This window comes from Ceratotherium simum, chromosome 20 (genome assembly GCF_057802395.1).
Source record: "Ceratotherium simum simum isolate JZ-2026a chromosome 20, ASM5780239v1, whole genome shotgun sequence".
NCBI lineage: Eukaryota > Metazoa > Chordata > Mammalia > Perissodactyla > Rhinocerotidae > Ceratotherium > Ceratotherium simum.
The window spans coordinates 34,841,807-34,970,620 of record NC_141919.1 but is presented as its reverse complement, the minus strand read 5'-3'; the positions used below and the strand labels follow the sequence as shown (position 1 = coordinate 34,970,620).

General features: G+C 36.7%; 1 protein-coding gene across 4 annotated transcripts; it reads left to right on the top strand.

Annotated features, from left to right (window-relative positions):
* The first annotated feature begins 7,698 nt into the window (after positions 1-7,698).
* ZDHHC21 (zDHHC palmitoyltransferase 21) lies at positions 7,699-87,777 on the top strand. 4 transcript variants are annotated; one of them, XM_087444603.1, is made up of 10 exons: positions 7,700-7,776; positions 19,337-19,468; positions 19,995-20,054; positions 25,674-25,871; positions 27,114-27,212; positions 33,483-33,594; positions 36,645-36,783; positions 60,617-60,733; positions 73,368-73,411; positions 73,958-82,030. In XM_087444603.1, the coding sequence occupies exons 4-10, from the start codon at positions 25,718-25,720 to the stop codon at positions 74,088-74,090; spliced, it is 798 nt and encodes a 265-aa protein (XP_087300729.1). In that variant the 5' UTR covers positions 7,700-7,776; positions 19,337-19,468; positions 19,995-20,054; positions 25,674-25,717; the 3' UTR covers positions 74,091-82,030. The 4 variants fall into 4 exon arrangements, with proteins under 4 accessions (XP_087300730.1, XP_087300729.1, XP_087300727.1 ...); XM_087444602.1 differs by lacking the exon at positions 19,995-20,054 and adding an exon at positions 16,974-17,069 and having other exon boundaries at positions 7,761-7,776; XM_087444601.1 differs by lacking the exon at positions 19,995-20,054 and having other exon boundaries at positions 7,701-7,776.
* Positions 87,778-128,814: the final 41,037 nt, after the last annotated feature.

Here is a 128,814-nt window from a genome sequence, read left to right as displayed (position 1 = left end):
AGAAAATCCTCCTGCCCTAATTTTTACAATAGAATGTTGACTGATGAGTGTACAAAAAGGCATCTACAGCATTAACTACACACCTAGTTTAAGGGATAAGATTTGCTTCAGCGGAAATGATCAGTTGAATGATTCCCTGTTATGATTAAAGAGTTAAAATTGTGGCCAGCGTCATGCTTCAGGGGAGCTATAAGAAATAGGGATCACGGGAGTTGTAGTGTGTACGTCTGCACACTCTCTAATATTGTCTCCATAAAACAGCATCAGCTGCTGCTGCACACGGAGTAATTTTAACATGCTCTTTTAATATTTATAGTATGCCTGTAAAAGACTTCAGGATGGCAGTTGGTAATTCCCGTGGCAATTAATGAGTGACAGCACAATCGTGATCAGCTTGCTTCAGAAAGCTTCTCTCAGCATGCTGGTATTCACAAATCCAGGTCTGGGGATGATTCCTAGATGCAGGATTTTCTAAACCTAAGGTCGACCCCGTTTCATTATTACCTACATAGTTTTGTAGGGTCTTATCTCCAGGTTCTTCCCAAACAGCAAAAGTGGAATAGGAAAAGGTGAGTGAACAAGGAGGTTGCTTGCTAGAAGAGGTATGAGCTTGGGAGTGACTTTTTGTTTTTGTATGTCCCAGTGAAAGTTAACTCTTGACTAAGAGAGCAAAGAACAAGGATATCTGTGTGCATGTATGTGCGTGTGCATGTGTGTGGTGTGTGCATGTCTAAGTTTGGCAGGTATTGCTGTCCAAAGCAGCACAGGGATTTAATAAACCCAAGACGTGGTTGGTGCATTCTAAGTAGTTGGTCAGTCTTTGACCATTGATCCCACTGAATTCCTCAATTATGTTTGCTTGCCCCTGCTGTTCTCCATCATGGCACTCTGAGCCTGCATTGCCTATGGAATTTTCCCAGGTGTCTCTATTTGCTGTTGCACTTGCGTCAACCACATTTTTACCATCTAAGGCTGAGATTTCCTGCCAGGGCACTGCAGGGTGTCAAAAGGTGAAATATCATGTCACCTAAATTTTTTCATCTATTAGGTGTAGATACCATGAACACAAAGCAGGTTGTTAAGTTTGTATATTTGGAAACCAACAAAAGTTAATTCTCCCGAGTGTTTTAGACCCATAAGTTATAGCAGAAAATAGTATTTTTATTACCTCTGGCACCTGGTTTTCCTTTGATTATTTTATTCCCCTAGTCAACATTATGTCCCCATGAGCCATGTGGACTGTCTTCTCTCAGCCTCTTCATCTCCTTTCCTGGTGCTGAACACTCCCCTCTTTCCTTTCCCTTTTCGTGAGCTCAGCATCTCCTGTTCTTGTGTCTACATGGAGATGGAAGCCACTGAATTTTAACTCGCAGCTTCTCTCCTACCCCTTCAAAATCTCCCATCCTCTGGCTCTTTTGCTTCTGACTTTGAGAATTAAGTAACTATTTCTTCTCATACCAAAGATAACCCTCCTATTTGGACTCTTGAAACTACGGGGGCTCTTGCCCCACACTTTGTTTAAGCTCCCAGTTCTAACTTGTCTTTCTCTTCTCTATTTTTGTGATCTTGTCTTGGAGACAAACCCTGGTTTCCCCCATCTCCTTTTGCTATTTTCTTTATAATAAAATCTCTCGGTGAAAATCTCACTCAATCTCTCTCCTTCATGCAGAGGTCGGCGTCATCAAAATTGTCCTCTTTTTAATATATCCTTTACATTGAACCAGGACAGAACTTTTCATCATCTTTCTAGACCCATTTTACTGCTGTCTTGGAACTCTGTTAATCCCATTTACTTAAATTAAGCTGTTTTCTAAAAATACTACTCACAAAAATTGTTTTTAAAATCACATTTTCCTTCCGCCTTCTAGCTCCAACCACATTTCTCCAAAGGATGAGGGATGGGGGTGACCCGCACAAAGCATCACTCTCCCCCATGCTGGAAGAGTCCATGTGTGAAACTGCTGAGTCTCATTGCCGAGAATGGCAGCTATTTTATTGTGCCATCGACACAGAAAGGGAGACCTCTTTCCCGAAGAACCTTCCCTTTCTCCTGACAACAGGTGGCTTTCATTATTAAATGGGTCGTTAAAACTTAATGAGTCAAAAACTACCAGGGACAAGCCCATAGCCTGACAAAATCAGATTTACTGCCTTGCAAGGAGGGAGGGCACTTCAGATGAGTGCCACTAGACAAGAAGGAGGAGTGAGGCATCTTTTGTCAATTGGCCTCCCCTGGAAGGATTTTGAAGATGGTCTAAGGGAAGCAGGGATCAGTTTTGGATTGGTTGTTGTTTTGAGGTGGGATTAGGAAATGAGGGAATTAGTTAGGAATTGGGTACTGTCATGAGGTGAAGGTGGCTGAGCAATTGGGTATCCCTAGTAATAAATGAAAATAGCAAGCGGTCTGGGACATCACTGGTCAGTAATCACCCAAAAGAGAGGTCGTTATGGTAATTTATAACTGCTGCATGACCTTGGCACAAAGAGTGTTTTCTATTAACTTTGAAGCTGGCTTTATCTGTGTCTGTGCTCCCAGCCTGATTAGTGGCAGGGCTTCCTTTCTCTTTTCAGTCCAAGTTGATTTTCATTCTTTCAATTCCAAACAGATTTTAACTCTTTCAGCATCCTGGACTCTAAACTTACCTGATCATTCACGAGAATACATTTCCCAATGGCGCTTAAACAACTGTAAGAATCTCAGGTTCATCTTGAGTTAGCTTAATAGAAACGTCTAGAGCAACCCTAAAAAGTTGAGGCAAACCATGTGGCTTCACCAATAGGTTCCCATTTAGGATATTTAGAACTTTTCCAAATGCCCCACCACTCTGCCTTTTGATGATGCCACTGCCCTAATTGTCTTTCCAGATTAGAGCAGTCTTTACTCCAAAAGCTAATGGCTCCTCATTGGAAATAGCCTTGTACTTGAAGCTCACCATGATTTGACTCTGTTCTACATTTCCAGTCTCTTCTCTATATTGCCGTATATTTTGCATTTGAGTCATACCAGATGGACTCTTACTTTCATGTCTCCATGCTTTTGCTTGCACTTTCCCTCATCCTGGAGGGATCTTTTGTCCCAATCAAAATCCTATTCTCACTTTTGCCTGATGCAAGAACCTTTCTCCATGAAGCCACTCCTGAAGCACCCTGTTGACACCACTAGCTGCTTCTCTACCACTCTCATAGCATTTTGCCTGTAACTCTGTCTTGCACTGCTTTTGTTCTGTCTCCTAAGCACACAGCGGTTTTTTAGAGTTATCCTTGATTTTTGAAAAAAAAATTATTTTACCGATTCTCTGTGTCCTAAAGCAAATTCTTAACTTGAAGTTCATGACTGCATTGTGGTCCTCTGGAGGTATGGGAAGGTAGGGCAGCTTGTAAAACTTTATATATAAATATTTATGTACATGTTTATACAATTGCGTGTGTGTACGTGTATTTTGTTGGGAAAAGGGTCCAGAACTTTCATTGGATGCTCAAAGAGATGGGTAAGCCAAAAGGGGTTAAGAACTACTATTAGAATCTTAGACTGTTGTGGAACGGGCACTCTGCCACTCAAACAGATGGGAGAGATGACTATAAGCAACTGAGAAATCATGAATGTGCATCAAATGTGGGTGCTTAGGGCATGGTACCCAGCTGGGCAGGTGGAGAACGCTATCCACCCAAAGCTGCCAAGGGCTATTAGCCAGTCCTGATTAAACTCCACACTGCACTTGCACTGACTTTTGGAAATGGCTAAAATCCAGTCCTCCCAGTCACGGCACAGAAGCAGAGTAGTTGGCTGAGTTTATCCACATAAATGCCCTGACTGTGCCTTTGTTGAGAAGCTAAATTGGCAATGGCAGCAATGCTACTTGTCCTCGTCTACTTTTTCTATTCCCAGAAAAATATTGGTTTGATTAATAATTGTGTTTCAGTCAGTCACAGGCACGATGGAGTAGACTAGAATTCTGGAGGGAAAAAATAGTGCATGACATATATCTTCTCTCCATCCTTACAGTAAATAGAATAGCTTCTCAAAAAGATTACATGATGCCATATCTCCCTACTCTCTCATTATGACACAGATGACTAAGTATATGGGTTGCAATACAATACAGTCTCATTGTAATATTGCAATACTGTATTGCAATATGATACAATAGATGACTTGATCTTCAGTGTAAGGGACAGATAGGCCCTTGATTATACTTCTTAATTCCCCATGCTAAAAGGCTCACGATTTTGAGAATATTTTTCCTGCCACTTCTCTTCTTCCATGCCTTTCTTAGAAAATTCTCTGTGGAACTGATTTGGCTGATAAGAGACAGGTTAACTAATGAAAAAAAAGGCGTGAAAAAGGCGTACACTTCCAGTTGTCATGTGCATTCACATGTCTATCAACGAATCCTCATTTTGGCACTTGTTGAGATCATTTGCCACAAATTATTCTCTCTCATAAGGGTGTGCTAACAGAGAGCAAAATAATATGCACTTTAGGTACCTGGATTTAGGGGATAAAACTCCACATGTTTCTTCTTCCCCCAAAGTGACCAGTTATCTGTTTTCTTTCTTTCTTTTCAAACAAACCCAGCTACAAAAATCCTACTACATCAAATGCATTATGAAAATCAAAGGTAATTCTTCCAAAAGCAATTGTGACAGCCTTCCAACCTAGCTATACATGAATGGAGGAGCTTATTTCTTAATTTGAAAGGCAATAAAACTTGCATATAGTCAAATCAATCCCTATCATTGAGTTCCTTTGGGAGTAAGAGACAATATTCTAGGTCAGTAATTTTAGAACTTGAGTGTACGTTAGAATCACCTAGAAGGCTTGTTAAAACACATATTGCTGGGCTTCACTGCCAAAGTTTCTAATACAGTAGACCTGGGGTGGAGCTCGAGAATACGGATTTCTCACAAGTCCCCATGTGCTATTGATGCTGCCCGTGTGGGAACCACACTTTGATAACCACTCATGTAGGCCTTCAAGGTAATTAACTCAGAAACCAAGGCATAATACGTTTTAAAATACCTAGTAACACGAGGTAACATAAAGACCCAAAATAAGCTACAGTGTGTGTGATGTAAGTGAAGTGGTGAGAGAGAACTCTGGTCTGGCAGGATTTGAGCTGACTCCCAAGTTTGGATAGAATTAAGATCATCAGATTAAAATGTTGATAGAAACTGCATATACCATCCCTCATACACAAATGTATAAATTTTTTCATCTGCCAACTATATCTGACAGTGTTAATAGCTCCACATTTTTGTGTTTCTGTATAAGGATTTGGGAGTCTCTTGGGTCCTTTGGATGTGGGACAGGGTGTCTCCTCTGGATTATCCTTTGATTGGTTTATCCACTCTCTTTCTCCATAGAGGGGGGATCAGAAGTGGAGGTCACCACATTTTCCAGGAGGCCATAGGCTGCCTGCACATTGGGAGTAGGGTCAATGGTACAGCTCTGCGACCATGAGGGGACCTCCATCGGCCTGTTTTCCTGGCCAGCCTCTGTTGAGGGGCGGGCGTGGAGTCCATATTGACAGCAGGGGTGTCCTTTTGTTTGCTTTTCCCTTCTGTGAAACCTCTTTAAGTTAGCAGACGGTTGCTCTTCAAACAAGATGGTATCTTATGTAAAGGTGTTAATATTTGTTGAGTAATATTCAAGATATTGTACTTTTTTGTATATGAAGATTTCTTGGGATATTATGCAGATTTTTTTTTAAACCAACCACATCACTAGGAAGGGGAAGTAGCATTTGGTCTGCGCTGTTCAAATTGTCCCCCTTTCTGAAAAACTTTTTATCCAGAATGTGCTTGGTATTTTTTATTATTACTCAGTTTTGTTCTCAAAAATCATGTCACTAATTAGTCCTTCCCTAATCTCCTCATTACCTTTAATTGTAGTTCATTTGTGTCTTCCTCTCTCCTTGCCCCCTTCCTCCCTCCCTTCCTTCCTGCCCCATTCCTTCCCTCTCTCTCTCCCCTCTTTTTTTCTGTGTTATTGTTCATCACGGCATTTAATTATACCTGACATTATATTAGAAATTCATGACGCTCTTTGTTATTCTCTCCTCCAACCAATATTAAAATAAATAGGGGCAGTGACTTTTTTAATGTTTATTTCTGGATCACAGGTTCTAGTACACAGCTTGGCATGCGACAGGTGCTCTACCAATAGAGGGATCAAATAATTTTCCCTCCAAACTGGGACATCCTGAGAAATTAAAGCATTAGGTATTAATAATTACACCAGGACAACAGGAATCAAATGAGATTTATGATCCCCCTTTCTACAAATATCTGCTGAAGACAGGAATGAAGAATTTAAAAGGAAAGATACACTGATTAGTTGTGTATTTCAAATAGATTATTGTGACTAAAGTGTTATAATTGGATTACAGGGAGAATAGATTTGAAATATTAGGCAATAATTAATAATATAATTGTAGCATGCCACTGAAAATATATAATTGTATAATTGTAGCTAAGTGAATATGTTTGAAATATTTAGAAACTAAATTTTTGGAGTTTGAATAATTTATGATTTCAATAAATGTATCTGAGCACTTTGCAAAAAAAAAAAGAATTAAGATCATCAGAGAGGAAGATGGAGGGTGTTCTAGGATGGGCAGATGAACCAAGTTAGTTAGAGCTTAAGACTGGAGAGGTAGGTAGGGACCAGTTTGTGGAGGGCTTTCAATGCTGACACGTAGAGTTCAGATTTTAAGCAGCAGGTAATATTTCTTCCATCCACACATTACCTCCTGTGGCATGCAGGCACAAAGATCTAGCTCCATATTATTGCAAACATTTTAATCTTCTCAAAGTATGTACTGTTTCAGCTGAGGGAAGGACGGAGGGGAGAGGTTTTAGTATATCTCTGGGGTTTGATGAAGATACCAATTTAGACTGAGAGGTGCATTATTTGCAATGTCGAGTCAATTTATTTCTTCTAGGTTGCAGGGATGGGTAAGCTAGCAACTTTTGGATGTCTCCAGAAATACTAAGTAAGGCTTGTTCGGAAATGGATTTGAGTTGCCGACAGGAATAGGAAAAGTCTTGGATGGCTGGGGCAACTTTGGCTTTTGTCCCACAGAGGGTCTGAAGCGGGCAAGACCATTCACTAGAGGCCAGTGCTTTTCAATTTTTAAGGTGCACACAGTAGGAATCAGGTGGAGATCTTGTTAAAATACAGATACTGCTTCAGCAGGCCTGAGATTGTGCATTTCTAAGTTCCCAGAGGATGCTGATGCCGGGAACTGCATTTTGAAGTTAAGGTACCACGGACATCCAGAACGTGTTGGTCATCTCCCCGGAAGGAAGGAGGGTAAATGCAATGCTTAAAGGAAAGCCCCTCTGCAGGTCCCCCGGAGAGGGAGGACGGAGAGGGTGTGGGGCAAAGAGAAGGACGGCCTGGGCAGAGGTGGGCAGGCGGCAGCCGCGGAGGGCCAGGTGCGTCAGGTACGGAGCGTTCGGGTGACGGCGGTCCGGCGGGGCGCGCGGCCGGTCTCCTCCCGCCCTGGGCGCGATTTCCGGTTTTCCGGCCCTCGGCGGCTCCCATCGCGGCTCCGGGCGCGAGCGGAGACGGCGACGCCGGCCGCGGGTGGCTCCAGCGCGCGGGCGGATACCCACCCCGCGGGCCCTGGCGCTCGGGCTCCCGGAAGCGGAAGGGGAGCGCGGCCCGCCCGGGCGGCGGCGGCGGCGCTGGAGGAGGAGGAGGAGGAGGAGGGGGAAGAGCCGCTGGCGCCGCGAGAGCAGCGGCGGCGAGAGGCGAGCCCGCCGGCGCCGGTGAGTGTGTGCAGGCGCGGGGGTCCCGCGGCCGCCCCCCGGCCCCCGCCCCGCCGGGCCCGCCGCTGCTCCCCGGCGCCCGGCCGCCTCACCTGGCCGCGCGCCCGCCCCGCACCTGCCCTCGGCCCGCTCGGAACCCCGCGCGTTCTCGGTGGCCGGCTCGCCCCCGGCCTGGCCTTTCTCGGAGCATCTTCAGATGCTGCAGCCGCCCGCCGGCCGCCCCTCCCGTATCTGGGGGTGGGTGGGTTCTTGCTCTAGTCGGGATGATTTGTGGTAGTTTTTATTAATTTATGAAATCTGGCGCTGAGTTTCTCGCCTGTGAACTACAGTTTCCCTCTCTGTAGCCCCGCCCGGAGGCCTGCGCAGGGATCTCGCATTTATCTCTGCGATCGTTGCCTTTCATTCATTTCCACGTCGGTGGTGTGAGGCTGCAGAGGATGAGCAGGACGCCAAATAGTTTGCTCCCTTATAGACCTTCTGCCTCCCTCTCCCAGATCCAAGAGTGATTTTGAGAAAATGGCTTAGAGATGGCAGCAGTTTGCACTTGTTACCGTTCACTGTAATAGGTGGCTGGATTTTAACTGGAGAGGCCATTTAAAGTTGTGGTCCTTTTCAACCTATATTTGGGTCACATTTTAAGACCCCTTGTGAGTCAGTGGAGGATGTCTGGATCTCTAGGGCTGAGAGAACCTGACCGGTTATTACTTGAAAATATTGTCATGTAGCAGTCCATAAAAGTACAAGAAGAAAAAAAAAATCAAGGTCATGTGGGCGGGTAATAAATCATAGTGTAAAGTTACAGTCTAAAATAAAGATGACTAAGGATAATTAAGTGCAAGTTAAAGAGATGTGGCAGATGATCCTGGACCTAGTATAATATGTGTACTTAAAAAAATTTACCACCTTCCTTGCTGTAACAACAACAAAAAATAATAATAGTTACCTTTTGATGACTGCTTAGTATGTGCCATCCCTGGACTAAAAGGCTTTTGGTGTAATATCTTGTTAAATCCTTCCAACTCTTTAGATTTTATTTATTTTGAAGACAAAATCCAGAGAGGTGGTTTATTTTGCCTTAGTTGTGCCACGTCTTAATGGCAAAAAGATTTTTGAAGAAGAGGTGAGGTGAGAGGTCAATCGAAAGAAAGAACCAAATGAGATGTGATGTTGTGGAAGAAAAACTAGACTCTAGTCCCATTGCTGTCACAATCTGGCTGTGGGGTCATGGGTCAGTCAGTGACCCGTGCTGTGTCTCATCTGTGCTACTAGGGAGTCAGGCTGTATTCTTTAAGGCTTACTTTAGCTGTTCCATGCTTGCTTGGCATATGCTATGTTTGGAAATAATTTAAGACCCTTTAACATGTTAAGTACATTTAAAACACCTGAAGACGTATTAGTACAATTATATCAAAATATAACTCAAAAATGTATAATTCCATGCTTTTGGAATAGAATTTGGTCTAGGACTATTCCAGAATTCCTCATTTTGGATGTAAAACAATAGGATTATATTAGGTCCCTTTAAACTGTTGTGATTTCTGTTAAACTTAACATACTTTAGAAGTTGTAGTTGGAATAAATGAAATAGAGCATATTTTAAATAAAATGGCGATAACTGTCACATTGCCTATCTCTGCGGTGTTTTATAGAAATAAAAGAAATTTAAGCATTTTTGTGTGTGCGTGTGAGGAAGATCAGCCCTGGGCTAACATCTGCCAATCCTCCTCTTTTTGCTGAGGAAAACTGGCCCTGAGCTAACATCCGTGCCCATCTTCCTCCACTTTATGTGGGATGCTGCCACAGCATGGCCTGGCAAGTGGTGTATTGGTGCGCACCCAGGATCCGAACCACGGGCCGCCAGCAGCGGCGCAGAGCGCGTGCACTTAACTGCTGCACCACTGGGCCGGCCCCGAAATTTAAGCATTTTCAAATGTGTGCATGTAACCATTAGCTTAACAGGTAGGTCTTAAAACATGAAAAAGTAATCAGTAAAGCATAAAATTTTTACTTCTTGTTTGCCCGGGGCCTGATTTCTTTAATTCATAGGGACTGATTTAGAACCTGTGGAAAAGCATGTGGATAACATAATGCCATGTATTAGTGAAGAAACAAATTGAGAAGTCTAGTAATGTCTCCATGGAGCTTTTTTTCTGGAATTGTAATTGAGTCCATAAAATCTTTTTCAGCTTAGAAAGCTACATAGTGGTGGTGTCGGTACTAGCAGGAGTAACAGGGAGAGCAGAGGAAAAGCTATTTTTATTACTAGAAAGTGTTCCCTAAGCTCAGTTTTACTTTCATATTAAAGAATGGAGACATTTTATATTGCTTTAGTAAAACATTAGGGCTCAGATTTGACTTTGCAAATGCACTAAATATAAATGGCCTTTTAGCATCTAGTAGAATAATTGGTGCATCATACCTCTTATTAAAGTTGTAAACTATTTGAAATTGATGAAAGATATAGGTGAAAGACAAGAATAAATGGAAACACGCCAGTCATTTTTATTGTCAGACTAGTGATTTTTTTGGTTAAGAATCCTTGGTAAATTGAGTTAGCCTAGTTTAAGAAGCACATCTTCATAGACGTGAAGTAGCACTGCTCTCATTGGTAGCTGCCTTATCAAAAGTACCTTAGTGTGATGGTAGTTTATTTACTTATTTCCCTCTTTTGATGTACCGTGGGCAAAAATTTGACATTTTTTGTTTGTCTTCTGCCTTTCAGGCCCCCTCTTTCCCTGTGCTTTTCCTCTAAGGTAGACTAACCTTCTCCATTTAAGAGGCCTAATAGGTCTCTGCCATCTTCATGTATCTCTTGCCACTTCCACAAAAGGGCAGGTTAGGTAAAAATTAGTATTTTACCACTCACTCATTAATTTTATTTTAATTCTAACTTAACATGCTCAAGTGTGATCTCAATCACGCTTCTGATTTCAAGCCTTTTGTTGTAATGATGGAATGAAGAACTTGTTTACCTGCTGCATGATTTCAGCTTCAGCAAGCAACAAAGGAGAGATTTCTTTTAGTGTTATTCTTAAATCATGCCTGCTTTGATAAAGCCTAGTGTGAAGGAAATAGTCCTTTTGTTTTTTTCAATCTTTCTTGGTGCAGTGGGTACTAGAGGTAAGTAGCTGGCTTCCCTTCTCTCTTGGAAGAACATGCCTGGTTCACGCCTAGGAAATGCAAGAGCCTCTTCATTTCTGGCTTTTACTGTCTCTGAAGGTTCTTCCTTGTGCTGTTTTCGGAGCAAATGTTATCTGTTGCCTTCTGTCCCTACCTTACATTTAACTCCAGTTCTTCTCTTGCCTTTTCTATCCTTTTTCCCACAGCCCTACCTTCCTAAGTGAAGAGTCCCATATGGACATTCTGTACTGATGGAAACAATATTTGGTAGTCTTTAATTCATATCATCCCACACCTTCCAAGTTATTTGTACCTTTTGTTAGGAGATTCTGATGAAGTGTGTCACTGTAGTGCAATTTTTTTTTATTATTGATGTTTTAATAGTTTATAGCATTGTGAAGTTTTTGGTTGTACATTTTTGTTTGTCCATCACCATATATATGTCTCCCTTCACCCCTTGTGCCCACCCCCTGTCCCCCGTACCCCTGGTAACCACAATACAGTTTTCTCTGTCCATGTGTTGGTTTATATTCCACATATGAGTGAGATCATACAGTGTTTGTGTTTCTCTTTCTGGCTTATTTCACTTAACATAATACCCTCCAGGTCCTCCATGTTGTTGCAAATGGGCCAATTTTGTCTTTTTTATGGCTGAGTAGTATTCCATTGTGTGTGTGTGTGTGTGTGTGTGTGTGTGTGTGTGTGTGTATATATATATATATATATATATATATATACACATCTTGATCCAATCATCAGTCGAGGGACACTTGGGTTGCTTCCACTTCTTGGCTGTAGTGAATAATGCTGCAGTGAACACAGGGGTGCATAAGCTTCTTTCGATTGTTGATTTCGGATTCATTGGATAGATTCCCAGTAATGGGATAGTTGGATCATAGGGTATTTCTGTTTTTAATTTTTTGAGGAATCTCCATACTGTTTTCCATGGAGGCTGTGTAGTGCAATATTTTAAATAGAGGTATGAATTTACATTTATTTTTCCCCTCTGAGGCAGGTACACAAAAGAACAATGGCTTATGTTCAGTTTTACCAAGAATGTAGTGATTTAAAGCCTTGTTTTGGGAAGTGGATTCTTGAAAAAATGGATGGCGCGAGTATGTTATACTTTGACTCTTTGCCCACGTTCACAGTCTTCCTGAAGAACTCAGCAGTTGAGTCAGAATTCCCAACTTTAATTGTGCATTCTACATCAGCTTCTGAAATCAGGTCCTGATTCTGTCCTGTGCTTCGTTCCTTCACTCACCAGTCCTTCTTATACTTGAAAGGGATTTAGTTCACAGGCTTTTAGTTCAATCTATTTTAGATCAAAACTCTATTTTTGGTGTTCTGCTTGAAGAGAACTCATGCCAACATGTGAGAATACAACCTCCCTACATGCTTATAGTGTGATACTAGCCGAAAGACTGTTCTAGCTGTTTCTCATCTCTGACGAGTCCTTCTCAGACTTGAGTGTTAGAGAAAGTAGATAGCTGGGATTAAATTGTATCACTACCTTAATCGTGGGAACCCAGAAACATTGTTTCATTCCGGACTTTTTAAGACGAGAAGTAAAACAGTTTTGGTCTCCCTTCCTCTCCCCTCCCCCACTCCCCTTTAAAGTTACTGTTTTTGGAGGTGCCTGTCATTTGCTGGGCCATTTCTCATCGAAGCGTGACAACAACCTTGTGAGTTGATATTTTTGTCACAATTTTACAGATGGTTAAACTGAAGCTTGAAAAGAAACTGAAGCTTGGAGAGCTAATAAGAGGCTGCGTCATGATTTGAATTGTTGTCTTTTTAATATCTGTACAAGATTAATGTCCTACGCTATTGAAATAAACTGAATACATATGTGATATTTAAAAAATTGAATTACCTCATTGACTAATTGTTACAGACCGCTATAGCCTGATATTTCAGGTAGAATTATTTAACTTGACCAATTTTCAGAGTAGATAAAATCAGAAGTTAAATAGCTGTATAAATAAAGTATATAGTTGTAACTTTATTTTTTTAAATTCGTTTTAAGCAGTAATTATAAGGTTTAAGTTTTATATATTTGTATATTAATCGTTTTCTATTGGCCCTGTGGGGGAAAAAAAATTTTTTTTTGGTTTGCCTTGTAATTTTTTTTTTCACTTTTTTAAAAAAATTTTTATTTATTGCAGTAACATTGGTTTATAACATTGTATAAATTTCAGGTGTACATCATTATACTTCTATTTCTGCATAGATTACACCATGTTCACCACCCAAATACTAATTACAACCCATCACCACACACGTGCCGAATTATCCCATTCGCCCTCCTCGCTCCCCCCTTCCCCTCTGGTAACCACCAATCCAATCTCTGTCTCTATGTGTTTGTTTGTTGTTGTTATTATCTACTACTTAATGAGGGAAATCATACGGTATTTGACCTTCTCCCTCTGGCTTATTTCACTTTGCATAATACCCTCAATGTCCATCCATGTTGTCACAAATGGCTGGATTTCATCGTTTCTTATGGCTGAGTAGTATTCCATTGTGTGTATATATCACATCTTCTTTATCCATTTGTCCCTTGATGGGCACTTAGGTTGCTTCCAAGTCTTGGCTATCGTGAATAACACTGCAGTGAACACAGGGGTGCATGTATCTTTACGCATTGGTGTTTTCAAGTTCTTTGGGTAAATACCCAGCAGTGGAATAGCTGGATCATATGGTAGTTCTATCCGTAATTTTTTGAGGAATCTCCATACTGTTTTCCATAGTGGCTGCACCAATTTGCCCTCCCACCAGCAGTGTATGAGAGTTCCCTTCTCTCCACATCCTCTCCAACACATGTTGTTTCCTGTCTTGTTAATTATAGCCATTCTGATGGGTGTGAGGTGATACCTCATTGTAGTTTTGGTTTGCATTTCTCTGATAGTTAATGATTTTGAACATCTTTTCATGTGTCTGTTGGCCATCTGTATATCTTCTTTGGAGAAATGTCTGTTCAGGTCTTTTGCCCATTTTTTAATTGGGTTGTTAGGTTTTTTGTTGTTGAGATGCATGAGTTCTTTATATATTTTGGAGATTAAGCCCTTATCAGATATATGGTTTGCAAATATCTTCTCCCAATTGTTAGGTTGTCTTTTCGTTTTGTTGATGGTTTCCTTTGCTGTGCAGAAGCTTTTTAGTTTGATGTAGTCCCATTTGTTTATTTATTCTATTGTTTCTCTTGCCCAGTCAGACATGGTACTTGAAAAGATGTTGCTAAGACCCATGTCGAAGAGCGTACTGCCTGTGTTTTCTTCTAGAAGTTTCATAGTTTCAGGTCTTACATTCAAGTCTTTAATCCATTTTGAGTTAATTTTTGTGTATGGTGTAAGGTAAAGGTCTACTTTCATTTTTTTGCATGTGGCTGTCCAGTTTTCCCAACACCATTTGTTGAAGAGACTTTCTTTCCTCCATTGTATGTTCTTGGCTCCTTTGTCAAAGATTAGCTGTCCATAGATGTGTGGGTTTATTTCTGGGCTTTTGATTCTATTCCATTGATCTGTGTGTCTGTTTTTGTGCCAGTACCATGCTGTTTTGGTTACTATAGCTTTGTAGTATATTTTGAAATCAGGGAGTGTGATACCTCCAGCTTTGTTCTTTTTTCTCAGGATTCCTTTAGCTCTTCAGGGTCTTTTGTTGTTCCATATAAATTTTAGGATTCTTTGTTCTATTTCTGTGAAAAATGTTGTTGGAACTTTGATAGGGATTGCATTGAATCTATAGATTGCTTCAGGAAGTATGGACATCTTAACTATGTTAATTCTTCCAATCCAAGAGCATGGAATATCTTTCCATTTCTTTGTGTCTCCTTCAATTTCTTTCAGCAATGTTTTATAGTTTTCAATGTACAGCTCTTTCACCTCTTTGGTTAAGTTTATTCCTAGGTATTTTATTCTTTTTGTTGCAATTCTAAATGGAATTGTATTCTTAAATTCTCTTTCTGCTACTTCGTTGTTAGTGTATAGAAATGCAACTGATTTTTGTATGTTGATTTTGTATCCTGCAACTTTACCGTATTCATTTATTACTTCTAAAAGTTTTTTTGTGGATTCTTTAGGGTTTTCTATATGTAAAATCATGTCATCTGCAAATAGTGACAGTTTCACTTCTTCCTTTCCAATTTGGATTCCTTTTATTTCTTTTTCTTGCCTGATTGCTCTGGCTAGGACTTCCAATACTATGTTAAATAGGAGTGGTGACAGTGGGCATCCTTGTCTGGTTCCTGTTCTTAGAGGGATATCTTTCAGTTTTTCACCATTGAGGATGATATTAGCTGTGGGTTTGTCATATATGGCCTTTATTTTGTTCAGGTACTTTCCTTCTATACCCATTTTATTCAGAGTTTTTATCATAAATGGATGCTGTATCTTGTCAAATGCTTTCTCTGCATCTGTTGAGATGATCATGTGATTTTTATTCTTCATTTTATTAATGTGGTGTATTAGGTTGATTGATTTGTGAATGTTGAACCATCCCTGCATATCTGGAATAAATCCCACTTGATCATGGTGTATGATCTTTTTAATGTATTGTTGTATTTGATTTGCTAGTATTTTGTTGAGGATTTTTGCGTCAATGTTCATCAGTGATATTGGCCTCTAATTTTCTTTTTTTGTGTTGTCCTTGTCTGGTTTTGGTATCAGGGTAATGTCGGCTTTGTAAAATGAGTTAGGGAGCTTCCCCCGCTCCTCAATTTTTTGGAAGAGTTTGAGAAGGATAGCTGTTAAGTCTTCTTTGAATGTTTGGTAGAATTCACCAGGGAAGCCATCTGGTCCTGGACTTTTATTTTTGGGGAGGTTTTTGATTACTGTTTTGATCTCCTTACTGGTGATTGGTCTATTCAAATTCTCTATTTCTTCTTGATCCAGTTTTGGAAGGTTGTATGATTCTGAGATTTTATCCATTTCTTCCAGATTGTCGAATTGGTTGGCATATAGCTTTTCATAGTATTCTCTTATAATCTTTTGTATTTCTGAGGTGTCTGTTGTAATTTCTCCTCTTTCATTTCTGATTTTACTTATTTGTGCCTTCTCTCTTTTTTTCTTGGTGAGTCTAGCTAAAGGTTTGTCAATTTTGTTGATCTTTTCAAAGAACCAGCTCTTGGTTTTATTATTTTTTTCTTTTGTTTTTTTGTCCTTTTTTTCATTTATTTCTCTTCTGATTTTTATTATTTCCCTTCTTCTACTGATTTTGGGCTTTGTTTGTTCTTCTTTTTCCACTTCCTTTAGGTGCATTGTTAGATTGTTTATTTGAGATTTTTCTTGTTTGTTGAGATAGGCCTGTATTGCTATAAACTTCCCTCTTAGAACCGCTTTTGCTGTATCCCATAAATTCTGGCACGTTGTATTTTCATTTTCACTTGTCTCCAGGTATTTTTTGATTTCTCCTTTGATTTCTTCGTTGACCCAATCGTTGTTCAGTAGCATTTTGTTTAATCTCCATGTATTTGTGGCTTTTCTGATTTTCTTCCTATAGTTGATTTCTAGTTTCATACCGTTGTGGTCAGAAAAGATGCTTGGTATTATTTCAATCTTCTTAAATTTATGGAGACTTGTTTTGTGGTCTAATATGTGATCAATCCTGGAGAATGTTCCATGTGCATTTGAAAAGAACATGTATTCTTCGGTTTTTGGATGGAATGCTCTGTATATATCTACTAGGTCCATCTGTTCTAGTGTGTCATTTAAGGCCAATGTTTCCTTATTGATCTTCTGTTTGGATGATCTATCCGTTGGTGTAAGTGGAGTGTTAACGTCCCCTACTGTTATTGTGTTACTGTCTATTTCTGTTTTTATGTCTGTTAATAATTGCTTTATATATTTAGGTGCACCTACATTGGCTGGGTAGATATTTACAAGTGTTATATCCTTTTGTTGGATTGGTCTCTTGATCATTATGTAATGCCGCCTTGTAACTTGTTGATTGTATTCTTTTAAACATAGCAGTGTTAAAAATAGTTAATGACATTTTATAGTTATGAAACTTTGGGATATTCTTCCTTATCCCATAATTTCTTGCATTTTTAAGCCCTGTGTTGTTTTTATACCACATAGGTAATATTTCATTCCACAATGGTGGTGATGTTGTTGAACTAGATGAAATGTTCATCTCATTCTGGATGCTATGGCTGCAGTGTAGCTCTAAAAACAGTAAGTGTAAAGTAGGATTTTTCCTTGATTTTCAGCCAGTGAGTGACTGGGGTTTGACTCATGGATTGTTGACCTGTGCTATTACCTAATAATGTTCCCAACAGAAACTACTGTTTTGCTAAAACATTAGGAAGCCACCAGAGTCGTAGCCTTAGCAGCATTATTGACTTTGGCTATGTTTCAGAACATTTGTTGTACCACATTTAATTCTGATTGAGGTTTTTTTCTAGAAGAAGATGAATCTTTCATTTGCCATTAGATTAGCAGCTCCTTTACTTTGTCAATTCCATATTTTGTCCTAAGAAGCAAAGGAGCAGCCAAGGAGACCACTTTAAATTAGCTTGGAAAGTTAGAGTAGAAACAAATTACATTTGACAATCCTGACAATCATGGACCATAGAAAAATTGACCCTGGGAGAAAATATAGTTTTATTTAAAAAGTCTGTAAAGGGAATGAAAATGTAATGGTAATGATTTTGATGTATTTTTCGCATCTTCAGTATGTAATAGTTTCCTGTTGCTATGGTAAGCAGTATGCTTAACAAACTCATAACTTATCCTTTATTTCCTGTCTTGGAGAAGGATACAACGTAGTCCCCAAGCCAAAAACTTGAGAGCCATCCTAGAATCTGCCCTTTGCTTCCAGTTGATCACCAAGTCCTATCAGTTTTACTCATCAAGTACTTAACCTGCCCTTTTCCAGCGTGCCTCCTGTCTAAAGTATTCCTTCCTCACCCTTTCCCCTCCCCATTCCCCTTATAAGTTGCTACTTTTGGGATACTTGTTATGTGTCCTCATTTCTCATCCGGGTGACCAGTAAGTCTAGCTTATTTCATGTAGTCAGTCTTGGAACTTGATCCATCCACCCAAGTCCATTCTTCAGAGTGTTGCTGTTCTTTCCAAATGCAGATTTCATCACGGCATTCTTCTGCCTAAAATCCTTCAATGGTTTCCCACTGTTCAAGGTGAAGTCCAAACTCATTGGCATGGTTTAACAGTGTTTTTCACTCTATGATCATTCTCTAATTGTGGGTCATGAAATCAGTTTAGTAGGCTGTGAGCAGCATTATATATTTTTATTAAAGTGAAATAGAATAAACTAGAATAACAGTATCAGAGTGCATCACATTTAGTAAGGGTAAATATCATTTCATTAAACTTTTTCAGTTTCGTATTTAATATATACTCATATATTGCTCATATATCTCATGTATTTCTGTGTGTACTGGTAATGTTATGAAATATATTTCTTAGGGTTGATTGTGGTCAAAGGTTAGACATGTTTTCCCCTGTTCCATATGCAATGACTCCAGTCATTTCTGTTTACTTAGATTTCCTCTGCCTGCTTTTATACCTTTTCTTATTCTGCTCCCTTGTTCAGGAGAGCCTCTGTTCTTCATCTAGCTAACTCACAGATTTCACTCTCTCCAGAAATCTTTTCCTGACGGCAACTTACCATAAGAAATACATTTTTTACTGCAACCTAGTACATACATAAATAATTCACATAACTGAAAAAAGTTCCATGAACCAATATCCTTTCTGTATGAGACAGATTCTTGCCTCCTTGCCCTCATTCTTGTCTTACATGGTATTGATCTTGTCTGTTTACTAGTCTGTGTCTATTGAGGATAGGGCCCACCTCTTTTTTATCTATACCTAGTGCCGAGGCATAGGATGTAGTCAATAGATGTTGATTGACTTCATGAAATAGTGAATCGGTATATGTTCTCTAGAACTCTTTACACTATTGCTGTTTAAGCTTGAACTGTAGAAACTAACTTATGATTGATTCTCTTAATGGTTTCATTACAGGAGGATAACTTTTTTCCTTAAAACATTTTAAACTAAAACTTGCTTCTATTTTAAATTCTTTATCTTATATTTATCAATTGTGATTAGGTCTTCTAGCCTCACACCTTGATAGATATTACATTGCGTTTTGTCACATCACTGACCTCAGAATCTATTGTCGTTTTGTGATTTGTGGTCAGGAAGTTTGATGAGGCCCAAATGCTGGACACATAATGCTAACTTGATTTTATGGAAACTGGGTGGTTTCAAAAGAGAGAACTTTCCTGTGTAATGGTAATCAAATGCAGATTTTGGGGGGATGGAGTGGGATATGAAAGTACAGAATTGGGTAGAGCTGAATCATCTTATTTCTGAATTTAAACTTTTGTAGTTGACATTTTCACAGTTAGAATATTCAGCTGCTTACAGTTTTTATCTTTGTGACGAATCATTATTTGTTAAACCGTTAATAGATTCTCATGGAGAACTGTTATTGAGAAGAGATCCATTTGTTGGGATGTAATAAAAAAAAGAATGAATCAAGATAAAACCTCTAAATGCAAGTACCAGAAAAATTACAACACATCTCAGTGAATTTGCAAGTGGTAAGTCTGCATTAATTTTACATGGGAATATGTTTCTGACTTATGTGACATAGTATCCTTAAAGTCTTATGTTTAGATGCATTTAACAATTGCTCATTTGCAAAAGAATAATTGTAGTTACTTTATGTTTACTTAAAATTTTTCATATTAAATTTTAAACATTTTCTTAAATAAGGGTTTTTCCATAGAGAAAAATAATTTATAAGTAATATGAGTTTCAGAAACATCTTTCTGAATTATAAATCTTATATGGCTTTACAGCTGATGTTTCTGCACTGCATTTTAACAAATATTAATTTTCAAAGCATTTAGTATAAGGATAATACATAATGATAAAGAAAGGCTTAAATTAAACATTTTGTTTGTAAGGTTCTAGTGCCTAATCAGCCCCCTTAGGCTACCTTTATTTTTCAGTCGGTTGAAAGGAATTTAGAAGTACATATGTTTATTAATAAACTTAAAAGAACATATAAATACGTACATAAAATGTGAAAGCCTTTCTTCTCACTACTCTTTCCTTCCTCAGCCCAGTGATAGCCACTGTTAACAGTTTGGTGGATGTGTTTTCTTCCATACCTTTTCTCCTGTACGTATACAGAAGTTACTTATATGTATATTTCTTTCTAACAGAAAAAGAATCATGTTATACAAACTTTTCTATAACTTGCTTTCTCCTCCAACGTGATATTATGGAAAATTGTAAACAGAAGAGTTGAAAGAATTTTATAGTGTGACGTCTGAATTCCTACCACCTAGATTCTACAACTGATGTTTTACTGAACTTCATTACCTCCTCATCCATCTCTCTGTCCATCCATCAATCCACTTTTTTTTTTTGGATCTATTTCAAAGTAAATTGCAGACATCAGTACAAGCAGTACACTTCCTCTCTCCTCTCCCCAGTACTTGAGGATACTTGTCATTAACTAGGCTTCAATATTGGTTTACAGGGCTTTTTAAAGGTTAATTTACATATCATGAAACTCATCAATCTTAAGTATACGTTTGCCAAGTTTTGACAAATTCATAATCTGTGTATCTCAAACTCAAGGTAAAGCTCTTTATCAGCACCTCAGAAAGTTCCCTTATGCCCTTTCCTAGTCTATCTTTATCCTCCCCTCCTCGAAACCAGTGTTAAAGATTTTTCCCCCCACTGTAGATTTTGCCTATGTAATTTGCTTTTTTCACTCAGCACTGTGTGTGGGTAGCCATATGCAGGTTTAGATCTACCTCCTTTTTTCCCTTCTTTTTTTTTCTTTTAAAGTTGCAGTGGCTTGGAAATAGTCTATACTATGGATATGTTATACTTTATTTGATCGTTCCCCTTTCTCTACGTGGACATTTAGGTTGTGCTGTATTTTTTTTTTTTTTTTGATGTAAAGTTTTTTTTTTTTTTTGAGGAAGATTGGCCCTGAGCTAACGTCTGTTGCCGATCTTCCTCCTTTTTTCCTTTTTTCTGCCCAAAGCCCCAGTAGATAGTTGCATGTCATAGTTGTACATCCTTCTAGTTGCTCTATGTGGGACGCCGCCTTAGCATGGCTTGATGAGTGGTGTGTAGGTCCATGCCCAGGATCTGAACCAGTGAACCCTGGGCTGCCAAATTGGAGCGCACGAACTTAACCACTATGCCACTGGGCTGGTCCCTAGGTTGTGCCGTATTTTTGTGATTACAAAAAAGTGCTGTGTGGAACATCCTTGTATGTATAGACACCTGTACACACTAATGAGCACTTTTGTAGGTATTACTAGAAATAAAACTGCTGGGTCAAAGAGTTTGACATTTTAATAGATATTGCCAAATTGGCCTGCAGAGATGGGGGTATCAGTTTCATGCATACCAGTAATGTAGGAGAGTGTCCTTTTCCCTGTGCCCTCTCAACATTGGGTATCTTCTGTCTTTCTAAAATTTTGTCAATACAAAGGATGAAAAATATACCTCATTATTTCACATTTTCCTAATCATTAGCCGTTGAATTTTTTTCTTTTGTGAATTGACTCCCTAAGTATTTAATTTGTATGCCACTTATCAGTCATATGTTATATTAATTTTTTCCAGGGTTGCTTTGTCTTTTAACATTGTTTTTGGCTTCAGAAATTTTAATCTTTATGTGGTCAGACTTGGCTTATGGTTCTTGTTTGTGAAGGCCTTTCTCATTCCAAGACTATAAAACCACTTGCTGTTTTCTTCTACTGGTTTTGCTTTTTTTTGAAGTTAGAAGAGAAAGAAAAATTACTGTGAACTGAGGTGCCAGGAAAAATTTTATATGGAGAGTGAGATTCAAATTGACCTTGGAGTATGAGTTGAATTTAAATAGAGTAAGCAAAATTGTAGGGACATTTCAGACAGGAGAAATGGAAGAGGGAATATATTTTTCACATTCATGGAGCAGGAATAAGACCACTGGCTGAGGTGGAGCCTCATAGAAAACTGTAAGTTTAGAGATATACATGTGGCTAGATTTCTTGCTAATTATTTTGGCTGACTTTTATCATTTTCTAAAATCTGCACTCTGATGTTACAGTTTTCTGTCACTTTCTTTTCTTTTTTTTTTTTTTAAGATTTTATTTATTTATTTTTTCCCCCCAAAACCCCAGTAGATAGTTGTATGTCATAGCTACACATCCTTCTAGTTGCTGTATGTGGGACTCGGCCTCAGGATGGACGGAGAAGTGGTGCCTCGGTGTGCGCCCAGGATCCGAACCTGGGCCACGAGCATTGCAGCGCACGCACTTATCTACCAAGCCACAGGGCCGGCCCGTATCACTTTCTTTTCATAGTGACTTGAGTTTCTTCCTGAGGAAAATATATGGTGAAATTTAGTTGCCTGAAAGGGCGAAAAAAGGAAAGGTGGATTCCTACCAGAATAGTTTGAACATTGTAAATATTTACATAGTCTGGTTTATTAGAATTGAATTATAATTTCTTTAAAAAAAAAAAGTCTGTGCTGTGGTAATTTGCATCATTAATGAAGTTAGTCACAGCACTCAAGTATAGTTACCAAATAGCAATCTTAAAAAATGTTGAAGTACCAGTATGTCCACTAGTTGCTTCAAAGTTTGAGTCATGAGCTCACCATTTAATATACAGATTAATATGTTGGAATCTCTAGCTAATGAAAGTATTTTACAAATGCCACCCTTAAGACCGAGTAGCAGCATTGCGTTCAGCTGGGTTGTTGCTCAGGACGTGTAATAGTTTCTGTTCAGCCATAAGCCACACCTGGTAGATATTACCAAGTGGAGCAATCTTGCAACTCGACCAGTTACATGTTTCAGGTTGTAATCTGATTTGGAGCTCTTGGAAGACTACTGTTTTCTTTTCTACAATCCAATTGTAAGGATTATGAGGCAGTAATTTTCACGAATCAGGTACTTTTGTAAAAATAACATCTTATTTGTTCATTGTTTTATTTTTCTATCCTTTGCTCACTTTTCCTTGGGGATGCTTGTTCTTTTAGAGCTTGTTGTCGCTGTCTGTCTACATCCAGGAAAAATAGTCACATTTTTAACTATACTTTTCATTATCTAATATTTTCTGTTGTGAGGAATCTCTTATAGTGATAAGAAAAACTTATTTTCTGGTACAGGAGAACAAAAACAGTTAAAATGAATGAGTGTTTGATAACTTTGCCTCTTGTTTTTCTGGCTTGTATGCTTTCCGGTTTCTAATATTAATAAATTTAGAAATAAGTAATGAAATTACTTTGTTCCGATATATAATTATTGGAATTCATAGTCTGTTTTTCAGTCCTGAATGGAACTGAAACATTAAAAGAAAGAAGGTACATGAAGTTAATAATATTGACCAGGCTGAGTGACAGAGCTTTCTGTCATTTCCTTTAGCACTTTTTGGTTGGCAAGACTGTAAAAATAAACATTCTTTTAATGTTTCTGGTTTTTGCTGTTGATAGCTTATCATTTCTATTTGAGCTCCTTTAGTTTCCAAAATCATGATACCTAGCAAGTTAAATAGCATGCTTTATCCTTTGTGACTTTCCTCATTTTAATGATACTGATAGGTCTTTTAATTTTCTAATTAAAGGGTAATGAAGTTCAACTTTTACTTTTTTGAAGGCCTAGGCACTATTCCTATTTTAGAATTCTCACATAAGTACTAATTTAGACCATATCTGATTTAAACAGTTGGGTGGTGTTGCTTTTGAGTTCTTGTCTTTTTTTCTGCTGCCCCAATATTTGTAGGTTCTTGGGGTGATAGGATAGGGGTATTCCTTTAAAATGAAGTAATCCTTCATATTTTGTTGTTGTTTTGGTAACTTTGTAGCTTTATAGAACATCGGCAAGGCCTCTAAGGGATGGTACCCTGAGGCTCTTCAACTCATGATAAATTATTCTTAGGATGAAGTAGTCTGGGACATAAGCTGAAAATCTGAGAGTCATCCTTGACCCTTTCCTCTGTGACCCCCTAAATTCCAGTCAATTAGTAAAACTTACTGGTTTGGTTCTAACTATTTCTTCAACTGATCTCTGCTCCAAAACTAATTTTGGCTTTTGTCTTCTCTCAGCCTAACTGATCACTGTCTTTAATTTTCTCCTCCAAACCAGATCTTCAATAATTTATTTAAAGTAAAAATCTTGTTATCTTAACCCCCTGCTTCAGTAGCTCTCCAATGCCTAAGAAGTCTTAGTGTTCTAACATGGCATCTTGATGTCCTTCATGATATGGCCCCTTATTTCTCACTACTCACTCTCCACTGAAAGCTTTAGATTTTTGATGGCGATTTGTAATACCTCCTACAATTTTTACTCTTGTGTACTCCTGCTCTTCCTTCTGTTTGCAGTGTTGTTGTCACCTGTCATTGCTTGGGTAACTTGTACAACTGAACTCAGGTTTCACCCCCACAGGAAGGCTTGCCCTGATTTAACTAGTCCCCATCTTCTGTGCCTCTAGTGACATCTTGTCCACGTCTCTAGAACTTACCATATTATATTAAACCCATTTTATGACTCTTTTCCCCATTAGACTGTTAGTTCTTTTAAGCAAAGACTGTGTCTTATTCATCATTGTATTTACAATGTCTAGCAAGTGGAGGCTTAATGAATATTTGTTAAACTGAGTTCAACTCATTGCTGTAACCTTGAAGTCTTAGTGAAGCTCCTGGATCACTGGTTCCCAGGTACCAGTCAGCTGTATCAGAGGCACTTTATTGATTTTTGAGCTTTACTCCATAAAGACTTATGATTCAATAGATCTGGAATGGGGCCTGGGAATAAGTATTTTTAAAAAGTTCCTCAGTTGATTCTGGCTTGCTTATAGGTTTGAGAAATGTTGTCCTAGTTTATTATTGTATTATTCCATTTTATGTATTTTATGTAAAAGGTGTCCCCTAGACCTTATATAGTAATTTGTTGTTTAAACTTTATAAGTTTTATCTACTAAAATATGGAAATATTTTAAGTCACTTTTTTGGTACCATATGTATCGAAGTTTCTTAGCTTCGTGTCTCTTTGGGATGTGTGTTAGCATTTTGTTAACACTCAACTGAAAAAGCCCCATTTAAACAAATGTCTTCTTGAATTGATAGTAATAAGATTAGTTGGGCTTCATTCCATTAATTTAAATATTTTTGGCAATTTGTAATTACTTTTCACTTTTTATTATAATTTTCAAAATTATTTTTTAAGCATTTTATTATGGTTTAAAATTAAACTAAACTGCACAAATCTTAAATGTACAGCTCAGTGAATTTTTACATATGGATGTACCCATAAAGCACCACCCAGGTCAAGATATAGAACATTTCTGGCCTCAAAGTTTCCCTCATGTCCCTTTCCACTTAATAAACATCCCTTCTACCACAAGATGACCACTGTTTTGACTTACATGACCATCAGTTAGTCTTATGATTGAAGCTACTAAAAAATTTTGTAGGTAACTTTTGGTGGATATGTGCACTCATTTCTCTTGGGTTTGCTAAGTTAGGGACAGACTGTGTTTAACTTCAGAAGGGAATGCCAATTTACGTTCTATGATAGCAATTCATAATGAAAATTGAAATTAAATTATTTGAAGCTTATCATGAAATTTGAGTATCCTGACTCTTTTTGTTTTCCAAAGTGTTTTATTTTGTCAAAAATATACAAAGACTCAGTAAGTGTCATTTTATAATTTTCAGTCATGTAGTTTTGTTTTAGTCAAATAATTTTTTCTATATAAGTACCTGTTTTCTTTTTTTCCTCTCCTTAGGATCATCTTTCCTTGTGGGTTGGCAGCAGTTGTAGGACTGCAAAATGGGTCTCCGGATTCACTTTGTTGTTGACCCACATGGTTGGTGCTGCATGGGTTTGATTGTCTTTGTCTGGTTATACAATTTTTTTTTAATTCCCAAAATTGTCCTCTTTCCTCACTATGAAGAAGGACATATTCCAGGCATATTAATAATAAGTAAGTTTCTAGATCTTTATTTCTTATTTAATTAAAGGTTTTTCTTATTTTGGATGTTTTTGGAGTATAGTGCCACTATGATAACCTTCCTTTTAATATTATTAGTGCTAGTAATATTATTTACTAAATTATGAAAGTTTTGAAAAAAGCATGGCCTTTCTGTATTTTTCAGGGTTAGATAAATGTGATATCTCCATATCTCACTCTGCAAAATATATAAAGACCATTTTTATTAAGAAAAAAACTGATACAGTGGTGCTAATTTATGTGTGTCTGTGTATTTTTAATGTTTCTGTTATGTACTTATTGCAAATGTAGAAGGAGTTTTAAGAATGAAGATGGTATACATTATTGAGAAATGAGAATTTCATGATACAAAAATTATTGCTTATGATGTTGATTATGATAACACTTTGAACTTCTGGATAATTATTTTCTGATGTAGTTCGTTGGTGATGGCTTGCTTATGATTAAAAGAATAATATTGAAATGAGGTATTTTACATGTACGTGGCACTTACGGTTTCCATGTACATTATGTCATTTTGACCTCACAAGAGCTGTGGGAAATATAAATGATAAAACTGACCAATACCATGTAGTCAGTCCTGGAGTTAGCACTCGAACTAAGTTTCCTATTACAGGTACAGCACCCCCCCAACAAAATGTCTATTTCTTATTCCTTTAAAAGGTAGAATTATGACGAATCTATTTTCCCTTACTGTTGTTTTTTCTAGTTATTCATTTTAAAACTCAAAAGTTTCTAGATTCTTTATTTTCGAATTAAATATCTTAAGATCTATTGAAAGGAGCAATTGAACATCACTAACTCAAAGTAATTTTGAAGATAGCCAGTTAGAGTTAATGAAAAAGTGTAGTTGTAGAATGGGTTTAAAAATGTTGCTTTGATTCTTTCAAATATAGCACATGTAGTAGTTAAAAGGGAAGCCATTCATTTATGCCATTATTGATAGGGAATCTCTGTTAATAAAGAATCTGATTTATTACAAGTTTATCAGTTATTATCATGCAAAACAATATTTAAAATTAGTGCATTTGAGATGGTTCTCTTAACAGTGTTTTGAGTGAAATGAATTAATCATTTAATTTTTTAATTTTATCTTTTAAAAATTATTTATCCTGATGGCATTAGTTAAAATATACATTTAATGTTTACATATGCTTGTTGATAAAATGTTTTAAAGGGTAAATGACTAATTTTATTTATTTATTTATTTCAAAGTATTCTATGGCATTTCCATATTTTGTCTGGTTGCCTTAGTGAGGGCCTCAATAGCTGATCCAGGAAGACTCCCTGAGAACCCTAAGATCCCACATGGAGGTATAGTATTCTTCAGATTTATTAGTTTTACTGTGCCAGAATTATTGTCTTTATTAATGTATTTTATTGCCTTTAGTATATATTCGTTATATATGTCATCTAACACCACTTTCAAATCTTTTCTCAGATATTTCCTTTCTAGACTTCTCTATTTAAAATTACAAATCCCAGCTCACTGCTCATATCCCGCACATATCTCCCTGGCTCTCCTTTGCCGTTTGTTTATTGGTTTGTTTCTCCCTCCTCCACTCTAGACCTATATAAACTCTGTGAAGGTGCAGATTTTTTGTTTTGTTTTCTTCATTCGTTCAGTGCCGTATCCTTAGTGCCCAGAACGGTCTCTGTCACTTAATAGATGCTGGGTAAATATTTGTTGAATGATATATAATTACCTGAGAAATTATATTTTTATTTAATAAAGGAATTTTTTTTGATGGTGCCACTTACCTCGTGATATTATAAATATAATATTGCTTAGAGTAAAGGTTCGTAGAATTATGGTACTATTGCCTATATTTTTACAAGTTCTAACAATTCAGTGAAAAATTTGAAACTTTTTATTGTAGTGTTAATTGAAGATAATTTTTGATCACCTTATTGTATAGTAACCATTCAGACCACAAAAATGCATTGAAAATGTGTTGCTCGTTTTATTACATGTCAGGTATAGTGAACCTCATTTACCCTCTTTCCTGAGTTTCACTTTTTGATCATTTGCTCTGTAAGCTTTGAGAACTCTCTGTACTCTCTTTGTAAGAAATTTATATCTTTTTGTACATTATAGAACCAGAATACTTTTTATAGTAATTCAGTGGTTTCCAAACTTGCTGCACATTAGAATCACCTGGGGAGCTTTTAAAACTCTCAACATCCAGATCGCATCCCATATTAATTAAATCAGAATTTCTGGGGGTGGGAGCCAGACATCAGTATTTTTGAATAATCCCAGGTGATTTCAATGCGTAGCAAAGTTTGAGAACCAATGTAGTAATTCCTTCTGAAATTAGATTATGTGGCAAGTCACTTATAGAGCCTCCTTTGAGTTCCTGATTGCTGTTTTTGAGACCCATCATTTAGGGGCTTACTTGACCTTGCCAGTTTGATGATTAAATGGGAATGATGTGACACTGATGTTTACATAGCTGTAGAAGTTTCTGAAAACTATGTTAAGTGTTTAGTTTTTATTAACTTATAGAGACAGTGCACGTGCACATGTGTTTAGGCAGGGAGGGTGGCACTCTGCAATTTGCATAGAATCCCTCTTCTCAACTGGCCTAAACCAAAGGCTCTACGTAAAATATTGATACATGTATTGTCTACTTCAACTCTAAAACCCAATGTTTCCAGAAAATCAAAGCAGCACACTTTTCCTAACTTAGGACCCATTTCTGATGAAATCTTTAGTTTGCAGTGGTCAAACACTCAAATGCCTGCATGTGTCAGATACTACAAATCAGTGAAAGGGGCCAGATAGGAACTATTTCATATTGAAAATCTCATATCTTATCTAAAGAGAGTGACTGCTACTCAGCTACAATGAAATTGTCTTGCAGGCCCAGTATTCTTAGATCTTACAATTTTTAAAGAGAAACCAGGGAATCTCAATTTTTATGAGAAATTTCATGATTTTTAAAAAATGTTGGCAGCTAATTCAAAAATTTAAAAACATTGTTTTTAAATGAATACTGAACAGATTATATCTGTGGGGCTAATTGAATCTGCATGAAACCACTGTGTTACCTTTAGCTTGTAGACTCTAGTGATGGAGGGTACCATGGCATCCTGCTGACTCTTTGGATGTCTGCATAATATCTGGTCTCAGTTGACATTTGGCCTATTTTGCTTCACTTAGTCCAGAAGACTTCCCTTTTGCCCAAATGAAAAAAAAATACATTCGTTTATCACATTTTAATGTTTCCGAAGTCCCTCGGTATCTCATATCATCTGATCCATGTGGTAATTGTGTGAGGTAGGTAGACTGAGTAATCAGGAACATAGGTTGTCCTTTATAGGCCACACAGCAGGTTGTTACAGAGCTGCTATGAGGCCCAGATCCTTGTCTCCGTCATCTTTTTACCATGGATCTGTATACAGATTAATAATTTTAGCTCTTTATTCACCTTTGCTTTGATTCGGGGAAAGTTGAAGTCACTGTGTGATTTCGGGTGCTGGATACCTGATTATTTTGTAAATATGGTTTTAACTTAGTAAAAAAATATAAAATTTTAACAGTAAAGAATGATATAGCATGACTAAAGAGTTGGGTCTATGTTAGTGACATTTATTCACCATTGTTTTAAGGTTGAGCAGTGTTATACAATTGAATTCTTTAGAAAAGGAAACTTAAGCCCTAATAGTTTTATGATTTTAACCATTTTTTATTGAATTACTCTTAAATATTTTACATGCCTTTCTGTTTTTTTAAACAGAGTAAATGTAGTGTCTATATGACCCACCAAATATGAGGTAATTTGAATGTAAGAGAATGTTCCATTCTCCCACACAATGATCCCCAGAATTTGATGTTATAAACTTTTGGGTATATAGATGAAATAGTCAAATGAAATCATTCAATGTCTATTAATATTATTCAAATTACTCCATGTTTGAAATATAGGAATATTACTTTTTGTCACTTGCAAATTTTATGAAATCATTTTATTCAATCTCAACTTTTTGAACAGCTTTGTTGAGTATAATTCGCATGCTGTATATTTCACCCATTTAAAGTGGACAATTTGGTGGCTTTTAGTATATTCACAGAGTTGGGCAGCCATCGCCACAATCTTAGAACATTTTCATCATCAGGCTCTTAACTTGCAAGTTTGACTTCAGTATTTTTGTCATTACTAGAGCCACTTTTTGATACACTGTTGCAGAGCAAAATCTTCCAAGTTTTTAAAAATAGAGCTTGTGTTAAATTTGTCTGATACTGTCCCGTGACATTTTATCCCAAGCTGTAGGGATGCGTGTGCTATTAATGCTCAGGGTCCCCTATACACTCATAGCTTTGTTTTTGTTCCCCCCTCTTATATTGCTTTCTAAAGGACATTTATTTCCTACCTCGAGAACCGATTCTGTCAGGGAACCTCTATTAAGACCCAAACCTTGTATTGGTTTTGGTAGTTTCAAGTTTTATTTTTCTCCCCAAAACCTTACTTTGTGATTTGAAATACCGTAATTGAGAGAGGGCCTCCTAATATGCGAGTCTTTTAAAAAGACTCAAACAGAAGGTGATTCCTTCCTTTCTGAGGGATAAACAAAACAAAACCATGCTTTATATTTATTCATGCATATATAGCATTAATAAGGATCCATGTTAAACAGTGTGATGCTGTTTACTTTCATGGAACAGCCCCAATCATTTATGGAGTTTGTCTTTTTTCCTCGATTTATGTTTTTCTTTTTCTTTTTCTTTTTTTTAAATGTGCCTGTTAGTTTTTAATTTTTCTACAGCTAACATAAATTAGCAATTGGATTCTCTCTCCAATAGGCTTTTATTTTATATTAGTGGATGGCCAGTACAAAAGTTTTGTAGGTAATCATCAGACATCAGAATTATCGGTCACTAAGGTCCTGTTTGGATATGAATAAACCCTGAATAAGGAAAGTGAAAGGACCAAGAAATGGCCTACAGATATAGGTTAAGATAGATGGATTTTTTTCTTACTATACAAGGCAAAAACGTAGGCGATAGTTTAAATTTGTAGATTTTTGCAATAGTGTTTTCTTTCTTCTCTAAACACATAAGTGTGCCTGTGGTCATGCATGTGTGCGAAAATGTGAGTTTTCTTAGGCATTTCTCATTTTAGATACTTGTATGGTATCTTAAATTTAGCCGAAGGAATGGCTCAAGCTCTTTCTTTAAACAAATTTATGGTGCAGACCATAGATCAGCAAACCCTTCTTTACTGTAAAGGGCCAGATAGTAAATATTTTCAGCTTTATGGACCATATGGTCTCTGTCACAACTCCTTAGCTCTGCCATTGTAGCACAAAAACAGCCATAGACAATACGTAAATGAATGGGCATAGCTGTGTTCAAATAAAACTTTATTTATGGACACTGAAATTTGAATTTTATGATTTTAACATGCCACAAATTATTATTATTTTCAATCATTTAAAATTATAAAAACCATTCTTAGCTCATAGGTCACACAAAAACAGGTGGTGGTCTGGATTTGCCTGCAGACTGTACTTTGCCAACCTGTGGTCTAGACTACAGAATTACAGGTTTTTTCTGACTATAGCCAGATGCTCTCTTCTTTTCTGAGGATACAACATTTTAAGTATGAAATAAAGAATTTATTCTCTAGAATATTACGTCCTGAAATCGCCAATAATGAATACACCATATTTATGTTTTAAGGGACTGGTTTAAGAAAATAAAGTTTTTATGTTGTCTTTTCATGAAAATTGGCTCATTGAGGAGAGTCTCTTTTCTGACTATATTCCTTGCAGTAGGTGAATTCAAAGTTTTAACATTGGGATCTTTGGGAGAAACTATTTAAGTGGGGAAAAAAAGTGATATGCTTGTGACATTGTGTTTTGCTACCAATGGAATGAGTTTCCATTTCACTTGCTGTTAAATAATATTGGTTTAACTCTATCTAAATTAAGTTTTAATATTGTTGCTCTCTTGTATGTTTTCGTTAAAATAAGATTTATAAATAAGAAATGAAAGAGGATTTTATTTTAAAATGAGATTTTAAATGTAAAAGATAATTGCCCAACTTTCGTATTATTGGAAAAAACAATTAATTTGATACAGGTTGTCTTCATATAGCAGAATATTTTCCAGTACCTTAACTATACAAAATTCCAGTATATTGATTTTACTCCTGGCCATTAAACTAAAATAATGGGATTAAAACAGAATATCATTTTAGAAAATTGAAGACTACCTGCTATTATCTTCTTTACTTATATTTAGAATTTTTCGTTTTTTAAAATTTTAAACTTTTCATACTTTAGCAAGCATTTAGTGACCACCTACTGTGTGCCAGGGCCACTCTTTGCATATACTAATATTGACTCTGAATATAGGAGTTAGGTTACTTTTACTATGCCCATATTTTTTGAGGAAGATTAGCCCTGAGCTAACATCTGTTGCTAATCCTCCTCTTTTTTGCTGAGGAAGATTGGCGTTGGGCTAACGTCTGTGCCCATCTTCCTCTACTTTTATGTGGGATGCCGCCACAGCATGGCTAGACAAGCGGTGCTTTGGTCCGTGCCCGGGATCCTAACCCGAGATCCCCAGGCCGCTGAAGTGGAGCGTTTGAACTTAACTGTTACGCCACCGGGCCAGCCCCCTATGCCCATATTTTTAATGAGCTTAGGGTGTAGTTTAAACATAAAGTGATGGAAGGTTTAAGAATTTTGTAAAAGTAAAATTCCATTTCAACAAATATTAAAAAGGTACATTCTGTATAATAAAGCAGTTGTCTTTTCTTGGTAGGTGACTCTCCCAAATAGTTTTTATGGATCTGATTAGAACAATTTATAATGAAAACAAATGACTTTTCTCTTTATTTATGTAAACTTCATGTTTTTAGCACGAAACTTAATTGTGTGCTCTTTCACTACAGGCTAGAGGAAATTCCTCTTTGGTGGCAGGACAGAGTTTTGTAAAGAACTTCATTTCCATTAAATAGTAATTTTCTTGTAATCTTCTTTACTTCTAAAATTATTCTGATACCTCCTAAACCCATCTGAAATTCTTTTCCAATGCTTTCCCATAAATATTCCCAATGAATCCATTGATATTAAAAAAATAAAATGGTTTGGGGGTGGGGGGATGCCATTCTTGTTTTTGTAATGAGTTTATAGGATTGATTTTGACTTATTAATCTATGAAACCAGGACTCAGTATTATTTCTTCTTTAGAACCTTTAGAAAATAAAATTTCTAGAAATTAATTTGTTTAAATAAAATTCTGTTTTAATATAATAACTTGGTTCTACTTTAGGGTTTTTGTCGTTCAGTTTTACATTATTATAGCAATATAGCCATAACCCAGATACTTGGTTGTCTTTCCCTTAGTTTCATTATTAATAGTTTCTTATTTTTATATTGTTTAAAATTAGAAACATACAAAGTATGATATGCATAGAATAGAGCAGCAAACACATTTGCACTGGAAACTTAGAGGAAGAATCTATAGACATATATATTGAAAACTTCCTATAAAATCTTCTAAACAGTTGTTGATGAATTTCAGCATTACTCATTTGCCTTCATTAAATGGATTTTAATTTCCTTCTCTAGAAAGGGAGTTCTGGGAATTATGTAACAAATGTAATTTGATGAGACCAAAGCGTTCGCATCACTGCAGCCGCTGCGGCCACTGTGTTAGGAGAATGGATCATCACTGTCCATGGTAAGAAATGAATAATTCACTTTTAGGAAAAAAAGTAGGAAAAATAAATCTTAGTACATAGCAGATTTAAGCAAAAGTTATATTAAAGTTATACAGTTTAAAACTCTCTTAAAAGGATATCTTTATTGATCATATGGTTCTGTCAGCTCCCCAAGTCATTTTTCCACAGAGATCCTGTCTTTTCTAACAAGGAGATGTTTGAGAAGAAAACTAAGAATTAACATGCACCCAAAAATACAAAATAAGTAAAGTGGTTGTATTAAATGAGGCAAGGTACTAAAGAATTCGATATCATCTGACACATAGAAAAAGTACTTAAATAGTAGGTTATTGTTTCTAACTGTAATAAACCATGTACATCCCATTGTTCGTATTTTCCTTCCCATTTGTTTGATTAAAGAATAAAACATTTCAGATACCCTGATACCTCATTTCTTTCCCTTGAAGCCTTTTCAGTATTGTGTACTGGATATACATATTAATGTTGCATGCATGCTGAATGTGTATAAGTGGTAGTTAGCTGATTCTGCTGAACTACCAACACTTTTGGTCAATAGGGGGCACTCTTGTATTATTTAAAGAAAATGTTCGGTTGAGAAATAGAATTTTTGAAAACAAATGCTGTGAGAATTCTGCATTGTATCTCATTTCAAAGCTGTCACAAAAATCTGTGAACAAGATATTGTATTTAATTCTGTTTTCCTAGCATGAGATCTCTGTATAAATATTTAAACTGGTATAATGTAGCACTTTATAAATATATCTATATACATATATATGTATGTTTGTACACACATGCATGCATGTATACAAAGTTAACTACATAACGGGCTTCTTAAATTTATAACTGCGTATATCTAAAGTTGACTAAAGGATAGAGTTTAGCTTTGCTTAATAATGCAAATCAATTTAGAGTTTTACTTATTTTTGATAGCACAAGTTATTATTAGCAATCTTTTAGTGGAAATTTGATTTTTACTATAAACTGGTTATTTAAATAGAAGGTAATTTCCTGAGATCAGGAAAAAATAAAAGCATTTTAGATAAAAGCGCTTTGTTACTATATAAAACAGTTTAAAATTGTCTAATTCCATTAACAGGATGGTATAGTGTATAACGTATAGTTGGTGTTTAAAAAATGTGCCTTGAATCTGAACAGGTTAATTCTCAAGTGATTTCCTAAACCACCATGATCTGTTTACAATAGTAATAGATTTTAAAAAGCTAGGTAAAACGTATTCAAATAAGTGGTAATCACACTGAAAAACTCAATTTTATACACTTTTTAGAGTCATGTTTCTGGTTAACTAAAAATATAGTAAATGTTCATGATACTGTTGTAATTGGTGCTTCCTTTTAAAAGAAGGCAATAGTTTAAGTTAAAAAAAAAGAAAAAACCAATCAGCTAGGAAATGCTTTGGTACATAGAGATTAGTGATATTATTTACTTATTTTTAAGGAATAAAAACTAACTTGGTGGCACAATAAAGTGCTCATTAACCTGAATTCTAAGATTCGGGTGAATTCTCTGTTTCTAGGCCGCTTGCTTCCACAGGTTTAGTCAACTTTTCAGATATTGGTGGCAAGGAGAGTGACAGTAGAAAAAGTTGCAGGATAGGAAAGGAGGGTAGCCCAGGGGCCTGAATAGATTGAGAGATTTGCGAGATTGAATTCCCTAATAGAGTATTGCTGAGATATTCAGAGTGAGGGAAATGTACAGTGTAAATTGGAAGCAAGGAGAATTTTTGATATTTTCAGAAACCGCATTATCCTAACTGCCTAACAGGTCTAGATTTGGAGGTCAGTTCTCAGATCACCTCAAGATTTTCTCTATTGCTGGCTCTGATCAGTCTCTCTAAGTAGTTTAATTGTTACTAAAAGAACTCTTACATGTAGATTGAGTACCTTAGTGTTTCTTAAAGCTCTCTGGTTAAGAAGAATGCCATGATCATAGCAGCTATTTCTCAAATTTTGGGAGGACAGGGAGAATGGGACAGAGATAAGTCATCTTTCAAACAACCGCTGTTGAGTATTTTTTGAGTGCATAGGTAAGCGCGCTTCTCTGATAGCCCTGCTTGCAAATAACCAAACACAGGACATTTTCTTGTTTACAAAGCATGAACTCTAAGTCTAAGAACAGTCTCGGCAAGATTTTCGGTTCAGTTCTATATCTGATTTTAAATGATAGTTTAACAACACGTCTTTAAAATAATTTAAGTTAGGAATTGAACCTATTGTATCATTTTTTTTTTCAAACAGTGGCAGTATAACGCTATATTAAAATGAAAACATTTGTGCAAGGTAATTTATAGTTTTGAACTAGGATTTTGTGCTGCAATTATAAAATATTTTGAAAATTGGGTACAATAAATAAATTTGGAACAATAGAATATTCAGCTTGCATTAGCCTTGACAATTTTGGGATTATAACATTAATCTTTTTTTCCTAGTTATGGTTCACTATTGTGTTGGTGGAAGTGTAGCTCTAAGAATTTATAAGTAGTTTTGGATATGTGTTTATTTTTGGCAACCAAGGATAGATTTTTAAAGTCAGAAAAACTGTAGATGCTTAGCCAGAGTGGCAGGTTTAAGTTATTTTACTTCACACCATTCAAATTGCTCTCCATGGCTAGAATGCTGTAGTGGAAGCACAATATGTGGAAGAGGGTTCCTGTCCTCTTGGCCGCGGTCTCTTCTTACTGTGCATCCTCTGGCAAGTGTCTTAACTCCTTTGTTCCCGTTTCCATATCAGTGAAACAAGGAGACTGCCATCTGCTCTTCCTGTCTCACTGAGTTGTTGTGAGTTGAACAGGGATCACACACAGGGACTTCCTTTGTAAAGTAGAAAGTGCTTTACGAATGTGAGATGGCATATTTATTATGTCTATTCCCATGCACCGTTTGCTTTTAGGTTTGAGTGGCTTTAGCATATCTCCATGAAGTTAAGCATATATGAAATTGTTTGTACTTACTTTTAGTTTTACCAATCCTGAAGTTGATGTCTTATTCAAGTTTAGAATATTGATTCTTTTTTTATTCTTTTTCTTCAGGATTAACAATTGTGTTGGTGAAGATAATCATTGGCTTTTTCTGCAGTTGTGTTTCTACACTGAACTTCTTACTTGCTACGCACTGATGTTTTCTTTCTGCCACTATTATTACTTTCTTCCACTAAAAAAGCGTAACTTGGTAAGAAACGTTTATGTCCACTAATGTTAGAGCAGCTGTAGCTTACAGTTATTAATATGTGGCTCCTTTCAGTGCAGGAGATTGAAAACAAAAATAGCAGAAATAAACCCCCAAATTGGTGAATTTTAAAATATATTGGGATTGAGAAAGTAGACTCTAATCTGATGTTCCCTTTTAACCAAATCCATTTATGATTATTTGTTAGTGTTAAGTGACTTTCTTTGAAAAGCAACATATTAGATCTTTCAATTTATATGTTTTGGTTTAAAAATATCTACAATAATGAAGAACAAAGGGAAACATGTTAACTTTTTGTTTCTTTTCAGGAATGAAAATAGACATTGATTTTGTAAAAGTTCTCAAAGGCATGTTAAATTCTTGTGAAAAAGAACTTTTTTCTCCCTGACTTTTAACAATAATGATAAGAAGAATTTGCAGGATGCTTTAAAGGGTTGTTGTTATATATACCATTTGAGACAATGCTTTTCCTGTTTTGTGGAGGAACTGCAGTAGATGTTAATAAGAGTTGCCCAAAATGGTGATGGTAGTGGTGATGTGCAGCAACTAGACGTTTTAAGTCCTTAACTATGTATCAACACTATGCTGTGGGTGTGTCATTTTAATTTTCACTTTAATGCTCACAACAACTGCATGAAGTGGGTACAGTTTTTTTCCCCATTTTTATAGATGAGGAAACAGACTAATAGAGGTTAAATAAGTAGTTACTGGAAGCACAAAGCTGGGAAGTAATTATTCAACTGGTTTTAGTTGTAGGGCTGGTATTTGAATTGATCTTGTGTCTGAATCTTATCTTTTGTTTTACATATAGGGCTGGTATTTGAGCCTGATCTTGTGTGTTATTTGGACTTGGATTGTTTTTAAAATACCCTGTGTGTGTGCTCACGTGTGTATGTGTGTGTGAGACAGAGAAAGAGAGCAGGCATAAGTGTGCAAATGTGCGTGTGAAAAAGCAAAGTAGGGAAGGAGAGAGGAGGAAAGAATAGAATCCCTGATGGAGAAAGAGAATTTTTCATTCCTATTTATATCATTTTATAGTGTTTAAATCTTTTATATTAAAAATAACAAGTTCAGTGGTGGTACATACAATTAAATTTTGGAATAAGGAAGCAAATGTGAGAAGGTCTTTAAGTTCTGTGTATTTAGATCTTTTTTTGTACACATCATTTTATATAATTAAAAGAGAATATTTGCTTCACTGCCTTGTGGTGATTATGCTTATTAGATATTAATTTTAGTTAGATATTAATTTTAAGCAATTAAAATTAAATATAGATTAATTTCTGATATAATTGGTATTATAGTTAGAATATGTAAAAGGTTGTACATATTTACCTAAGAGTAACCTGTTTCAAATAATTGAGCTAATAAGAAAAGCATTAAAATAAAATTTCCCAGTAAGATTAAGATCATAATTTTTTAAAAAGTGAAAGAGAGAGAAAATTTATTGGTTAATGAAAAGGTAGTAGAGATTCTCTAGGAGGGACCGCATTGTAGTATAGTGGAGGAATTGGCAAACTATGGGCCTTGGGTTAAATTTGACCCTGCACCTGTTTTTGTTAGTAAAGGTTTACTGAAGCACAGTGACTCTCATTTGTGTATATATTGTCTACAGTTGCTTTTGTGCACAACAGCAGAGTTGAGTAGTTGTGACAGAGACATATGGCCTGGAAAGCCTAAAATATGAACTATCTGCTTTTTATATTGAATTTGCCAACCGTTGGTAGTGGAATGATCTTGGCTTTGTAAACAGACACACCTAGGATCAAAACCTGGCTTTTCTTATTATCTGTATAACCTTTGACACATCATTTAACCTTTCTGAATTGCAGTGTCCTCTTCTGAAAAATGTGAATAAGAATGAGATTAAATGAGATAACACATGTAAAAGTACTTGGTATATAACAGACATTCAATTTATATTACATTTGATTTTAGTTAAAACTCTCAGAGGGAGGGAACAATTTTTCTTTGGCCTATTAATTTTTATGAAAATTTCATAGACTTCCTAACAGTATTACTGGGAGACTGATGAACAACTAAAGAAATTCCAATACTCAAATAAGAATATAATGAGGGCTGGCCCCGTGGCCCAGTGGTTCAAGTTCCACTTGCTCCACTTCTGCAGCCCAGTTTCATGGGTTCGGATCCCGGGCACGGACCTACACCACTGGGCAAGCCATGCTGTTGCAGTGACCCACATACAAAATAGAGGAAGATTGGGACAGATGTTAGCTCAGGGCTAATCTTCCTCAGCAGGAAAAAAAAAAAAGGAATATAATAGTATTATTTAACTGAATGATTAAGACATTTGAAATTATAAACTGATTTCCCTTTCCAAATGAAAGACAGAAACTGGTAAAACTACTACCAATTAGAGAAGCAATCACTTTTTTTTAAATGGAAAAACTGATTATAGATGATAATATTTGAATACTTAGAAATATGTATATATTTACATACATACTGAATGTTGACAAAAGACTAGCAGCATAGTAAAAGTTTATTAAGAGGTTAAAAATTTAGGGATAAAATATAAAAAAATGAGTATAAGTTGGGTTTTGAAAATTCAAACCAAGTTTTCCTTAGAGCAATCAATTGTAGAAGCAATGATTTTTTTGAAAATCATAATAATATATGTTAGTTTAGCATTACCAAATGAAAATCAAATAATTAGCTAGATCATACTGGTTGTAATATAACTATTTTGGTAATAAGCAGTAAATTATAAATAGTTCTAAGGACCTGACACAGTTATTTTACTAATAGTGCTGAGCAGGAATTGTTGTCATAGACCAAGTCTTATAGTATCCTTGTTTTATTAAGTAGGATGCTTTTATAATTACCTTCACGTCAGAGATAATGAAATTGAAACCCAAAGAGGTTATGTTATATTTCCAAGATCGTTTAACATCCTCTTGAGGAATCCAGTATATTTTAACCTTGTTTAGGATATAGCCTCCGAATGAATGAAGTGATTCATATATTTTCAAGTTAGGTATGTAGAGAGGTATGCATAATGTTGTGCAATATAAGGAAAGACAATTTTGTTTGATTAATTTAAATTCATAAAAATAGAATGTTTATTGTTGGTGTTTCTAACCTACTTAAATTTACTAGAATAAAGCTAAATTCTAGGACCAGAATTATAACTAAACCTCGAGAAAATATTTTATAATTTATATACACCCAAATATTCCAAGGATCTGAAGCAAAATGAATGTTCAGTAGGTGCTCAATCATCATTGAAATGAGTTCTAGTCATTTCATTCATTTAGATGTTGATAATTTGAAGCTATAATATGAGATGCATACAATCTTGGAATTCTAATATCTTTCTGATAGATTGACTCTTATATCATTATAAATTACATCTCTTTATCTTAGTAATGATTCTTGTCTTAAAGTGTTTTTCTTTCTGTTATTAATTTAGCTCTATCAGCTTTCTTTCAGTTAGTATTTTCATGGTGTATCTTTTTCTATTTTTTTATTTTCAGTGTTTCTCACTTGTTATGTCTTATCCGTGTGTCTTGTAGATACCAAATATGTCATTTTTTAAAAAAATATATAGTGTGATAATCTTTGTCTTGAATATTCAGAATATTGAATATTCAGTCCATTTTTATTTAGTGTAACTGATATTAATTTTATCATCTTACTGTTTATTTTCTGTTTAACCTATCTCTTCTTTGTTTCCATTTTTCTCCTTTTCTTGCCTGCTTTGGAATCTTCAATTAAAAAAAAATCCAATTTATCTGTTGTGATGGCTTTTCTTTTTCTACTCTTCTTTTAATGGTTTTCCCAGAGATGAAAATATTCTTTGTTGATTTTTTTGAAGTTTAATATAAGTTAGTACTTTGACCATTGCCCAGATAATGAATACAGTGGCCTTAGAATATCTCTTATCATCATCATTTTTGATATTGTGAGGTATAAAATAGATGTAGAACTAAAACACATGACAGTAAGACATTGTTATTGTTGTTTATATATTATATGTTATAATGCATGTGTTACATGAAGTCAGTATTCATTTAGAGTTATCCGCATATTGATACTTTTCCTAGTCCTTCATGTCTTCATAAATTTCTAGGCTTCTTTCTGGGAGTATTTTTTTCTGCCTCTTGGTGCAAGTCTGCTGGAACAAGTATTCCCAGTTTTGGTTCATCTGAAAATGCCTTGTTAGTTTATAGCCTCAGGAGCTTCCCGGGTGTAATCTGAAACTGGCCCCCAGACACACAGGGCAGGGAGAGACTGAAGAGGCATGCCACTCCAGATTGGTAGGTGGCAGGTTTAATGAGCAAGGGAACTTACATACAAGACTTGTCTTGGGTGACTGCAAGTTGAGTAGATCTCTGTACCCACCTGCCAAATCTTAAAAATTTATATAGAGATCTTAACTGTCCAGGTGGTCTCAGCAACACCTTACTCTCTCAAGGCTGCATCCTTGAAACAGCTCCTAGTGTGGGAACAGTAGGCAGAGCTTATATTCCAAGGACAGGGGATTGCCTGCGTTTAGCTCGAGGGTAAACCGACAGTCATGTCCTCTTGATTACGTCTTCCAAAAGTCTTTATTTCTCTTTCATTTTTGAAGGATTTATTTGCTTGGCATAGAATAATAGGTTGGAGTTTCAATTTTTAAAAGATGTTATTCCATTGTTTCATGGTTTCCATTGTTTCGGTTGTAAAGTCAGTTGCTAGTCTTATTGTTACTCCATTGAAGTAATGTGTTTTTTCTCTGGCAGCTTTTATGATTTAGTTAGTTAGTTAATTATTTGTTTTATTTCAGCTTTATTGAGGTATAATTACATATAAAATTGTTAAGATATTTAAATTGTATATCATGGTGATTTGATATACATATGCACTGTGAAGGGATTCCCCTCATCTAGTTAATTAACACATCCATCCCCTCATATATTTATCTTTTTTTTTTTTTTTGGTGAGAACATTTAAGAACTGCTGTCTTAGCAAATTTCAGTTATACAATGAAGTGTTATCAACTATGATCACTATGTTTTACATTAGATTCTCAGACTTTACTCATTTTGTGATAAAGCTTGTACCTTTTTACCAAACTCTCCCAATTTCCCCCACCCCCTGCCCCTGGCAACCACTTTTCTACTCTCTGTTTCTATGAGTTTGACTTTTTAAAATATAATTCCACGTATAGAAGTGATACCATGCAGTATTCGTCTTTCTCTCTGGATTATTTCACTTAGTATAATGCCCTCAAAGTGCATCCATGTTGTTGCTAATGGCAGGATTCCTTCTTTGTCATGGCTGAATAATATTCCATTGTGTCTATATACCACATCTTCTTTATCCATTTATCCATTGATGGACATTTAGGTTGCCTCCATATCTTGGCTATTGTGAATAATGCTGCAATGAATATGGGAGTGCAGATGTTGCTGCAATATCCTGTTTCATTTCCTTTGGATATATACCTAGAAGTGGAATTGCTGGATCATATGGTAGTTCTATTTTTAATTTTTTGATGAGCCTCCATACTGTTTTCCATAGTGGCTGCATCAATTTACATTCCCACCAGCAGTACGCAAGAGTTCCCTTTTCTCCCCATCCTTGCTAACACTTTTCTCTTGTCTTTTTGATAATAGCCATTCTAACACATGTGAGGTGATATCTTATTATGGTTTTGATTTGCATCTCCCTGATGATTAGTGATGTTGAGCACCTTTTCATGTACCTATTGGCCATCTGTATGTCTTTAGAAAAATGTCTATTCAGGTCCTCTGCCCATTTTTTAATCAAATTGTTTTTTAGCTATTGAGTTGTGTGAGTTCTTTATATATTTTGGTTATTAATCTCTTATCAGAAATATGATTTGCAAATATTTTTTCCTATTTCATAGGTTGTGTTTTCATTTTGTTGATGGTTTCCTATGTTGTGCAAAAAAAGCTTTTTAGTTTGATGTAGTCTCACTGGTTTATTTTTGCTTTTGTTGCCTTTGCTTTTGGTCTCAAATCCAAAAAATCTTTGCCAAGACCAACATCAAGGAGCTTACCCAATATGTTTTCTTCCAAGCGTTTTATGGTTTCAGGTTTTACATTCAACTCTAGTCCATTTGAAGCTGGTTTTTGTGTATGGTTTCATTCTTTTGCATGTGGCCATCCAGTTTTTCCAACACGTTTATTGAAGAGACTGTCCTTTCTCCATTGACTACTCTTGAGTCCTTTGTCAAAAATTAATTGACCATATATACATGGATTTATTTTTGGGCTCTTCTGTTCCATTGATCAGTGTGTCTGTTTTTGATTACTATAACTTTGTAATATAGTTTGAAATCAGGAAATGTGATGCTTTCAACTTTTTCTTTTTTCTCAAGATTGCTTTGGTTATTCAGGGTCTTTTGTGGTTCCATACAAACTTTAGGATTGTTTGTTCTATTTCTGAGAAAAGTGCCATTGGAATTTTGATAGGAAAGGCAATGAATCTGTAGATGGCTTGAGTAGTTTGGACATTTTAAGAATATTTAATTCTTCCAATCCATGAACACAAGATAGATTTCCATTTATTATTATTAGTGTCGTCTTCAATTTCTCTCATCAATGTCTTATAGTTTTCTCTGTACAGATCTTTCACCTCATTGATTAAATTTATTCCTAGGTATTTTTCTTTTTGATGCAATTGTAAATGGCATTGTTTTCTTAATATCTCTTTCTGATAGTTTGTTATTAGTATATAGAAATGTAACTAATATTTTTATATTGATTTTGAATCCTGCAACTTTACTTAATGCATGTATTAGTTGTAAGATTTTTGATGGGGTCTTTAGGTTTTCTGTATATAATATTATGTCATTTGCAAGTGGAGACAGTTTTACTTCTTCCTTTCTAATTTGGATGTGTTTTATTTCTTTTTTTTTACCCAATTGGTCTGACTTCCAGTACTATGTGAGTAAAAGTCATAAGAGTGGGCATCCTTACCTTGTTCCTGATTTTAGAGGAAAAGCTTTCAGTTTTTTTCAAGTGTGATGTTTCTGTGGGCTTGTTATATATGGCCTTTATTATGTTGAAGTGCATTCCCTCTATACCCAGTTTTGTTTTTGAGAGTTTTTATCGTGAATGGATGTTGAATTTTGTCAAGTGCTTTTTCTAAATCTATTGAGATGATCTTGTGATTTTTATTCTTTGTTTTGTTAATGTGGTGTATCACATTGATTGATTTGCAGATGTTGAAGCACCTTTGCATCCCCAGGATAAATCCTACTTGATCATGGTGTATGATCCTTTTAATGTATTGTTGAATTTGGTTTCTTGATATTTTGTAGAGGATTTTTGCATCTATGTTCATAGGATATTGGCCTGTAATTTTTTTCCTTCTAATGTTGTTGTCTGGTTTTGGTATCAGGTTAATGCTGGCCTTGTAAAATGATTTTAAAAGTGTTCCCTTCTCTTTAACTTTTTTGAAAAGTTTGGGAAGTACTGGTGTTAATTCTTTAAATGTTTGGTAGAATTCACATGTGAAGCCATCTGGTCCTGGACTTTTCTTTTTTGGGAGGTTTTTGATTACTGATTCAATATCCTTGCTAGTAATTGGTCTGTTCCGATTTTCTGTTTCTTCATGATTCAATCTTGGTAGGTTGTATGTTTCTAGGAATTTATCTATTTCTTGCAGGTTTTCCAGTATGTTGGTATATAATTTCTCATAGTAGTCTCTTATGATCCTTTGTATTTGTTTGGTATCAGTTATAATGTCTCCTCTTTCATTTCTGATTTTATTTGAGTTGCTTCTCTTTTTTTCTTAGCGAGTCTAGCTAAAGGTTTGTCTATTTTATCTTTAAAAAAAACCACCTTTTAGTTTCCTTCATCTTTTCTATTGTCTTTTTAGTCTCTATTTCATTTATTTCTGCTCTTATCTTTGTTATTTCCTTCCTTCTACTAACTTTCGGCTTGGTTTGTTCTTTTTCTAGTTCCTTGAGGTGTAAGTCTGTTTGAGATTTTTTTTTTAATTAATGTAGGCATTTATTGCTATGAACTTCCCTCAAAATTGTTTCTGCTGCTTCCCATGAGTTGTGGTATGTTGTATTTACATTTTCATTTGCCTCAAGATAGTTTTTGATTTCCTCTTTGACCCGTTGGTTGTTCAGTAGTATGTTGTTTAATCTCCACATGTTTGTGAATTTTCCAGTTTTCTTCTTGTAATTGATTTCCAGTTTCATACCATTGTGGTTGCAAAAGATGCTTGATGTGATTTCCATCTTCTTAAATTTATTAAGACTTTTTTTTGTGGCCTAATATATGATCTGTCCTGGAGAATATTCCGTGTGCCTTGAGAAGAATGTGTATTCTGCTGCTGTTGGATGGAATGATCTGTAAATGTCTATGTCCATCTGGTCTAACATGTAGTTTAAGTCTAGTGTTTCCTTATTGATTTTCTATCTGGATGATCAATCCATTGTTTAAACTGAGGTATTGAAGTCCCCTACTATTATTGTATTGCTGTCTATTTCTCCCTTCAGGTCTGTTAATATCTGCTTTATGTATTTAGGCCTCATATGTTGCATGCGTATGTATTTAGAAAGGTTATATCCTCCTGTTGGATTGACCCCTTTACCCCTTTATTATTATATATTGACCGTCTTTGTCTCTCATTATAGTCTTTGGCTTAAATTCTACTTTGTCTGGTATAAGTATGGCTACCTCTGCTTTCTTTTGGTTTCTATTTGCGTGAAATATCTTTTTCCATCCCTTCACTTCCAGTCTGTGTGTCCTTAAAGCTGAAATGAATCTCTTATAGGCACCATATAGTTGAGTCTTGTTTTTTTGTATCCATTTAGCCATTCTATTTCTTTTGATTGGATAGTTTATTCTCTTTACATTTAAAGTAATTATTGATCGGTATGGACTTAACTATTGCCATTTTGTTAATTGTTTTCTGGCGGTTTTGTAATTCCTGTGTTATTTCTTCTTCTCTTGGCTCTCTTCCTTTGTGATTTGATGATTTTCTGTAGTGGTGTGCCTGATGTGTAGGGGTCACTCAGCTAGTTTCTGGATTTTTTTCAAAGGGAGTTTCTCCCTGTGTAGCCGTAGATTCAGCATGTCTGTGGGAAGAGTTCAGTTCAGGAGCCTCATCTGGTGACATCTTGGATGAGAACTCCTACGAGTTTTTTTGGTCTTTATATTTTAGCAGTTATTCTATGATGTGCTTCATTGTTGTTTTCTTTGCATTTTTCCTATTTGAGAATTTATATAACTTCTTGACTCTGGCTTGATGACATTCTTAAGTTATGGACATTTCATGGTAAGTCACTTCAAATATTACTTCTGCCTAATTTTTTCTCTTGCATTTCTGGGATTCTAATTATATGTACATGAGATCTCACTGCACTGTGTAACTTTTGCAGTCTTTTCTGCATTTTCTTTTTTTTTTCTCTGTGCTTCTGACTATTTTCTACTGACCTAATCAGCTCTTCTGCTCTAATTTACTGTCAATTATTGAGTTATTAATTCAGTTATGTTTTTATTAATTCAGTTATTATGTTTTTCACTTTCTGTTGAGTTATTAATTCAGTTATTATGTTTTTATAACTGTTGAGTTATTAATTCAGTTATGTTTTTCACTTTCAGAATTTCCATTTGATACTTCTTTTCATAGATTACTTCTCTGGTAAAATTCTCCATTTGTTATCTATATTTCTGAACATTTTAGTTAAAGTAATTTTAATATCTATGTCTGATAACTTCAATATTGAGATCAATTTGTGGGTCTGTTTCTGTTGACTTTTTTTTTCTTCTCTCTCATAGTTTCCAGACATTTGGTCCTTTCTTCTGACAGATCTGATAAGTTTTGTTGGATACTGGGCATTTTGTATGACAAATTGTAGAAGATCTGATTGATGTTTTCTTTTTGAAGATATAATTTACTCCTTTTTTTGGACAGGCAATAGGAGAAGGCTCATCTTGATCCAATCAAGGGTTTGTATAACAAATATTTCTAAGGCTAAATAATAGAACATTGGTCTTAATACGGCAGTTCTTTTGAAGATGACATTTATTGTGTTTATTGAGATTTTGCAAGGATTTATGATTATTGGTTTTGTCTTTGTGAAGGTCTAGTTTCAGTTTGCCTTTTCTCTTATATATAGCCTTCAGGAGTCTCAGCTGAAAAACTTAGGTGTTCACTGTGGATTGTGCCTTCTCCTTGTTGTTCCCCCAGCTTTGTGAGATTACAGAACGCTCTGAGTCTCCACTTCTACTCGACCTTTCATGCAATACTGCCTATAAATTGGCAAGTACCTTAAGGTAAAAAGCAGTGTAGACTATAGGACTCACCTTAATACATTTCTACTCTCTCTGGAATCTTGGCCTTTTAAGTCCTGGCTAGTTTGGCTACTTTCTCTTGCCTTCAGTCTGCTGTTTATTTATCAGTCTGCTGTTTATTTATCAATTAGTTGGATGTTATTTGGCTTTTAGTAGTGTTCTCACTGGGAGAGTTAGTCTCATACAGTCTCTTCCCTTATAGGTGTCATTGGCAGTAGCATTTTGTTTAAACATGTCTTCCCAAGAGATTCTAATCAGTGCTGCCAACTGCACAACTCAGGTCATAGTCTGCGTAAACAGCATGCTGTGGAGGGATACAGAACAATATTCCTGTAGCCGTAAGGCTTGAGAGCTGTAGTGCTGTAGGGATGAGACTTGTGATGGACTTTACAGTATAGGTAGAGATTAACTAGGGGGAGTGATGAAGGAAGTCATTGCCGGACAAGAGAACAACAAAAGGCTTGAGGCAGAAATTGGAATAATTGGGTTTAAGGTCAAATCTGTTCTAAAATACTAATATACTGTGTAGCAAATATTCTAAGGCTAAATAATAGAACGTTGTGCTTTCTATAGCATTTCTTTTGGTGATGACATTTATTGTATTTTTTAATAAAGATAGAAAAAATTACCAGTAATTTCAATATAAAAGTCACCGTTGTTACCATTAACATAAAAAAAAAATAATGTTTTGTAGTGGAATATTCCTCAAACAATCCTACTCCACCAGTTTTTTTCCTAAGTCCTTGTGTGTGTTTCTTTCATTTTTCTCTAAAACAAACAAACAAAAAACTATATCCAGCTCCTCATTTTGTGTGTAAAGCTGGCCAGATAGTGTCAGAAACCTTGTTCATTGACCTTTTATCTTTTCCATTATTTGGGATATGGAGTAAAGATCCCCAAATGTCCCTAATTATCTTTGAAGATTATATTAATGAGTACCATGCATCTTTCTTGTGGAGGTAAGTACAGTTAAAGTATGCCATGGGCTTTGACCCTATTTTCTCTGTCAGCCAGAGGATATGAAAGCTTGTTGGCATTCTTCTTTATACCCTTTCAGGTAGGTAGATGGCAGCATAGTAGCTTTTCTAGCCCGTCTTTAAATTCTAAAGCTCAGTGCTTGCTCTCTGAGTAGGAAAAGAAAGTGTTAACTCTTCCTTAGGTTTTTGTTTCTTTTGTTCTGTTTTGTTTTTTAAGATGAAAGTGTTTATTCATTAAACAAAAGAAAAAATGGATTGCCCTTTAAACTTTGTTGTAATGGCACTTAACCTGTATTCAGTAGAAAACTGGTACATTACAGTTAGGCACATGGGAAAGAGGGAGTTGAGAGAAAGCAGGCTGTTCACACACCCTGGGTAATGAAGGGTTTGGGACCCTGATTTTCTCCCATTTCTCTCTTCTCTTAGCTTTCTCTTTTAAGGGGAGTTCTTTCTGTGCTGGATTGTTTTCATTGCTTTGCAACTGCCTCATTGTTTTTTAGAGTAACTTAATGCTTTTTAGGTTTCTTCTTCATCTTTACTTTTAAAATACCCATCTATCATGGACTTGCAAGGATTTATATGTTTTTACTATGTGCAGTTTTGAGGAAATACTTTAATGTATCCTTTAATGAGGGAAGGAGGTGGTAAAAGGTGTAGGAGATAAGGAATTTATTCATCATGGATCAATGCCCAAAATAAGGATTTATTTTTAAGCTATACATACTGATTTATATTCTAAGTTATATACTGAAGACTTACAAACCTAAGAAGAATTAGTATTACTATCTTCTTTGTGAAGAGTAACAAAAAAAATCTCAAAATTCTCATTTAATATTAAGAGAAAAATTCATATCTAGACAAATTACAGAAACTTTAATAGGTGTCTTTCTAAATAAATGGGAATGAATTAAACATTTTTAGTTAGAATCACAGAATCCAAAATCAATAAGAGTTACAAGCTTACTTTGAGATATTTGGAGATTTTCAAATGTTAGATGTCAAATTAGTTTGACCATGATTTGCACTTATCATGCCAATATAATGTTAAATTTTACTTAAAACTGCTCTTGAGACTAATGTCTTGCTTTAAGTAGTTATTGAGAGGAAAATTATTTTAAATTTATTTCAAAATCTGTAGATTGCAGAATGATTCTCATTTTAAATGAATAAAATAGATGGATATTAAAGAAAATGAATTTTCTCTGACCAAGGTCCATATTTGACTATTTTTTACATAGTTATTTTAAATGTTTATAAGTAAATGCCTGGTCATTTAGCATATTATTAAATTATAATAATGTGTTTAATTTCATTGTATGCTAGTTGTTTACCAAAACCAATATTAGAAAATTATAGCTTTTTAATTAAATATGAAGGAAGGTATCACTATACTTAGAGAGTATACTTTCTAAAATTTATTATTTGTTGATTCATGAATATTTCATTAGTCATATATTTCATGATTTTTACTTTATATTATTCCGGATGTGTAAGCATTTGATTACTGAAAAATGTCAACTCATTTAAAATATCCCTGAGGGGATAAATATATGGTTCCCATTGTACAGATAAGATGACTGAGATTCAGAGAGGTCCAATAACTTGTCCAAGCAGAGAATTACCCCTTGGCAGGGGTGTGATTTGGTCTGATTTCTGTCTTTCCCTAAGTCAGTGTTCTTTCTATGCTATCAAGCTGCTATTCCAATTTTTGCATTTTTCCCTGAGGAAATTTTTTAGCAATATTATTTTAGCATTGTTCATTTAAAAACAATACAGATTAAAAAATACTCAAGCATCACAAAATCTGCTCTTCAGAGAAAGCTCATTGAATCTCCTGACTGGTAAATTCATACTTGGCAGTTCTCATTTTTCGTTGAGGCAACCCATTTTTAGTAGTTTATGTAATATAAAGAATGTCAAAATACATCTTATAAAGGCATTATTGTGGGTTAAAAATATTTTTAAAACTATATACCTGCTGGCAATCTAGGCGATACTGTCTCTACATGAGAAAATAAGAGGTTGCTTTCTTTTTAAATAAATAATTTGTGGCTATCAGTGTAGAGATTATGCAACTAATCATTTGTGGCATACCATTTTAGTTCTAAAGTTATATCTTTCAAATTGTTTTCAGATGAAGTAGATTCAGATAATTTCTAATTGATTTTTTTATACCTATTTTTATGTGAAGGGCAAAAACTAATATACTAACTGCATTTAAGGCTATGGGGAGAGTGACAGAAGTGGAGAAGGAAGGGAGAGAATTTCAATAAAGGACATTCTGCCAGTATTCAGAAGGGGAAAATAAATACTGTTTAGCAGTCCAGCCCACTCTTCAGCTAGGAAGATACATTATTATTCCAAATAGCTCATATCTAATAGTGTTGCCAGGGATTTGATGTCAGATATAACCATGCCACAGAATGATTTGCCTAGCTTTTTGGCTAACAAAGAACAGAAATAGCCAGAAGACTTGGTTGCAGGTAGCTTTGAATATTGATAGATCTCTTTATAATTTATTTAATCTTTTTATACAATCGAAGTATCCTGAGTACTTCTGTTATTTATTACTATTTTAAAAAATAGTTTAGGCTTTACTCAATAACCTTTGTTTTTTGTTATCTATAGGGTTATTTATCATAGTCACTTTAGAATGGATAAAATTGCTGAAATATATGTTTAGCTTTTTGGATTTTTTGGCAAGACTAATGAAGAATAGCCAGGAATAGTGTGGAATTAAGATAAATATAATGTGAGATGAAAATTATTTTTAAGGCTAGTAGAAAGATAATTTGGCATTTTTGTTCATATATCCTGAAATGCTAGTGGAGATATTATCTCTTGGTAAAATTTTTCTTTTTTTTTTGTAGGGAAAAAAACAGTTTTAGAATATCCTATTTTTCTAACAATTGTCAATTCTATGTGTCAGTATATCCCTGTGACTTTAGTGACAGATGGAACACAGAAACCTTATAATACATCTTGACATTGCCCTGCACTACCAGGTCTACTGAGTATATGTCCTCATTAAATTTGTTTATATGGCTGATTATTTATGAATATTATAGCAGTTAGCATAAAAGGTTTAGCAGTTTTTATTTCTCTATAGAATGTTTTAGTCACTTTGAGTTTAAATAGTTAAACCCTGGCAGCAATTTTATTGTCTCGTTTCTCTTTTACTTTTACCAAAAACTATAGCACCATATTAAATGGTAAATTTAGCCAGCAAATATGTTATCGTTTTCTTATTGAATTGTTCCAACTTTTCTATAGTTTTTACTGCTAAAATAAGAGAAAGCAGACAAAATGATTTTTTCTGAAATATTTTACCCTCAGCCATGAACCTGGTAGTCAAGTGCCAGTGAATTTTGTTCTCTAAGAAAGCTGCATTTGTATCTGCATCAAAATTTAATGTATAATTCTGAACAGTGATAGTCATTAGGTAGGTATGATTAGTGATTTTTTTCATTTAGTTATTAATTTTAATTAGGATTTAACAAGACTGAAAAAGTGCATTTTATCTGGGGGCTGGAGGTGAGAGAGGGATGTACAGAATAGTCCTGTACCTTCTGTTCCTGTATTTTTGAACATAATGATAAAACTTAAGCTAAGGTCCATTCCAAAAAGTGCTGATAACCATATAGATATAAGAGGATTTTATTTTATGCAAGGATAATTGCCACAGGAACCTAACCTCAGCATGTGAAGTTGGCTATTTAGCCATTTGAAAATACAAATTTGTTTACTTTAGATATCTCAGTTGTGATCTAAGCTATTTTCATTTTTGAGAAACAGACAAAACCACATCTCTCCCAGTAGTACAGTGGGGGAAAGAGGGAGACTTTGCCCCCCAGGGGACACTGGTAATGTCTGGAGACCTTTTTGGTTATCACAACTGGGAGAGTGCTACTGGCATCTAGTGGGTAGAGGCCAGGGATGCTGCTAAGTATGCTACAATGCACAGGACAGTATCCCACAACAAAGAATGATCTAGCCCAAAGTGTCAGTAGTGCTGAGGTTGAGAAACCCTTCAGTAGGAGGAAGATCACAAATACCTCACATATTGTTAATTTTTGGACTAGTCTCATAAAAACATGGAAAAAACTACATAAAAAAGATAGTTTGATGTAAAAACTATCACCATTTTGAATGTAAAATTTTATTTGTAAAATAAAGTTGTTTATTTTAAAAAATTATGAAGAACACTCATTCAATCATTCAACAAATATTGAGTGCCTACTGTGTGCACTGATCCCTGCTCTGAGAATGCAGCAGTGAATGAAACAAAGTTCCTGCATTAAGGAGCTTACATTCTTATTGGTGAGACGGGCAATAAACAAATATATGGTATACAAGATAAGTGTTATGAAGTATAATAAAGCTGGGTAAGTGATAAAGAAATAATGATTGATGGTATAGTCAGGGAAGGCCTTTCTCTTAGTGACACTGGAGCAGAGACCTGAGACTCAAGGACTGATATTAGGAGGAAGGGCTACCCAGGGAGAGGAAAGAACCAATGCCAAGACCCTGAATTGGGAGCATTCTTGACATTTCAAGGAACAGTAAGGAGGCCAGTGTACCTTGAGTGGAGTGAGTTAGGGAGAGAGTAGTAGGAGATGAATTGAGGGCTAGAATTGGAGGTGGAGACTTTGTTTTGTTAGGATATTTAGTGGTCGGGACTTTGGAAGTTGTTGCAGGGTTTTGAGCAGAGTTACACAACCTCATTTACATTTTAGAAAGAAAACTGATTGCTAGAAAGAATAAATTGAGGGAGAAGGGTAATAGTAGGAAGACCAGTTACTACACTGTTAAAATATAGTCAAAACATGAGATGACTATGGCAGTGGTGGAAGTGTTGAGAAGTGGTCCATTACAGTTTGTAGAACTAAGAAGATTTGGTGATGATTTGGATGTGGGGTATGAGATAAAAAGTGACAAGTCGGATGATTCCAAGGTTTCATGGCCTGAACAACTGGAAGAATTGAGATACCATTTACCAAAAATGGAGAAGGCTGGAGGAAGAGCAGGTTTTAGGAAGAAATTAAATATTTTGGTTTTATACATGTTTACTTTGAGATGCCTATTCAACATCCAGGAAGAGATGGTAACTAGACAGACATAGGAATCTGGATTTCAGTGGAGTGGTCTGAGCTCGATATATAAATGTGGGAGCTTTCGGCATAAAGATGGTATTTAAAGCCATGGGACCTGATAGGAGATTTTCTAGGGAGTAAGTATAGATAGAGAAGAAAAAAGCTCTGAAGATGAAGCCCTGGGCACTGTTAAATTTTGGAAGTCAGAAAAATGAGGAGGAACCAGAAAGGGGACTAAGAAGGGGCAGCCAGTGGAACAGGGGGAGAACCATGGTGAAAGAGAGGGTGAAGGAAGTTGATGGTGTGTTGAAGGAGAAATTATAACAATGTACTATGGATTGTAAACAAGTGGGGAGTCAAATGGAAGTATTGGGGGAAGGCAGTGATGGACAGTGAAATGGTGGTTGGGTCAACAGATTGGAGGTCCCATGGAGGTTGAGAATTTGTCCGCATTGATGGCCTACAGGTAGTTAGCTCGGAAGATAGGAGCTGTATTCAGAGGGCGGTGTGCTGAATTTGCAATTGTGTTATGGGTACATTTAGGAGAAATAATAAGGTATAGGATATAATCAAATAATTTGGATTGAGATTAGGGTAGAAGATAAGATTATTAAAAGAAATCAGTTCAAACAATCACAGACCACGTATTAGAAGCATTATTTGCTAGATCATAAGTAGCCAAATCTGACTCTTGGATTATTTTCGTTTAGCTTGCATCAAGAGGTAATGCCCCCCCACTCCCTAGTTTTGTAACATTTTGAAATTTTAAATTATATAATTCCAGAAGATTACCGGATAGGACTATAGGAATATTATTTCATGTAGGTGCCCCTTTCCTCCTCTGTTGGTTTGTGTGACATGTATGTCTGCATAGTACATGTTGCCTGTGTGGGTTTTTGTCTGTGTTTATGTCTGCTATTACAGGTGAGTAACAGTCTTTGTAGGTAATACTCTCTGTCTCTTCACATTTTGGGGGAGGAGACTCTGCTATTTAGATTTCGTCCTCATTTTCATTCATTCATTCAGTAAATATTGAGCACCTGCTGTGAGCTAGAGTTGGTTCTAGGCTTCAGGGACTCAACATTAAACAAAACAGGCAGGGCCGGCCCCGTGGCTTGGCGGTTAAGTGCGCGCGCTCCGCTGCTGGCAGCCCGCGTTCGGATCCCAGGCGCGCACCGACGCACCACTTCTCCGGCCATGCTGAGGCCGTGTCCCACATACAGCAACTAGAAGGATGTGCAGCTATGACATACAACAATCTACTGGGGCTTCGGGGGGAAAATAAATAAATAAATAAAATCTCAAAAAAAAAAAAAAGAGACCCAGCTTTAAACAAAACAGGCAAAAGTCCCCATCTTAAGATTACATACTACTGAGAGAGACAGACAGCACATAAATAAATACATATCAGATGGAGGTGAGTACTATGGGAAAGATGAAATAGGCCAAGGGGATAGGGAACACTGGGGTTTTTCAGTAGTTTGGTCACGGAAAAAATGAGTGTCTGATAAGGTGGTCTTTAAGCAGAGACCTGAGGAGAGTGAGGGAGTAAATGTGGATATCTGAGGAAAGAGTTTGCGAGAAGAACAATATTGCAGCCCTGACGTTATGTTTGAGAACTAGCAAGGAGATCAATGTGGTTGGATCAGAGTGGGCCAGGAGGAAAATGCTGGATGAGATCAGAGAGCCAGTCTGACTCTTCAGCTCTCTTTTTTCCCTGTCTCTTGTATCTTTTTCTGTAACTTATTTGATGTTTTTCTGGTCTCTCCTTTCACAGGCCATATGTAACTAAATTTTATTTTACATTTTGTTATATGTATTTTTAAAGAATTCTGTTTCTATTTCTAAAATTAAGAAAGTATTTTTATATTTTATATTTCACAATCATAACTTTCTTTTTACTATAATTTCGTTTTTTGTACCTTTTGTATTATAAAATATAATACACATAGAGAGGAGTGCACAAAAATAAAAACATACAGCTCAGAATTATCACAAAGCCTCTTTGAGCAATATTTATAAGATTTATTCTTTTTGTTACATTAGATATAGTTTGTTTATTTTCATTTCTATGAATATTACTATAAATATTCTAATATTTCATTTAAGATAAAACAATTTATCCATTCTATTGATGGACATTTACATTGTTTACACTTTTGGCTGTTACAAATAGTGCTGCCAGGAGCAGCCTTGTTATGTCTCTTGCTCCCGCGCATGTATAGCTAGAAGTGGTAGTGTTCAAAGGTTATGTATATGTTCCTTTAGATACTGTTAAACAATTTTCCAAATTAGTGGTACCAATTTAACCCCCACTAGTGGAGTATAAATTCAGGTTACTTCACAGCCTCTCTAATACTTGTTCATTTCGGTGGGGATGAGCAGTACTTCATTGAGTCTTAATTTGCATTTCTCCAGTGACTAATGGTATTGAGCTCCTTTTCATATATTTACTGACCATATGAATAGTCTCTTTGGTGCAGTGCTCCTAGGTATTTTGCCCATTTGGAAGGGGGGTTGTTTGACTTTTTGTTTTGATAATTGTGGGATATTTTAGATTCGAGCTTTTTTCTGATTATGTGTGTTGCAAGTATCTTCTACTCTGAGGCTTACCTTTTCACTCTCTTAATGGTTTTTTTTGATGAACAGAAGTTTTTAATTTTAATGTACTCCAACTGATCAATCTTTTCCTTTTTGGTTAGTGCTTTTTTGGGTTCAATTTAAGAAATATTTTTCTATCCCCAGATCATCAATATAATTCTCTCATATTGTCTTCAAAGTATTATATTTTTCATATTTCCACCTGGAATTGATTTTTGTGATTCTTATGAGGTTGGAATCAGGGTTTCATTTTTTCACAGATGGATATCCAATTGATTTAGCACCATTTATTGAAAAGATAATTCTTTCCACTCTGGTCTGCAGTGCCATCTTTGTCATAGACCAAGAGTCATGCATGTATATATCTGTTTCTGGTTTTTTTCTAGTCCATTGGTCTATTTGTCTGTCCTTGTGGTTGTACCACACTGTCATAACTGTAGTTTTGTAATAAATCTTGTTGTCCAGTAGAAGAGTGTTTCTTAACCTTTTTTGTCATTATTATTGCTCCCCTAAGGAGCCTTTTTAGACATTTTCTCTCCTTCCCTCTATGAAGTTAAATACTAAGGAATAAGATTTTGTCAAGAAGGATTGATTTGTGTACAGCCACAAAGCATTGTAATAGCTAAGATTTTTTTTTCCTCCAAGAACCAATTTTCTCCCTCCTTGGAGTGATACTACCCCTATTGAGAATGCGTGCAGTAAAGCAAACCTTCCCACCTTGTTCTTTTTATATAGGAGTGGTATGTTATTCTTTGTGTTTGTTCTTATGAAATTTAGAAACGGCTTACTTAACAATTTTAGAAATCAAAGTGAAATAAAAAACTCCCACACCAGCAGAGTAGATAATCTACTGGTGGGGGATTTTTATTGGGATTGTGTTAATTCTATACATCAGTTTGGATAGTTGGCATCTTTACATTACTGAGTTTCCTGGTCATAAGCATAGTATAGCTTCAAGAAGAAACTTGCTTCAAGAAGAAATTGGAAACATAGGTAGTTCTATAATCATGAGTGAGGAGTTAAAACTTTTCCTGCAAAGAATATTCACAGATTTACCAGTGAGTTCTAGCTCTATCAAAAATGAAACGGGCCGGCCCGGCCTCGCAAGCGGTTAGGTGCGCGCGCTCCGCTTTGGCGGCTTGGGGTTCGCCGGTTCGGATCCCAGGCGCACCCAACGCGCTGCTTGTCGGCCGTGCTGTGGCGGCGTCCCATATGGAGTGGAGGAGGATGGGCATGGATGTTAGCCCAGGGCCGGTCTTCCTCAGCAAAAAGATGAGGAAGATTGGCAGATGTTAGCTCAGGGCCGATCTTCGTCACAAAAAAAAAAAAAAAATGAAACAGTAATTCCAGTCTTATACAAACTCTTTAAAAGAATAGAGGGCCGGCCCCCGTGGCTTAGCGGTTAAGTGCTCCGTTACTGTCGGCCCGGGTTCGGACCCCGGGTGCGCACCGACACACTGCTTCTCTGGCCATGCTGAGGCCGCGGCCCACGTACAGCAATTAGAAGGCTGTGCAACTATGACATACAGCTATCTACTGGGGCTTTGGGGGGTGGTGAAGAATAGAAAATTAGAAGGAGCTCTCCCCAGCTCGTTTTATGTGTATAGCATATGGTGGATACATAACCTATCAAAGATGATAAGAGAAAGAAAGAAAACTATAGACTAGTCTGATTATGAACATAGATAAACAACTCCTAAACAAAATATTAGCAAACTGAATCTGGTTATATATAATCAGCCTGATGAAGTTGAGTTTATCTTAGGACTGAAAGGTTGTTTTTAAGTTAGAAAATCAGTCAGTCTATTTTATGACATTAGCAGATTAGAAACAAAATCATATATCTGAAGACAATATATGTAGCAATGTATGAAGACAAAGATAAAATTCAGCATCCATTCACATCGTAAACTCTTAGCAAACTAGAACTAGAGAACTTCTTTAGTGAGATGAAAGGTTTCCAAAAAAAAAAACCCCACAAAACACAACACAAGAACTATAGCATGCTTAATGGTGAAATGTTGACCTCTTTCCCTCCAAGCTCGGGGACAAGGCATTGACGCCCACTATGCCCCTATCACCATTGTTATTAAACATAGGGCTAGGAGTTCTGGTCAGTGCAGTGAGGGAAGAGAAAGAAAGAAACGGTATAACTACTGAAAGAGAAAACTGTCATTACTCTTAGATGATATCATTGTGTAAATAATTTATCTGTAGATTCTTTGGATTTTTAAGAAAGTTTAAGAAGTGTGACTACAAAACAAGATTTTAAAAAAACAATTCTATTTCTGTATGCTAACAAACAACCTTTAGACAATGAAATTAAAAGCAAAACCATTTATAATAAAATCAAGAAACTGAAAGTTCCTAAATTAAATGTGACAAAACAAATACAAAACCTCTAGGGGGAAAATTGTAAAGCCTAATGGAGAGACGATGTTATATGTGTGTGTACATCTAAGTGTATGTTGTAACTTGAAAATCTAATTTTAAAATTTTTATGGAAATAAAAATTATCTAGAATAGCCAAGACATTCTTGAAAAAGAACAAATGGGGTGACTTGGCCTACTAGGTATGGAGAGTTATTACAAAGCCATAGTAACCAAGATGTGTGTCAGTGGTACAGGGATGAACAAATAAACCGAGAACACAGAACAGAGAGCCCACATCAGACTCATGCTTGTATGGACACTTGACCTCTGATCACTGAGGAAAGGACAGCTTTTTAAATAAACCGTGCAGGAACAATTGGATCCATATAGTAAAAGTAAATTCAGACCCCTGTATTTCACTGTGCACAAAAGAATAGACATCATTGCCAGGTGGATTGGTGACTTAAATGTGAAAGACAAAACTATAAAGTTTTTAAAGGGTTTAGAAGATTTATATAGGAGAATGTTGTTATATCCTCAGGGTTGGGAAAGATTTCTTAAACAGGAAATAAAAAGCACTAAAGGAACATATTGATAAATTGGACTACAATAAAATTAAGAACTTGGGGTTATCAAAAGATGCCATGCAGAGAGTGAAAAGATAGACTCAGAGCAGGAGAAGATATTTGCAATATGCAACTGAAGCACGGTAGTATCTAAATGAATCAGGAACCTTTACCTTTAGGGTAGGGATGAGGGGGAGAATGTGATGGGGAAGGAATGCACAGAGGAAAGCCTCTGTGTGGTTTCAAATGTTCTTGTTCTTGAGAGGTAGTGTTACTTTTCTCTAAACTGAATTTAGTTGTACTAAAGTTATACTAGCAGATCTGGATGAGGGTGGCTCATAACGTATGATAAATTGAGGTAGCTGGTAGATGTTTGAGGGGTGAGCGTGTGTGTTGTGTATTCCTCTGTAGCTTGGTTTGGCTGGGTGCAGTTTTCCTCGTTTCATCTAGGGTTTCTTGCAGATAAAATCATGCATAAGCAAACATAAAAAACTTGCTATGCTCAAATTTTTGCTTAACATATCCGTCATGTTGGAACCAATTTGTGTTTCCAAACAGCATTACAGCAGAACTTACTGTACTTAATTTTTTATATTATTCTTATCCCCATCTTTTCATCTTTACATATTTTGTAAGGATTCTGCTTTAGGTTCTTTTTACTGAAGTTTTGAAATGACTGCTACATAGCACCTTAAGTGTCTTGGTGAATTTTCAGTTTTTCCAGGCTAATGAATTGAGTGATTTGGGTGTGGAATCAGATTTTTGCTTGTCTGGTGAATGATCACAGTGATATGTAGAAGAGCATCAGTTCTTTTGTTTCGAGCAAGTGCATTATGTTATGTTCAGTGACCTCCCTGTCTTTGGTATTGCTACCAGGATACCTCTAAGCCTTTACCTGAATCAGTATTAAAAAGCATGTTGGTGGTTATGTTTTTGGGGTCCTTCCTATTCGTTTGTTGCTTTTTTCTCCTGTGGCTGTTTTATTCCAAAGCTTAGCAACAACAGGGTTCAGGAGAAGTCTTTGCTCTTTCATTCTCTCACTCTGGTCTGTCTGCTTGGTAACAGTGAGGGTCATGAAATGCTTCTCCTTTTTTTCCTGTCCTTCCACCATGATTTCTTTGGTTCACGTTCAAGACCCTCATTTTTATACCCAGAGCCAGAAAATCAGCTTTCCCCTACAGCATTTCCATTTCTTCCTCCTGTCTAGGCATTCCTTTATGTTTCTACTGTCCTCTCTGCACACATCCCTGTTAGAGCAAATATCACATTGTTTTGGAGTTTTGCAAAGTAGGACTCTCTTTCTAAATGAACTGCATACTTCTTGAGGCCATGGACCATATCTTTATCATTTTTGCATTTCTACTACGTAGCATAGTGCTTGGCAGTGGTAGTTGGGTGAGTGGATGGATGAATGAATGAAGTGGGCTTGAAGAGAGCTGTCTATATGATCCTGTTATTTATGTTTCCCCCTCGTTTTGACTAAGTTAGATAATCTCTAGGTATCTTGGTCACTTGAAGTTTAATACTATGAATCAGGCTTGTGCATTCAAGCTTTTTAGCAATACAATACTAAAATTTCCTTTTGTCGAATCAAAGATTCAACATGTTTTGTTTTTGTTTTTGGAGAATTTTTTCTACAGATAGTAAATGAGCATGGCTCATTTGCAACTTTAGAATTGAGGTTTTTTGACACACTAGAGTAGTAAAATCCTGTTTTTCAGCTTGCTACTATGAATTAAAAACAATTGTTTTTGAAATTTTCAAATATTTATGTATTAAGTGAAAGAAACTCAAAAACGAGGAGAGTAGTTCTTTTAAGTTAATAAGGGGAAATGTTATGGCTCAATTCTTGATTATTATTATAACTATAAGTAACTTATCGAATTGTTTTTAAGACTTTCTTTTTTTTCCTCTTATAGGACCTCTTTGTTGTTAGACATGAATTGGCCATAATGAGACTAGCTGCCTTTATGGGCATTACTATGTTAGTTGGAATAACTGGACTCTTTTATACTCAACTAATTGGCATCATCACAGTAAGTATATTTTTAATGTAAAGTAATGTATTTATGAACATAATTATGAAATTAAGTCTAAAAAGTTACAGAAAGTTTAGAAATTAAAGGAGAAATTACCCCTAGTCATTTATATATTCTCATTTCCATATCCCTGTGTAATTTTAAGATAGTTATAATCAGTGTAGAGAGTGTACATACGATTTTGTATCCTGCTTTTAAAAATTAACATAAAGTATTTTTTATATGGCTACAGACATTTAGTTTTTAATAGTTGGATATACTCTGTTTAGTGAATATACCATATTTTAATTAACCGTTTTCCTGTCGATCAGCCTCTAGTATGCAATCATTTTTTTCTGTATTACAAATAACATTACTTTGAACACCTCTTTTTTTCCTCTTTAAACTATTTATTTAAAGTAAATTCCCAAAAATGGAGTTGTTAGTAGAAACATTTTATTAGTAATTGTCTTAATTTTTTTGCATGTATTTATTTGCCAAATGGGATTTATCACAACAGAGAAGATCAAAAAGTGAGAAAAATATTGAGTAAGGATTTAAATGTTTGGTAATACACTACATTGCAGAAGATGTAGGATGAAAGACTTTCTCCTACGTTATTGGTGGGAGTGTAATTGGTATAACTTTTTTGAAGGGCACATTATCAATGTCTATCAAAATTTACAATGCACAGTCCTTTTGACCAACCTCTACAAATTTATTTTGTAGGGACTATTTATTCATATGTTTGTAAATAAACACGTATGTTAAAAAAGATCTCAATTATTATATTATATATAACATATGTTGTGTATGAAAACTTGTGTTTACCAGAATATATTCAGTGAAAAAATCAGGTAGTAAGAAAAAAATGCATCAAAACTTACTGTAAAGCAACAGTAATCAAGAAAGTGTGGTACTGGCATAAGGACAGACATATAGATGAATGAAATAGAATTGAGAGTCCAGAAATATACACATATATCAATTGATTTTCAACAAGGGTGGTTGAAGACTATTCAGTGGGGGAAAGAAAAGTCTTTTCAACAAACGCTGCTGGGACAAATAGATATCCGCATGCAAAAGAATGAAGTTGGACCCTTACCTCACACCATATACATAAATGGATATTAACTGAAGATGGATCATAGACTTAAATGTGAGATCTAAAATTATAAAACTCTTGGGGCCGGCCTGGTGGCGCAAGCGGTTAAGTGCATGCATCGCTGCGGCGGCCTGGGGTTCGCCAGTTCAGATCCCAGGCATGCACCGAAGCACTGCTTGGCAGGCCATGCTGTGGCGGCATCCCATATACAGTAGAGGAAGATGGGCACGGATGTTAGCTCAGGGCCAATCTTCCTCAGAAAATAAGAAAGAGGAGGGTTGGCATCGGATGTTAGCTCAGGGCTGATCTTCCTCACAAAAAAATAAATAAAAAAATATAATAAAATTATAAAACTCTTAGAAGAAAACATTGGAATAAATCTTGGATTAGGGAATAGTATCTTAGATATGACACCAAAAGTACAAGCAACCAAAGGAAGAAAAAAAAAATTGGGCTTAACCAAACTATGAACTTTTGTGCTTCAAGGGACACTATCAAGGAACTGAAAAGAAAGCTCACAGAATGGGAGAAAGTATTTGCAAATCATATATCTGATAAGGGACTTGTATCTAGAATAAAGAACTCTTATAACTCAATAATAAAAAGATAACAATTAAAACATGGGCAGGGCCGGCCCCGTGGCTTGGTGGTTAAGTGAGCGCGCTCCACTGCTGGCGACCCGGGTTCGGATCCCGGGCTCGCACCGACGCGCTGCTTCTCCGGCCATGCTGAGGCCGCGTCCCACATACAGCAACTAGAAGGATGTGCAGCTATGACACACAACTATCTACTGGGGCTTTGGGGGGAAAAATAAATAAATAAAATCTTTAAAAAAAAAAAAAAAAAAAAAAAACATGGGCAAAGGATCTGAATGGGCATTTCTTCAGCAAGATATGCAAATGGACAATAAATACATGAAAGGATACTCAACATCATTGGTCATCAGGGAAATGAAAATCAAAACTGTAATGAGGTACCACTTCACACACAGTAGGATGGCTATAATAAAAAAAGATAATAACAAAGGTTGGTGAGGATTTAGAGGAATCAGAACCCTCATACACTGCTAGTGGGAATGTAAAATGGTGCAAATACTTTAGAAAACAGTCTGGCAGTTCTTTAAAAAGTTAAACGTAGAGTTATCATTTGATTCAGCAGTTCCACTCCTAGGTATGTAGCCAAGAAAAATGAAATGTTATGTCCACACAAAAACTTGTACATGAATATTTATAGCAGTATTATTCGTAATAGCCCAAAACTGACAATCCAAATATCTATCAGCTGATGAAATGATACAAGAAATATGGTATATCCATACAATGGAATATTATTCTGCCATAAAAAGAAGTGAAGTATTGATACGTGCTACAATGTGGATGAACCTTGAAAACATCCTAAGTGAAAGAAACCAGTCACAAAAAGTCACATATTTGTCTGATTCCATTTATATGAAATGTTCAGAATAGGCAAGTCTTTGGAGACAGAAAGTAGATTAGTGGTTGCCTAGGGTTGGGGAGCTAGGAGTGCTGGAAGTGATGGCTAAAGGGTACAGAGTTTGTTTCATGGGGTGATGAACATGTTCTAAAATTAATTTTGGTAAATGGCTGCATGACTCTGTGAACATACTAAAAAACCATTGAACTGTACGCTTTAAGTTGGTGAATTGTATGGTATATGAATTATATCTTGATAAAGCTGTTATCAAAAAAAAGAAGAGAATATTTCTAGCATAAGTTAAATGTTAATTTTATTCATTTTTTCATTTTCATTCATTTATTCATTCATTTTGTATATAGTTTGTTGATTTCCTTTATTTTCTGTTAAGGTCCTTTTCTGTTATTCATTAACAAGAAATGTTAATAAAAACATTAACTTGCAGGGCCGACTCCGTGGCGTAGCAGTTAAGTGCGCACGCTTTGCTGCTGGTGGCCGGGGTTAGGATCCCGGGGGTGCACGGACGCACCGCTTGTCAGGCCATGCTGTGGCCGTGTCCTGTATAAAGTGGAGGAAGGTGGGCATGAATGTTAGCTCAGGGTCAGTCTTCCTTAGCAAAAAGAGGAGGATTGGCATGGATGTTAGCTCAGGGCTGATCTTCCTCACACTCACACACACACCCACACACCCACCCACACACACACACTAAATAAATAAATATTAAAAAAAACCAAAACATTAACTTTCAGAAAAAGAAATAATACAGGAGATATCTATCTCTCTATCTCTATATCCCTCTGTCTCATTTCAAACTGTCCATCTGTCGATCCATTGTATGTTTTGATACATATCAAAGTAAATTGCAGGCATCAAATAGTTCACCATGCAAATCATTAATTAGAGCTCAATGCTTGTTTACATTTTTTTCCTTTGAGACAAAATTTACATACAATGAAAGGCATACATTTAAGTACTATTTGATAAGCTCTAACCAGTGCACCCATGTGCAACCCAAACCCCTTTCACAATACAGAATGTTACCATCACCCCAGGAAGTTCCCTCATGCCTCATATCAGTAAGTCCGCATCCTCCGCAGAGGCACCATTGATCTGATTTTTTTTTTTTTTTGCCATAGGTTAATATTGATTATAGAGTTTCATATGTACCCATTTATTGAAGTCTTCTTTCACTCAATATAATGTTTTTTGATTCATCCATGTTGTTGCATGTATTGATAATTCCTTTTTATTGCTGAGTAGTATTCCATTGTATGACTAAACCACTATTTATTTATCCATTCTATTTATAGACAACTGGTCTGGTTCCAGATTTTGGCAATTATGAATAAAACTTCTGTTAACATTCTTGTTCCAGTTTTTTTGTGAAACATGTTTTCATTTTCTTGGGTATATATCTAGGAGACTAATTGCTGGGTCACTTAAGATAGATTTATCTTTTATTTCGTAAGAAACTGCCAGACCCTTTTCCCAAGTAACTGTACCATTTTGCACTCTTACCAACGATGTATGAGAATTCTGGTCTCCACACCCTCGTCAACATTTGTTATTGTCAGTCTTTTTAATTACATCTATTCTGGTAGTTTTAATAGTATCTTTTTTTAATTTGCATTTCCCTGATGACTATTGATATTGAACCCTTCTTCATGTGTTTATTGGCTGCTCATAGATTATATAATGTTTGTTTAAATATATTTTTATTATTATTTAACTTGAAATATTTTCTGCTACCTCTTGTGATTTCTTTGATGATGATATTAATAACAATGCTGAGGATGAGAGTAGGTCTTCCCCTCAAATCTTTTTTCTTTACTTTTATACAAATTAATAATTACTTTATAGTCTGTTCAGAAGTCATGTCAAAATTTCCAGATTATGCTTGCATTTTTTGGATTTCCACTTTTAAATTTATTAAGATCGTTGATATGTATTTATGTCCCCTGAAATAGGATTTCTCAGATTTCCCCATTTTCTTATGATTAATGACTGGAAATGGTCGTTTGGGAACATCCCTGCTAAGGTGTCAAGTTGCTTAGGAGGGCCGTCAGGGTTTGTAGCTGAGGGTAACAATTCCTTCTCACCTGGCAGCCCTACTAGCTTCAGAGAGTGGAGTTTGGCAGCAAAGGCTTCAAGATCTTTTAAGAATCCCTACTCTAAAATTTTAGCATTCACTTCTGAGTTGGACATAAAGTTATGTATCATATATTTTGGTTTTTAAAGAATGTATAACATCAGGTTCTATTCTGACTCGATTCCATACTACATGTTAATATTAATTTTCAAATTGCACTGTTTTCTCCTTTGCTATAATCTTGAACAACATTTCATTGTCTTAATATAGGGAGATTGGTTCTGATGTTGTGATATTTCTAAATCTGAGTAGAAACCACATTTGTTGAATAATGCTCTGTCCAGAAGTTTCATCTCTTTCTGTATACAGATAGTATCCTGGCAGAACAATCTGTACTAGACAGGTCTGATGTCTGTAGAAATTATATCTTTGTGAAACATTCAAAAAAGAATGCAAATATTGAGAGAGAATATATTCTATTTGTTAGTCCAACCTTTAGTCTCTGTACTTCTTCTTGAACCCAGGTACTTTGAAAAATTACAGTAAATTTCAATTCCATTTACCTGGGCTTTCGTGGTGAACTTCAGGCACCACTCTTTTTGGATTTAAAGAAAAATTTTAAAAGATTTTCAGAATACACTCCCCCCCACATTGGTTTCAGGTTCTTTAAGGCTTAATTATTTAAAGTTGTTGTACATTCAGTATTTTGCTTACTTTCTTTATAAAACATGCTTGCTGTTTCATTTTATGAAAATATTAATACTACCTACAGGAAATTTAACACCTGAACATCTTTTTGTCATCATCTGAATCCGTGGATCTCTCTTTACAGTGTGAAAGAAGTGATGAATTTATCAGGTAGCATAAGAAAGAAAAGGGGCAGAAGGAATTACAGTATATTTAATCCTTTCACTGATGTCTTCCTCCTTCCCCCACTCCTGCATCCCAAAGACCAAGAGGCATTTTGGGAAAACACTGGTAGGAGTATCATTTCATTATATAAACGGTGTAATTCTGTAGCTTGAATGCAGACCTATTAGAAAACAAACAAGCAAAACAGATGCTATCTCTTTAGGTTTAGGTTAAGGTTTTGAGGAAGCAGCATATCAATTTTCAGTAATTTCTTTTTCATTATTTGTTCTTACTTGGAATAAATAAATCATTTATCTTCTGTGTAAAAGGAAAAATCCCATCTTCTTATTGATAGTAGAAGGTAACAGGATAATCATGGTAATGATAATCTGATGTCATTTTAGACCTAGCAAGAGCAGATTATCTGTGACCCAGATAAAATAATTAGAAATAACTTAAATTTAAAAATACTGTATTTCTAATCTCATTTCCCAGGTTAAAAGATCTCAACACAACCAGATGTTTCTGTGGAATAGACTAATCTTAAACCCAATTTGAAAGGATTACCTTTGATTATTTTTAGATTTAATTTTAAACAGGATTTAAATATGTGTTTGTGCATTTTTATTAAAACTAATATTGAAGTTAAAGTGTTTTCAAAGCAGTCTGCTTTGAAGCATTCTTTATTTAGGGAACAGATTATTCTAATTATTCCTTACTTAGGCTGTTTAGCGTTCTTTTTCTGTTTCTGAATGAAATGGATAGTGATGTTGTTATTAATGTAATTGATGTTGTCAGAATTTCTTATTGAGCAGTAGTTCACACACAGCCAAGAATAAGTCCATTCTGATGAGCACCAGTACTAATAGTGCTGGGCGATTGTATTAGTCATGTTTCCGTCCCTGGGCTTGGAGAGAGTTCATCAAGAAGCCCTGTAACAGCTGGTGGAGCGCCTTCTGGTGCGGTTCTGACAGTGAGCTATTGTGTACCATGACACTGCTCTGACAGTTTATCTAGATTTTGTATACAAGCATTTTTGTTTTCTGGGCACCGTGGAGTTTATGTAGCAGCTTAAGCTTCTGCTGGCGTCTCTGGGGCTTAGTGCTTTTCTCAGTTGTGGTGAGGTTGAGGGTAGGATGAGGAAGATGTATTTAGTTGCAGTTTTGTAAAAGGCTTTAAATTCTCAAAGAAAAAATTGAGCTTTTTGCTTTTGGTCTCACAGGTACTATTGTTGGATTCTACTTGAGTTACTGAAGATAGCTTAATTTAAGCTTTTCAAATTAAAAGGGGAAAATATTTCCCCCTAAATACTGGCTCATGGTTACCTAAATAAATACAGAAAGAATCACAAATGCAGGGGTGACTTAATTTTAACTTAGTTATCTTATGCAATGAAAAGTATCTTATGTTCAAAATGTTAGATTAGTTTAAATGAGATTCTCCATTAAATAGCATTCCCATTAATCAGACAATTAGTGGTCTTACCTGCCTTTTAATATGTACCCAGAAATGTAGTTCTGAGATTATTAATCCTTATAATTAAATTTTTCAAAGTATCCCACTGAATCAAAGTGGTGAATTAGCAGCATTCAGTACAATCTCTGTACAAATTATGTTTGGTTTACTCAACTCCAAATCAGCATTGCAAATATGGAAATCATTGCAATTACGCTGAACCTAGCTCACTTACATTTCCATAAAGGGAGCTCTATACAGCATTTTGTTTTCCTTTCTGGATCATATTTTTGTTTAATAAAAACAAAATGTATTTCTAATACAGTGTTTCCAATCGTTATATGAGATATCTTCTCAGTAGTTTTTAAAAACCTAGAAAAACTATAAAAATTTAAAATGTCACTTCTTATACGCTTTTAATGTCATATACAAATATTGGCTATAGTATTTCTTTGACTTTTGGATACAGTAGAGAACTTTATAGAAACTATGTTCCCTCTTGCCAAGGAATTAGTTTAAATACATGCTAAGTTACATTGCATAGTAATATAAAAGCATTCTTTTAAAAAAAATGCCTGTTAACATCAGAATTATTATGTGTGGAATTGGATTGCTCTTTAGCATAAACATGTTCCTGTGTGAAAATGTATTTGTGTTGCATCATCCCTCTTTGCTCAGTATAATAAACTCCTTGAAAGTATTTCTGATAAGATTGAAAGTAATTAAAAACAATTTAAATGTATTTCTGTAATTTTTTTCAATAGGAATAGTACATTTTAATTTTCTTAAAGCATTACTAATTGCTGGAGTAATTAAATAGATGCCTTTTTTTTGGAAGGAAGCTAAACATTTATGAGTTTTCCTTTTACTTGCAGTTTTCCCCAGACGTTCATTTTATTGTCTCACGTCTGAATCCACATGAATTTTTAATCCGACTTTAAAACATTATAGGATTGGAGTAAACAGTGAATCTTATATTTATAGTTAACTTGTATATCGTTTTCCACTATGATTCATATGCTTCTCTCTGTCACATTCTATCAGTATATGAGTTACTTCCCAAATCCCAGCCAAAGGGGCACATTAGCCCATCTTACGTCTGCTGATAACCAAAAATCTTATTGAAAGCATGATTTTGTATTAAAAATGTAAGAGTAGTTGCTCTTGAGTGTTGATGCAAACGTAATTTTCAGCTGTGTCAAACATTTAGTGTAAGGTTTATTGATGTGATGTGTTACTGGGTGTAATCATCCTCTCTGGCATCTTCTGTATGTTCCTGTAGATTTATTTCTATAAATCTATATAAATTAAAGTAGTCAAGTATAAAATGGTATACTTGACTACTTTCCCTAGACTATAAGCTCCTTGATGCCAAGGACTGTGTCATAATAGGTACTTGGTACATTTTTGATAGATGGTTAAATGAGTAAACAAATCATGGTTTATGTACTTAGTACTTGTTTTTTCAACTGGATTTTAAGCCCCTTGTGGACACTGGATTTTATCTGTGTAGTCTCCCATAGTCCCTGTCATTTTATCTTTCATTATAAAAACCACTTTCTAGTTTAAACATGATTATTTAAGGTTACATTCTGATGTACTTGAGATATTATATCTCCAATCCCTCTCAGAAAGTGTTTAGTAGGCAGTATCAATAAAAACTAGGACTGCCATTTATTGAGGAGTTATTAAGGGCTCTAACATTTATTAAGTCATTTAATCCCTACAAAAACCTATGAGGTTAAATAGTATTATTTGAAAACGGAGATACAGAGTATTGGTAACTTTTCTAAGATTTTATACAGCCAGAAAGTGTCTTGATGAAGAGAAGTATGGGAATTATTTTGGAAAGAGATTTTCAGTGGCTATAAATGTAAGATCTACTGCCCTCTCACTTTGGTTCCTTGATTGATTAAATGTTTATGTGAACTTAAGATCTCTAGGAAAAGATATAGCTGGTCCTCTTTTGGAGATGGGTGCTTAAAGAACCATGTGTTTCAAATGAGGAATATATTGAGTTCTGGCTTCAAAGGAGGAGAAAGAGCTAAGATTAACAGAAAATTTTCTCTCTTTGGATTGCAAAAAAAAAAAATTAAAAATAAGGAATCGTGCTATTTCTGTCCATGTTCAATTAGTTTAGTGCTGCAAACACATATTGAGTACCCACTTTGAACAATATATGCTACCAGGTGCTATGGAAGATGCAAAGCTAAATGAGCTGCTGTCCGTATGTTGATCAGAGGTGCTTGGAAGGCAAGCAAAAGTCTATTTTAGAATTAGTAGAAATTAGTAATAGATAAAAACAGGTATATAATCTCTGGTTGTGAAAAACTTTCCTGAATAGTGTTTTTAAATCCAGATTAAATCAACAGAGTTATTGAATTAGGTATGCACAACAGAGTTAAAAGCATTGAAAGAGTGTAGGCGATCGTTGAGGTTAGATTGAACTGTCTTCAAGGAATCTTTCTGATAGAATGTTCTTACTTTCATCAGGTCTTCAGTTTGGCAGGTCTAGAAACTTCATTGTGAAAATGTTTCCAGAGTTAATCAGGCCCAATGACTCTTACTTGCAGACTCAAAAGCAATAGTCACAAACCAGATGGACTGTTTATTCCCTTATGTACAATTGTCAGGTGTGCCAAAGGACCCTTCAGCACATTCTGTCTCCCATACAACATAGATGGCAGAGTGTTGCTTGGTGAGAATGACCTCAAAGCAGGATGAGTTCGTTGGGTGGATTGTATCATCAAGCCGTCTATTCCAAGAGGACTAGGTTCTTGGGTCTGTTAACCAGGAAACCTCTGGTGATCAGTTCTTGCTCTTGCCCCCCCCCCAATTTTTTTAATAGGCAATAAATACCTCCCTCTGACTTTCTGCTCGGAACTTTTTTTTTTCCATTCCAGGTGTAATCTTATTAGTTAGGGTACAGCTTTCTTTTATAGTCAAACACATTTTCTTAGACTGAACCTGAAAGATCATTTCTTAGGGCGAGATCAGCCATCAGAAGAAGATAAAGTATTGTTTGATGATATAGGTAAGGCGTATATTTCTGTAAGTCTTGCTGTTTCTAGTTTATTCTTTTTTTGGAAAATAAACTTACAGTTTTTAAAATAGGAAAGCATTCACATATATCTCTTAGTTATGCAGACTGATGGAACTCTTAGATATTTTTATCATTAGACCATAATCAAGACGTAAGTGTTTCACTGGAAATAAGATATCCTGATTGTAGACAACATACAATAAACTGTTTCTTATCATTCCTTGAAGAATAAATTTTTCTGGATAGTTGAGTTTTACATATAACTAAGAATTTATCAATTGCATTTATACTGCTTGAAGATAGCAATTATCTTACTGGTGGTCACTAAAGGTATTGAGTCTTTTGTATTGAATGTAATTCTCTGCAGCAAAATCTATTTTAATTATTTTTAGTTTGTTTTTTCTAAAATAGTCCACATTTCCCCGCTTCAAAAAAGCAAACAAAAAGTACATTAAACCTAGTTTGGCACTTGGAAATAACTTGTGGTTTTCAGTGTCCTGCCAGCAGTAACCTCTCTCCTCTTCTAGTTTGCTGTTTGTGTTGTGCTTATGAATGTGATAGTGTGATAACTTGTGTTACTCTGAGTGTGTTGTGTAAGTGCCAGGGCAAAAATTTTGTGACATGTTTGGCTGTTCAGATACAAATTGTACTTTTTTTCTTATATCATAACAGTATTCTGGATAGCTGAGTTTCAGAGAAATAAGCATTTGCCATTTCTAGACGAAAAAGGTAGCCCTTTTTGGCTAGCCTCGCAAATCCTGTTCATAAAGTCGTGGTAAACATCACATCCTTTGATAGAATAACCATGTGTTTATGATGACCTACTAGGTAGTATTCTACTCGTTTCTTGAACCAGATTCTAGAAAGATGTCAAAAGCACTTGAAAATAAAAGCTTTTCCCATATGAAGTCTAAATCCACAGTCTTTAAAGTTGATTCTTTTATTGCCCTTAATAAGTTCTTCCAAGTTGTAATCAAGTTGTAAATTTCTGCATAGTACAAATTTTGTATAATATTAGCTAGTTATGGTAGTCTGACCTTGTAATTGCATTCCTTATCCTGAAATAGTTTCCATCTTTTAAGTATTATCCACAATTGCGATCTTAGGCCATTTTATATACCTTTCCTAATAGCACTTCTTGACTTCTGTCCTATCTTTCCCTTTGTGTTTTTGCACAAGCTATCTTCATTGCTTTGGAACAACCTGTCACCCATCAGTTCTAAGAAACCATTAAAATTACTTCATTCACTTTCTTTACAGATGTGGAACCAGACACCCAACTTCCCTCTAAGTCTCTAATCAGTGTTCTCATGTGTTTGCAGACTGTTTTCACAAAGTACAACATTATTAGGAGGAAATTATGCAACAGAACCAAGAAAGGTTAATTATAAATAGAATTGTCATTGGATACCACGAATTTCAAAGCATGATAGGAAAACTAATGAATATAGAATATATAGCTAACCTACAATCTCTTTACAAATTCCTGGGAAATCTGGAAATGAAACTCTGTTATTAGTTACTAGTCATCTAAAAAATGGACTTATTTTCCCTTTTGTGGGCTAACTAGTTATTTAGCTGTTCATACATGAGAATGTAATATTATGGGCTATTCATGTAACTTCTATAAAAGGTTTTTTTAAGGTAAAAGAGCTTTTTCGTAGTATCATTGGAAGAAAGTTCTACAACCAAAGAAGTTCTTGGGATTGGAGTTGCAACCACAAATATTTGCATGAATAGTACTGCTTAATAACAGCACAGTCCACCTGCTGTTTATGAACAAGCTATTAAAGTAAAGGATAAGAGGAGGAAAACTTCACTAACCTTTTTATATATTTAAAAGAATATATTTTCTCTTGTACTACTTTAAAGTATATTTAAAATGTCAATATATGTGTAAAATAAGGTTGTGTAATTTGCGTTTTGATTATTTGGACAATACTTATCATCACAGTTTCTCAATCTAATGATAGATCTTCCGTTAACATGAATTAAACCAACGTGTCTAGGAGCTGTCTTCTGTTTGCTGGGTTGTTTTTCTTATCTGTTTGTGGTAGAGCCTTATAGAGAACACATACTAAGAAATTGTGTTATTATGAGGAGACTGATTTTTCTGTTGAAAAAAAGGAAATAGTTGTTACCAAAGAACACTAATCAGTTAACTTTACTTTTCAGAGAAATAGATGTTGCAGTGTGGCTGATGCATAGATTGCCTTGTTGAATTTGTGTGTGTTTACAGAAATCCAGAACCAGTAGCACTCTTGTCTCTTGGCAGTTTTCTGTTCATTAGTGCCCTTCATTTGTCATTTTGGTATTTATTTTTTAATGCATGTTCACTGACAGTTGAATTAAAAATAGACACTAGTCTTTTAAAAGAATTATCAAGAAAGCGAGTATAATAAAAGGTTATATTTTAATAAAATGAGAATCCTACAATTTTTGTGAAGTTTTGTAGTTGAATAAATTTTTTTTTTGGCACAATGTAATGTTGATTCTATTTTTCCAAAAGAATTTCAGCAATGTATGTAGATAATTTAAAATTCTTAGTTCCCATATAAACTGTTTAAATCTTCTGAATATTCTCTGAATAGATGAAAAACATCATAAAATAGATATGGAATAAACGCTTGATAACTTTCTTGCATCTGAGTATAATTTTTTCAATTTTTAATAGGATACAACATCTATTGAAAAGATGTCGAACTGTTGTGAAGAAATGTAAGTATAAAAGTGAAGTCTGTAGTGTTCTTATTTAAAAATGGAAACAACTAGCTCCATTTGAAAAATGTGTGTGTGTAGTGGAAAGATAATATAATGATGGCTTTTTCTTGGTGCCTTGTCTAAGGCCTGAGCTAGACAAGCATACCCAGTCTTACAGTAGGGGTCTTCTAGCCATGATAGTTTTCAAACAAAATAAGTGCTGATCATTCTTGCTCCTTGTCTAACTAAAGTAAGTTAAATTATTTGTCCTGAAAGTACATCAAAAGAGGTTTGCTACTGTGTTGTTGACACACATTCTGTTAATCCTGAGATTCTCCTCTGCTTCAAAAGTTGTCCTCGGTTGATTGACGACACAGATACAATATCTGCTATCCAGAGTTAAAACTCAGCTGCATGCCATAATGAAAGAAAAGCTGTATTTGTGATGCTGGGACACAATTCATCAGAGTCCAGTAATGGATCCCCAGCCAACCTGTATTGTTTTAGCTGACTGAAGTGCACCATGGGAGTGCTGTCTTTCACTAATAATGCTGTCTTCTGTAGATCGAGGCCCCGAAAGCCATGGCAGCAGACCTTCTCAGAAGTTTTTGGCACTCGTTGGAAGATCCTGTGGTTTATTCCTTTCAGGCAGAGGCAACCACTGCGAGTTCCCTACCACTTTGCCAATCACGTCTAAACAGATGGATGGTGGGCACAGATGGGTCCTCCATGCTGGAAATGCGTTACAGGTTTTCTGATAATAGAACTATGACAGTCTTCAAGTCAATTAAAATCCACCCACCAATCTTAGGCATCATAATGTGCCCCAGGCTTTATTTTAATAGTGATCTTGATCCTGTTGTGGGACTAATAAAAGATCTATATTTAAGTTTTAAAGCATGTTTACTTTCAAATTAGCGTTCCACAGGGATTTCTTTAAATGCTTTTGTTATTAAACTCGAAAGGCAGTGATTGGGATGAAATAATTGTACATAATTTCTTTTAGTACTGATAATGTTACAGATTTTAATTTATGGGAAATTTCAGATGTTTATTTAAATTTTTCACTCTTAAGCAGTATTAACCAAATCTGAATTTAATTCTTCAGGTTTTACAAAAGTTGATACACCTTATATGTAAATTTTCTTTTTCAAATAGAATTTAAAATACATAATACTTCCTTTTATATGTGCTGCAGGATTTTTTAAAATGCAGCATAGGATTGAACAACAGCAAAACAAAAACAACAACAAAAAAAGGGCAGTGCTTTCTTAGAAGTAGCTTTCTAATGTTGTCTCTTTTTCTCTTCACCAAAAACAAAATAAAAACACCACTAAAATAAAACACCAACTACCTACCTTATTTTAAAGGAAAGATTAAAATTTTTTTCACATTAACTCTCCCGTTTGTTTTCCCTGTACCATTGTAATTATTGATGGTTGTTCAAATATTTGCTCCAAGGAGAAATTTTTGACCAAATGGGCATGTATTCCTATTTTACCCCAAGATTTTGATGAGCAAAAAGGGTAGAGAATTTGCAGTAACTCCACAGATACCTTTTCCAGTGCAGTTATATTAGAATGTGTATGTTTTAAAATGCTAGTATAACTAGATAATACACAATGTACAGTATAAAGAGGAATATTGTGCTTTTGAAAAAATATATATACTTTTTACTTTTATGTTCCTACTAGTAGATCTAAAATTATACATGGAAGGTTTATATATAATAGATATTGGCCAACTAATATTGAAATTTTATTTATAGTAAAAGTAAGTCAGTAACTTTTGTGTGCCTGTAGTGACCCAAATTGAAATTAAATTTTAATTGGCCAACTATAATTTGGATTGAGAGACCTTTTGTTAGTAGCTAATGTTAGGGAATGACCTTAAAAATAAGAAAATATAATGATCTAGAGTTATCATTAGCTTTATACAAATTTAAACTGCTAATAGTGATGGTCTCTTGGAAAGCATAGAATGTTTGTGTGAAAAGACATTTAGCATGCTTTGAAAAAAATTCAGCTTTTAAATTTTTTCCGTTAGAATACTGCAAAATCCATATATCTTTTAAAGATATTTATGTACTCACAGTCTTTCCCTTGAAGAGAAGATTGAAGAGGTCTACTGTTCTTGGAGCATATCAGTATTTTCCTTTTAGTTAGTTTGGATAGTAAGGAATCATACCTAAGAAATCATGAAACAGAAGGTTACCATTGTCAGCCAATTAACTATACTGTGGTTAGTTCTTTCAGAAATTGTAAATATCTTCTAAAATAATGGAATAAGCTCTTCTCAGAGATATAAGTACCATGTCTTTCATGTTCTGATTACAATGCTTTATTATTTAAGCACTTACAAGTGGCAGATGAAAATATTTATTGGTGCCGATAAGATGCATAGTAAATTTAATATGAGAAATATATTTATAGAGCTTAATGAACCACAAAATTAGTATGTTTGTGTCAGGCACATGGGTTGGGTTTTGTGCAAGCTAATGTACTGACCAATTTGGTCTGGTGGCAGAACTGCTATAAAGAAGCAATGTAGAGATAATATAGATAACTATCAGTTGAATGCCTTATGTTGTATACATTCCTTTCAAATGAGCACCTTGAGAAAACAGCAAAGCCAAGTGACAACACCCTAAAGAGCTTTATGGACGTATTTATACTTCATATATTAGCCGGAGCTACCTTTGAAAAGTACCTGGGAGGTACTCAGTGCCAACCTCTGCCTCAGTAATAAGAACCAGAGGCTGTTCCTTTCCCACTCTGAGGGCTTTTGTTTTTGTTGTTCTTAGATTTACCACTGCTAGGACACATTCTCTTCCTTCCTTTGTCTTTATTCTCCCTGGTCCTGATCCCTCTGTACCTGATTCCTCTAAGTCACTGGAATACAAACTAATACACTAGGCAAGGCAAATATTTATTTTGTTTGAATGGCAGAAATGCTATATATCAATATATTTATATAAGAATCTATATTAAAGTATATCTATATATATTTGTGCTGTAACTTTCAGTGTTCCCAAGTTAGCACACCTGACTGTGGGTTTTCTCATTCTCGGTAGACAAGAGAAACCTGCTGGCAGTTTCCTGGGAAGTGCATACAGGCTAGTGTTCTCTCTGCGCCCTCTTTTGGCTAATTGATGTAATTATAGTGGCTCTAGAGATTTACTGCCCCACAAGTAAGTTGTATAGCCAGATTCTGAACATGTCAAAGGTGCAAACTTAGGGGGAGTGTACGGACAAAAATGTAAGATTTTATGAAAATGAATGTGTTCCTATTTATGATGTCAATGTCTAGTTCATACAAATATGATGACTACTTTGCTTCATTTATGTATATTCTTTTTATATTTTTTACTATCAATTATAAATTTATATCAGATCAGGATAAGCAAATGTAAACCGTTTCATGAACTTTATTTTAAACCTTATTTTGGCAAATTAAGTCCTTAGAGTTAGAAAAGCCATTACCTTAAAATTACCAATTTATTACAAAACACAGAAATTTATTGTAGTTACAATGACAAGCAAGTATCTAATGTGTTTTACTGAATATCTGCCAAAAAAAACATTTAGTTTTTTTTAATCTCAGTTTTGGAATGATTTTTTTAATTGATTCTATTGCGTTAAAATAGTAAGAGATTGTTAATTCTTTCTATACTTTTCTTCATTCTTTTTTAACTTGCTTACTCAGAGTTATAGCTGTAGCTTTAGTAGCCAATTTATTCTGTTTTCTGGCTAACCTTGCAAATAACTAATGATGTTGAGTATTAGAAAATAATTATGAGCAGTGAGATTACTGATGTAATCTAAATATTGGGTGAAGTATTTTCTTATAAACATTCCATTTCATTTTAAGCAAAATGTATGTTAAAGGATGTGTTACATCAGCAAAGTCATTAATTGGGCAACTGGAAATGGAAGATTTTTACCTAGGTATTATAACTTAACGCCTCTTGAACAATTATATTTGTTGTTATTCTTTTCTGTAAACAAAAGAGTTTATGGGCTCAAGATCATAGGCAAAAATTGCCTGAATTCAGAATCCCCCAAACAGTAGGCATTCAGTTAAAGAGCTCTTGGTACTTTGTAACCAAGACTTATAGTTTAAAAATATTAAGTTAACTGATGTTCCATTATAAGAAAAAGGCTATTTTGCTTGAGTTGGATTAAAAATATTGGTGGTTAATATAAGAGACAGCTATATTTAAAATTTTAGTTAACATATTAATCTCTTTTAACAGAAGAAAGCATAGTTTACTTTTAATAGTAAGAAGTAGAGAACATAAGCATGCATAAAGTTCAGTATAACAGCTAAGTTAACACTTCTGTCAGAATGAACATCAGTGCATTTTTGCTAATGCTTAGATTTTTCTCTAAGGGTGGTGGCCAGTTATAACTATTCTTCGTCAGCCTTTTTCAAGTCACTTACATAGATGTAATTAGTTAAAGATAGGTTTCACTCAAAAGGGTATATTAATTCTGAATGCTAATCATGAAGACTTAAGTTAGGGCAGCACTTCTAGCCAGGAAATGTGAAGTAATTTAGATTATGGCTGCACAATTTTCTATGTGTTAGACCATGGGGCAGTTCAAGTGTTCTCGCATGTGTTGCTATGAAATCAGTGTGTCCAGCCCTGGTTACAGTGGCGTTAATATTAACAGAGCTGCTAGTCTCTCCCTGGACTTTTCTCTAGTCTCTGACTGCTTCTCCCCTTGTGCTTCATGTGTGAATAGATTACCTAGCTCAAGTTTACTAAACTATTGCTGCTTCATTAAGTAGGTTTTTGATGTGACCTCTAATATACGTAGATATATCCAGAATTTATTTGGTAAAGTTTACAATTACGAACGTTAAATAATTGACTAATAGATACAAGTATTAGATTTTTTACCCAACACTACTACTATTACTTTCAAAAATATAAATATTGGCAAATGTAGTTAGTAAGTCATGTACATTTAGTGTGTTCTGCTTGCTAGTATTATTAACCATATAATTAACAAATGAATGAGTGTATTATTTAATGTCCACATCTGTTACCTTCTGTTCTAAGAATTCTCTGGATTTATCTATCAATCACAAATTTCATTATGCTCTGACTTTAGTTAGCCATTCTCAATTGAATTCTAAAATATTCTACAGTTGAATGTGAGAAAGTAATAGAACCAACTTGCTTGAAGTATTTTGAACCAACGTTGTTATTCTACATATCAGTCAATATTTAGCATTTCTGCTGCCTTTGGGATGATGATGATTCAGCTTCAGGAAAGTGACAGTTTTCTCTGACTTCTCCTTTCATTATCATTGTGCAATTTTTAACAGCAAACTTTACTGCCTTTTTGTCTGTTCTTCAAATGTTGTAATACTGCCTGCTAGTGCTAATTTGAAACAGAGATAACAGTGGTATTTAAAATTTTTAAGTCATTGGTACTGGCAATATTTTCCATTATCATTATATTTTTTACTATTATTATGTCATTTTTCCCTTGTCCACCATAAAAGACAGGTTCAAATCAGTAGTGAGTAGCCAAAATTAGATAAAGAGAGTAGAGGAACTTATATTAAGATGGAGCAAAGGCTAGATGGAACATGGATAATCAACATCTCAGCAGCAGGGTTGACTGGATAGTTTCTGTGACATCAGAAAATCCCCTGCTACAATCATCGTAGCCTCATCTCTTGTTGATACCGTTTTACTGTAAGAGTTGTGAATGCACATAAGCATTTAGTTTGAGTTATTTTATCTAAGGAATTTCTATTGCTGATTCTTTTCAGCTGGTCAGATGCCTTTGAAACATTATTTAAAATTTTAAGTATCTTAATTGTGTAGTGTATGCTAATCTGAAGTGTTAAGAATAATGTGAAAGGTGCAGGTGTTTAATGCTGAGGAGAAATGAATAGGTTGTCCAAAGTTTGATTGAAAAAGCTGGGACCTTTTTTTCCAAGTGTCCTATTGTCGAGAAAGGGTACTAAGCATTGTAGTAAATTTTGTTACCAGAGGAAAAATCAACAATTTGTATATAAAGGGTGATTTTCACTTTAAAATTTTGGCTATTTTGGAGTTCTTGATACTTGAAGGTCTCCATATCTATTGGTATCGGGAATACCTGTAGCATGTAACGTAGCACTTGCCACAGTTGTTCAACCCTCTGGTCTTTTTGGTATTGATAGCTTTATATGTAAGATGTGGACAAAACAGCAACAAGAAAAAGTGTGTTTCTTTTTGTGGCTTTGCTTGCCTCTTGGACCAAGTACAGGGTTTAATTGCTTAGGCTGTTAGCTAAAGGGACAGCTTGTCTGCAGGGTGTAAGCTCTGTGTTCTTGCCTGTGTGCATGGGGTGATATTGAACCTACTGGTGCCTGAAGTTAGTGTTTTACACCCTCAACAACTAACACATCCTGGTGCTACTCTAGCTCTGAGTGACATTTTTAATTCCTGTACCAAAGAGTTCATTTTCTTTTTGGTTGACTGAGACTTTTCTTCTCACATCCTTGTGTTTATAAAGTAGAATTTTATGTTACTAAGAATAATTTTGATTAATAGATCTTAGTTTTTGCACACTGCTGCCTCAACTTAATTGGTTTTAAATGTCTCTCATTTGGACATTTTTTTTAAGTTAGGCAGATTAGCATCGTTTTTCATTTTGTATGTTAGCACAGATTGGCTACTTTAAAAGGTATTTTAATAGGTTACAAAAGATAATTGAAGCACTTTTCACAAGATTTGTTTTGTTTTATTTCTGTGGGAAAATGAGAAATAATAATAACTCTACTTTTATTTCTGTAAATGAGCTATATAGGTTATGGGGCCCTTTTAATGGATGTTGAAACAAAATTCAAAAATGAAAAGTTAAGGGCCCTTCTGATTACAAATGAAGAATTCTGTGTGTGTGTGTGTGTGTGTGTGTGTGTGTGTGTGTGTGTGTAATCCTTAGTGGCATTAAAGAAGGATATTGCTATTTGTCTATTTTGCAAATAAAGATAAAATTAAAGAACAGTTTTAAAATATACATATAATATTTGCAAAATTAAAGAACACTTTTAAAGTATACATATACATATATATATAAACACTTGCCCAAGAGGAAATGCAAATATACTTTGATTTAAGCAAAACAACTTCACAAAAATAAAAGGTCTGGATATTGTTACTCACTTTACATAAAAAGTTAGAGTAAGACTATCTTAAACACTAATTCTGCTTAGTGATTTCTTTTACAAAAAATGGGAGAAAACACACTTTAGAAGTACTTGTAATTGTCTAAATGTAGTACTGCTTTGTATACTATTCTGATTCCCTATTTTTTCCACAAACTTTCAAAACACTCATTTAGTGTCCTTAAAACTGTAGCTGAAATGGTTAAAACTTCTGGCAAGAAGATACAGCGTGCATGTATTGGAAAAGTAGACAATCACATTTGAGAATGTTTTGCGTTACTTTCAATCAATTAAAATCAATCTCTCTTTGAATGTAGATACAGTATATGGTTTTGCAGTGAATTCTGAATGGAAAAAAAGAATCAAGTCTGAAATTTATGTGAAACCTGACTTAGGATCATTTTAATGATGTATAGAAATACAGATGTATGTGTCATTAGAGGTAAAAGCAAAATTTGTTTGAAAGCAAAATGGGAAGAAGCAGCAACATTATGTCTCTCTGTCAACAATATATTTCCTAGATTTTGTTGCCGCAGTATCGGTTCTGAGTTCTCCAGCTTGTTTATGTATTATTTAACTTAAAGTGGCTGAATGCAGCTATTGTTCACGTTATTGAGTAGTAGAGAATTCACCACTGTCTGCTGTCCTCCTGAGATGAATATTAAAAAGAAATTTCTACTTTAGCGTAGGTAGAATAAAGCAACTAAATGATATCCTAGGAAGAATTTTCACCACAATCAGAAATACTCAGACAGTGTGAGTGCAGGCCTGACAGGACAGGCTGTTGGGAGGACTGAGCACAAATGACCCTGGAATTAGTCTTTTTTTAAGTCTGACTGGCAAGTTGAATGAATAGGTAAAATCTGTGATATTTTGAGGCTCCTAAAATTTTGTTTCAACCTCAAATTGTATCTAATTATATTCCTAAAATAAAAGACTTTTATTGTAATAGTGGTGTGTTCCAAGTGCTGTATGAAGATCCTGTGTTTAGGTTTGTCAGGCATTCTTTCATTCGGTGAATATGTTTAAACCTGAGGGCTGTTTTGCTGCATTGTCTGCTATTTTACCTGTCTGTTCCCCCGAGAGTGTTGAAAGAAAATCTTCACTAACGTTTCTAGTGCTAATGGTAAAAAGGAAAATGGTAGTTGAGAGAGATGAGAATAGACTGAGAAGGGGGGGTGATGGGAATGACAAGTGGGAGCCGTGTGTGTGAGATATACTTGTTTAAATGAAAAGTCTACACTGGTTCTTAAAATGGAAAACAAACCATGTATCTACCTTAAGAATAATGTTTGGGTTTTTTTTAAATTTATTTTAGTGATTTAATTTTATTCATGTTACATTTCTATTTTTCTTTGCAGATTGTTTTTAATTTAAATTGTGGAATTTTTACTTCTCTTGAAGTGTATTATGTACTGTATTTTTAGAAATCTTATTTTTAAATAAATATTTTTTAAAAACATAGGACTGGTTTTCTCCTCCACCTTTCTTTATTAAAATCATCCCACATTCTAGATTTCAGAACTACCAGTGTGATAGGCCACTTTTTTCAGTTTTGTGCAATTTGGATGATTATTCCTACTTAGTAGCCTTAGGATATTGTCCTACCATAATCTCAAAATTCATTATGTATTCAAGAAGAACTAGGTATACATACTAGGGTTAAAATTGCCAAGCACAATATTCCTAGTGAGGCATATTTGTCTTAGAGGTGACCCAGATGGCTAGGCACAATATTCCTAGTGAGGCATATTTGTCTTAGAGGTGACCCAGATGGCTAGATTCAGTCACCCAATTTATTTAATATTTATTGTGCCAGGCACTATTTTATGGAAATATTTTTTCTTTGAGGAATAATTTACATAGAAGAAAATTCAGACAGCTTAAGTATACGCCTAGGCATTATTTCAGATCTAGGGGTATTGAATTACTTAAAGCCTTTGCTCTTAAGGAGTTATAGTCTAAGAGTATCTGGATGGCTTTTTATTGACAAATTTCCTAAGTCTCAACTAACTGCTTTACTTGTACATGGAAGAAGTCACAAGCAGAAGTGTACATTAGTGAAGATAAATTGGTCAGAAATATCATCTGAAAAGAGAAATCAGTATGTCTTAAAACAGTGAAGGAGTAGAGACTGCACTGAGATTGAAAGCAGCTTACCTTTATTTTTAAAATTTGTTCTTAAATTTTTATTACTAGAAAAGCAATGCTGATAAATATTCTGGATTAACAGATAAGTGACTTGGTAGAGTTTCAGATAAAACTATAAATGTTGCATTGGTATATCAAAGCAAATTGTCGCATTCCAACAAACATTCAAGGATCAGTTTCATTTGCTCTGATTCTAAGCAGCATTCGCAATAATTGTGCTTTCTTAGTGATGATAAATTACAATGATTCTTCAACTTTTTGGTCTCAGGACTCCTTTACACTGATAAAAATTATTGCAAGCCCGGAGTTTTTGCTTATGTAGGTTGTCTTTATCGGTATTGACTGTATTAGAAATAAAAAATGAGAAGTATTTCAAATGCTTATTAATTCATTTCAACAATAATAAACTCATTGCATGTTAACGTAAATAGTGTATTTTTATTTAGAGACCCATGATTTCACATTTTTCGCAAAGCTCTAATATTTGCATTCATTAAAGAAAGTGGACCCTCAACTGCTGCTTCTTTCAATCTGTTACATTGTTAGGAGGCATCTGGAGAAATCCAGTCTCATGCAAATAATGTAGATGGAAAAAGGAAGAGTATTTTAATAGTCTTTTCAAATGGCTGTGGATATTCTTCTTTGATAGTACACAAAAACTCAACAAGTGATGGTTTCTTAAACTTTAGTTGCAATGTATAACCAGAAACAATTCCAAGGAACTTTTCATAGTCTGTTACATTAAAATCCACTGGTCTCCTTTTCACTTTGGAAGTTCTCTTAACCTGTACATGATTTTGTGACATAATTCATTGCTCATCTGGAAAAAATTGGAATACTGCAGATCTTCAAGTGTTGACACATTTTATTCTGTAGAATAAAATAAAATTAGATTAAATTTTAAAAATTAATATTACCACTGATCTTGTCAGAAAAGCAAGTACTAGAAAACTATTAAGTTCATAATGACACAATACATTTTTCAGAATTCTAATTTTTACTTGAGAGTTTGAATTTTATCATCGGTAACCACATACTGTCAGTGGTTTTCCTTGAAGGTTCACTTCACTCATTTTTGAGAAAGTGTTCGCCAATACCCACGTCTAAAAAAAACATAGTTTGTCAGTTATTCTTGCAAGTAAAAAATGCTGTTCCATGAAAAATGTGGCTAGTTCAGCTTGCAACTCAAACAGCTGCACCGGTGCCTTCCCTCGGGAATAAACAGTCATGCTTTGGAACGCAGGTAAAGTGCTTTGTGTGTACTTCCCATGTTGTCAAACAGAATATTAAAAATATACTAATGATTATTATTTAATAAAATTAATCATTTTTACTGCTTCATCAAGGGCATTATTAAGTGAAACTGGCTTGTCATTCTTTTTCTCTTTTTTTTTTTTTTTTGAAAGATTAGCCCTGAGCTAACATCCGTTGCCAATCCTCATCTTTTTGCTGAGGAAGATTGGCCCTGGGCTAACTTCCTCTACTTTGTATGGGACGCCGCCACAGCATGGCTTTACAAGCGGTGCCTTGGTGTGTGCCCGGGACCCGAACCTGCGAATCCCAGGCCGCTGAAGCTGAGCGCGCGCACTTAACTGCTATGCCACCGGGCCAGCCCCTTGTCATTCTCTTCTTACGCTGAAGTTTGTTTGAGTCTACTTAATTCAGCACTGTTTAGGGTGGAAATCAATGGGGGAAGATCGGGCAGAACACGAAGCATTTGAAGCTCAAATTCATTTGCTTTATACTTAATATGTGAAAAGGAAAATCAGCTGCTTAAAAAGAAAATTTGTATTTCAATATTCCTGCTTTTGAAGCACTAGCTTCAAAAATATAGCAGCCATGAAGATTCACATCTATTTAGCCTTGTTATAAAGAGACAAAAACTGAAAATACATGATAGTATTATAATACTGCAAATCATTTGAGAAGCTGCCAAATGAACAAATGCATACAAATGCTGCTCTAGGCTGACCAATTACCCATATGAGCAGCAATTATATTAGCGTGCAAGGGCAATTGGAGGGAAAATTGGACCCTGTGGACATCCAGCTGAGCAAACAGGACTGAGGAAGGATAGAGGATGTGTGTTAGTTTTAAAAAAAATACATCTAAGCTTACTTAAGAAAATATTTGTATCAGTCACAGCACATTCTTTATATGTGCTCTGGTTGCCTAGTATTTTTCAAATTAGCCCTCTTCTCCAAACAAAAAAGCGCCTCTGCTTAAAGATCAAACACCCAAATAGCAATGTGTTTTGCATGTAAAAAAGCCAGTATCATTCGGGAATTAGAGAACTTGGAATATACAAACCCAAACATTCAGATACTCCTGTACATATGCACTTAAGTGTCTTGTTAGTAGTAGTTTAATTGTGGCATGATCTGGATGACATTTATCCTTCTTGATACTGAAATTGACTCTTTTTATAGCTAGAAGTGTTCCCTACCTCTCTGCTGTGATGATTCTTGGCAGAAACTGAATGACTGAGGATCTAACATGATGGAGGCTTTATAGTTCCACATTGAAACTATGGATGAGTAATCCTTGATGAATAAGTAATGGCCATCAAGTTAGGGAAGTTTGTTCTATAAATTGTGTAAGCTGTGCAGCTGTGGGCCAAATACCCTCATTCCACTTAACAGGTTCATATTTTAATGGCAACTAGAAGAAACCGATATCCAAGTTGTTTGGGTGGTCTACACTTGTTATAGCTTGATGTCTGATTTAGAGAATTCTTGAATGTTTGAAAGCATTTCAAATGTTCTCAACATGGAAAAGTACCCACCATATGGAAAATAAGGATTCCTCCAAAGTGCTCTAATTTGTGTGTGTGTGTGTGTGTGTGTATGTGTGAGGAAGATCAGCCCTGTGCTAACATCTGCCAATCCTCTTCTTTTTTTGCTGAGGAAGACTGGCCCTGGGCTAACATCCGTGCCCATCCTCCTCCACTTTATATGGGATGCCGCCACAGCATGGCTTGCCAAGCAGTGCGTCGGTGCATGCCCGGGATCTGAACTGGTGAACCCCGGGCCGCCGCAGTGGAGCACATGCACTTAACCACTTGTGCCACCGGGCAGCCCCCAAAGTGCTCTAATTTTTGAGATCCATTTTCCAAGTGCATTTTTTATATTTGAAAAATAATTTAAATAATTTGGGTGATCACTGTGGTAGGTAACCTCTAAGAGGGCCTCCAATGATCCCCACCTCCTGGTATTCAAACCCTTGTAGTATCTTCCTCTTTACCCTCAGTGGAGGTAAACACTATTCTAAATTTGGAATGGATCATTATCATGCAGGTTTTTATACTTTTATATGTATAAACGTGAAAAATATTTTATCGTTTGATCAATTTCTTAAAATTTACGTAAACCTTGCAGCAGTTGCTATCTTTCATTCCTGCTATTTTAATTTTCTCCACAGCACTTATCACCATCTAGAACAAAATGTGAAAAATCCCCACCCCCACTGTCCTCCCTAAAGGTAGCTAGTGGCAATAATCTGGTGTCCATCATTCCTCTTCTTTTCATATAATATATATCATATATATATATATATATGTATGTGAAATATATGTATCTGTCACATGCATGGCTGTTTGGTTTTCAAGGGAGACCCTACCAACTTTTCTGTGATTTGCATTTTTAACTTAATATGTCTTGGTAATCATCTATATCAAGACATAATAGTCTACCCCATTCTTACTTACATTTCTGTGGATTTCATCATATCAATATCCTATAGTTTATTTAACCATGCCTCTATAATGAACATCAAATAAATTTCTTTCTTTCTTTCTTTTTTTTTTTGTGGGGAAGATCAGCCCTGAGCTAACATCTATTGCCAATCCTCCTCCTTTCTTTTCCCCTTTTTCTCCCCAAAGCCCCAGTAGATAGTTGTATGTCATAGTTGTACATCCTTCTAGTTGCTGTATGTGGGACTCCTCCTTAGCACGGCCGGAGAAGCAGTGTGTCGGTGCGTACCCGGGATCCAAACCCGGACCGCCAACAGCAGAGCGCACGCGCTTAACCGCTAAGCCACGGAGCCGGCCCCCGTTTTTTTTTGCTATTAGTAACAATACTACAGTAAACACAATTGCACAAAAATCTTTGTGCCCCTTTGCTGGTATTTCTGTAGGTAGATTCGTAGAAGTGAAATTGATAAGTCAAAGCATGTGCGTGTTTTAAATTTCGGTAGGAAATACCAAATTGTCTTCCAGAATTCTTTAATTTACACACAGCCTCGCTTGATACTATTAATCTTTAAAATTTGTGTGAATCTAATAAAGATAAGCATCTGTTCATTTTTTTTCCTCTTCAAATTCCTTGTTTATGGCATTTGACTGGGTTGTTAGTTTACTTCTCTTTGTTGAATATTAGTAACTCTTTATATTTTCTATATATTATTTTTTATTCATTCAATATGTTTCTAAATTTTAGTCCCAGTCTCTTGTTTTTCTTTATGGTGATTGTTCCTGTAACTATTGCTGTGTAGCAGCCCCAAACTTAATGACAGAAAACAACCAACCATTTTTTATGGTCACAGGTTCTATGGGCCAGGAATTCAGAAAGGGCACAGCAGCTTTCCTCTGTTCCCTGGTGTCTGAGGCCTCAACTAGAAAGACTGCTAGGAGTCTCTTATCGGGGACTGCAGACAAAGTCTCATTACTCACATGTCTGATGGTTGATGCTGGCTGTCAGCTGGGACCTCAGCTGGGGCTGTCATCAAGAACACCTTGTCTTGATGACTATGTCTGTTTCGGCTTCCTCACAGCACGGTGGCTGGGTTCCAGAAGAGAGTGGCCCAAGAGAACCAGGCAGAAGCTATATCATCTTTTGAGACCTAGCATCACACGTCACAAGCCTACCCAGATTCAGAGAAAGAGAACGTAGACTCCACCTCTTGGGAAGAGTGTCAAAGTCACATTTCACAAGAAAAGCATGTTGGATGGGAGATGTTGAGGACATCTATGGAAAATAAAATTTGCCGCAATCATGATGTTTCATGGAGGAATTAAACTGTCTTGAAATCTAATCATTTTCTTTAAGACTTCTAGGTTTTGTCTTATTTAAAAAGGCCTTTCCTAAATCAAGATTATGTATTTTCCTTTATTTTTCAAAGACTTTTGATAGTTTTACTCTTGTATTATGCTGTTGAATCCATTTGGAGTCTGTTTTTATAAACTCCAATGTAACTTTAATTTTTATGAACTTCAATGTTTTTGTATATTTCTGTAAACTTTTATCGTGTAATAAGTTTATAGCAAGAGACTAACTTTTAATTTTTTTTTTTCTGTGTGAGGAAGACTAGCCCTGAGCTAACATCCAATGTCAATCCTCCTCTTTTTGCTGAGGAAGATTGGCCCTGGGCTAACATCTGTGCCCATCTTCCTCTACTTTATATGGGACGCTGCCACAGCATGGCTTGACAAGCAGTGCGTCGGTGCACGCCCGGGATGGGAACCTGTGAACCTTGGGCTGCCAAAGCAGAGCGCGTGCACTTAACCACTGCACCACTGGGTCGGCCCCTTTAATTTTTTTAAATGTACAAAATATCACCAACGCAATTTTTTACACGGTTCATTTTTTCATATCTGATTTGTAATACTTGTGTTTTTGAAGATATATAGCATGCATTTAATTCTTCTAATAATTATTGTTAAAAATTTCAGAGGCATTCACCTATATTTTTCTAATTGTAACCTTCATGTAAGAAATTGTATTTTTTAATACCCCCATCCATTTGAAACAAGAAATTTGTCATATTTTTATTCCCCATTCCCACTGATTTTTATGATTATAATTTAGAATTTTAGTCAGATTATTTTATATCTTCCATTTTAGAATCAACTTTATTGAGGTATAGTTTGCATACCACAAAATGTACCTATTTTAAGTGTATATTTCAGTTAGTTCTTACAAATATATACACCCATGTAACTACCAACATAATCAAGATATAGAATATTCAGTCATCCCATAAAGTTCCCTGGGGCAGCTCGCTCCCAGCTCTAGGAAACACTGATCTGCTTTCTCTCACTATAGATTAGATTTGCCTTTTCCAGAACTTCACATAAATGGAATTATACAACATGTCCTCTTTTTTATAATAGGCTTCTGCTCAGCATGTTTTTGAGATTCATTCATGTTGTATCAGTTTGTTTCTTTTTTGTTGCTGAGTGGTATTCTGTTGTATGAATAATCCTCAATTTATGATCTATTTCACTTGCTGAAGCAATTATGAGGGATTGATATTATTTCTTTAAATATTTGATAGATTTCACCAAAGAAACTAATTGGACCTGGGCTTTTCTTTGCTGGAATATTTTTAATTACTCATTCAATTTATTAACTTGTTATAGGTCTGTTCAGGTTTTCTATTTCTTCTTAAGTCTGTTTTGGGAAGTTATGTCTTTCTACAAAGTTGTCTGTTTCATCTAAGTTGCCTAACTTGTTGGCACAAAATTGTTCATAGTATTTCCTTAGATGCCTTTTAATTTCTATAGTGTCAGTAGTGATGTCCCCTCTTTCATTCCTAATTTTGGTAACCTGTCTTCCTTTTTTTTTGTTTTGTTGTTAGTCTACTCAAAGTTTTGTCAATTTTGTAATCTTTTTAAAAGACGTACTTTTGTTTTCATTGATTTTCTCTGTTTTTTGTTTTCTGTTTCATTGATTTGTACTAAATTTTTTATTTCCACTCTATTTCTTTTCTTCTACTTGCTTTGAGTTTACTTTGCTCTTCTTTTTCTAGTTTGTTAAGGTGAAAGGTTAAATCATTGATTTGAAACCTTTATTCTTTTCTAACATAGATTTTTCAAAGCAATAAATTGCCCTCTTAGTACTGCTTTAGCTGTATCTCATAATTTTGATATGTTGTGTCTTTGTTGTCATTCAATTCAAAATATTTTAATTTCCCTTGTGATTTATTTTTTAACCATATATTATTTAGAAGTGTGTTTAAGAATCTAAGAATTTAGAAATTTCACAAGTTTATTTCTACCATTGATTTTTTATTTAATTCCATTGTGGTTGGAATGCACACTTTGTGTGACTTCAGTCCTTTTAATTTATTGAGATTTATTTTGTGGCCTAGCATATGATGTCTCTTGAAGAATGTTCCAAGAGTGTTTGAAAAGAATATGTATTCTGCTTGTTTGGGGTACAGGATTTTATAAATGTCAGTTATGGCAAATTGGTTGATATGTTTGTACAAGTCTTCTGTATCTTTAGTGGTTTTGTGTCTAGTTCTTCAATGATTGAAATTAGGGTATTGAAATTTCCAAATATTATTGTTGAATTGTATATTTCTCCTTTTAATTCTTTGTGTTTTTGCTTCATGTACTTTAGTGTTCTATTGTTAGGTAAGTATGGATTTATAATTGCTCTATTTTCCTGGTTGTGTTCCATACTGTCATACTGTTTGGTTTGTAATATATATCATATATTTTATATATATATATAAAATATGTATATATACATGTTACATACATGTATTACATATAATATATTGATATTATATTGACATGTATATATACATATTGCATACATATATAATATATTAATATGTATGTATAATATATATGATATATGTATATATATATATACACAACAAAATAACACAAAGGAGGAGAGGAAATGGACCTATATTGGAAGAAAGTTTCTGTATTTTACTGTATTAAGTTAGTATTAATCCATAGTAAATTGTGATGAGTTACAATGGACGTTCTAATCACTGGAGTAATCACTAAGAAAATAATCCAGTAAAATGTAGTTTAAAACCAGTAGAGGAGGGGCCGGCCCCATGGCTGAGTGGTTAAAGTTCCGTGCACTCTGCTTCAGTGGCCCAGGTTCGCAGGTTTGGATCCTGGGTGCAGACCTACTCCACTCATCAGCCATGCTGTGGAGGCATCCCACATACAAACTAGATGAATATTGGTACAGATGTTAGCTCAGGGCTGGTCTTCCTCAAGCAATAAAAGAGGAAGAATGGCAACAGATGTTAGCTAAGGGTGAATCTTCTTCACCGAAAAAAAAAAAAAATCCACCAGTAGAGGAATTAAATTGGCATACTACAAAATATATGTAAGACAAAAGAAGGCAGTAGGGGAGGAACAGAGGGGAAAAAAGATGTAAGACATAGGAAAGAAATAGTAAAATGGTACATGTAAATCCAACCATATCAATAATTACTTTAATATAGATGGAATAAAAACTTCAATCAAAAGGCACAGATGATCAGACTGGATAAAAAAGCAAGATCCAACTATATGCTGTCTAAAGAGACAAAATTTATGTTCAAAAACATGAATAGATTGAAAATAAAAGGATTAGAAAAGATATGCCATGCAAGCAGTAATCATAAGAGAGCTAGAATAGCTATAATGATGTCAGACAAAATAGATTTTATGTCAAGAAGTATTACTAGAGACAAAGGGATATTTTATGAAAGAGGTATACTGAAGGGTAATGATTTAACAATACCAATCATTTTTACTGCTTCATGAAGGATTTTCTTAAGTGAGACTGACTTTTTTCCCCTACAGATTTGATGATAATGAAGAGTACAATGATTGCTAGTACAGTTTGATGTTCTGTTTTGATTTGTGCTAAGGGGACTAGACCACAGTTTTAGAACTGCTGATTTAGGCCATTTACACTTAATATAATTATCATATGGTTATGTTTGAATCTGTCATCTTGCTATTTGTTTACTGTTTGTCCTATCTCTTCTTTGTTCTGTTTTCCTGCCTTTTTTGGATTAATTTAGCATTTCCTTAGTATTCTGTTTTGTCCCTGCTATTGGTTAATTAACTGTACCTCTTAATTTTTTAATGATTTCTCTCAGAATTACAATATGCTTTTTTAATTTATCAGTCTACTTTCAAATATTATTATTCCACTTCAGATATAATGTAAAAATTATACAATATTTTGCTTCCATTTCCATCCTCTTTCCTTTTGGATATTGTTGTCATATATTTTACTGGTACATGTGTTATAAACCTCACAATGCATTGTTATTACTTTTCTTTTACTAGTCAATTATCCTTTAAAGAAATTTAAAAGTAGGAAAAATATTTTTAAAATTTGCTGATCTGTTTACCACTTTTGGTGCTTTTCATTCCTTTTGCAGATTTTGGTTTCTATGTATGTCTTTTTCCTTCTGCCTGAGAATTTCCTTTTGCATTTCTTGTGATTCAGTTCTGCTGATAATAAATTAAATCAACTTTTGTTTGTCTGGAAAGGTTTTATTTCACTTTCATTTTTGAAGGCTATTCTTATTGAATTTAGGATTCTAGGCTGATGGGATTTCTTCGCCCCACATTCAGCCCCTTCCACTCCATTGTTTCCTGGTATCCATATTTTCTGCTGAGAAGTCTTTGTAGTTCTTTATTTTTTTCCCCCCTCTACTCAGTGTGTCATTTTTCTCTTTTTTAAAATGGTCCCTTTATTTGTGTTGTTTAGCAGTTTAATTGTGATGTGTCTTGGTGTGGTTTTCTTTGTGTTTATCCTGCTTAGGTTTATTGAACACCTTAGATCTGTGGGCTTATTTTTTTCACCAAATTTTGAAAACTTTGACCATTATATCTTCAAATATTTTGTCTGCTCCATCACTTTTAAACATATGCTATACCATCTGGTATTGTTTTGTAGGTTACTGAGGGGCTGTTTATTTTTTTCAGTCTTTTTTTCTGTTCTTCTGTTTGAATAGTTTATATTGTGATGTTCCAAGTTCACTCTTTTCTTCTGCAGTGTCTAATCTACTGTTAATCTCATAACAGTGAATTTTTCCTTTTAGATATACTTTTCATTTCTAAAAGTTATATTTAGTTCTTTATATCATTCCTCTCTTTGTGATGTATATGTTTTCCTTTAAATACTAAACATGATTATAACAGCTGTGTTTTAAGCTCTTTTCTGTTAATATAATAATTTCTGTCATTTTTTTTTTTTTGTGAGGAAGATCAGCCCTGAGCTAACATCCATGCCAATCCTCCTCTTTTTGCTGAGGAAGACCAGCTCTGAGCTAACATCTATTGCCAATCTTCCTCCTTTTTTTTTTCCCCAAAGCCCCAGTAGATAGTTGTATGTCGTAGTTGCACATCCTGCTAGTTGCTGTATGTGGGACGCGGCCTCAGCATGGTCGGAGAAGCGGTGTGTCAGTGCGCGCCCGGGATCCGAACCTGGGCCACCACTAACGGAGCATGCGCACTTAACCACTAAGCCACGGGGCCGGCCCCATTTCTGTCATTTTTGCATCTGTTTTTATTGACTAACTTTTCATTGTGAGTTACATGTCCTTGCTTTTTCCTGTGTCTAGTAATGTTTGCTTAGATGCTGGAAACTTTTTGAATTTCACAATTTTGAGTGATGGATGTTGTCTTCCTTTAAGAATATTGGACTTTGTTATGACAGGCAGTTATGTTACTTGCTGATTGGCTTGACCTTTCCAAGACTTGTTTTTAACCTTTGTTAAAAAGGCTAGTTTGATCCTAGTGTTAAGGCATGAGTGTTCAACTTGAACATCTCCAATCTTGTGTGAACTCTGAAAATTATTCAGCTCACAATTTCCCAGTCATTTTTTGCTCAGCCTTGTGGAAATTCACCCAACACAAGTATGGTTCAGTATTCAGCAATGGTCTCAGAGATCCCCAGGAAGATTTCTGGAATTCTTGCTCTGTGTGATACCTTTCCTTGTGGTTCTCTGCTCTGCAAATTCCAACCTCCTCTGCCTCCCTAGATTCCAGTCTCTGTCTCCTCAATTCAGTGAGACTGCCATGCTCTGCTTGGGATTGCCCTCCTTACACAGCAGGGGATTTTAGGAGTTACCTCATTTGTTTTCCTTTTTTTAAGAGGTCCTAGCTCTGTACCGCTTGTCAGCCAGTGTCTGAAAACAGTTGTTTCATATATTTTGTCCGGTTTTTTAGTTGTTATGGGGACCTACATTACTTTTTAAACATTTAAAATCTTCACCATCAAGGCCGTAAACATATCTATCACGACTTAAAGTTTCCTCCCACCTTCTTTATTATTTTTGTGTGTGTGGTAAAAACACTTAACATAAGACCTACCCTCTTAGCAAATTTTAAGTGTACAATACAGTTTTGTTAGCTATAGGCATATTGCTTTATAGTGTACCTCCAGAATTTATCTTGCATATCCAAAACTTTTTGTACCATTTGACCATCACCTCCCCATTTTTCCCTCCCTCTAGTCCCTAACAACCACCACCCTACTCTCTGTTTCTATGAGTTTGACTATTTTAGATCCCACATATAAGTGAGACCATACAATATTTGTCCTTCTGTGTCTGGCTTATTTCACTTAGCATAATATTTTCCAGGTCCATCCATGTTGTCCCAAATGGAAAGATTTCTTTCTTGTTTATGGTCTGGATGGTGGTGATGGTTTCAAAGGTGTATACTTATCTTCAAACTCATTGAGCTGTATACATTAAATGTGTATGCCTTTTTACGTTCCAGTCTCCCACTCAATAGTTTACAAAAACATTTAAAATCTTAAAATCTTCTATTTTAAGAATACTTTGGACTCTTGAATTCATTCCCTAGATTGTATCTCTGTTTCAAGTGGTCATAGGCCTCACTTGACTCACTGACTTGATCGTTCTTTAGCTGAAAGACAAATTAGTTTATATTGTTTTCATTCCGCTGCTTCCTTTCCAGGAGACTCTGACCTAGTGAACCTCTGCTCTCAGCAGTTGCTTCTTCTTTTCCCATGTGTTTCTCTGGTGTTCTGAGCCAGGAGAAGGCGTGGAGAAGTACAATGACCAGAGCACATTGCTGTTGAGGCTCTTCCCCTTTACCCCTCTCCCCAGCGCTGTGTGAGTGGGGCTGCAGATTTCAGGCAGCCCCACAGTTTGCCCTCTAATTTCTGAGCCAGGCCTTTTTTTTGTATTCGTGTTACCTGCTTGGTTGCAAGAAAATGCTGATAAAGACCACTATAGGAAGAATTGTTTTCACAGAGCAATTCCCAATGGGTAGAGAAGGATAGGAGCCCAGTTACCTGGTTGGTATAGGCTTGGTCATCTGAGTCAGTGGGCTCATGGTGGAAAGATGTGGAACCTTTATGCCTTTTCTCAGGCTATTTCTGTTTCATGAAATAAAGCCAGAGTCAGTTGTGAATTGAAGCCTCTATATATGGTTCTCTTTTTAAATCTTGCTCCATCAGCTTTATAACTAATAATAATAACATATACTTTATGGGGGAATCTCATTTTACCCTTGCAGTCTTTTTAACTTTAGGATTCTGTGATTCAGACATAAGTAATAAATATGATTTAGTAGAGGTTAATAAAACACTCATTGACTTACTGCCAACTTTACTCTTGGTCCTAGCTTCTTTGGTTCTCTTAGGGAGTAACTACCTCTTTGGGAATGAATTTCCCCATGTGGATTTGAATGAATTCCCTCAGGCCACAGAATTTTAATCTGGAAGAGTTCATTTAGCAAATGGCACCCAGCTTTTCTCACCCTGATTTGCCAAAGACACTGTGAGGCTTTGTTTGAACACAGGCAACGGTGCTGGACAGCAGATGTTTGCAAATACCATTTGTTTAATTGCTTAGGCAGTTTATAATATATTTTTCTCCTAAGCTGTGGGAAACATCCTTTATCAGCTTTAAAACAGAGTGCAACTTTGGAGGGCCATTCTTTCTGTCTTTTTTCCTTGTGCATTGGTCCAGACAGATCGAGTGAACAAAAAGAAGAGAAGGGGGAAGCTGTTGGCAGTTACCCTCAACTTTGCCTCTTTGTGGCAGCAGCGGCAATATAGAAATGAAGACCCTTTCCCATCCTGTTCCCCAGCCCCTAAAAAAAACCCTAACCAACAGAAAAGCACTCACCACTATCCGGCTGAAAAGACAGTCAAGGAGGTGGAGGGTCACATGGCAGCAGCCCTCTCTAAGATGTGTGAGCACATCTTACAGCATCTGCAGTTAGTCAGTGTCTGGATTCTGGGAATTTCACAGGGACCTGGCATTGCCTTATGACTGGCACAAGCACTGATGAGACATTTATGTGGGCACAATAAGATTACCCAGCCTGGCCTTTAACTCTGCGTGCAGTGACTGCAGTCTCTTATACATGCTGCAGAGCCCCTGACAGTTGCACCTTAGAGGACATGGGTGTGTAGTAAGTTGGTCTAGGTTTTAGATATATTGCCAGTCCTAGGTGAAGCCCACAGTAGGAAACATGCCTTCCAGAGCCACCAACAATGATATCTCATTGCCCCAGACTCTTCCTGCCCCAGAATCAGTTTGCCAAGCCTTAGTACCATTATGCTCCACCTTTATAGAATTTCCGGTGGTGCCTCCAAAACTACACACAGTCAGACCTCACCTGGAGAGTTTGATCCAGTAGGTCTTGAGGGCTTGGGAATCTGCATCCATGTATCAATCCATAGATGATTGAGATGTGTGGCTGGGGTTGAGAACCACTACATTTGTGCTTTCTAGAATGGGACACAAAATGTATTCTTTGTAAGAGTTACAAGAAAGGTCTCTAGAGCGAAGGTTCCAATCCTGGCTCTGCCACTTACTAGCAGTGTGATCTTGGACACTTAGCCTCTTTGTGCCTTATTTTCATGATCTCTGCTATGGGGATGATCATAGTACCTACCTCATGGGGTAGTTTGAAGATCAGATGAAATAGCATATTATAGCACTTAGAATATAGCACTCCCTCAATAAACTGTTTTAAGTGTAAACTTATTTAGAAGAAAGAAAAAATAGCTGTATATTTGCTTGAGGTTTATTTTGTTTAAATCCTGTAGGGAAACAGGAAACTGCCTTGCTCTACCTCTGTCTAGCCATTACAATATCTAGGCATAGAAAGAGTCTATGGAGTTACCCCTCAGTGCCAGATTTTTCCTTTAATTCTTGCTTTAATTTATATCTCCCTTAAAAACTATCTTATGGAACCCAATTTTAATAAAGAGTTAATTTTACTTTTAAAAAAGCTCTAAAGGGATTACTTTTGGCTTCTCTCAGAGTCAGCCTGTTAGCTAAACAAGGCACCAACCTCCCTGTCACAAACAGACATATTCTAGGCACATACTCTTAGTATTTTTTTGGCGCGTGTGTGTGAGGAGATCAGCCCTGTGCTAACATCTGCCAATCCTCCTCTGTTTTTTTTTGCTGAGGAAGACTGGCCCTGAGCTAACATCCGTGCCCATCTTCTTCCATTTTATATGGGACGCCGCCACAGCGTGGCTTGCCAAGCAGTGCATCGGTGCGCGAGGATCCGAACCCGCGAACCCCGGGCCGCCGCAGCGGAGCGCACGCACTTAACCACTTGCACCACCGGGCCGGCCCTCTTAGTATTTTTTAAGTTCAATTAATTTCAACAAATATTTGGTAAGTTTATACTAGGTGAGAGGCACTTCTGGAAAAAGGAAGAAAAAAGAGAATGAATTCTGACATTTATTGAGCAGCTGTTTTATGTCAAGAACTGGACTAAGGACTTTGTAATCACCTTATTTAGTGTCTGCGATTGATACAGTTAGCTGTGTTTTACGGATAAAGAAACAGAAACTCCTAGAGTTCATTGTCCTAGTATTTTATAAAACCCAAGGCTCTGCTCTTTCCACTTTGTCATACCACCTCAGAAGTTTCAAAAACAAAGATGGAACAGGGTCTGACCTTATTTATATGGTATATTATGGTTTGTAATTACCTGCACATCCACATTCTATATGGGGACTTGGATCCCAGAGCTGCTCTCTGTCCTGTATTCCATGTTGCTTTTATGGAGCTTATAATAACCCGCATTTGTGGGGGCCTTGGTACTAAGGGAGTATTTTTGTCTTATCTCATGTGATTATCACAACGTTATGAAGGAACTGACAACAATCATAATGGTGTGCAATATTTAGTAAGCACTTATCATGTGCCAGGCACTAAGCTAAGAGATTTCCATATTGTCTCATTTAATCCTTAAAATAGCTGTTAGGACCTATTCATCCATATTTTACACATAAGGCCACTGCAACCAATGTCGCGATTCTGGGATCAAAACTCACATCCAGGTCTGCCCGTCTCCAGATCCCAAAGTCTTAATCACTGTTATATTGTATCATTCTCTGCATTTTATGAATGAGGAAACCAGGGCTCAAAGGGGTTGTAGACTTACCCTGGGTATCACAGCTAGACTGAGGATCAAGCCCCTATCTTCTGATCAATCTAGTAAAGAGGATTAAACATGTATACAAACAACTATACTAAAAGGCAGAATAGGAGAGGAAATAGAAAGAGAGAGGCTGATGAAGGAAGTGAACTGGGCCTAATCAGATGAATAAGATTTATAGAAACAGAAATAACCAGGAAGGATATTTCAGATGAATACAAGAGAATGAGCAAAAGCACAAGACATGGAGAATTCAGAAAGCAACAGATACACTCTCATAAATTCACCACAGTATGACGTGCACATAGGGTGTTCTGGGAGACTGGACTAGAAAGCTATTTGTGCTTGAATGCAAGTCTGAAGGATTTGCTCTGACATTGTAGGAGAATGGAGAGCCAGTGAATGTTTTTGAGCAAGGAACGTGTCATGATCAAAGCCATACTTTAAGGAAGATCATTGTGGCAGGCAACACTGAGACTAGGAGGAGGCCATTGCAATGTTCTTGGGATAGAAGGAGGATCTGAACCAGTGTCAAAAATGTGAAAGGGGAGAATTCAGAAAACCATTGCAACGTGGAGTTGGCAGAACCTCACAACTGTCTAGATATTTGGGGCCACAGAGAGTGAGGTATCAAATATAGATCTGTTTGAGTCCAGGTCCCTAAAAGAATTGTGTTGCCATAAATGAAAATAAGGAATTAAGAAAGAAGAGTTAGTTTAGGAAGGGAGATAATGATCTCAGTTTGGAATAGGGCAACTTCAAAGTGCAGGCAGGTTATTAAAGTTGAAGTACATCAACCTGAGTGGACAGCGGTGCAACCAAATATATAGTTGGAGGAGGCGCTCAAATGAAGGTGATAGTGGGTTGGGCCATAGAGGGAGCAGGCGTGAGAAGCAGAGAGAGAAGGCCTCCCCTTTGGAAATTCCTACATGTAGAGGGCAGGCGGGTGATGAGGAGGTCTTAAAGGAGGTCAGGAAGTAGCAGAAAGGGAGAAGGAGAACCAAGAAAGGACAATGCCATGAAAACCAAAGAACGGTGTCTCTAGAAAAAAAGAATGACTGACATGAGGAAATGGGGCCGACAGTCGAGGAAGTTGAAATCAGAGAAAAGATCTTAAGAGCAAGTTTGATTCCAGAGTGGTGGTGAGTAGGGAGGAGTTGGTGGTAGGAGAGCCAAGAAAACAGAGGTTAAGAGGTGAGCGAGCTGAACCAGGCAGAATGAATGGACCGCTAACTCTCCCAAGAAACCTGTCAATACAAGTCAAGAGTCAAGATCAATTCAATCCTGTTTTGCAATGCCAAATGGCATGCTGCATGCAAGTCAAAGTGGGTGGGTAGAAGTCTTTTTATATATGAATCTGTATTTTCAGGAGATTGGAGAAAATTTTTTTAAAAGTGTTAGGCACCAACATGAGAGAGCCTTATAAGGCAGTTATTCTAAAGACGATGGATGAAAAATACAATACCACAGGATGGAGATGAACTTGAAACTTAAGAAAAGATCACAACTTTGGCTTTTATACAACATTCCAGTAATAATTAGAGGAGAGAAAACTATAGCCTCTGGGAGAAAAAATACTCAAGTCATTTCCAACCCAGACGCCAAGTTTCTGGAAACAGCTAGTAATGCACCTGGCTACACATGGCCCTTATCTTGTAGATAAACAAGACGGCTTCCTCATAGCGACACAGTTTTCAGTGTTCTCTTATTAAATGCTTCATTTCAAAGCATTCATCTCATCTCTTCCAACAGATTACAACAAAAGGACAACATTCTTTTGTTTCCCTTATTATTTTTTGCAAGCTGCTGTCTCTGTAACATGTTACAGTGATGGTCAGATTAAAATGGGCCCTTTAACTCAGTCAATATTGGAGTATTTGAAGAGGATACACAAACTTCCAGTTCATAAGCTGTATGGATGTGGTAACTCCATCATGTGCTTCTGGAATAAAACCAGGTTATACAAAGAAGAGACTCTGATTCCAGATGGTCCATACTTATCTCTGACCTCAAAAGACACACACACACAAAAGCTAAAATAGTACAGTTAGAAAATCAATCCTCGGTTCTTTTATTGAGGTAACAAGACCTACCCTTCTCGGGGGATATGGAAATCGCATTTTTTTATGATTTTGACATATGGCTGCCTTTAGATGGGTTTGTCTCTCTTCCTGTACATCACCAAGAATCAGGAAACCAACAAAGTGCTCATTGTTTACATACCCGATCTCCTTGCTTCACGCCCTTACAACTTGAGAGACCCCTGTTTTCCCTATTCTTAAGTGTTCCTTTTATTTAGAAAATTGTAGAATGTGAAATAGTCACTTCATTAATTTTTAATAAAACTACATTATAAGACATCTGAAAAAATTACCCAAAACTACATTCTAAGAGAGACTACAATCTTTATTTTGATGTATTCCCATCCAGTATTTATTTGTAATGCATATTTATTACATAATTGTACTCACAGGGTAATATAATTTTGTATTCTTTTTCACTTAATTTTGTATCTGAATCACCCATTCACTCTCCATACCTCATCCTAGGGACTGACACAAAGATTTCCTCCTTGTCAAGTAAGGCTAAGGGAGACTGGTATTTACCAGTTCTTCTCTCTTGAGGGAAATACACTGGTTGGTAAGATTGTCAATCAAAAGATGATTTGATTAATAATGGAAACTTAGATAAGCAAGCATCACTGAATCAAATGTTGGCTGTACATTCCCAAGCAGGACAATTCAGTTAGTTATATTCAGCAAACATTTATTGAACATCTACTGTGGGCCATACACTGTACTAGGTGCGGGGCATGCAAAGATGATGAAGATATAGGACGTGCCCTCAAGAAGTTCACAGTTTATTGGAGGAAATAGATGCATAAACAGATAATTAAAACAACTGTACAAGGTTATAGGTTTGCTTGGATATTTGAAAATACAGAATAAAAGCACCCACCCCACCTGGGAGAAAGTGGTGAGGTTTCCCAGATATTTGAATGAGTCTTATGCAGCTTCTCAAACTACTCATACTAAAGGGCTAACCTTTTATCTCTTTTTAATTTCCAAACTGCCATGTAAATACAATAAAAATGATTGACTAGAAAAGTCAAATAAAAAACTGCAAGCTCAATTTTGTTATTCGAGTACACAGATATAAAATTACTCTAACATATTTCTATAAAACATCTCTAAATGCTTACTTTCAACCTCCAGACTTACCTTAATTCACCAGTTAAAAGCAAAAGAAAACGCAGTTCACAGACTGGCACAAATCCATAGACCACACTTTGAGTGGCCTTGTCTTAAAGGATGCATAAGCATCAGCCATCAGCTAAGGGAAGGGATTAGGCAGTGGAGAGGACATCCTGAGCAAAGATACAGCCTGCTGTGAGATTTCATGAGTGGAGGGTGGGGCTGGGGATGAAGTGGAAGCATTGGGCAAATTCTTTGGACATTTGAGTGACTGTCTTTTACTCCTGGCCCATGTGAGCTATGCTCGAGTACTCCCTCCAACTTTTCGCCTTCAGTATCTTTTCTTCTCTCAGATATGTTCTCTCCTTCAATCTGTGTATTCTCCTCCTCTCATTCCAAACCTGTAATCATGAATATTCTGTGATCACAATGCAAAAGGAAAGAGGGGAAGATGTGATCCAAGGGAACTGCTCCATTTCCCTTCTCAGTTCCTGTCTGAGAACACTTCAAATTCTTATTTTAACATTCTGGAGTTTGATTCCCAAGCTTGCAAAGCACATAGGATTATGTGTATAAATGCAATGGATGAATTAGAATCTTTAAATTCAAATTCAAGGATTAGAGGAGTCAGGGGTCAGTCTCACATTTTAATTTTCTGAACCTAAAACCTGGAAAGGGAGTGGAAATTTTTTAAAGTTAAATGAACTTTAAAAAAAAAAGGCAACTTTGTAACATGTATTTTTTTGGTTGACCCCAGCATCACTCATGCTCATTATGAGAATTTTTCCTAGCTTTGATTAGGTTAGTTTCTAACTCAGAACTTTAGAATTGGTTTAAGTTAAGCTTCTGGGTGTTGTACAGATGAGCTGGTTTCCTAGTTTCAGAATGCTCTTTATTTGAATGAGAAACTGAATATGATTGGCATTCAACTCAGCTATAAACAAAGCAAATGATGCTTGTGTCTAACTGTCCAGGGGCTCAAAGCAACAAACAGAGGGGCAGAAGAAATCACAAGTGAAAAATCTACAGATTAAAGTCTACTTTAACATGAAAAATTTCTGTTACAAACATAAAGCCAAAATGAAATGGAAAATCAACTGGAAAAAATATTTATAACTACATTGAAAAAGGATCAATATCTATATTATATAAATAATTTATATACATTAGTGAGGAAAACATCAAGAATACAACAGATAAATGAGTAGAGGGCAGGAGAACATAACATTGACATAAGATAAAAATGGAGCTCATAAGATGAACGTGTTCAAATGTTAATAAAATTAAATTAGAAAAAAACTCCAATACCTAATAGTGATGATTTTGACTTGCACACTACTGCACTGCTTTTAGCAGCATAAAACATTTGAATGAAAAGCAATTTGCAAATCCTAGACCCTGTAATTGCATGCCTGAGAGCTCGTCTATAGGAAATAATTTTTAAAAAGGAAAAAAACCCACTATATGTACAAGATACCATTGTGGCATTGATTTAAAAACCTAAATGTCCAATAATAATAAGAGAATAAGTTATTAAATTATGGCATATTAATAGGATGTAATATAAATGTAACCCCTTAAAAATAATTATGGAGATTGAAATTCACCAACTTACTACTCTCATCAAAGAATATAATTTGTGACTTGAACACTATCACAGAATAAATTGTAATACAAAATTTTATCATGCTATGATTAAAAAATATTAAATGGATACACATAACAATAACTAGAAGAGAAAAATCAAAGACTGAAAGCAGTAGCTATTTAAATTTCTCGGGGCCAGCCAGGTGGCGCAAGCGGTTAAGTGCGCGCGCTCTGCTGCGGCGGCCAAGGGTTCGCCGGTTCGGATCCCGGGCGCGCACCAACGCACTGCTTAGCAAGCCATGCTGTGGCGGCGTCCCATATAAAGTGGAGGAAGATGGGGATGGATGTTAGCCCAGGGCCAGTCTTCCTCAGCAAAAAAAAAAAAAAAAAGAGGAGGATTAGCAGATATTAGCACAGGGCTGATCTTCCTCACAAAATAAATAAATAAATTTCCTTCCTTCCTTCCTTCCTCTCTCCCTCCCTCCCTCCCTTCCTTTCCTCCTCCTGTCCTTCTTCCCCACACTTCTTTCTTTCTTGTTTTCAACAATATGTTGGTGTGACTTTTTAAAAACAGGCTTCCATTTGTCCTCACTTCTTCATTTCTTTCTTTTATAATTGGATATGTTTTTATGTCAACTTAAATTCTTTTTAGGAACAAGGCTAAATATGAATAGATACATTAAAAATAAATAAAATGAAAGGACAATGAATAAAGGGAGAAAATTTTGCCTTATGAACTGGCTGTAATTTAATCACGACTCCCCCACCCACCCAATCACACATAGGGAACGTCTCCTGAACGCCCAGCACTAAATTAAGATTTAATCTGACCTCAAAAGTGTAAAGCCTAGTAGGAAGATAGACAATTAAACAGATACATTACAGATAAAACATGATTAAAGGCGTGAATATGTTCTCATCAATATATTCATTCATGAATATTTCAATAAACTAGTCCTATGAACACGCATGTGAAAACACATACAGCAGAGCCCTGGACTTGCCTGGGAGATGGAGATGTCTTTAAAGAAAAGAGGACATTTAAGTAGGTTTTGTTTATTTAAAAAATAATAAATTTTTATTCTATCAAAGTAATGAACGTGCATAGTTTAGTATGTCTAATAGTTTTAGAAAGTTTTCATGAACTCAGCCAAGCTCTGCTCTCTCCTCCCTAGAGTCCCACTCCTTAAAGACAATGATTTCCAGCACTTTTCAGTTTTAGTTCTGCTACCAATATATTTCTAAATAATATGTTTATGATGTTGTTTCTTAATTTTTTCAAATGTAAGTATTGGGTGCTGACTTGTGTCTACGGAAACAGGAACTTGGTTTCTTATTACCTGACCTCCATAGCCCACCTCCAGTCTCTTTGATTGGTTTTGTTGCCATCTGTCGTAGTAGAGACTTTGTTCAAAGGTCTCTTGACTTTGGCAGATTGTTCCTGTTTAGAGCTGCCTGGAACAATCTGTGTGGAGGGCTAGGCCTGTGGCTGGAGGCTTCCCTCTGGAGGAATCAGGCAGGTATTTGACATTTTACTGGGCAGCTCACAAATGTCAAGATTTTTACCTCATCTCTTTTGGGCTGGTCAGTTTCCCTAAAGAGGAATCGGACGGTCTCTGGCTTGGGATGTATAAGTCTGGTTGCCAAGGCCGGCATGCTGCTGGGATTTCCACCTTCTAGTATGTAGACTTCCCCTTAATTCCTCTTTTCACAATGGCGCCCCTGCAATGAGCTATGCCTGCTCTTTCCAACTCCAGGTTTCCTCAGGCTTAACTTCCCCAGGATTAAACCTCTGGGCTTCTGGGTGGAGAACAGTGTTCACCTGGCTGTGTGGAGAGAGTGAGTAGATCCAGGGATCAACAGCTTCTTGTATGTCCAACAAATCCTGTGTTCAGCCCCTCCCACTCCCTTCTGAGGCATCCAGCCCCCTAGTTCCTGAGTCCTCTGGATTCTGTGATGAGGTTCACTTTGTTGCTTGGCTCCCCTACCCCGCGGGCACTCAGCCATTTCTATCTGCTAAGATGGGCACCATACATCTGCTTTCCATATCCCAAAGTTTTGTTGAAATATTTTATCACCTGTCATCTTCTCTTCTCTTTGCCCTTGTGGGTTTATGCATCTTTGTAAACAATGTTTTTTATATACTTTTACTAGGTGTTCATGAGGGAGCAGAGGAGAATGCATCTTCAGTTGGCCTCTTTTAACTTGGAGTCCTAAGTTACACATTGAAGGACAATTGAAGGGTGAAGTCATGGGGGAATGAAAAGGGCATTTTGCGTTAAGGAAATAGCAAGTCCAAAAACAGATTTCTGAAAGGATCTGTCATCATGTTTGGGAAAAGGGGATTACAGTTTAGCTGGAGTATAAAGTATAAGGGACAGGGGGATCTAAGGGAAGTAGACAAGGCCCCTGTGGTAGATTGGTTGCAAAAATGGCCCAAATTATTTCCCTCCCTTTATGTACACTCCTTGCAATGTGACTTTGCTGCTTCCTCCATCAAGAGGGAGAGTCTGTTTCCCAGCCCCTGGAATCTGGGCTGGCCTTGTGACAGCTTTGATGGATAGAATGTGGCAGAAGTGATAATGTACGAGGGGCCCTGCATCTTCCACTCGTTGTTCTGGAACCTGCCCAGATGCCATGGAAACAGGCTCAGCTAGCCTGCTGGAGCAGATGAGAGACGTGTGACCCAGTCATCCCCCATAGCCCCAGCTCATAGCCAGTCAATCCCCAGAGGCAACCACTTAGCTGACTTGCAGCTGACCACACACACGAGGGGGCCCAGTTGAGACCAGAAAAGGCACCCAACTGAGACATGTCCAAGTTGCCAATGCACAGAATTATGATCCAAAAATGTGGTGGTTGTTTTAAGTGACTCTGTTTTGGGGCAGTTTGTCACTCAACTAGAGCTAAAATATAGCCCCAATTAGAAAATTGAAGAGGCATTGTGGGGCCAAGGAAAGAATACTGGTTAGAATTACAGGATCAGATTGTACTTCTTCCTTTGCTACCAACTAGTTATGTGTCCTTGGGCAAGTCACTTAACCTCAGCCTCTCCATCTGTTAACTAAAGACGCTGGAAAGTGGACCAGATAAGTGGTTTTCAAGCTTCTTTGCATGTGTGAATCACCTAAGAGCTTGTTAAAAATAGCAATTCTGTCTCCAATCTTATAAGATTGGAAAAAATCTATAATTTTCTATAGTTCCTGGCGATTTGGGTGCAGCCAGGCCAGCAGGCATTTCAGACACCAGTGGTTAAGAACCACGGTACCTCGAGATCTCCAAGGTCTCCTCTGGGCTGAAAACTCTGTGAACTTTAGTCCTTTCAGTGGGTTTTGCTGTGGCTTTAGATGTTTCTTCCTGCCTACGCTAAGGTACCTAGATTTCTTCCTCAGCATATTCCTCCTGCCCACCTCTCACCACTGGGGCGGTATCGCTCTTCACCTCCCCTTCTCTCTCCACCCCCTCCAATCCCATAGGCTCAGGCAGCTGTTTAAAGTTCCCAATCTCACCGCCTCAGCAGTGACTTTGTTACCAGGCATGTAACTTACTGATAGTGCTGGTTTTTACACTCAATTCCACATCTACTGCTTAGCTCTCCAAGAACTCTTTTAATTATTAAAGAAAAGGGTCATTCTATCTGGGCTGTCTTTATCTCTCAATCTTAATGGAAAACCCATTCATCTTTCTCATATCCTTCAAGTCACTGATTCCATGGCCCTTTGGATTCTCCGATAAACAACTGCAGGTTTCCAGTGTTCGGTGGCCAGCAGCCCCGTGCTGTGTCACACTTTGTTCAATCAACTATGTTCTTAGGCTCTCTGAACCAGTGTTTTAAAAACACCTCCATCTTCTGCCCCTGGGCATCACCTGGAATGCTCTTCCCCCAGGCCCAGGTCTCCCAAATTAGAGTTTCTCCTGGGTAACAGCTTTATCATGAATACCAGTACCTTCACCTCTCAAATCAAATAATAAGTCTTAGTCTAAGCCTTATTATCATTTATTCTCAAATCACATTTTTTTGTGTGTCCTGGAGGTAGGGGAAAAGAGAAGGAAGACTTTCCATAAACTGCATCCATATTGTATACTCTCCCTCCCATGCCAGAAAAAAAATTATCTCAGAACATCAGAAAAAAGCTGTAAGGCAGATGGCAAAACCAAAGTAGTTCCCAGCCTTAGCACAGTGGGTCGGGTTTGCAAGAGGCAGGCCTCCTGGGAGCTGGAGAGCCCTCAGCTCAGGGAGATGAAAGAGACACGCTTTGTTATCCTGGGAGACCCGAGAGTCTGACCGCGTCTGGCGCTACACCTCCCTTCTCTGGATTCTCCTCTGCACTGGGAGTCAGCCCTTCCTGGCGACAGTAACTAGCAAATCTGAACAATTTACAGATAGGTTCCAAGTCCTATTCAGGATTTAAAAACTAGTGGGGACCAATAATGTTAGTTTAACTCTTTTTCTTGTGAAGCTAGGATGATTTATTAGATAATGCCCATGCGGCATACACAACGTTCTAGGTGCGTGCAGCCACTCACGGTGTCCTCAGCCAGCACTGATAAAATAAATAATCTGTTAACAATTTTGTTCCTTTTAAACACAACATTATGTTAATAAAATTGACTTTTTTCGTACTTGAACATAAATAACTCAGTTTCTTCATTGTTTGGCCATGAGTTTCAGTTACTTCTCTGTAATTGGGTAGATCCTTGCTAGCAGTTTCCAGATGAACCAGCCTGGTTTCAGATCAGATTGTTTCCTCGCATTCGTCTTGATGTGGCCTTCAGATCCCGTCTCCCTCACACTGTCACAAGCTCTGCGGTGGTAGGGCCTATGGGGTCTAAAGATCCACATGTGGCCCCATGGGATGAGCACTGCCCTGTGTGGGGGAAATGAGTTCCACAAGGGCTTGGTGTCCACTGGCTGAGAGACCCAAGACCACCATTTCATCCTCCTTGCCTGTCATGATCCTTATTCATACATAAGGGTGTAGCACAAATGATTCTGAGAGCTCTTTTAGCTCCAACGTTGGTGAAGTGAACACATTTCTGATGACTGCTCCAGTCCTTCAGTAGCTTGAGGGGAGCGTAGACTGAGTAATCATCCAGAGTTCTTGACTGACTGATGGAGTTGGGATCAGAATCGAGTTCCCCTGCCCTCCAATCTGTCCTGGGTACCATTTCTTGCTTCAGAGGGAAACACTGAGACCTTTGTTTTTTATTCAATAGAATCCCAACACCAAATAACATTAAACTGTTCAACTCCAATGGCCGCATGAGCTTTGGAGTACATTTTCTCATTTGATTCTCATCCTAACAGGAAATTAGGGCACTGATTAGCATTTTTGTTGGACAGAAAAGGAAGATAAGGTCTTGCCACTCTAAGTCACTTGCCCAGAGTCACGTGGCTAGTGGTGGTGAAATTACACTAGAATTAGGGCTTTGGACTCCTCACCAGAGCCCTTTATACCACACACTGTCACCTGGAAGATGAAGCCACCCCCAAGAGAGCTGACATCCTTGTCTACCTGTGTTTTCAGTCTTTTCCACACAGAAACTCCCCAAGGCTTGGTCTGTAGTAATTATAAGGAATTGTAACTGCATATTCATTTTCAAATTTCTCTCTCCACAAATTGGAGGCAGGGACGGGGAGGGAAAGATGGAGAACTACAGGAAAAACTCTACAGAAAGGAAAAGTCATTCATCCACCCAGCCACACCCCTTTGTTAGACAAACACAGGGGCCTCTCGGTGCCAGGCTGGGGCTGGGATCACAATGTGAATCAGATACAAGGGGCTTGATGGTGAGAAAGGGAGCAGGATGGATCTGTGCCATAGGAACTACCTACCTCAACTCAGGAGCCATGGGCTTTAGGACCATAAGTACATTCTTCACAAGGACTCTCTCCACAATCCTAGTCTCCCATTTATCCAATACCCAAAAGAAATTTAGTTGAGAATGTCAGAGCCATTCTGACTGTTCTCTAAGGTAGCACAGTCCAATGGAAATATAATGCAAGCCATATATATAATTTAAAATTTTCTAGCTGTCACATTTTTAAAAAGTAAAAAGAAGCGGGTAAAATCAATGATATATTTTATTTAACCCAGTGTATCCAAAATGTGATCCTTTCGGCATGTAATCAATACAAACATTGCTGAAACATTTTACATTCCTTTTTTGTGCACACTTTTCTTCAAAATATGGTGTAGCTTTTAAATTTTCAGCACACCTCATTACGGACCGCCACTTTTCCAGTCCTCAGTAGCCACCTTTGGCTAGTGGCTGCCGTGTTGGACAGCGCGCTCCCCTGGGTTTGCCTCAGGGAACAGACTGTTGAGCAACAGGGCGAGTTTCTCATCACCGGTACCTCTCTGTTGGGTGCCCCACCCCAACGAGTCCTGGACTCCCACTCTTATTACGTTTTCAGGGAGAGACTGCATCGTCGACCCTCCTGTCGCTGGTTGATAGGCCGCAGGGAGACCTTAGCCTCCCTCAGGTTCCAGTGCCCAGCAGGCCTCCTCTGCTTACGTGAAACATGACCGCTGCTCAAGCCAGGCCTGCAGGCGCACCTCAGAGCAAGCCCCCCGTTTGCAGTGCTCATGAATTGCTCTTTCTTTTCCAGGGCACACAAAAGCCATTTCCCTGACTCCTTTTACTTCCATCGCAGCCTTAGAACGACCTGCGGAGGGATGTGCACAAGGCTCCCTTTGTTTCTCGGCTTGGAGTTGTACAATGTACCTGCTTTCGATAAAAGTCTTACCCTGAAAAGCTGCATTTTTGTCCCTTTTCTTCCTTTCTCATTTTTAGAGAGCCAACAATCAAACCTTCACTTTCAACATTTAACCTTGTAAAATGTGAGCAGGTTTCAACTCTGGACGTGGATTTGAGAGTTCTCCAGCTCCCCACCTGGGGGTTTGGCTTTCTAAGAGGAAGGCTAAGAAATGGGCATTGGTTCTGAAGGTTCCAGAAATCCCTTTATGATGCCCCTTGATCATTTGGTGACCCTATGCCATCCCTCATTTCTTATTAAAATCTTTTCTAAACTTCAGGGGAGGTATCCTTTAAAGGCTTGATCAAACTCCTGTGCCGTCAGGTAGTTCAACGAGGATGGGGAGGCCTGGGCATAAATGGAGGGACGTAAATGCCATCCTTGAGGATGACAACTGCCAGCACTTGTGCATTAGAAAATCGAGCCATCCCCCTCACCTCGGCCGCCCCCCCTCAGGTAACCTGCTCCCAAGAGGATGTGTATAATGTGGGTCTTCAGGTCACTGGTAACTTTGTTCTCTTCTTTAAACCCAGAAACCCTGCATTTGCAGCACAGCGGGACAGTTGGAAACCCTATCAAAAGATTTCTTGACATCATCTTAGGTACACCTTAAAAAAAGCCAGCGCAGAAGACAAAGCAGCTCTGTGGACGTTATAGACACGATGGCTTTTCAGAGGCTTATTACAGGGTCCCTGGACATAGGATACCTTTCATGTAGGCGACTGGAACTTTTACTTTTGAGGGAGAGCCCAGGTGTTATTGAAACCAGTTTTCCTCTGAAGGAAATGATGTTTGTTACTTCTTTCCTTCTCTCCCTCCCCATTTGATTCACTCCAGACTCAACCCTCTTCAGGAGTTTGCTGCAGAGAAACTACAGTGCAATTCAGTGAATATGTACTGAGCATCTATGATTTGCCACCCACAAGACTAAGTACTGGAGATGCAGAGAGGCCCAGAAAATGCCCTGCCTTTGCAGCACTCATGGCTCTGAAGGAAATTTTTATTCCTACTCTTTAATCATTATTACCCCGTGAATCTCTAGATCGGGGGCTGGCAAAAGATGGCCTGAGGGATACGTTTGGCCATTGACCTGTTTGTTTTTTTAATTTTTAAAAGAAAATTGGGGTATAATATACATAACATAAAATCTACTGTCTTACCCATTTCTAAGTGTACAGTTTAGTAGCGTTAAATACATTCTTGTTGTGCAACCAACGTCCAAAACTCTTTTTGTCTTGTAAAACTGAAACTCTACACACATTGAGCAACAGCTTTCCATTTCTCCTTTCCCCAGTTCCTGGCAACCACCTTTTACTTTCTATTTCTATGAATTTGACAACTCCAGGAACCTCATATAAGGAGAATCATACAGTATTTGTCTTTTTGTGACTAGCTTATTTCACTTAGCATAATGTCCTCAAAGGTTCATCCATGTTGTAGCATGTGTCCGAATTTCCTTCCTTTTCAAAGGCTCAATAATATTCCATTGTATGTATGCACCATATTTTGTTTATCCATTCATCTGTCAATGGATATTTGGGTTGCTTCCACCTTTTGGCTATTGTGAATAGTGCTGCTATGAATGTGGGTGTACAAGTGTCTCTTTAAGACACTGCTTTCAATTCTTTTGGGTATGTACCCAGAAGTGGAATAGCTGGATCACATGTTAATTCTATGTTTAATTTTTTGAGGAATGGCCATGCTGTTTGCCACAGAGCTGTACCATTTTACAATTCCACCAACAGTGCTCAGGGTTCTCATTTCTCCACATCCTTGCCAACACCTGTCATGGTCTGTATTTTTGAGGGTAGGGATCCTAATGGATGTGAGGTGATATCTCATTGTGGTTTTGATTTTCATTTCCCTAATGATTAGTGATGTTAAGCTTTTCATGTGCTTATTGGTCATTAGTATATCTTTTTTTTTTTTGTAGAAATGTCTATTTAAGTCCTTTGTCCATTTTTTAATTGGGTTGTGCCAGTGGCTTCTTTTTGGAAATGAAGTTTTATTGGAACACCCCCTCACCCATTCATTTACATATTAGCTGAGGGTGTTTTCTGAGCTACAATCACAAAGACCACATGGCCCACAAAGTCTAAAACATTTACTATCTGGTCCTTTACAGAAAAAGCTTGTGAACCTCTGCTTTAGGTAATTGAGAATTGGCTATGTAAGTGTCCTTCATCTCGCTGAAAATGAATAGACTGTATACACAGCACCTCACACATAATTTCACAAATGATCACTTTCACAAACGTTAATACGTGGTGCCAGGGTAGAGTATTTACAGATAAGGAAGCTAAGACTTGGATTCTTGTCCCTAGCGAACTCTTATTCTCATGGCTCCTGGCAGTGGCTTAAAACTATTTCTACTTACCTCAGATTCTCTTACCTTAAAACCTTCACTCACTTTTCAGAAATACTCTAGCCTCCCACTTCACAGGGGGGATAAAATGCAGCACAAGGATGAGTTTCTTCAAGGTCCTTCCTTACCAAATTTAACTGCTTCCATCTTTGGTTTCTGTCTTAGAGGGATTGCTCCCTCCACCTGGGCTCACAATTCCATCTCATCCTACTTTCTCTGACACTCCGTCAGCTGTCCTCTCTCCTTATATGTTTAGCCTTTTCATTTTCTGGCTCATTTCCCTATGCTTTCAACTGATGCTTACTTCCCTGAATAAATCGATGTCTATCTATACATATCCAGATAGATAGATATACATATAGATATATGTCTCTAGATATGTATAGATAGATACAGATATATTGATATGTTAATACTCATCTATCTATCTATCTATCTATCTATCTGTCATCTCTCTCCCCAACCTGCCTTTCCATCAAGTTACCACTCTCTATTCGAACTTTTTTTTTTTTAGTGGTAAATGACAGAAAAAGCAATGAATGAGTTTGAGTAAAAAGAGCGATTGATTAGAAGAAGCCACCCTGGGGTGGCTCAGAGAACTGAAGCGAGAACCAAAAGAGCTGAGCAGCCAGGCTCAAGGAAAGACAGCCTCGGGCATTTCAGGTGTCCCAAGGAGAACCAGGGGAGCCCCAGGGTTACTCTATAGGACGCTCTTTCTCTATATTGCTTATCTCTGCTTTTCTCTGCGTGGCTTCCGCCACTCAGACCGTGTTTCTCCACCAGGCTGGAAACATGGCTGTGGGCATCTCCCAGGGTCATCTCTTTTCAGCATTGCCACTAGAGAGGAACAACCAACTTTTCTCAGTTCCAATTTAATAATTCCCCAGAGACGGGCTCCAATCAGCCTTTCTTGGGCCGTGTGTCACCCTGTGGTGGGTACCCTGATTGTACGTTCTCTGCACCATGTGGATAGAGCAGATCTCCAAAGAAGGCGGGTTTACTGTAACCAGAAGAAAGGAGGGGCACTGGGCAGTGGAAGTAAATGGATGTTCATGATATACCCTATCTTCCTACTTCCCTTTTCTACCAAATTTCTTGAAGGCATTGCCGTGCGTTCTGTATCTACTTAATCCACTTTCACTAGTTTGGGCTTCTGTCTTTCCCCTTCCATGACTGCATGTGCTTTGTGAAGGTCGCTGATATCTTCATTCACTGTCCTTGACTTCTTCCCAGGGGTTTTGACCCAGTGAAACCCTCCTTCCTTCTCCAAAACCCTCATCGTTGTGACTTCAGTGGTGCCACTCTCTCTGACTTCTGTGTTTACAGTTTACTGTCTGTTGGCCCTTGCCCAACTGATTATTTCCTCAAAATTTTTATTCCCCAGGACAGCTCTTTGCCCTGACTTATACCATAAGCATCATTTGGGCATTGTGATGGCCTCCTGAAGCTCTGATTACCACGTCAAAACCAGGGACTCCCAAATCTCTATCTTCTGGTCCTTTTCCCATCTAGATCGCCTGGTTGGCATTTACAAGTTCTTCCTCTGAATGTCCCTCAGGCATTTCAGATGTGTACAGAAACAGGTGTACCATCTTTTCTCTCTGGCCTCCCCTCTAGAGACCTGCCTCTTCTTCTGAAGTTCCATTTTCCTTAACGGCACCCCCATCCTCCCAGTCTGCAAAGCCAGGAACCTGGGGTCTTCACTTTGCCCTCCTCTCTTCCCCATATCGGCAAAACAAGCCTGTCTTGTACATATCACTCAGATCCATGTTCTTCTCTCAATGCCCACATCCACTGCTTTGGTTCTGAGAGTTATCACTGCTTGCCAGGACTATTGCAAAAATTTGCAGACTGGCCTCCCCGTTTTTAAACTCTTCCCACTCCCTGATGGTTAGCTTTTATTTTATAGACATATTTATAATTAATATAATTACTTATATATAATATATATTTAATAATTATAAATTTATATTTATATACGTATGTTAAGAAGTTGTTCCAGAGTATAGTCAGATCATACCACTCCTTTGCTAAAAACGTGCATCTTTTCCTTGCCTTCTGAAGCCCTGCACAATGGGCTCGATCAAAATTCATCACTCTTTGCAGCCCTTGATTCAAATACTTCAAACTAAGTACCATTATCTTTATGCCTTTAAATATATTTAATGTTTATTTGCATTAAATTCATACATGTGCATAGTTTCTATAGTGAAAAAATTCCTACTTTACAAGGTTTATTGTGAAAAACAGTAACCTCTGCCTGTGCTCCTTCTCCATTTTTGACTCTTTTAGCTGTTTCTTTTGTGTTTCCCTGCATACGTCTAAATAACATGATTAAGTGTCCTGTTTTGATTTTTCAGATTTAACATTCTTACTTTATTTTTGCACTCTCCTGCCTTCCCAACTCACACACACCCACTTTCCCTGCCACATCCTCTCGCTATGGTTATATCACAAGTTTGGTAGATACACAGTCAGACTTTACATTAATATAACTAGGTGAATATTTTCTCACATCTGGGCCATGTTATATATTATGACTACATTTCCTTTCTTGAATAACTTTTTATTTTCCCTGGAGTTAATAATTGCCACGATTTTTAAATTGTTTACTTTTTAATATAACAGTCAGTGATTTAGTCCTAAGCTCGTTGCCAGAAGTTAAAATATCCTCTCAATATATCACACATGTCAGGTAGGCCATCTGTTTTATTTATATTCTTGGACTTCATCTTCCTGAACCCCTCTGTCTCCTCATCTGATTTTTCAATTTTGGGTGAATAGAAATGAGGTTAGGAAAATGCACTCAGGAGCAAAAATAAGTACACCATTTGAAGGGAAGAGAAAACACTTTTCTCCAGATTTAATCTCCATTTACTTTATTTAAAAAAAGAATTCACCAGTTTATTTCCTCTGCCATGGTACTACATGTCCGCCTGGGATGTATGGCCTGGGGTTTGCTCTCTAACTCGTTTCATGTCCACTTACATGCAGCTGGAAGCCACGTGTAAACTGTAGCCTCCTCCATCAGTACATGAGGGGATGATGACAATGCTGGTGACGATGACAATGGCTCTACAGAAGATAATAAACAAACATCTCCAAATTATATCTGTTTTCATCTTGCAAAGGACAGAGAGCAGTCACAGAACACGAGCAATCAGCAGTGGTTGTTTCTTCCCTGTAGAGCTGCACATGATGCTGGGAGGAGCCACATGGTTCTTCAGTGGAACACAGATGCCCATCTAACGTGCCCGTAATAACAGCTTACATTTCTCCAGCACTTACAACTTGCCAGGTGCCTCACTGAGTGCTGTGCCTACATTATCTCACCTCATCCACACAACAGCCCTGAGACTGAACTGTCAGGGCTCCCAGAGGTGGAAACCCCATTAGCTTGCCCAAAGTCACGCGACTAGTATTTGTGGGATTTGGGAGTCGCGCCCGGGAAGTCTGATGCTAGAGCCCCACGCCTCCCTCTGTGCCTTACTGCTCTTGACCTCAGAAGTGAGATATGGGGTGTGGTACCAACCGACAGAGTAACAAATGATTAAAGTGAATTCCAAAGTTGTGTGGAAGAACTCGGGCCCACTACATTGCTAACGTCCGACCATTGGGTTCTTCTTGTGTTCATCTCGGTGTCCTCAGGATTGCTTGAGGTATATATGCTGCATTTAATTGAGTAGAACACACCATTTCCACAAATATGTCAGCATATGTTTTCTCTATGAAGAAGGGAGAAAGGACACGTGTTTAGCAATACCTACAAGGTTCTGCAAAATCAGAGATAGCTTTTTTCTCTGGTCTCGCCTCTGGACTCAACTCGGGCGTATTATGTGTCCCAGGTTATTAAACTTTGCCGTCATTCCCGGCCTTGCTGTGTCTTTCACACCTCTGTGCTTTTGTAAATGCTCTTCTACCACCATGAAATCCCTTCCTCCCATCTCCAGCTAAAAAACACGTACTCATCCTTATGACAGTTCGGATCTCACCTCCTCGAGGGACACTCTCTGTGACTTTCCCAGAGGATTCCTTTCTCCAGGTTCTGCAAGGACACAGTTTATCTTGCCTCCAGTATAGCATGTTCCCCTCCTCTCTACACCAGTAGCTAGCACAGTGCTTGGCTTTCTGAAGGTGGTTAGTAAAAATTTATTTAATTAATTAACAAATGAATGAATGGGTGGATATTCTTATGTAAACTTTCATTCAAATTCTCCAGAAACCACTTTCCCTGAATAAGAAATTTTCTCAAAACTGTTCCCTCCATGGTTTACCTTCTCTTATCTTCATTTTTTTTAATTATTTGTTAACAATATTGCATAATGGAAAGTGGCTGACTCTTAATTTCTAACTGACTATTTTTATTATACCCAACTGAGTGCAAATATTCCATTCCACTGCTTTTTTTTTTCAATATTCAACATACATATTACTCATAAAAATGTGACTTCCTGCTTTTTTTCCAGTGTAACACATGAGGGTTCCATAAAATCTATCAGGGAAAATGAAATGTAGTGCAGACAGGAGATTTTATCTCTTCACGTGGCTCCCCACTGTCAACTCATATCATGTAATTCTACTTAGCACTTCTGGACCCATTTCCTTCAAAGTACTTTCCAAGCATTACCTAAGTGATGCCGTATATGTAAGCTGATGGCACGCCAGGAACCCGAGCCGTAAACGTAGAACCGTTAAACGCAGTTCTGAGGAAATTAGATTTTAGAGTTGGAAAAGAAATACGGTCTTGACACTAACACCCAGTCTCAATTCAAATGACCAAACCCCCACCTCCCCTCCGACATCTCCTCTATGAGGACAAGGCGGATATTGTGTTAAATGGAAGGGCGACTGAGAAATGGTGCTCCAACGATTATGAAAAGCTATAATCCCTGATGGGCAGCCACATTAAAGGACTTTTTTTTTCAGGATTGTCAGAAAAAGAACTGCCATCACTTCATAATCAAGACATAGTATACTACACCTGGCTTTTTATACTACACCTGGAAAAGCCAGTCATTGTTCAAGAACAACCATTATTTTAAATTGTAATAATAGCAATTTCTATTTATGAAGTGACTACTGTGTGCCAGGTGTTTTACATACAGTATCTTGAATTCTTTTCACAAAACTTAGAACAAGGTAATGATTCTGCAAAATTGAAGAGCTTTGCTCATTCCAGTCTCTATGATCCTTTTAACTTCAGTCCAGTCATGTAAGGACACCTTTTAGAAAATGCTACCAAGTGGAGAAGAAGGCCAGAAGCTAACTAAGGAATTGTGCTCACAGCATGAGATTTTTCAGAGTTTTCCAATCTCATGGAGAAGTCTGGAAGATTCAGGTTAACATTGTTGTGACCGCTAGGGGATGGGACTAGAGGGTATTGAGAGAGGGGTAGCTTTCAGTCATTAGTTTTCAGACTTCTGTATTGCTTGGAATTTTTTTTTTTTTTTTTTTTTTTTTTGATGAGGAAGAGTGTCTCTGAGCTAACATCTGTTGCCAATCTTCTGCTTTTTGCTTGAGGAAGATTGTCCCTGAGCTAACATCTGTGCCAATCTTCCTCCATTTCATATACCTGACACTGCCACAGCATGGCTTTGATGAGCAGTGTGTAAGTCTGCGCCTGTGATCCAAACCCGCAGACTGCCGAAGCGGAGCGTGCAACCTTAACCACTATGCCACCAGGCTAGCCGACACATGCAATATTTTTTAACAATAAGCATGTAATGCTTTAGGAATTTCAAAATATTATAATATGAAAAAATGTATAAAGATCCTTTATAATCCAGGTCCTATTTTCACAGTTTGCTTCTCCCTCACAGTCTGGTGTCATCATAAATCTGAGTGGCAACACTTCGGTTCCTCCTGGGGTGGGAGGGTGCTCTGTCTAGTTCATCACTATTATCTACAGCATCGAGCAACTGCCTGGTCCTAGTAAGTGCTCGGTCATTATTGATTGAAAGAATGAGTTCTCTAAAGGAATCTTAAATTTTTGATTTTCCTTTCAATGACCATATAAAAAGTGAAAAATTCTAGTTGTCTTGAGATCGATGTGGTGTTTTGTGCATGTGTTTGCATTAGTGTTTAAGAGCGTGCTTGTGACAAGTGGTCCAGGCTAATGAGAAAAGAATATTAGGCAACTGAATGTGTGAATGATGTGTGTGTGCTGAGTGAAGGCCAGCAACGCTGGGTTGGGCAGTGGGATGATGACCGCACAGACACCACCAGGCTCTTCCAGGGTTGCCACGCGGGGCTCAAAGGCACCTGCCTATCGCTGTCAGGACCATGAGAGGTAAACCAGTGAGTTTATGTCAGCCAAATAACGTCACCTGTCACATTAGTGTTGTTCATACAACTTTCATGGGGTTTGCCTTTTATTTTTAACTTTTAGCTTTGTAGTTATAGAAAAGCCATAAGCAACATTTAATCGTGTTTGTGCCCATATTTAAGTGATACTATAATAATAAGTCAAACACTAAGGGTCTGTCAAAACTCTTTTAAAAAAGGAATTGCACTGGAGAAATACCAATTAAATTGTTATTGAAAATGTTAAACCAGGCAAAACCATGGACAGAGCCCTAGGACATGGACCTTGAAGTATTAATCCACAGTTTGGGTGTATTTGGTCAATCAGGTAAAAATACACGTGATAGAACTATTACCCATGCTGTCTAGTGCTCTTCTCTACAGGAGATCAACACAGATTTCATCTACTGTTCATCAAAATCAAGACACAGTGTCTTGGGCCGCCTCCTCACCTAACAGTGTAGTGACCCTGTTAGTTGTTCATGTAACAGATATTTACCGAGAGCCCACTAGGTCCCAGACCCTGTTCTGGGGGGTTGGGATCCCAGCCATTGGGGCTTTTAGCACAGCCCTTCCAGACCTCCACCTGGTGTGGCTTTACCGCTAATACTGTTTATGAAACTGCATACAGTTTTTATCATTATACATTAATTACCACAACTGGGCAAGCAGAAATGGGACTCTGCAGTCTCTGCCTTTCTTGAGACTTGAACTCCACTAAGCTGAGCTCCCACCATGTTCTTTTGACCTCACTCCTGAGGCCAAGGAGCATGCACTGGGCCCAGAAGACCTGTGTGATTTCGCCTGCATTTACTCATGTAATTAGTTTTACTTCTATGACCCACCTCTTCTGCCAATTCAATAGATCAGCATTTTGAATAACACTGACCTCTCAGTGTTAAGATGCCCAATTTATGTAGATAAGTGAAAATAGGTCATAAATGATATCAAGTTGAAAAAGTAGGAAATAAAATTGTATATAAATCTTGATTACAGCTATTTGAAATAATATGCATGTATTCTAAAAAGTTTGAGGGGGAATTATTATATTATTATATATTATTAATAATAAATTATATCGAGTTCCATGTTTATTACGTTTTTTAATTGACCTTGAAAATAATTAAAATTAACTAATAAAAGTAACCAAATTTAGTTGACATGACATGTTTTTGGTGAATATATGATGGCTCCAAGTTTTCACAACTTTTTTTTCAAGTATTCACAAGAAGATGAACGTGATTGGCCTCAAACTTATAATAGAGTGACCCTTAAAGTTACCTTTTCTTCTTTTTTTTTTAAAATGGGGGCATATATTTTGTCCAGCATTCTAGAACCTCTACTATTCTCCATGATTTCTCAAAAAGACAAAAAAATGCTGACAATAATTCTGATTTCATATTTTCTACTTCTCTCAATACTCTTGAAATATAGTTCATTAGAGCTGGGATGCTTCCTTGGGTTCACCTTATTCTTTATAATGTTTGTCCTAGCGTCTCTGGGAATCAGCATTTCCATCTAAATCAAACAGAAAAAAGAGTCAGACAAGGTTATCTCTAATTCACTTTCCAGGTCTAAAAGATTATGTTAACAACTGTGTATTATATACAAGCATGAAAAGGTCTATCAGATGTAAGGAAAGTATAAAAAATTGAACTTGGAAGGACATACACATATAAATTGAACTAGGAATGTTATAATATAGTGGTTATTTTTGATTTGGTTATAAAATCAAAACTATTTGACTTCTGAAACAGTGACCACTTGAAAATATATTTTAAAAATTAAGAAATAGTGAGTGTTGATATTATCTGTAGGATTTTTTCTACACAATATTCCTGTGTTCCACTAAGAGATAACGTGTTGACCAGTCACAAAAGAACAAATATTGTATGATTCCACTTATATGAGGTACCTAGAGTAGTCAGATTCATAGAGACAGAAAGTAGAATGGTGGGGGAGAGAAGAATGGAGACTTATTGTTTAATGGGCACAGTTTTAGTTTTGCAAGATTAAAAGAGTGTTGTGTACAGATGGTGGTGATGGTAGCACAACCATGAGAGTGTACTCAACGTCACTGAACTGTGCACTTAAAAACGGTGAATATGGTAAATTTTATATGTATTTTACCACAATTAAAAAAGAGAGACAATGTATTACATATTATTCAAATGCAGATAAGTCTGTTTCATTTCCATATATTTAAAATATCTTTTAAAATAAAATACTTAGAAATAAAATCAACAAGAACTTTTAAAATCTACAAGAAGAAAAGCTTAAAATTTTACAGAAGACACAAAATTGATTTGAATAGTTAGACAGACGAGTAGTTCTAAGTAAGAAGACTCAAAGTGTAAAACTGCTGATTGTATCAAAAATTTGTAAATTTAATGTACTCCTTTTGTCAAAGTAGATAAATTGATTCCAAAGTTTATATCAAAGATCCATATATGATAACATTCCAAAAGATCTTTTAAAAAAGAAAGAGAGGAAGTAAGAAAAGTGGATTATTAACACTAGATATAAAAACGTTCTAAAAACTAAAGTAATTTTAGAAGGTATTGTTACTGGAATATAAAGACAGATGAATGACACAAAATAAAATTCAAAAATAGAGGCAAATACATACATACATTTGCTATATGATAAAAAGAAATGCATTCTAAATCATGGTGGGGGGATGGATATATTAATTTTTTTGGTTACACGAAGGCATTTACTAGCCTTTGGAAGAAAATGAAGACTTTGCTTCTCATGCCAAAATAAGTCTCTGAGAGCTCAACAATTTAAACTTAAAATAATTTAGTAAGTAAATAAAAGTACCAAAAGAAAATATGAGAAATAATTTTTGTGAGTGGCGTGGAAATACTTCAGAATAAATACTCAAGGCCTAGACACAATAAGGAAATACTTAATAAATAGGACCACATCAAAATTAAACACTTTTACAAAGAAGTACCATGAATCAAGTGAATAGAAAATGTGAAGGTTAATGTCATTAAGATACAAGGAGCTCTTAGAATTAATAAGGAAAAGACCAACAACCCAATCAAATGATGGACAAAAAATTTGAATCAGTTCACCAAAAAAAGAGAAATATGAATAGCTTATAAACTTAAAAAAGATGTTTATTATAATTCAAATAGAAATCAAAATTTTAAAAAGGGATTTGTCATCCTTCACCTATCAGATTGACAAAGATCTAATATATTGTGTAAGTAAGAGTTTCGGGAAGCAGGCACATTTATCCACTGAAGGAAAAATGGGGGGTGGCTACAACTTCTTCAGAATGCATTTATGCAATAAATATCAATATTTAAAATGAACATACTATTTCATTCAGTAATTCTCATTCTAGGAATTTATCCTAAAGATATACCTTCTTGAAAGCAAAGACATATGTGTAAAGGATGCTCTTTTAAGCTTTTATCTGATATCAAAGGACCAAGAACAACACATCCACCTGTAAATAAAAGAGCAATTAAGTACATCATGGCACTTCCATGCAATGGAGTATTATGCAGTCATGAAAAGAATGAATTAGATATGGTAGTATTAAGTGCCACTAGCTTAGGAATAGACAAATTGACAATGGAACAAAATAGAGAGCCCAGAAATAGGCCCATACACTTAACTCATATTCAATAAAGAAGAATACCAAATAACCATTACACATAATGGCTATTACTAATTTTAAAAGTATCAATTAAACACTAGGGTGCTATTTTTGCCTCTCAGTTGACAAATATTTAAAGAATGGTAACACAAGTATTGTCAGGTTGTTGATTTATTCCTCTTTTTGTTGATTTATTTATTTAGCTTTGTTTCTTCATTCAGTCAGTCATTTAATTAATATTTATTGTGTAATACATTATCCATTATGCCAGATACTGCGCTCTGATTGCTGCAAGTCTAGACTCGATTAGACTATACACTGCAGTTGTGACAGTATGAATCTGTGATTTAAAATGTTCTTTTTCCCAAACAAATTATCTTCTAGGAATTTATCCCACATCAATAATCAGGTAAGTGTGCACAGAAGTAATTGAAAGGCTATTTAGCATAGCATTTGTGGAGGATGGCAAAATGGCCCAGAATTCCTCCATCCTCCGTCCTCCAACCCCCGGTAATGTGACATTACAGATTCTCCCACCAAGCGATGGGGTCTTTGTCTCCACCCCTTGAATCTGGGTTGGACACGTAACTTGGATTGGCCAACAAGATGTTAGTAAATGTATTGGAGGCAGAGGCTTGGAAAGCACTGACACTTTGGGGCTTGCTGTCTGAGACCCGGAGGCCACTGTGTGGAGAAGCCCAGGCTAGCCCCCTGGAGGATGAGAGACCATGTGGCGAGAGGCCCCAGCCATTTCAGCTGTGCCAGCTCTCCCAATTTCCTCAAAGAACCGTGAGCTTAAACAAAATGGTTGTTATTTTAAGCTGTGAAGTTTTGGGGTGGTTTGTTACATAGTGAAAGCTAACTGGTAAGGCATTGTTTGTATTCACCAAACAACAATCCACTTGTATGTCCAACAGGAGCCTGGTTAAATGAAATCTCATACGTTCGTACAATGGAATATGAGACTATCATTAAGAATGAGGATGTTGATACACATTTACTGAGATGGGAAGCTATTCTTGATGTGCTAAGGGAAACAGAAAATTATAAGACAGTATGTAGACTACGATCTCTTTTTGTGCAAAAAACAAAAACCTAAACAAACAAACTGTGAATATGTCTGGCTGGTTAAACTCTAATGTTATCAGTGGTTATTTCTGATGATTTAAAAAACTTTTATATTAAATCTTTGCTCATCCGTATTGTCTCATTTGTCTACTTGGATTCAAAGAAATAATAAAGAGGGTTTTAGGGGGTTTATAGAAGAGATAATGAATGCAGCCTGATTTCTACAGGTAATATTTTAACTAACTAACTTAAAAAAGCCATTGTCTGGATATGTGCCCTGCTGCCCAATACTGTGCTCTTCCCTCTTCTCTCCTCCCCTCTGCTTTGGGAAACCTCCTTTGCATCCCTGCTCTTGGGCTCCCCTTCTGTGTCTCTCTCCTTTTCTGCTTTCCTCCCTGTGGCTGTTGGCCTCCATGAAACATTCATTATAATTTTATTCTTTGCTTCTGTCACAGCGCCTTTCTCTCTCTACTTGGGTTCCCATGCAGGATCTGTGTTTGTAGATGAAACCTGAGAGCACTTGGCTACAAACATCCTTGTGCCTTCTCAGTAAGCAAAGTAACTTGAGAAGAACTGGGATGGATGTAATGCTCCCAAGCGCAGGAGGATGGCACTGAGAGGGGAGGTGGGAGATGACAAGATTAGTGATGGGGGAAAATGCTTTCAGGCTCAATGTCCAAAAAAAAATGCAATGATAACACATTGCACTTCCCCTATCCCAAATACTTAGTATTTACAATATGGCTTTGACCAAGGAGCTAAACGTCCTTTCCAGAGTGTTTTTCAAAATTCTGACTAATCTTGAGATAGACAGATAGCCCCTTTTTCCTGATGGAAATATTGAGTACCAAAATGACTAAGTGATGTATCTTAGGGTGGAAGAAAATCTAGTGTTAAACTCCATCATCTGATTACTACCAGCAGTCTATGGACTTTAAGCTTCCAGAAATAGACCTTCTGGAAGGAATAATGTGGCAACACTGCTGGGTATTTCTACAAGTAAAATGACAATTTGCTATTAAAAGTTTCAAACACCAATGAATTAAAAACTAACAATTAATGGACTTCAGTTGGAAAAATAACAATAGTATTTGTCTCTACATTTCTACCTCCCTCCCTCTCTCTGCATTGTTACCTGTGTATATATCATAGAAACAAGTTTTTTTTTTGAGCGAGTTTACATAGGTAAAGTCACCATGTTTATGAGGCATTTTGGGGCAGTTTCTGAGCCTTCATATCAGGTTTTCCAAACACTCAATCAAAATGCTAAGTGAGGCAGTGTAATTATGTGGTTTTGTGAGCTTCAGGATAGTTTTTATTTTTTTAATTGATTCAGCCCCATGTTTTTCGTAACGATTACAAATGATTTGAGCCCCGGAGCTATGAAATGTGCTTACTGGAAGGTAATCCTTCCCTGGTAGTCATTCACTGTGCCTGAGGAAAAAAAAAGGAGGCTTTCACATATTATCAGTGTAAATGGTGGCACTAATGCTGAACTGCAGCGACTACTAACTGTGGGTGTGTGTTAATCCATAATTACAGTTGAACCACTTTCTTGGAGTAACCAAAGATTTATCTATTTGGGCTTCTTTAATATCATGGGGTAAGTATGGAAATAAATTCCTCAAGCTATATAAAATCAGACTAAAGTGCGTTTGTCTTAAATGTGCTCTCTAAAATCTGAGTACAACTCTCTATCCTTTATTGGAAATCCGTATCTTATTGGGCTATGCATTTTTCCGGCTGTTTTTCTTTATAATTTATCACCTTTAAGTCCAAATATATTGAAGGAGTGGATTGTAGTGATACTAAAATAATATGATTTGAACTAAACATTCTCTTATTAAGCACATAGAAATTGTCTGGTAGCTCTGGTGAACTCCACTTATTGCCCACCCCTCCCCGTGACAGAAGGTTGGAGGATGAATTACTCCTACAGGGGGATGGTGGGTGGCAGTACTTAATCTCAAAGAGAGAGTAGTGTGCCAGTTTACTAAGTCAAATTAGTGCTTATCATCATGTGCAGATATCATGTGAAGCTTATTCATCAAATCTTTGTTGCCTACTACGTACCAAGAACTGTGCTATGTTCTCTGGATACATAACCTTGGATCTGTCCTCAGGAAGATGTAATAGGAGTCTACTTGGAGACACAGGCCAGCAAACATATCTGCATTGCAGTGTGATAAGTGAAAACCATAGGGGAAAGTATGCATTACAATTACTGGTCAACTTTGGTGGGAGAAGGCCAAAGAAGTCTTCAGAGAAGAAATGGTGATTGTAGACACAAAGGTTTTCAGCACAGGCATTGGAGCAGACAGATCTAGATGGAAATCATACCTCTGCAGAACACTGACTCCATGACCTTCGGCAGAGTTACTCATCTGCTCTCAGCCTTAGTTTCCCTATCAGTAGAAATGTGATAAATAATCCTAGTGAGCAAATACATGTAAAAAGCTTAGCACGATGCCTGGTACCTAGTAAGTTCTCATTAAATGATAATTATCATCATCATTATTTTATTACTCACCACCCTCACTTTATAGATGAGGAGATTAGACTGAGACCTATGGGGAAGTCAACTGTCCCGGTTCACAAGCTGTTGGTGGAAGTTCCAGGTGCAGAAGCAGGGTTTTCAGATTCTCAGTCTATGTTTCCTCCATCACACAGTGACAGGAGCTGAGACCACTGAGAAGTAAGCCTTCTTCTGGCATCTTTCAGGCTTTGTCTAGGCTGTGCCTCTCTGTGAAACAACAAGCTAATGACCATAGACCCTTTGTACTTGTGGAAATGACATTTTCCTGGTCGGCAGGAGGTTGCTATTCTTTCCCTGTGAATTTGATCTGAGATGGGCCCAGTGGAGAAATTAGAGGAGGAGATGGAGGAGAAAGAAGGATAAAGTGCAGAAGGGCAGCAGGACCAGAGAAAAAGCTCTTTATCTCAAGCCATGGACATTAAAAACCCAGTGCAAAATTGGCCTGTGTCTCCAAAGCACTTAAAACAAAGCAGTATTGAGTCGTCTTTCTCCTCCACCGTCTCTTTGAATGGGGGTGAGAATGGGCAGGGGAAACGGGTCCCCTCTGAAACACTGACCTTAACAATTAATGGGGGAGGGATTCTGTCTAATGTCAGGGGGCCCAGATGTGCCTTATGTATGGATTTGGCCTTGACGGACAGTAAAGAGAGGGAGGGAAGGGGATTTTTTTTCCTACATGTTTCATTTGCAGAAATTATGGTTAAATGCATAAATCAAAACCAAAATGGACATCTGTTGGCCCAAATATCTGTGGAGTTCTTTGATAAAAGACCCTTGCACCTGTCCAAGGCTCCAGAGACCCCTGGGAAGAAGCAGAATGGGAGTGGTCAGGATTGAGTTTCTTGGTGATGCAAGGAGATTGGAGCAAAGGAAGACCCTTGTGCCTCTGATAGCTGAACTGATCACGACCTTGTCTCCCTGTCAGAGAGACAGAGAAAACCAGACTGACCTCATGCAAAAGAATGAGGAAATTTACATTCATGCAGCACTCCATAGCTTCCTTATCTGGACCTCCTAACAGCTCCATGCAGCTAGCAGGTGTGGAATAGTATCCTTCTACGGGTGAAGGCCTTGCAGTTCAGAGAGGTTGAATGATATTTGTGGCTGACAAAGCTAGTAAGTGGCAGAGCCAAGACTTGACTTTAGGTTCTTCCAATTCTATGCCTGGTTCCTTTTCCCCTATGGTCTGCCCTGCTATAATGCATGTTTCTGTAAATGTGGATTAGCTCATGCACAGTTGGTCAAAGGAAAATGATGTTGGTATGATAAGGAAATTGTATTGGTTCATACACGATTTATTCTTAGCAAAGGGACCTGGAATAATGAGAGTCGAATTATAATCTTCAGTGGGAGAAAGAAAAACCCTTAGCTTGCTGCTGCATTGGCAGCAGAAGCCCCTATCAGTTGTATTTTTAAATATTCAAAATAGAAACTGACCTCTAGGCTCCCACCCCAGGCTTATACGGCCCCCAGCTCAAGGAAGGTTGTACTCCTCCCATGCCCACCTTCATGGCAGCCCCACTGGCTCACAACTCCACTTCTAATTGCATTGTTTCATCTCTTGTCAGCTTTGCTCTAATTTCCACTCTATTACTTTTGTGCATTTTTAATATCTAAAGTGACGGCCTCCAGCCATGCTGAGCTGTCCACTGGGTGGTCCAAGTTATCTCACCAGCTACCGATGATCATTGCTTTTGTTGGTGCTCTGTTTACAAAATTGCATAGTTTTTGAATGGTCTGCCCCTCACTTTATGTTTCTCATTAGCCCTATTACTTGATCTTTCAGCTTCTGATAAAGAATCTATATTCACTGTATTAAACACTTTATACACATTATCACATGAATTCAGCACAAGAACAGATAATGTAACGTGAGTCCTATTATTGAGTTCTGTTATTGTTCCCATTTTAGAGAGGAGAAAACTGAGACTCTCAGAGGTTAAGTAATGTTTCCAAGAGGCAGAATTGGAGTTAAAGTCAAGGTCTGCCTGACTCTAGTCAGATGTGTGGCTAGTGGCTACCATATTGGACAGCACAGCTCTAGACCATTGTGTTCTGTTACTTGAGTCAGTTCTCTGAGTTTAATGGCGTTCTGGAATTTGTGAAATTTAAAATAATGCCACATGACTTGCCTATTCGAAATGCAGAATCAATGCTCAGAGTCACAGAGGGGTTGTTTTATAAGGGATCTCTTGGTTTTTTTTCACATTTTTATGAAGCATGGTGTTAGTTTTTAAGAGTATTTGACCTCCTCCCTGTTTTTTCCTCCAAAGGTCACGTAAATGTGTTTAGCCTGAAAAAGAGAGAACTGGGAGACATTATAATAGGGAAGTACAAATATCTGAAAGGCAATTTTATGAGAGAGGACTAGATTTCTATATGGCCAAAGAGGGAGAACTGGGAACCTTGGAGACGACCACAAGGATAGCAATGGATGAAGAACAGTCAGCTCTACAGGAAGAGAGAGGAGGCTGACTTTGAAGGCAGTGGACTTCTAGCACTAGGCTATTCATGCAGAGTCTAGACAGCCACTTGGGAGGCACATTGTAAATCCAACCCATGTACTAGAACATAATTGGCCTGCATTCTTAAATCCCCAAGGGTCTGTGAGTTTGGAATGACAAAGTATGTTTTTAAAATTTGCATGATCCCCTTCTAAATCTAAATTAAGACCTCAGTATCTAGATTTTGGCATCAGAGTAAAGATGTCTGTCTAGTCTAGATGTCCAACATTCAGGCACTAAGCTCCCTTGTGTGATGCCTACCATTGGCTAAAGCTTGGATCTCCCCAAGAGAAGATAACGTACTTTCTTGGTTTATTCTGGAAAATCCAATAAACCATTACATCCCCCTAAACTTAATATGTTGAAGCCCTAACCCCCAGTACCTCAGAATGTGACTATATTTGGAGATAGAGCCTTTAAAGAGGTAATTAAGTTAAAATGAGGCCATTAGGGTGGGCCTAATCCAATCTGGCTAGAGTCTTTATAAGAAGAGGAGATTAGGATCAATGAGAGACACCAGGGATGCACTCACACAGAAAAGGCCATGTGAGGACACAATGAGAAGGCAGCCACATGGAAGCCAAGAAGAGAGACCTCAGGAGAAATCAGTCATGCTGACATCTTGATCTTGGACTTCCAACCTCGAGAACTGTGAGAAAATAAATTTCTGTCGTTTAAGCCACTTACTCTGTGGTATTTTGTTACGGAAGCCCTAGCAAACTAATAGGTGAATTAGCTGGGGATCTTCTTAAAATGCACGTTCTGATTTAGTAGGTCTGAGGTAGAGCCTTAGTCTATATTTTTAAGAAGCTTCCAGGTGATGCTGATGCTGCTGGTTCAGGGACGACAGTTTGAGAAGCAAGGAGCTAGGCTATGTTGCAGCAACAATTTTACCCTGAAATCACAATGGCTTAACAAAATAAAGTTTACTTCTTGCTGTATATCTAATGTGAGTGGGCTTGGGTGAGGGTATCCACATAGCCATTCAGGAGCTTTTTAACTGACAATGGCTCCACTACCTGGAA

Bases quoted from the DNA above. Each gene is read 5' to 3' on its own strand.
- ZDHHC21 (XM_087444603.1), top strand. From the start codon at position 25,718: ATGGGTCTCCGGATTCACTTTGTTGTTGACCCACATGGTTGGTGCTGC. The intron at 36,784-60,616 runs GTAAGAAACGTT...TTCCTCTTATAG, and splicing joins CACTAAAAAAGCGTAACTTG to GACCTCTTTGTTGTTAGACA. The intron at 73,412-73,957 runs GTAAGTATAAAA...TGTCTTCTGTAG, and splicing joins TCGAACTGTTGTGAAGAAAT to ATCGAGGCCCCGAAAGCCAT.